Below are 107,592 nucleotides of genomic sequence, written 5' to 3' on the forward strand. Positions count from 1 at the left end.
CATAATTTTGCCCATTTTATGAATACAGATACTAACCACCTATGGTGGGCAGAATGATGGCTCTGCAAAGATCCTAATCCTCAGGACCTGTGAATCTGTCTCCTGTGAATTTCTGTAGATGTGATAAAAGATCCTGAGATGTGCCCTGGCCGGTTGGCTCAGTGGTAGAGCGTCGGCCTGGCGTGCAGAAGTCCCGGGTTCGATTCCCGGCCAGGGCACACAGGAGAAGCGCCCATCTGCTTCTCCACCCCTCCCCCTCTCCTTCCTCTCTGTCTCTCTCTTCCCCTCCCGCAGCCAAGGCTCCATTGGAGCAAAGAGGGCCCCGCGCTGGGGATGGCTCCTTGGCCTCTGTCCCAGACGCTAGAGTGGCTCTGGTCGCGACAGAGCGACACCCCGGAGGGGCAGAGCATCGCCCCCTGTTGGGCAGAGCATCACCCCTGGTGGGCGTGCCGGGTGGATCCCGGTCGGGCTCATGCGGGAGTCTGTCTGACTGTCTCTCCCCGTTTCCAGTTCAGAAAAATACAGAAAAAAAAAAAAAAGATCCTGAGATGTTGAGATTACCCTGGATTATTTGGGAGGGCCCAATGTCATCACAAGGGTCTTTATAAGGAAATGAGGGAAGTAGGAGAGTCAGAGAGATTGACAATGAAAGCAGAAGTTGGAGTAATTTGTCCACAAGCCAAAGAATGTGAGCGGTCTCTAGACACTGGAAAAGGCAAGGAACAGATTCTCCCCCAGAGCTTCCTGAAGAAACATAGCCTTTGATTTAAGCCCTTTAAGACCCATTTTGAACTTCTGACCTCCAGAATTGTAAGATAATAAATCTGTGTTGCTTTATATCACTAAATTTGTGGTTATTTGTTATGGCAGGAATAGGAAACTAGTATTTATTTTGGAATAATTTTTTTTTTTTTTGTCTTTTTCTGAAGCTGGAAACGGGGAGAGATAGTCAGACAGACTCCCGCATGCACCCGACCGGGATCCACCCGGCACGCCCACCAGGGGCGACGCTCTGCCCCTCTGGGGCATCGCTCTGCCGGGACCAGAGCCACTCTAGCGCCTGGGGCAGAGGCCAAGGAGCCATCCCCAGCGCCCGGGCCATCAGCAAAGAGAGGGGAGGGGAAGAGAGAGACAGAGAGGAAGGAGGGGGGGGGGTGGAGAAGCAAACAGGCGCTTCTCCTATGTGCCCTGGCCGGGAATCGAACCCGGGTCCCCCGCATTTTGGAATATTTTTTTAAGGATGTTGGTATAATGAACAGTCCTTGTAAGATCTCTCTTCTGAACAAAGGGCTACAGGATTACTCCCAATTTATAAGGCCTGGGTTCCATACTTGGGGTTCCTCTCATAATAAAACCCATTGCATGTACAGGTGTCACTTGGTCCTCTGAACCATTCTGCAGAAGTTAGGGATTGGGGAACTGGTACAAGGAAATGCTGGTGCTCAGGCTACTGCTATTGCTGTAGCAAAGCCGTTTTCTACCGATCTAGGATCCTGTGTCTCTTGCCAGAATTCATGAAACTTAGCTTGTAAATAAAGAAAAATTCTCAGATCCTTCACAATTATTGATAGATTATGTTGGTCAAATAAGTTTTTAATATGATATATGTTTGCTCGCTTATAGTTTGCATTGGGTGTGGGGGACAGGCTGTAAGCAGGCAGGGTGGTAGTTGATCAAATAAGTTTGTAAATTGTTATATATGTTTGCTCGCTTATAGGTTGCATTGTGTGTGGGGGACAGGCTGTAAGCATGTAGGGTCGTTATAGCCTGAGACTTAGTTGATTTTTGTTTTGTTTTTTTACATTTTTATTTATTCATTATTTTAGAGAGAGGAGACACACAGAGAGAAAGAGACAGAGAGGAAAGAAATAGAAAGAACAGGGGGAGGAGCAGGAAGCATCAACTCCCATATGTGCCTTGACCAGGCAAGCCTGGGGTTTTGAACTGGCGACCTCAGTGTTCCAGGTCGTCACTTTTACCCACTGCGCCACCATAGGTCAGGCCTGAGACTTAGTTTTTTGTTTGTTTGTTTGTTTGTTTTGTATTTTTCTGAAGCTGGAAATGGGGAGAGACAGACAGACTCCCGCATGCGCCCGACCGGGATCCACCCAGCACACCCACCAGGGGGCGACGCTCTGCCCACCAGGGGGCGATGCTCTGCCCCTCCGGGGTGTCGCTCTGTTGCGACCAGAGCCACTCTAGTGCCTGGGGCAGAGGCCAAGGAGCCATCCCCAGCGCCCGGGCCATCTTTGTTCTAATGGAGCCTCGGCTGCGGGAGGGGAAGAGAGAGACAGAGGGGAAGAGAGAGACAGAGAGGAAGGAGAGGGGGAGGGGTGGAGAAGCAGATGGGCGCTTCTCCTGTGTGCCCTGGCCGGGAATCGAACCCGGGACTTCTGCACGCCAGGCCGATGCTCTACCACTGAGCCAACCGGCCAGGGCCACTGAGACTTAGTTTTAAGACTAAGCCTTTCCCATCCTTTTTTTTTTTTTAATTCATCCTTTTATTTTTATTTATTTATTTATTTATTTTTACAGGGACAGAGAGAGAGTCAGAGAGAGGGATAGACAGAGACAGACAGACAGGAATGGAGAGATGAGAAACATCAATGATTGCTTTCTCATATGTGCCTTGACCGTGGGCCTTCAGCAGACCGAGTCACCCCTTGCTCGAGCCAGCGACCTTGGGTCCAAGCTGGTGAGCTTTTTGCTCAAGCCAGATGAGCCTACGCTCCAGATGGCGACGTTGGGGTCTCGAACCTGGGTCCTACGAATCCCAGTTCGACACTTTATCCACTGCGCCACTGCCTGGTCAGGCTTTTCCCATCCTTTTTGATGTAGGGTGGTGTACTCTCATGAGGAATCCCATTATGCCTCAGATAAGTGACTTTGTATCAGAGACTTCCTTGTTTGTATATTGGATTAAAGGTTTTGATTTCGCCTCACCTGTGGTGGCGCAGTGGATAAAATGTCAACCTGGAAACGCTGAGGTTGCCGGTTCAAAACCCTGGGCTTGCCTGATCAAGGCACAAATGGGAGTTGATGCTTTCTGCTCCTCCCCCCTTCTCTCTCTCTCTCCCCTCTCTATAATGAATAAATTTTAAAAAATCATTATATAAAAAAAAGGTTTTGATTTCTATACTATAAAGTGGGGCAGACCAGGAGCTTGATCTCTCTCAGTTCCTGAGATTAGCATTAGAGAGAAGAGCAGAGAAAGGCCACGTGGAGGAGGCCAGGAGAAGCAGCCAAGATGGTGGAGTGCTGAGGGAGAAGCCAGTTTGTGCAGTTTGTGCAGGAGAAGGAGATGGATAACAGAGGTGAATAAGGCTGGTGAGCTAGAAACCTTTGATTCTAGGAAACTCGGATAAGTCAGTAGCTTTTTTTGTTTGTTTGTTTGTTTTTACAGAGACAGAGTCAGAGAGAGGGATAGACAGACAGGAACGGAGAGAGGAGAAGCATCAATCATCAGTTTTTCGTTGCGACACCTTAGTTGTTCATTGATTGCTTTCTCATATGTGCCTTGACCATGGGCCTTCAGCAGACCGAGTGACCCCTTGCTTGAGCCAGCAACCGTGGGTCCAAGCTGGTGAGCTTTGCTCAAACCAGATGAGCCTGTGCCCAAGCTGGCGACCTCGGGGTCTTGAACCTTGGTCCTCCGCATTCCAGTCCGATGCTCTATCCATTGCGCCACTGCTGGGTCAGGCAAGTCAGTAGCTTTGTGAGCGCTGAATGAGTGGGTTTTGGAGCCCAGTGTGTGTCTTTACTTGCCTGCCAGGTGCAAGTTAGGATTAAAGATAATGGCCCATTAGTTTGTGGTTCCATTGTTTCATCACTGGCTGTCCTGTTATTAGGTACCAAAAAAGCTGCAAATTAATGTTAATATTCTGGGAGAAAAGGTCAGGCTTAGCCTTGGCCGGTTGGCTCAGTGGTAGAGCGTCGGCCTGGCGTGCAGAGGTCCCGGGTTCGATTCCAGGCCAGGGCACACAGGAGAGGCGCCCATCTGATTCTCCACCCCCACCCCCTCCTTCCTCTCTGTCTCTCTCTTCCCCTCCCGCAGCCGAGGCTCCTTTGGAGCAAAGATGGCCCGGGCGCTGGGGATGGCTCCTTGGCCTCTGCCCCAGGTGCTAGAGTGGCTCTGATCGCGGCAGAGCGACGCCCCGGAGGGGCAGAGCATTGCCCCCTGGTGGGCAGAGCGTCGCCCCCTGGTGGGAGTGCCGGGTGGATCCCGGTCGGGCGCATGCGGGAGTCTGTCTGACTGTCTCTCCCCGTTTCCAGCTTCAGAAAAAAAAAAAAAAAAAAAAAAAAAAAAAAAAAAGGTCAGGCTTTCCTGTCCTTTCTTTGGATAATGGAGGAAAAAGATTATAGAAGTCTCCTGACTTACAAGGACAAATAGGGTCGTTTGGTTTTATTGTTTTTGTTTTTGTTTTTGTTTTTTTTGTTTTTTTATTTCTCTGAAGTTAGAAATGGGGAGGCAGTCAGACAGACTGCCGCATGCGCCCTACCGGGATCCACCCAGCACACCCACCAGGGGTGATGCTCTGCCCATCTTGGGGCATCACTCTGCTGCAATCAGAGCCATTCTAGCGCCTGAGGCAGAGGCCACAGAGCCATCCTCAGCGCCCGGGCCAACTTTGCTCCAATGGAGCCTTGGTTGTGAGAGGGGAAGAGAGAGAGGCAGAGAGGAAGGAGAGGGGAAGGGGTGGAGAAGCAGATGGGCGCTTCTCCTGTGTGCCCTGGCCGGGAATCGAACCCGGGACTCCTGCGCGTTACATTTTTTTTTTTTTTAGATTTTTATTTATTCATTATAGAGAGGAGAGAGAGAGAGAGAGAGAAGGGGGGAGGAGCAGGAAGCATCAACTCCCATATGTGCCTTGACCAGGCAAGCCCAGGGTTTTGAACCGGCAACCTCAGTGTTTCCAGGTTGACACTTTATCCACTGCGCCACCACAGGTCAGGCACGTTTCATTTTTTTTATTTTACTTTATTTTAGTTTTACAGAGACAGAGTCAGAGAGAGGGATAGACAGTGTAAAGCCAGAAGCCAGGGCCACTATCACAGCTGCCCGGCCCATGCAGGTTCGCATTGGATTCGGACAGTCGGTAAAGAAACAACAAGCCAAGAACTGGTGGGCCATTAGCTTTAATTCTAGCTTGCACCCGTTGGGCAAGTAAAAACACACACTGGGCTCCAAAACCCACTCACATTCAGTGCTCACAAAGCTACTGACTTATCCAAGTTTTCTAGACTCAAAGGTTTCTAGCTCACCAGACTTATTCACCTCTGTTTCCCATCTCCTTCCTTCTCTCTGCACAAACTCTGCACTAACTGGCTTCTCACTCAACACTCCGCCATCTTGGCTGCTTCTCCTGGCCTCTTCCACATGGCATTTCTCTGCTCTCTGCTGTGATCTCTCTGCTCTCTCATGCTAATCTCAGGAACCAAGAGAGCAAGCTCCTGTTCTGCCCTCATTTTATAGTGTAGAAATCAAAACCTTTAATCCAATATACAAAATAGGGAAGTCTCTAATACAAAGTCACTTATCTGGGACATGATGGGATTGTACCACCCCACATCAAAAAGGGTGGGAAAGGCTTAATCCCAAAACCAAGCCCCAGGGTACAAGGATTCTGCCTGCCCACAGCCAGCCCCCAACACACATTAATATCACCTGGGCAACGGCCTCCACGTGGGCAGCGCCATCTTTAACAAAGTGAGCATAATATATTTTATCTGCCCAACAGACAGGGACAGACAGACAGGAACAGAGAGATGAGAAGCATCAATTGTTAGTTTTTTGTTGCGCATTGCAACACCTTAATTGTTCATTGATTCCCTTCCCATACGTGCCTTGACCGCGAGTCTTCAGCAGACCGAGTAACCCCTTGCTTGAGCCAGCAACCTTGGGCTCAAGCTGGTGAGCTTTTGCTCAAACCAGATGAGCCTGCGCTCAAGCTGGCGACCTCGGGGTCTCAAACCTGGGTCCTTCCGCATCCCAGTCCGACGCTCTATGCATTGCCCCACTGTCTTGTCAGGCCCTTCTTAGAATCTGAGATTAACATGTACCTCTAGGCAAAGTTAAGAGAGATAGATACTAAAGGGAATTGTGAATGACTTTGATTGTATTACTGTAAAGCCAGAAGCCAGGGCCACCATCAGAGCCACCCGGCCCATGCAGGTTCGCATTGGATTCGGACAGTCGGCAAGGAAACAATGGAGCCACAAACTGGATGGCCATAGTCTTTAATTCTAGCTTGTACCCGGCGGGCAAGTAAAAACTACACACTGGGCTCCAAAACGCAATCACATTCAGTGCTCACAAGAATCAAAGGTTTCTGGCTCACCAGCCTTATTCTCCTCAGTTCCCCATTTCCTTCCTTATCCCAGATACAAACTCTACACAAACTGGCATCTCACTCAGCACTCCGCCATCTTAGCTGCTTCTCCTGGCCTCCTCCACGTGGCCTCCTTCTGCTTTCTGCTCTGCTCTCTCCTCTAATGATAATCTCAGGAACCAAGAGCCCCAGCTCTCGTTCTGCCCCCATTTTATAGTATAGGTTCACAACCCTTAATCCAATATACAAAATAGGGAAGTCTCTAATACAAAGTCACTTTCTGAGGCATGATTGGATTGTACCACCCCACATCAAAAAGGGTAGGAAAGGCTTAATCCCAAAACCAAGCCCCAGGCTACAAGGATTCTGCCTGCCTTTAGCCCACCCCAACACACATTAATATCACCTGGGTGACGGCCTCCTCGTGTTATCTTTTTTTTTTTTTTTTTTTTCATTTTTCTGAAGGTGGAAACAGGGAGAGACAGTCAGACAGACTCCCGCATGCGCCCGACCGGGATCCACCTGGCACGCCCACCATGGGGCGACGCTCTGCCCACCAGGGGGCGATGCTCTGCCCATCCTGGGCGTCGCCTTGTTGCGACCAGAGCCACTCTAGCGCCTCTCAGGCAGAGGCCACAGAGCCATCCCCAGCACCCGGGCCATCTTTGCTCCAATGGAGCCTTGGCTGCGGGAGGGGAAGAGAGAGACAGAGAGGAAAGCGCGGCGGAGGGGTGGAGAAGCAAATGGGCGCTTCTCCTGTGTGCCCTGGCCGGGAATCGAACCCGGGTCCTCCGCACGCTAGGCCGACGCTCTACCGCTGAGCCAACCGGCCAGGGCCCCTCGTGTTATCTTTAACAAAGTGAGCATAATACATTTTATCTGCCCAACAATTACCTTGAAGGTTTTCTATAAATCCCCTAGACAAATGCTAATCTTGTTAATATAACGTAAATCTTGTCAAATGTTATAATCTTATTAATGATTGTGTCATGCTATCATGTCCCCCAACCTGTATGTGGTCAAAGGGTATATAACTAGCCCCTTAAATATACTCAGGGCGCACGATTTGAGTATGCAATTGTCCCGTGTTAGCCATATGCGGCCGGCACATTTAACAAATCTCCTCCTTCAATAAAACTGCAAAATTCATCTGGACTGGGTGTCTCTACATGGACTCAATGAAGTGAGGTACAGTGCCTTTCTGCATCTGGGATACAGTACTTTATTTATTTATTTTCTTTTTTCAGAGAGAGGGATAGACAGGGACAGATAGGAACGGAGAGATGAGAAGCATCAATCATTAGCTTTTCGTTGCGAAACCTTAGTTGTTCATTGATTGCTTTGTCATATGTGCCCTGACTGTGGGCCTTCAGCAGACCAAGTAACCCCCTGCTCAAGCCAGAGACATTGTGTCCAAGCTGGTGTGCTTTTGCTCAAAGCAGATGAGCCTGAGTTCAAGCTGGGGACCTGGGGTCTTAACCTGTATCCTTCCGCATCCCAGTCTGATGCTCTATCCATTGCGCCACCGCCTGGTCAGGCTGGGGTACAGTCCAAATCTAATGGGAAACTACATGTGAAAGGCCATGATGGTGGCTCCTGGCCATATAGTGGTTATAGCCTAAGGCTTAGTTTTAAGACTAAATTTTTCCCCACACCCTTGACTGTTGCTTGATGTGGGGTGGTGCACTCTCATGAGGAATCCCATTATGCCTCAGATAAGTGACTTTGTATCAGATTCTTCCTTGTTGGTATATTGGATTAAAGGTTTTGATTTCTATACTATAAAGTGGGGCTGACCAGGACCTTGATCTCTCTCAGTTCCTGAGATTAGCATTAGAGAAGAGAGCAGAGAAAGGCCACGTGCAGGAGGCCAGGAGAAGCAGCCAAGATGGTGAAGTGCTGAGGGAGAAGCCAGTTTGTGCAGGGAGAAGGAAGGAGATGGGGAACAGAGGTGAATAAGTCTGGTGAGCCTAGAAACCTTTGATTCTAGGAAACTTGGATAAGTCAGTGGCTTTGGGAGCCCTGAATGAAAAGGGATGTGTTTTCCCACTGTGTGTATTACTTGCCTTCCGGGTTCAAGCTAGGATTAAAGATGATGGCCCACCAGTTCTTGGCTCCATTGTTTCATTACTGACTGTCCGAATCTAATGTGAACCTGCATGGGCCAGGCTTCTGTGATGGTGGCCGTGACTACTGGCTTTACAGATTATAAAACAGTTCAGATAAATGGCACTGTTCTTTTGTTTTCACCTTTAACCTCATTTTGGGACCAAGGCTGTATGAAATATTTTGATGAAATAAAATAATTGGAGGGCTATACATTTTTTAAAACAAGTCAGTTTCCTATGTAAAGTATTTCAGTAGGTTGTCTTAAGTGCTACAAAACTCCCAACATCCTAAAGCATTATTTTCCCTCATGAGCAATATTCTCTGGAATTCCTAGATGAATTGTTTCATACAATAAATTTTAAAAGTGGAAAATATCAGAGTTTGTGCTGCCTGTCACCAATTTAGAGACAGATTGAGTCTTTTTTGTGTGTGTGTGACAGACACAGAGAGAGTCAGAGAAAGGGACAGATAAGGACAGACAGGCAGGAAGGGAGAGACGTGAGTAGCATCAACTCATAGTTATGGCACCTTCGTTGTTCATTGATTGCTTTCTCATATGTGCCTTGACTGGGGGTCTCCAGCTGAGCCAGTGACCCCTTGCTCAAGCCAGCCACCATGGGGTCATGTCTATGATTCCACGCTCAAGCCAGCGATCCCTTGTTCATGCTGGATGAGCTTGTGCTTAAGCTGGAGGAGACTGTACTCAAGCCAGTGACCTCAAGGATTCAGTGACCTAGGGGTTTGGAACCTGGGTCCTCCGCATCCCTAGCTCATGGTCTAGCCAGTGCGCCATTGCCTGGTTAGGCATCGCAAGTCATTTAAAAAAATTTTTTTTGGCCTTGGCCAGTTGGTTTAGTGGTAAAGCGTCCACCCAGCACGTGGAAATCCCGGGTTTTGCCTGACCAGGCGGTGGTGCAGTGGATAGAGCATCGGACTTGGATGCAGAGGGACCCAGGTTTGAGACTCCAAGGTCGCCCGCTTGAGCACAGGCTCATCTGGTGTGAGCTGAGCTCACCAGCTTTGACCCAAGGTCGATGGCTCGAGCAAGGGGTGACTCGGTCTGCTGAAGGTCCACGGTCAAAGCACATATGAGAAAGCAATCAATGAACAACTAAGGTGCCACAATAAAAAATAAAAAAAAAAGAAATCCCGGGTTTTATTCCTGGTTAGGGCACACAGAAGCAACTATCTGCTTCTCCATCCCTCCTTCTCTCTCTTCTCCTCCCACAGACATAACACAATTGATTCAAGCATATAGGCCCCAGACACTGAGAATGGCTCTGTGGAGCCTTCACCTCAGGCGCTAAAGATAGCTTGGTTAGGAGCATGGCTCTACAAGGGGGTTTTTGGGTTAAGCTTGTTTGAGGCACATGTGGGAGTCTCTGTTTCTCCTCCTCTCACTTGGAAAAGAAGAAAAAAATTATTATTTAAATAAAATTGTTAAAGACTTTATTCATTTTAGAGGAGAGAGGGAAAGAGACAGAAAGAGAAAGAAGGAAAGGGGAGAGGAGCAAGAAGCGTTGTATGGCCAGTATCCACAGCAACTATCACAGCCATCTGGCCCATGCAGGTTCTCATTGGATTCGGACAGATGGTAATGAAACAATGGAGCCAAGAACTGGTGGGCCATCATCTTTAATCCTAGCTTGCACCTGGCTGGCAAGTAAAAACACACACTGGGCTCCAAAACCCACTCATTCAGTGCTCACAAAGCTACCGACTTATCCGAGTTTCCTAGAATCAAAGGTTTCTAGCTCACCATACTTATTTACCTCTGTTCCTCATCTCCTTCCTTCTCCCTGCACAAACTCTGACAAACTGGCTTCTCACTCAGCACTCCACCATCTTGGCTGCTTCTCCTGGCCTCTTCCACGTGGCCTCTCTCTGCTCTCCTCTCTAATGCTAATCTCAGGAACCAAGAGAGCAACCTCCCAGTGTGCCCCCATTTTATAGTGCAGAAATCAAAACTTTTAATCCAATATACAAAATAGGGAAGTCTCTAATACAAAGTCACTCATCTGAGGCATAATGGGATTCCTCATGAGAGTGTACCACCTCACATCATGCAACAGTCAAGGGTGTGGGGAAAAGCTTAGTCTTAAAACTAAGCCTCAGGCTGTAACAACCCAGCCTCCTTACAGCCTGTCCCCCACGCACAATGCAAACTATAAGCGAGCAAACATATATATCAAACCTTGTTTTTTTTTTTTTTTTTAAAGAAACAGAGAGAGGGTTAGATAGGGACAAACAGGAATGGAGAGAGATGAGAAGCATCAATCATTAGTTTTTCGTTGCGACACCTTAGTTGTTCATTGATTGATTTCTCATATGTGCCTTGACCATGGACCTTCAGCAGACCGAGTAACCCCTTGCTTCAGCCAGCGCCCTTGGGTCCACGCTGGTGAGCTTTTGCTCAAACCAGATAAGCCCGCGCTCAAGCTGGCGACCTTGGGGTCTTGAACCTGGATCCTCAGCATCCCAGTCCGATGCTCTATCCACTGCACCACTGTCTGGTCAGGCATATCAATTTACAAACTTATTTGACCAAAAAGCATCAACTCCCATATGTGCCTTGACCTGGGAATCTTAGGGATTTTGAACTGGTGACCTCAGTGTTCCAGATTCATACTTTTTCCACTGTGCCACCAGATGTCAGGTGGAAAAAAAAATTATTGATTGTCCTGGCTGGATAGCTTGGTTGGTTACGGCATTAGCCCAAAGGTTGTGGGTTGGATCCCTGGTCCTGGCACATACAGGAATAGATCAATGTTTCTGTCTCTCCCTTCTTTTCTCTTTATTTATTTATTTTTTACAGAGACAGAGAGTGAGTCAGAGGTAGGGATAGATAGGGACAGACAGACAGGAACGGAAAGAGATGAGAAGCATCAATCATTAGTTTTTGGTTTTTTTTCATTGCGCATTGCAACACCTTAGTTGTTCATTGATTGCTTTCTCATATGTGCCTTGACCGTGGGCCTTCAGCAGACCGAGTAACCCCTTGCTTGCTGGAGCCAGGGACCTTGGGTTCAAGCTGGGTGGTATTTTTTTTTTTTGCTCAAACCAGATGAGCCCGCGCTCAAGCTGGCGACCTTGGGGGTCTCGAACCTGGGTCCTCTGCATATCAGTCTGACGCTCTATCCACTGCACCACCACCTGGTCAGGCCCTTCTTTTCTCTTTAAAATCAATGAAATAAACTCTTAAAAAATTTACTGATTTTAAATTTGGGGGAGAGGGAGACAAAAATCACTGAGATATTTGTTCAAGTTATTACACTAAAAATGTTACATATTACACTAAAAATGATTTGTTAATATTTTTTATTGATTGATTTGAGAGAGAAGGGAGAGAGAGAAAAAGAGGGAGGGAAATATCGATATTTTGCTCCAATTATTTGTGCATTCCTTGTTTTTCTTTCTTGTATGTGCCCTAACCTGGGAATGAACCCTCATCCTTGGCACATTGCACAGTGCTCCAACCCGTTACCCCGCTAAGGCGAAATAACTTGAACAATTATCTTTAATGCCACCTAAAGTCTGAAATAGAGCAGTACCTTATTTAAGACTAAAATGAACATCTCAGCTACATTGAAGTCACATCTTGGTGGGCATTCTGTCTCAAACACTTTGGGGGATAGTGTTCACAGAAAATTCTGGGGTGCTCACTTAGGGATGTCAGTGTGCACAGTCAACACAAGTAGCCTCATCATCTGAGCAAATGGGGCTGACCCAAGGGCAGTGCGAATCGTGCAGGTTGGTCACACACATCTACTATGTTTTTTTTGGTTAAGGAGACCAACTTTTTTACAATGAAAAGGAGGACAAAAATAAATACAATATTGAAGAAAACAATATTGTAAATAAAAAAACATTTTATTCATTGCAACAATAATACACTATAATATGATAAATGCATAATAAAGACATTTGTAATATTTTATACTGTAATTATGCCTACATGCCTATTAATTTTTTTTTCTTTCTTTTTTCCCCGAAGCTGGAAACAGGAGGCAGTCAGACAGACTCCCGCATGCGCTCGACCGGGATCCACCCGGCACGCCCACCAGGGGGCGATGCTCTGCCCATCCGGGGCATCTCTCTGTCGCGACCAGAGCCACTCCAGCGCCTGGGGCAGAGGCCAAGGAGCCATCCCCAGCGCCTGGGCCAATTTTGCTCCAATGGAGCTTCGGCTGCGGGAGGGGAAGAGAGAGACAGAGAGGAAGGAGAGGGGGAGGGGTGGAGAAGCAGATGGGCGCCTCTCCTGTGTGCCCTGGCCGGGAATTGAACCCAGGACTTCCGCACGCCAGGCCAATGCTCTACCACTGAGCCAACCGGCCAGGGCCTGCCTATTAATTTTTAATAATTGTAAGAAAAAAGTACTCATTTAGATACAAATATGTCACATCACACCCAATGGATCAACTCTGCATCAACTGAATACGGACATTTACAGGTTAGTCTTCCAGTAACAAAAAGGACATGTAGGACACTTTTTGAGGGAGGATGGAATTTACAAGAAGGACTGTCTTCTCTAAAGGAGGATGATTGGTCACCTTAGTTATGAGGATCTTGCCTGCACCAACTTACCTTCCAATTCCCGTGCTCTGGGCAGTAAGATCAAGCACTTTATTTTATTATTTATTTATTTATTTATTTATTGTATTTTTGAAGTTGGAAACGTGCAAGCAGACAGACTTCCACATGCGCCGGACCTGGATCCAACCGGCATGCCCACGGGGTGGGGGTGGGGCGATGCTCTGCCCATCCCGGGCGTGGCTCTGTTGCAACCAGAGCCATTCTAGTGCCTGAGGCAGAGGCCACAGAGCCATCCTTAGCGCTGGGGCCAACTTTGCTCCAGTGGAGCCTTGGCTGCAGGAGGGGAAGAGAGAGACAGAGAGGAAGGAGAGGGGGAGGGGTGGAGAAGCAGATGGGCGCTTCTCCTGTGTGCCCTGGCCGGGAATCAAACTTGGGACTCCTGCACACCAGGCCAACATTCTAGCACTGAGCCAACTGCCCAGGGCCAGATCAAGCACTTTAAATCTTACAAGTAAGCAAATCATTTTAAAATTTTTAAAATTGACTTTTAGAGAGAGGAAGAGACAGAAGGAAAGCCGTTGTTGTACTTATTTATGCATTCCTTGGATTATTCTTGGATTTGCCCTGACTGGGGATCGAACACGCAATCTTAGAACATTGGGACAAAGCCCTAACGATATGAGCTACCCAGCCAGGGCAAGTAAGCAAAAATCAAGCATAACTTGAATAACAAAATAGCTCTCCATGATTCATTAGTTATCAGTCCCAGTGGCTATGTAGAGGACGCCGAGGCCCAACAAGCGCAGCCGCACCACGTGTGACGTAAGGAGCTGGGGAAAATACCTGTATCGCGAGAGCACTAGCGTAGCCGCGGCCGCAGTGCCCAGTGGTCGAGTCCTTTCTAGTAATTTCGCTAGCCGTGACATCATCCCCGTGCGCCATAAAAGAACCTTGCAGAACCCCTGAGTTTATTTTTTGGTTAAAGGAGTGGAAAGAAAGTGAACTGATGCCGTCCGCCCCACCCTGCTTTTAATCTTTCACTCTAGTTGGGCCTACACATTGACCCATGGAACGGGACCAGGGAGGCAAAGCAGCCGGGGCTTGAAGTGTGGTCTGTCGGGTATGACTCGGCGACGCCACCAGTCACGTTACCCGGCGTGCTTCGCGCGACGCCGCCGGAGGACTGTGGGGGAGGGGGTGGCAGGAGGAAGCGGCGGCAGCGCTTGCGGATGTCGCTGAGAGCGAGCGGCGTCCGAACATACGGCGGCTGCTGAGCGCCCGTCTCGGGCCTTCGCCGGAGCCCACACCCAGCTCTGCGGCCCCTCACCTGTCAGGGCGGCCCTGCGCCTGCTGCCAGTAAGGCGGCGCGTCCTGCATTCTCCGTTGTCCGGGCCAGTCGGCTCTTGGCGTCTGCTGGCTCCCCCTCGCTCGCCTGCTCCCTCCTGAGTCACCGCCGCCGCCGCCATGGCCGAGAATGGTGAAAGCGGTGGCCCTCCGAGCTCTCAGGAGAGCGCCGCGGCGGCCGAAGGTGCCGGCGGCTCCGCGGCCGCTGCCTCCGCGGAGCCTAAGATCATGAAAGTCACTGTGAAGACCCCGAAGGAGAAAGAGGAGTTCGCCGTGCCCGAGAACAGCTCCGTTCAGCAGGTTAGGGCTGCCCTGGGCTCCGGCCGGGGCCGGGTCGGGGCCAGGGCGGGGGTGGCGGCGGCGGCAGGACCTTTGCCCGCGGCTGAAGGAAGTGGCTTTGCAAGGGCCTGGGAGAGGGTCGTCTCAGGAGTTGTTCCCGGTCATTCTCTCGGGGTTCATCCCAAATTAGATGACACTCAAGTTCGTAGGTTTGCTCCTTGGACACCGCAGAGGTTCGTGGCCGCGCTGCGCGGCCTGTTTGTGGGACGCGCCGACACCACTTCTTCCGCGCCGTGGTTTTGCTCGGCCTCCGCCGACCCCCAGCCTGCGCCCGCGGCTCCCCGCCCCCAGCTGCCTCCCTGCTGCTCCGCACAAAGGAAAGGGCCCACCGTCTGGCTCTGGGCGGGGAGGCGGCTGGGCTGGGGCGAGGGTTGCTTTGGCCCAGTCTGCGGTTTTGTCTCGTGAAAAGAAAAGGGGGGTGCTCATTGTTTTACCTGCCTGAGGGTGAAGGTGGCTTTTGTGGTGAGGCGCACGTGTACAGCTCTGCGTTTTGATTGCTGAAATCTTGCCCAGTCTTTTTTTTTTTTTTTTGAAAATTAACTGACGTAAAATTTGCTTTCAGTCACATTTTAAGTAATAGTGTTAGGTTAAAGGAGAAAAGTGGATGACTTTAATTGATGACTTGCTGTTTTCTTTTTGATCTATTTATATTTTCTTAGAGGCCAGTCATTGGGGTAGGTTTTTGTCTGATTTCAGAGGGACGATAGCTGCGTTATTCTGATACTAGCAGTTAACACTCCAATAAAAGAACGAAACTGGAGTTAATGGAGAATACTACCAAATAATTTACAACTTAAAATCTCTTCAGGAATATAAAGTTTACAGTTAATTAGGAATCCCGAAGAATTCAACAAATTGTTTTAGCATATCATAGAACATTTTCGATAATTATTGCATTGATCTCTGGCGGCATCAAACATTGTGAACAGTTTATGAGGACACAATTCCTGAAATGTGCCTATGTTTCCCAAGGGACAGTAAATGAGTTGAAGTAGTGGTGTATCTAGTTCTAAAAGGTGGTGAGTTTTGTTAAGGTGTAGGTAGAATATGTAACATCAAGTGAGAGAAACTTTTACCACTTACCGAATCACCATATACATTTTTCTATTTATTGGCTTTATTGAGATAGGAAGGGAGAGAGAGGCAGGAATATAAATCTGTTCCTGTATGTGCCCTGACCAGGAATCCAGCTGTCAACCTCTGCACTTCCGGATGACGCTGGAACCAACCCAGCTGTTGGGCCAGGACCATATTTTTTGGTCTCTATTTTGGTATGAAAAATGTCCTTAACATTTTTTTTATTTTTATTTTTTATTTATTTTAGAGAGAGGGGACAGAGAGAGAGAGAGAGAGAGAGAGAGAAGGGGGGAGGAGCAGAAAGCATCAACTCCCATATGTGCCTTGACCAGGCAAGCCAGGGGTTTCAAACTGGCAACCAGCATTCTAGGGCGACGCTTTACCCACTGCGCCACCACAGGTCAGGATTATGTCCTTAACATTTTAATATTTTCCAACATATAGGAAACTTGAAAGATTTGGAAAATGAACGCCCATTTGTTTTATCACCTACAACTAGCGTTTTGCTATATTTTCTGTAACACAAATCATTTATCAGTCCATTTTATTTTTTGGATGCATTTCAAAATAAGTTGCAAGTATCACTACATGTTTCCCTAAAAAAGCACTTCAGCAATGTGCATATTATTAACCTGAGCTCAATTAAAAAAGAATTTTTTAAGGTAAGTTTGAGATGCAATGAAATGTACGATTGCTATTCTATGCGATTTTACAAAACTAAAGCTTTATCAAGATATTGAACTTGATAATTGATTAGAAAGTTACCTCTTACCCTTCCCTAGGCAGTCACTCGCCCCTCCATCAATTACCATGGCTAGTTTTGCCTTTTCTAGAACTTCACATAAGTGGCTTTGGGTAGCATTTTTTTTGCTTAGCATAATGTTTTCAAGACTCATTTTTGTTGTGTAGTCTCTTTTTTTTTAAAATTATTTTTATTTATTTATTCATTTTAGAGATGAGAGAGAGAGAGAAGAGGGGGAGGAGCAGGAAGCATCAACTCCCATATGTTCCTTGACCAGGCAAGCCCAGGGTTTTGAACCAGCGACCTCAGCGTTCCAGGTCAATGCTTGATCCATTGCGCCACCACCAGTCAGGCAGTGTAGTCTCTTTCTTATTGTGTTGTTTTTCACTGTATGAATGTATCATCATTTACCTATTCTCATGTGGTTAGTCACTTGGGCTGTTTTTAGTTAGTTGCTATGGACATTCTTGTACAAATCTTTTTTTGACAAAATACTTTTTATCTCTCATGTTAAAATACTTAGAGGTGTAATGATTGGATCATATGGTAGCTGTATGTTTAGTTTTATAAGAAACCATGTTTGGTCCTGGCTGATTGGCTCAGTGGTAGAGCGTCGGCCTGGCGTGCAGGAGTCCCGGGTTCAATTCCCGGCCAAGGCACACAGGAGGCGCCCATCTGCTTCTCCACCCTTCCCCCTCTCCTTCCTCTCTGTCTCTCTCTTCCCCTCCTGCAGCCAAGGCTCCACTGGAGCAAAGTTTGCCCGGGCGCTGGGGATGGCTCTGTGGCCTCTGCCTCAGGCACTAGAATGGCTCTGGTTGCAACAGAGCAATGCCCCAGATGGGCAGAGCATCACCCCCTGGTGGATGTGCCAGGTGGATCCTGGTCGGGTGCATGTGGGAGTCTGTCTGACTGCCTCCCCATTTCCAACTTCAGAAAAATACAAAAAAACAAAAAAAAAACCAACCATGTTTGTACTATTTTACAATATCACCCAAAAGTGCATGAGAATTTCTGTTGCTCCATATTCCTGCTAACATTTGTTAGTGTCAGTCTTTTTTGTTAGCTATTCTAGTGGGTGTGTAGCCATAATAACTTTTGAAGTCATCTTTCTAGGATTCTTACCTCAGGTCTCCACCTTCTGGCTGTTCTGAGCATTTTACTGTAAGAGATTAGAAAGACTGAATATTCTATAAATAGAAAATTTGATTTAGGCCAGTTTGTGATAAATCTGAGGATTTATTTTTACACTTTCTGTGATGGTACAATTAGAATTTTAAAATTCTGTGAAAGTTTTTTTTTAAATTTTATTTATTTTTTACAGAGACAGAGAGTGAGTCAGAGAGAGGGATAGACAGGGACAGACAGACAGGAATAGAGAGAGATGAGAAGCATCAATCATCAGTTTTTCGTTGCACGATGCAACACCTTAGTTCGTTGATTGCTTTCTTTTTTTTTTTTTAATCTTTATTTTTTCTGAAGCTGGAAACGGGGAGAGACAGACTCCCGCATGCGCCCGACCGGGATCCACCCGGCACGCCCACCAGGGGCAACGCTCTGCTCACCAGGGGGCGATGCTCTGCCCCTCCGGGCATCACTCTGTCGCGACCAGCGCCTGGGGCAGAGGCCAAGGAGCCATCCCCAGCGCCCGGGCCATCTTTGCTCCAGTGGAGCCTTGGCTGCGGGAGGGGAAGAGAGAGACAGAGAAGAAGGGGGGGGGTGGAGAAGCAAATGGGCGCTTCTCCTATGTGCCCTGGCCGGGAATCGAACCCTGGTCCCCTGCACGCCAGGCCGACGCTCTACCGCTGAGCCAACCGGCCAGGGCCCGTTGATTGCTTTCTCATGTGCCTTGACTGCGGGCCTTCAGCAGACCGAGTAACCCCTTGCTGGAACCAGGGACCTTGGGTTGAAGCTGGTGAGCTTTTTGCTCAAACCACATGAGCTGACGCGCAAGCTGGCAATCTTGGGGTCTCGAACCTGGGTCCTCTGCATCCCAGTCTGACGCTCTATCCACTGTGCCACCGCCTGGCCAGGCTCTGTGAAAGTTTTAATTTTACTACTCTGTAATCAAAATAAAGTTGTAAGAGTTAAAATTAAGGCCTTTCTGAAGCAACGTTTTATGAAGGTAGTTGAATTTTTATTTTGATAAATGCCTTCTGTTGGAGCAGAAAACATGATAAAAATTGAAGCTCACCACTGTACCAAGAATCTGAAGACAAGTTGAATGATCTGTGGGCTCTGTTAAGGGAAGCACATATAGGAAAAATGTGCAAGAATAAGGAAAGCAATTTCAGATGATTTGTAAAATTCTACTTGGAGGCACAAGAAATTTGTCATTTTGTAATTAAAAGTTTTTTATTGGTTTGATAGCTTTAAATTATTTGCCGCAGATTAAAATTATTAAACTATATTTAATGACATTAAGATTCTCATAAAATGTTCAGTAAGAAATTTGGAGCTATTTGGTTTTGAGAAATCTTAGGTAATGTTGGAGGTGAAGAGGGTGAGAGTTGTACAAAAGGATAATATTGAAGACTTAGGCTTTCTTTCCAGCAAACCCCATTTTCTACAATATAAAATTTTTTTAGAAAATGTTTGTATGTAATATAAACTCTCTTAATATGTGAATATGTTCTAATTGATTAGGTGAAATTACATTAAACCTCTTGGATCAGTTGTAAAATAAGTCATAAGATGGTAATTAATTTCAATTTTTCCCCCTTGGGTTTCCTTTTTTTTTAATATTTTTTATTTATTCATTCATTTTTTTAGAGGAGAGAGAGACAGAGAGGGAGAGAAAGGGGGGAGGAGCTGGAAGCATCAACTCCCATATGTGCCTTGACCAGGCAAGCCCAGGGTTTCGAACCGGCGACCTCAGCATTTCCAGGTCGACTCTTTATCCACTGCGCCACTACAGGTTAGGCTGGGTTTCCTTTTGAGTGTATGTAACCAACAGGCGGAAACATGATACCTGAGTACAGTGGGTATTTTATAAATGTTACTTGTTAAAGGTTGATATTAAAGCTAACACTTGTATAAAATTAAAGTGAACATTTTCAAGGAGCACTCAGAATCAATGGATTAATGTTTTAATTTCTCCTTGTGGGTAGTTAGAATATAAACTTTACTACGTATGTTCCAAGGTGATTCTTTGTTTATATTTTTTATTTTGAGTATGTTTATTAAAGCTGAAGGCAGTGAAACAAAGGAAGTTAGGCTAGAAGAAGAAGCAACAGGAGATAGCCTAGGGCGGTAATCTACTTTGGCTCTCCAGAAATGTATAGGAAAAGGTCAGCTATGCTGAGGCTGTTTTTGCTCACTGAAAAGTCAGAGAAAAGGGTGTTGGAGACAGGTTCAAGGGGTAGAGGCCAGGAGGAGCTGCCGCTCTGCTGCCTGTTGCTCCCTTGGTTGCAGGTCTCCTGGAGACCTATTGGAGTTTAGGAGAGAAGAGGAAAGATGCAAACCTGAGAGGGAAGAAAGGAGTGGCCATGCTCCAGAGAGTGCTTGCTGCCAAAAGTGGTTTCGTCAATAGGGGTTTTCATAAGTAAATGGACTAAAAATAAATAAATAAATAAATAAATAAAGTCATGGTGTATGGGGTTGTGATTTTTTATTTATTATATATTATTGGAAACAGTTTAAGGATTTTCAAGTGTCAGTAAACAAGATGAAACCCAGAAGAATGGTGTGTGTGTATGTATATGTACTGTTTGATTAAAATTAGTGTAGAGGGCCTGATCAGGCGGTGACGCAGTGGATAGAGCGTCAGACTGGGATGTGGAGGACCCAGGGTTCGAGACCCCGAGGTTGACGGCTTGAGCGCGGGCTCATCTGGTTTGAGCAAAAAGCCCACCACCTTGAACCCAGGGTCGCTGGCTCCAGCAAGGGGTTACTTGGTCCGCTGAAGGCCGGTGGTAGGGCACATATGAGAAGGCAATCAATGAACAACTAAGGTGTCACAGTGAAAAATTAATGATTGATGCTTCTCATCTCTCTCCGTTCCTGTCTGTCTGTCCCTGTCTATCCCTCTCTCTGACTCACTCTCTGTCTCTGTAAAAAAAAAAAAAAATTAATTAAAAAAAAATAAAATTAGTGTAGAGAATGGAAGGGCACACCCATATAATTTCTGAGTAGCTTGTTCTTCGATTTGTATCCCTCTAGACCAGGGGTAGTTAACCTTTTTACACCTACCACTCACTTTTGTATCTCTGTTAGTAAAATTTTCTAACCGCCCACTGGTTCCACAGTAATGGTGATTTATAAACTAGGGAAGTAAATTTACTTTATAAAATTTATAAAGCAGAGTTACAGCAAGTTAAAGCATATAGTAATAATTACTTACCAAGTACTTTATGTCGGATTTTCATTAAGTTTAGCAGAATAAATCTTTTTTTTTTTTTTTTTTTTAACAGAGACAGAGAGAGTCAGAGAGAGGGATAGACAGGGACAGACAGACAGGAACGGAGAGAGATGAGAAGCATCAATCATTAGTTTTTCGTTTCGCATTGCAACACCTTAGTTGTTCATTGATTCCTTTCTCGTATGTGCCTTAACCGCGGGCCTTTAGCAGACTGAGTAACCTCTTGCTCGAGCTAGCAACCTTGGGTCCAAGCTGGTGAGCTTTTGCTCAAACCAAATGAGCCTGTGCTCAAGCTGGTGACCTCAGGGTCTCGAACCGGGGTCCTTGGCATCGCAGTCCGACACTCTATCCACTGTGCCACCACCTGGTCAGGCCAGAATACATCTTTATAAAACAACTTATAGTTAAATCTATCTTTTTATTTATACCTTGGTTGCTCCGCTACCGCCCACCATGAAAGCTGGAACGCCCACTAGTGGATGGTAGGGACCAGATTGACTACCACTGCTCTAGATTATAGTGTAAAAATTTGAAATACAGTTAACTGAAATAATAACTCAGGGAATGTGTGTTCTAGTCATAGAAAACATCTTCATCATTTGAAACTTTTAGAAAAAATATTAACATACAATAATATAAATATTGTATTTAATAGAATTGAGCCTTTCCTGTTAGGAGAAATTGCAGTGCATTAGGGTTATTTATATATATATAAATAACCCTAATGCACTGCAATTTATATTAGCTATTTATTCATTTTAGAAAGGAGAGGAAAGTGAGAGACAGAAAGAGAGAAGTGGAGGAGGAGCAGGAAGCATCAACTCTCATATGTGCCTTGACCAGGCAAGCCCAGGGTTTCAAACCGGCGACCTCAGTGTCCCAGCTCAATGCTTTATCCGCTGTGCCATCACAGGTCAGGCGCATTAGGGTTATTTTCCTAGACATCATTTAACATTATAGTGTGGATCTGGGACTGCACCATCCACTTTAGTACCACCATCCCCATCTGACTTTTAAGTATTTAAAATATAGTTGAAATTATTTAAAACATGCTACCAAGTGTAAAATACACACCAGAGTTTGAAAAATTGTGACTTGCTTCTATAGCATTATTTTTAAGGTTTATTCATGTCATGGTATGTATCAGTACTTCCTTTTTATTGCTGGGTAATATCCTATTATATGGTCTGCCCTGTGGTGGTGGTGCAGTGGATAGAGTGTTGACCTGAAACTCTGAGGTTGCTGGTTCAAAACCTTGGGCTAGCCCACTTAACAATACATACGAGAAGCAGTCAGTGAATAAAGTGAAGCAACTATGAGTTGATGCTTCTCGCTCCCCCTACCCTCTCCTCTCTCAAAAATTAAGAAATAAATTTAAATATTCCATTGTATGGGTAAACATCACATTTTACTTCTCAGTTGATGGACATTTGGGTGGTTTCTAGTTTTTGCCTCTGAATATTCATACAAGTTTTTGTATGGACATATGTTTTCATATTTCATGGGTGTATACCTATGAGTGAAATTACTGGGTCATGTGGTAGCTCTATACTTAACTTTTTGAGGAACTGTCAAACTATTTTCCAAAGCAGGTCTACCATTTTGTATTCCCACCAGCAGTGCATGAGGGAGGATTCTAGTTACTCCCCATTGTCCACAACACTTGTTATTTTCTGTCTTTGATTATAGCCTTTCTAGTTTCTGTGAAGTGGTCTCTCATTTTGATTATGGGCTTTCTGTTACTCAGGCAACAGTTCTCAATGTGCTTTGGGGTGCCTAAGACCCCTTTAGGAGGACCATGAGATCAAAACTGTTTTCATCAGAATTTTGAGCTGTTATTTGTGTTTTTCAATTTAATTTTAAAAAATAAACACACTTTCCCATACACTATAAGATGTTGGATATTGTTAACAGGTGTGAATCCAGTTTTCCATTATAAGACTAAAGTGATTTGAAAAAATTTAAAACAATGCTATTCTTTACATCAGGAAAATGGTCATTTTTCCATAAGAATATTATTTATGTTTGTTATTTTTAAAAAATATTTTAAAAGGTTTTAATTTCTAACGTAGCTTAAATCAATAGCTATAACCTACATAAAGAAAAACTCTTTAGGGTTTGATTTGTCAGAATGGTGTCCTGAGACCAATAATTGCTGAAGTGATTTAGTTTTTTTCATTAATTTGAGAGAGAGAGAGGAGAAAGGTGGGGGAAAGAAAGAAAAAAGAGAGAGGGAAGCATCAATTTGTTCTACTTAGTTCCATTTAGTTCCATACTCATTGATTGCCCTTTTTTTTTTGTTTTAGTATTTTTCTGAAGCTGGAAATGGGGAGGTAGTCAGACAGACTCCCGCATGCGACCAACCGGGATCCACCTGGCATACCCACCAGGGGGTGATGCTCTGCCCATCTGGGGCGCTGCTCTGCTGCACCAGAGCCATTCTAGTGCCTGAGGCAGAGGCCATAGAGCTATCCTCAGTGCTCAGGCCAACTTTGCTCCAGTGGAGCCTTTGCTGCGGGAGGGGAAGAGAGAGACAGAGGGGAAAGCGTGGAGAAGCAGATGGGCGCTTCTCCTGTGTGCCCTGGCCTGGAATCGAGCCCGGGAGTCCTGCACGCAAGGCCGATGTTCTACCACTGAGCCAACCGTCCAGGGCCTGCTTTTTTTTTTAATTTTAATGGGGTGACATTGATAAATCAGGGTACATATGTTCAGAGAAAACATCTCCAGGTTATTTTGACATTTGATTATGTTGCTTACCCAGTCATCCCATTGCTTCTTGTATGTGCCCTGACCAGGTATTGAACCCATGACATCGGCATGCTGGGACAACACTATCCACTGAACAACCCGGCCAGAGCCACTGCGGTAGGGTATTTAATAGATTAAGTAGGTGCTCACAAGATTAAGGATTGACCCTGGCTGGTTTGCTCAGTGGTAGAGCATGGACCTGGTATGTGGATGTCCCATGTTCGATTTCTGGTCATGGCACACAGGAGAAGTGACCATCTGCTTCTCCGCTGCTCCCCTTACTCCTCCTTTCTCTTTCTCTCTCTTTAATCCCCTCTCCCCCACTTCCCTCTTCTCCTGCAGCTATGGCTCGATTGATTCGAGCACATTAGCCCAGGGCGCTGAGGATGGCTCTGTGTAGCCTCTGCCTCAGGCACTAAAAATAGCTTGGTTGCCAGCTGCCCCAGATGGGCAGAGCATCTGGAGCTTGCTGGGTGGATCCTGGTCCGGGTGCATGTGGGAGTCTAATTCTGTTTCTCCCCTATTTACATACACACACACACATTGAGGATTGACTCCACTAAGTGGCTATTGCCTCTTGCCTAGAAACTATAGTGGCCTACTGGTCAGTCTTCACACTCTTCTGTCCTCCCCCCCCATTTATTTTTAGAGCAGTGTCTGAAAAAAAATTAATCGGATCATGTTGCCCTCTGAATAAAACTGATGACTTCCCATTGATTTTAGACTACTTAAAGCCTCCATGAGGCCCTGTGTGGTATGGTTCCTGATTACCCTCCATTCTGATGCCTTCTTATTTCTGTGGTACTTGGCTCTTGCCATACTGACTTTCTTTATACTCAGGATTTTTTGTTGTTTTTTACAGAGATAGAGAGATAGAGAGAGAGTCAGAGAGAGGGACAGACGGACAGGAACAGAGAGATGAGAAGCATCAATCATTAGTTTTTCCTTGCATATTGCGACACCTTAGTTGTTCATTGATTGCTTTCTCATATATGCCTTGACCGTGGGCCTTCAGCAGACCGAGTAACCCCTTGCTCGAGCCAGCGACTGTGGGTGGGTCCAAGCTGGTAAGCTTTTGCTTAAACCAGATGAGCCTGCACTCAAGCTGGCGTCCTCGGGGGTCTCGAACCAGGGTCCTCGGCATCCCAGTCCGACGCTCTATCCACTGCGCTACCACCTGTCAGGCCATACTGACTTTCTTTATTTTATTTTTTCCCTGAAGCTGGAAATGGGGAGAGAGAGTCAGACAGACTCCCGCATGCGCCGGACCGGGATCCACCTGGCACGCCCACCAGGGGGCGATGCTCTGCCCACCAGGGGGCGATGCTCCGCCCATCTGGGGCGTCGCTCTGTCACGACCAGAGCCACTCTAGCGCCTGAGGCAGAGGCCATAGAGCCATCCCCAGCGCCCGGGCCATCTTTGCTCCAATGGAGCCTCAGCTGCTGGAGGGGAAGAGAGAGACAGAGAGGAAGGAGAGGGGGAGGGGTGGAGAAGCAGATGGGTGCCTTTCCTGTGTGCCCTGGCCGGGAATTGAACCTGGGACTTCTGCACGCCAGGCCGACGCTCTACCACTGAGCCAGCCGGCAAGGGCCTTTCTTTATTTTTTTAAAATTTTATTTAGCCCTGGTCAGTTGGGTTAGTGGTAGAACATCGGCCCAGGCTTTGAATGTCCCAGGTTCGATTCCTGGTCAGGGCACACAGGAGAAGTGCCCATCTGCTTCTCCACCCTTCCCCCCCCTCTTTTCTCTCTTCCCCTCCCGCAGCCAAGGCTCCATTGGAGCAAAGTTGGCCAGGTGCTGAGGATGGCTCCAGCTGCAATGGAGCAAAACTCCAGATGGAGCCCTGGCTGTTTGGCTCAGTGGTAGAGCGTCGGCCTGGCGTGCATGAGTCCCAGGTTCGATTTCCGGCCAGGGCACAGAGGAGAAGCGCCCATCTCCTTCTCCACCCCTCCCCCTTTCCTTCCTCTCTGTCTCTCTCTTCCCCTCCAGCAGCCAAGGCTCCGTTGGAGCAAAGTTGACCTGGGTGCTGGGGGTGGCTTTATGGCCTCTGCCTCAGGCACTAGAATGGCTCTGGTCACAACAGAGCATCGCCCCCTAGTGGGCATGCCGTGTGGATCCTGGTTGGGATCATGTGGGATTCTGTCTCTCTGCCTCCCTGCTTCTCAGTTCAGAAAAATACCAAAAAAAAAAAAGATTTTATTTATTCTTTTTAGAGAGAAGAGAGAGAGAGAGAGAAAGGGTGGGTGGAGGAGCAGGAAGCTTCAACTCGCATTATGTGCCTTGACCTGGTCAGATAAGCCTGGGGTTTTGAACCAGCAACCTCAGCGTTCCAAGCCAACACTTTACCCACTTTGCCACCAGAGGTCAGGCTCCATACTGACTTTTTAGTTCCTTGACCTATTATATATATTTTTTTCTGCCCTAGGATTTGTGCTATTTTTTTTTTTTTTCAGAGACAGAGAAAGAGTTAGAGGGATAGACAGGGACAGACAGACAGGAACGGAGTGATGAGAAGCATCAATCATTAGTTTTTCATTGCGTGTTGCAACACCTTAGTTGTTCATTGGTTGCTTTCTCATATGTGCCTTGATCATGGGGCTACAACAGACTGAGTAACCCCTTACTCGAGCCAGTGACCTTGGGTCCAAGCTGGTGAGCTTTTTGCTCAAACCAGATGAGCCCGCACTCAAGCTGGTGACCTCGGGGTCTCAAACCTGGGTCCTCTGCATCCCAGTCCGACGCTCTATCCACTGCGCTACCGCCTGGTCAGGCGTGCTATTTGTTCTGTTGCTTACGTTGCCTCCCACTCTTTGCCCATTCCATTTACACCTTAAATTCTCAGTGCAGAAGTCACTTTCTCAAAGAATTATTCTTATTGTCCAGACTACATTGGGATTCCCTTGTTTTTGGTCATAAATTATCACAATTTAAATTCTGTATATATATGACTATTTGGTAATGTTTATTTTTCTGCTAGAGAGGGTCTGTGATTGTTCGCCGTTGTTACCAGAGCCTAGCAGATGGTATGGACTCAGTAAACACTTATTAACAAATTAATTTATTTTTATTTTATTTTATCTTTTTAAAGATTTTATTCAATTTTCTGAGAGGAGAGAGAGAGAGAGAGAGAGAGAGAGAGAGAGAGAGAGAGAGAAAGAAAGAAAGAAAAGGGAAGAGCAGGAAGCATCAACTCCCACATGTGCCTTGACCAGGCAAGCCCAGGGTATCGAACAGGCGACCTCGGTGTTCCAGGTCGACACTTTATCCCATTGTGCCACCACAGGTCAGGCTTAACAAATTAATTTAAATCATTATGAACAATACAGTGGTACCTTGAGATACGAGTTTAATTTGGTCTGTAACTGAGCTCGTAAGTCAGTCAACTTGTATATTAAACAAATTTTCCCATTTAAAATAACCGAAATAGATTTAATCTGTTCCAGCCCTGTGAAACATCCCCAAACCATCCTAAATTATGAAAAAAAAGATGTTTTTAATTAAGAAACACACATGTATACTTTACCAGTGTATAACAAAGTATATGAAATAAAAGAAAAACATGTTATTTAGTATTGTATTCTTACCTGGAAGACAGACGAGTGCAGCTAACGGAGGTGAATGGCGGAGGAGGAGGAGGGGGGAGGAAGGGATGCAGGCAGTGTAGACACGTAAACTAAAACTGCACTTTCTTAAAATGAAACAACAAAAATTTAATTGTAAAAAAATGCACTTTAGGCCCTGGCCGGTTGGCTCAGTGGTGGAGCGTTGGCCTGGCGTGTGGGAGTCCCGGGTTCGATTTCCGTCCAGGGCACACAGGAGAGGCACCCATCTGCTTCTCTACCCCTCCCCCTCTCCTTCCTCTCTGTCTCTCTATTCCCCTCCCGCAGCCAAGGCTCCATTGAAGCAAAGTTTGCCCGGGCACTGAGGATGGCTCTATGGCCTCTGCCTCAGGCGCTAGAATGGCTCTGGATGCAACAGAGCAACGCCCCAGATGGGCAAAGCATCGCCCCCTGGTGGACATGCCGGGTGGATCCTGGTTGAGCACATGCGGGAGTCTGTCTGACTGCCTCCCTGTTTCCAACTTCAGAAAAATACAAACAAACAAACAAAATGCACTTTCTTAACTTTAAACTTAACCTAAGCTTAACATTTTGTATTTTCCATTTAATCATCACCTGTTTTTGCCTTTTTGGCTGCACTTTTGGCACTTTCACTTGCAGGACCATTGAATGAAAATCTACCTAAAGAGGTTTGCTTTTGCCTGCCTTTTAAAATGTTACAGAAATGTGACAAACAAGTGTCATTAAGAAGTGCTGAAACACGACCAGTTGGAACTTTTCCTGGGTGTTTTTTTTTTTTTAATTTAATTTAATTTAATTTAATTTAATTTTTTTACAGAGATAGTGTCAGAGAGAGGGATAGATAGGGACAGACAGACAGGAACGGAGAGAGATGAGAAGCATCCATCATCAGTTTTTTGCTGCGACACCTTAGTTGTTCATTGATTGCTTTCTCATATGTGCTTTGACCGTGTGGTTACAACAGACCTAGTAACCCATTGCTCAAGCCAGCGACCCTGGGCTCAAGCTGGTGAGGGTTTTTTTTTAGCTCAAACCAGGTGAACCCGCGCCCAAGCTGGTGACCTCGGGGTCTCGAACCTGGGTTCTCTGCATCCCAGTCCGATGCTCTATCCACTGCACCACCACCTGGTCAGGCTCTTCTGCTTCTTTTGAGGTTGATGGTTCTGTCTTCAAGTCGCGGTAAATAATATGTGCCTTTTCGCATATTACAGTCTCTGTCAATGTATCTCCTGCCAGCTCTTTCTTTCACCCGCACTAGCAAAAGCTTCTCCATTTCTTCATGGATATTTGTCCTTAATTGGGTCAGAATTGTAGTTTCTTTAGCTGGATTTGTGCTTTTGATGGCATCCTTTTGTTTAAGGCTGGTACGAATTTTTTTTTTTTGTATTTTTCTGAGTTTGGAAACGAGGAGGCAGTCAGACAGACTCCCGCATGTGCCCGACCGGGATCCACCCAGCACGCCCACCACGGGGCGATGCTCTGCCCATCTGGGGCGTCACTCTGTCGCAATCAGAGCCATTTTAGCACCTGAGGCAGAGGCCACAGAGCCATCCTCAGCGTCTGGGCAAACTTTGCTCCAATGGAGCCTTGGCTGTGGGAGGGGAAGAGAGAGACAGAGAGGAAGGAGAGGGGAGGGGTGGAGAAGCAAATGGGCGCTTCTCCTGTGTGCCCTGGCTGGGAATCGAACCTGGGACTCCCGCACACCAGGCCGATGCTCTACCACTGAGCAAACCGGTCAGGGCCCAAATTATAGATGTATTGTGGTCATATAGCCTTGCCAGTTCAATCACTCGTACACCACACTCATGTTTTTCTATTTTTTTTTTTAAATTTTATTTTAACAGGGACAGAGAGAGAGTCAGAGAGAGGGATAGATAGGGACAGACAGACAGGAACGGAGAGAGTTGAGACACATCAATGATTAGTTTTTTACTGCACATTGCAACACCTTAGTTGTTCATTGATTGCTTTCTCACATGTGCCTTGACCGTGTGCCATCAGCAGGCCAAGTAACCCCTTGCTCGAGCCAGCGACCTTGGGTCCAAGCTGGTGAGCTATGTATTTATTTATTTATTTATTTATTTATTTATTTATTTATTTATTTATTTATTTATGGCTCAGGCCAGATGAGCCCATGCTCAAACTGGCGACCTCGGGGTCTCGAACCTGGATCCTCCGCATCCCAGGCTTATGCTCTATCCACTGCCCCACTGCCTGGGTCAGGCTATTATTTTTTGCCTTACTTCTATTGACATCATTTTCTTCTTCTCACCCTTGTCCTAATTTACACTCATTTTTTTCGACCCCATCATAGCACACAAAAAAGTTAGTAAAATATGCAAGAACGAGTACCATACACGAGATTTGACTTGATTCTGTGGGTAACACGTGAGAAAGAACGAGATGCTGGTGTTGTGCTGCCGATACTGTACTTGTGCGCCAACGCACGAATTAGCAGCAGTTCCCCAAATCACTACTCGTATCTCAGAATTTTTCTTCAATCTGGAACAAAAATATGGACCGAGTCGCAGCTCGTATCTTAAAAAATTGTATGTTGGTCTGTTCCTATTTCAAGGTACCACTGTAATAGGTATTAGTAATAACTGCCAGTTTCTGAAATTTAGCTAAGTGCAATATATACATAATCTCATGGCTTCCTGTCCTCTGTCCAGTTTAGTTGTGTGTGTGAACGAGAGAGACAGAGAGGGACAGAGAGGAAGGGAGAGAGATGAGAAGCATCAATTCTTTGTTGCAGCACCTTGGTGGATCATTGATTGCTTTCTCATTTGTGCCATGACCAGGGGGCTATGGCAGAGTGAGTGACCACTTGCTCAAGCCAGCGACCATGGGGTCATATCTATGATCCCACACTCTAGCTGGTGAGCCCGCACTCAACTGGTTGAGCTTGCGCTCAAGCTTGCAACCTCGGGGTTTCAAACCTGGTTCCTCGGCATCCCAGGCTTATGCTCTATCCACTGTGCCATTGCCTGGTCAGGTGAGAAGCTAATTCTTTACATGTATATAGTCAGTATGTAGTGCTGGTAAATGTTCAGTTTCTTCAGGAAAAACACCAGTTTGTAGTGCTTGCTGATTTCTATGGTATAGAGCAGGGGTCCCCAAACTTTTTACACAGGGGGCCAGTTCACTGTCCCTCAGACCATTGGAGGGCCGGACTATAAAAAAAACTATGAACAAATCCCTATGCACACTGCACATATCTTATTTTAAAGTAAAAAAAACAAACGGGAACAAATACAATATTTAAAATAAAGAACAAGTAAATTTAAATCAACAAACTGACCAGTATTTAAATGGGAACTATGCTCCTCTCACTGACCACCAATGAAAGAGGTGCCCCTTCCAGAAGTGCGGCAGGGGCCGGATAAATGGCCTCAGGGGGCCGCAGTTTGGGGACCCCTGGTGTAGAGTCTTACCATGGCAGATTTTAAGCTACCAGTATTAAACTGGTTCACAAAATTTCTGAAAATTGAGCAATGTGAGCCAGTAGGAGCAATTGCTACAGTGGATAACTTATGGCAGGGGTCAGCAAACCATCTTGGCATAAATCTGCCAGGCCCATTCATTTATTATCTATGGCTACTTTCAGAACAGACCATATGTCCCCAAAGCTGAAAATATTTACTGTCTAGCCCTTTACGAAAGTTTGCTGGCCTCTGCTTTAAGGCAGTAGGGCTTACTTTTCTAGATCTTGTCACACTGTTCCTGAAAACCCTTCTTATTGGCCTGACCAGGTGGTAGCGCAGTGGATAGAGCGTCAAACTGGGATGCGGAAGGACCCAGGTTCAAGACCCCGAGGTCTTCAGCTTGAGTGCAGGCTCATCTGGTTTGAGCAAGGCTCACCAGCTTGAGCCCAGGGTCGCTGGCTCTAGCAAGGGGTTACTCGGTCTGCTCAAGGCCCGTGGTCAAGGCACGTATGAGAAAGCAATCAATGAACAACTAAGGAACCGCAACGAAGAATTGATGTTTCTCATCTCTCTCCCTTCCTGTCTGTCTGTCCCTATCTGTCCCTCTCTCTGTCTCTGCCAAAAAACAAACAAACAAACAAACAAACAAAAAAAACCCCTTCTTATTGGAAAATTTTTACCATGACTTAATAGTGCTTGCATAATTATAATGCAAAGTACATATGTAATTTCAATATGCTCATAGACACTTAAGTGAAAAATTTTTGTGGTAAAATACTCATACCATGAAATTTACCATCTTAACCATTTTTAAGTGTACAGTTTAGTGACATTAAATACTTTCAAATTTTTGTGCAACTATCCGCCATTCATCTCCAGAGCTCTTTTCATCTTTCAAAACTGAAACCCTGGACCTATTTAAGCATACCCCCAACCCTGCCAACCACTGGCAGCAACCATTCTTACTTTCTGCCTCTGAATTTGACTACTCTAGGTATCTCATAAAAGTGGAATCAAAAGTATTTATCCTTTGTGATAGGCTTATTTCACTTAGCATGTTAAGATTCATCTATGTTGTAAATGTGTCAGTTTTTTTTAAGGTTGAATAATATTCCATCGTGTGTGTGTGTGTGTGTGTGTGTGTGTGTGTGTGTGTATTCCCTATTTTTGTTTATATATTGGTGGTCATTTGGGTTGCTTCTGCCATTTGGCTATGGTCATTTTAATATTGTTTTATTTAATTCAGTTATCATTTCAGCATTAATTGGTATAAAAAGTTGAGGTATTTAACTTTTTTTCATACTAAGTCTTCAAAATCTAAGATGTATTTAACAAAACCCATCTCAATTTGGACTAACCACATTTTAAGTGCTCAATAGCCACATGTGCTGGCCCTAAACTAATGAATTAGCACAGTTAATGGACTCTTCATGTTTTGCTTCCTGCTTACCTTTCCCTCTTCGTTCCCTGCATTTCAGCCATTTGTGTGTCTTTCCCCCCAAGTATCACTTGCTAGCTCTTTACCTTTCTTGGCCCTTGCAAAGGCTGCTGATAGTAACATAATAGCTAGTGTTTTCTCCAGGCTTATCAGGACATAATGCATTTTTTTAATGTTTCACAACTTCATGATGAAAGTACTCTTATCCTCTTTCTTGTTTTTGGTATTTTTCTGAAGCTGGAAACGGGGAGGCAGTCAGACAGACTCCTGCATGCGTCTGACTGGGATCCACCCGGCATGCCCACCAGGGGGCCATGCTCTGCCCATCTTGGGGTGTTGCTCTGCTGCAATCAGAGCCATTCTAGCGCCTGAGGCAGAGGCCGCAGAGCCATCCTCAGCGCCCGGGCAAACTTTGCTCCAATGGAGCCTTGGCTGCGGGAGGGGAAGAGAGAGATAAGAGAGGAAGGAGAGGGGGAGGGGTAGAGAAGCAGATGGCGCTTCTCCTGTGTGCCCTGGCCTGGAATCGAACCCGAGACTACTGCACGTCAGGCCGACCCTCTACCACTGAGCCAACCGGCCAGGGCCCTCTTCTTAAAAATGAAGAAACGGATTCAGGTTAATATGATCAAATTTATACACTTAGTGGAGCCTAGATTGAAATCCAGTGTCTAACTTTGGAGCCCACGTTTAACCAACTTCTCCAAGCTGCCTTGACTTTTCTCTGGATGGCTTTTATTTATTAGTTCATTAGAAGGTGATTGTACTCATCATTCTAAATTAAATAACATTATTATCTCATACCATTTTGTGTTACGTGGACCTTGTCCTTACCGCCATAAAGTATAAGAATTTACAAGGACAGGGGCTGTAAATTAGGAATCTGTTAATTCCATGGTGCCTAGCATTATACTTGGTAAATACTGACTAATTCAAGTGTTTATTGAATTAGTGAACAAATAGTGTTTTAAAGATGATTTACAATATTTTATACTTACTTGGTACTATTTTTACGTTGTGATTTACTAAGAAAAATGTGTGTAGTCTTAGTGTAATTAAATGTGCAGTGACATTCTTACAGTTGTTTTTCTGTGCAAGCAACTTTCACAATAAAATCCCATTAAATTAGGGTTGGGAAATTTTTTTTAATACTAAAGTTGATATCTTCTATAAATCTGATGTTTGATGCAAAAATTATTGGGTTAGTATATAAAACATTTTATTCTTTATAGGTTTGAATAACATATATCTGTGTGCCTCTATTTTGCAAAAACATTTTCATTGCTCTAAGATCTGAACTCTGGTTTTTCCAGTTAGTTTGATGTCCTCTAAATATGACAACATAGACTGCTTTGTTTACTGGCTAAACAGCTGCTATACAGATTTCTAGGCTTGGGTATAATGGTTTTTGTTAAATATTTTTTAGCCTTTAAAGCTTTCTCCAGTGGCTGCTAATAGTTTTTAAACATACAGAATGTAAAGAAAACATTAAACACATTATGCATGCTATTACTGTAACATTAAACAATTCAAATTATGTAGACAAGTATGAAATAAAAAGAGTGTCCAAAGAAATCCTGTTAATATATTTTTGTGATTCTCTCAAGAAAAGTGTTTATCTATATGCCTTATTTCCTGCTTATTCCTATTAAGCAGATGAGATTATTATGCACAGCTTTCTTTTTTTTTTTTTGTATTTTTCTGAAGTTGGAAACGGGGAGGCAGTCAGACAGACTTCCGCATGCGCCCAACTGGGATCCACCTGGCATGCCCACTAGGGGGCGATGATCTGCCCATTTGGAGCATCACTATGTTGCAACCAGAGCCATTCTAGTGCCTGAGGCAGAGGCAATAGAGCCATCCCCAGTGCCTGGGCCAACTTTGCTCCAATGGAGCCTTGGCTGCAGGAGGAGAAGAGAGAGACGGAGAGGGGGAGGGGTAGAGAAGCAGATGGGCGCTTCTCCTGTGTGCCCTGGCCTAGAATTGAACCCGGGACTACTGCACGCTAGGCCGATGCTCTACCACTGAGCCAACCGGCCAGGGCTATGCACAGCTTTCTTAAGTAAGAGGAGGGGAGACAGTGAGTCAGAGAGTCAGACTCTTGCATGAGCCCCAAACGGGATCCACCTGGTAACTGCTATCTAGGGCTGATGGTCGAATCAACTGTGCAGCTGAGCTTTAGATCACCGATCTATCTTCAGCGCCCAGGTCCAATGAAGAGAGACCACGGGGAGGAGGAGAGAAGCATATGGTCGCTTCTCATATGTGCCGACTTGGAATTGAACCAGGGACATCCATACGCTGGGCTGATGCTCTATCCACTGAGCCAGCCGGCCAGGCCTCATGTGCACCTTTCTTTCCTTTACTCTTTTTCCTTGTTTCTTTGTGATCTTTCCACATTAGCATATAACTAACTTGTTCTACTATTTATTATTTATTTGTGTGTATATATTAATATTTTGAGAAAGTGGGAAGATGTTTGTTGGCCTAATAGTTAAATATATTAAAATGTGGTCTGCATTTTGGAGACAGTGAACCTTGGAATTTGAGAGATCTGACTTGGGGCGAAGTGCTCTTACTCCACTGAGCCTCACTGGCAACATTTTATTTATTTATTTATTTATTTTATTTATTTTTACAGAGACAGAGAGTCAGAGAGAGGGATAGATAGGGACAGACAGACAGACAGACAGGAACGGAGAGAGATGAGAAGCATCAATCATTAGTTTTTCATTGCAACACTTTAGTTGTTCATTGATTGCTTTCTCATATGTGTCTTGACCGTGGGGCTACAGCAGACTGAGTAACCCCTTGCTTGAGCCAGCGACCTTGGGTCCAAGCTGGTGAGTTTTTTTTTATTTTTTTATTTTTTATTTTTTTATTTTTTTTGTATTTTTCTGAAGCTAGAAACGGGGAGAGACAGTCAGACAGACTCCCGCATGCGCCCTACTGGGATCCATCTGCCATGCCCACCAGGGGGCGACGCTCTGCCGAGACCAGAGCCACTCCAGCGCCTGGGGCAGAGGCCAAGGAGCCATCCCCAGCGCCCCGGCCATCTTTGCTCCAATGGAGCCTCGCTGCGGGAGGGGAAGAGAGAGACAGAGATGAAGGAGGGGGGGGAGGGGTGGAGAAGCAGATGGGCGCTTCTCCTGTGTGCCCTGGCCGGGAATCGAACCCGGGACTTCCACACGCCAGGCCGACACTCTACCACTGAGCCAACCGGCCAGGGCGGCAAGCTGGTGAGCTTTTGCGCAAACCACATGAGCCCACGCTCAAGCTGGCGACCTTGGAGTCTCAAACCTGAGTCCTCCACATCCCATATCCCAGTCTGATGCTCTATCTACTGCGCCACCGCCTGGTCAGGCAGGTCAGAGTCTTTTTTTTTTTTTTTAAAGACTTTATTTATTCATTATAGAGAGGGGAGAGAGAAAGAGGGAAGGGGGGAGGAGCAGGAAGCATCAACTCCCATATGTGCCTTGACCAGGCAAGCCCAGGGTTTTGAACCGGCAACCTCAGTGTTTCCAGGTTGACGCTTTATCCACTGCGCCACCACAGGTCAGGCAAGCAGGTCAGACTCTTTTTTTTTTTTTAATTTTTTTTTATTTGTTTATTTTTTTACAGAGACAGAATGAGTCAGAGGGATAGACGGACAGACAGACAGGAACGGAGAGAGATGAGAAGCATCAATCATTAGTTTTTCGTTGCACAGTGCGACACCTTAGTTGTTCATTGATTGCTTTCTCATATGTGCCTTGACCGCGGGCCTTCAGCAGACCGAGTTACCCCTTGCTGGAGCCAGCGACCTTGGGTTCAAGCTGGTGGGCTTTTTTTTGCTCTAACCAGATGAGCCTGCGCTCAAGCTGGTGACCTCAGGGTCTCGAACCTGGGTCCTCTGCTTCCCAGTCCGACGCTCTATCCACTGCGCCACTGCCTGGTCAGGCAAGCAGGTCAGACTCTTGATCCATCTTTATTCTTTCAAACTTTGTTTTCCTTTATAGCTTAGGTTTATCTTTTTAATTAGGATGAAGTTGGTTTTTTAAATTCAGTCTGGCAATTTGTGGTGATTTTAACATATAAATAGTCTGTTATGTAATGATTGGTACTTTTGGCTTTCATTTGTTATTATACTATTTGATTTATATTTTTCCTGTCTATTCTGTGCTGTTTTTTCTCTTTCTGTTGGACTATTTTGTATTGTTTCAGTTGCCACCTTTAATTAGGTTGGTATGTTGTTTTTATTCTTTTAGTAGTTACCAATTACCATATACATCTTAATTTATAAAATGTCTAAATAAGTACTTGTATTTCTTTCCAGTTAATTCAAGAACCTTAGAACAATTGAACATTTAACCCTCTTTGGACTTGACAGATTGACTGACATGTCTTCCTTCCATTACAAGACATAATTTATGCTTTATAGACTCAATTTTTACTTTAATTTATCCATCCTTTCTAATATTTTTTTTTTTTTTTTTTACAGGGACAGAGAGAGTGAGTCAGAGAGAGTGATAGATAGGGACAGACAGGCACGGAGAGAGATGAGAAGCATCAATTATCAGTTTTTCGTTGCGACACCTTAGTTGTTCATTGATTGCTTTCTCATATGTGCCTTGACCGTGGGCCTTCAGCAGACCGAGTAACCTCTTGCTTGAGCCAGCGACCTTGAGTCCAAGCTGGTGAGCTTTTGCTCAAACCAGATGAGCCCACGCTCAAGCTGACGACCTCGGGGTCTCGAACCTGGGTCCTTCCGCATCCCAGTCCAATGCTCTATTCACTGTGCCACCGCCTGGTCAGGCTGTAATATTCTTTAGTCTTGCATCTAGAATCATTTTCTTCTACTGATGAACACAGTAACATTTCCTGTAGTGTATATATGCTGAGTAATAAATTCTCTTTGTTTATGTGTGTTCTAAACTATTTCAATTACATTTTGAAGGACTTTTCATGATCTAAAATTCTAGGTTGTCAGCCCCCTTTAAATTTTTTAGTTAATTTTTAAATTAACAAGTAATTTCAAATATACAGAAAGGAGAGATAAATAGTAAGTTAAAACATCATCTAGCTTTAACAATTAATCTATAGCCAGCCTTGTCTGGGGTGTACTTTCTGTAATGTAATGTCCCTTACCTTTTATTCTTATTTTTTTTTTTTACAGAGACAGAGAGTCAGAGAGAGGGATGGACAAGGACAGACAGACAGGAATGGAGAGAGATGAGAAGCATCAATCATTAGTTTTTTGTTGCGACACCTTAGTTGTTCATTGATTGCTTTCTTGTGTGTGCCTTGATCGCGGGCCTTCAGCAGATCGAGTAACCCCTTGCTCGAGCCAGCGACCTTGGGTCCAAGCTGGTAAGCTTCTGCTCAAACCAGATGAGCCCGTGCTCAAGCTGGCAACCTCGGGGTCTCGAACCTGGGTGCTCTGCATCCCAGTCCAACCCTCTATTCAGTGTGCCACCGCCTGGTCAGGCTCTTATTATTTTGATGCGTCTCTCCTACATCATTTTATCCCTTAATATTTCATCATGCGTTTTTAAAAGATAAGGACTTTTTTTTTTGGTGACCGGCAGAGAGAGAGAGAGAGACAGAGACAGAGACATGAAGGGAGATAGATGAGGAGTATCAATTCTTCTTTGTGGCACCTTAGTTCATTGATTGCTTTCTCGTATGAGCCTTGACTGTGGAGCTGCAGCAGAGTGAGTGACCCTTTGCTCGAGCCAGCTACCATGGGATCATGTCTATGATCCCACGCTCAAGCCAGTGACTCTGCTCAAGCTGGATGAGCCTGCACTCCAGCCAGCAATCTTAGCGTTTTGAACCTGGGTCCTCTGCATCCCAGGCCAACACTCTACCCCCTGTGCCACTTCCTGGTCAGGCAAAGAGATAAGGACTCTTTAAAGAAACATAATCAAACCATGGCCGGTAGTTCAGTTGGTTAGAGTTGTTGTCCTAATATGCCAAGGTTGCAGGTATGGTACCTGATCAGGGTACATAACAAGAATCAACCAGCCTTGACCCAAGGTCGCTGGCTTGAGCAAGGGGTTACTCGATCTGCTGAAGGCCCACGGTCAAGGCACATATGAGAAAACAGTCAATGAATAATTAAGGTATCACAATGAAAAACTGATGATTGATTCTTCTCATCTCTCTCTGTCCCTATCCCCCCCCCCCCCCCCCCCGTCTCTGTAAAAAAAAAAAAAGGGAACCAGTGAGTGCATAAATAAATGGAAAAACAAATCGATCTTTTTTCCCTCCCTCTCTAAAAATCAATTAATTTAAAAAAAGTATACATTATCTTACTTTACCAGTCAATTTCTTTTTCTTTTTTTTTGGGGGGGGGGGGGAAGAGAAACAGACAGGAAAGGAGAGATGAGAAGCATCAATTCGTAGTCATAGCAACTTAGTTGCTCATTGATTGCTTTCTCATATGTGCCTTGACTGGGGGCTCCAGCTGAGCCAGTGACCCTTTGCTCAAGCCTTTGGCCATGGGGTCATGTCTGTGATCACTTGCTCAAGTCCGCGACCCTGTGCTCAAGCTGGTGAGCCTGCACTCAAGCCATGACCTCGGAGTTTTGAACCTGGGTCCTCAGCATTCCAGGCCTACACTCTACTGTACCACCACCTAGTCAGGATCAATTTAATTTTGTCAGTTCAGAATTTCTCCAGCCTCAAAATGATTTTTTAGCATAATGATAGCATCTATTTATTATGCTATATTTTTACTTTAAAAAAGCAGACTATTAAAGATTCGATTTATTGATTTTACAGAGAGAGAGGAAAGAGAGATGGGGTTGGGGTACGAGAAATATCAACTCATAGTTGTTTGAGTTTTAGTTGTTCATTGACCACTTATTGTATGTGCCTTGACTGGGCAAGCCAGGGTCTTGAACCAGTAACCTCAAGCGTTCCAGATTCATGTTCCATCCACTGCACCACCACAGGCCAGGCTAGACTTTATTTTTTAAGAGCAGTTTTAGATTCACAGCAAATTGAGAAGAAAGTACTGAGTTTCTTTTTCCCTAGCTCTTCCCACTGACATCCCACCCTAGAGTGGTAAGTTTGTTACAGTTAATGGGCCTATGTTGATACTTTGTTATCACTCAAAATCCAGAGTTTAAATTAAAGTTTATGCTTGGTATTTTTGCATTTTATGGATCTGACAAATGTATAATGACCTGTGCTCTGCCTTGCCATCCCTTTTTCTCCCCTAACTCCTGGCAACCACTGATTATTTTACCATCTGCATAGTTTTGCCTTTCAAATTGGCTTCTTTGATTTAGTAATACAGTGTATGCATTTATGATTCCTCCATGGCTTTTCATGGTGTGATAGCTTATTTCTTTTTAGCACAAAGTAATATTCCACTGTTTGGATATACCACAGTTTATCCATTCATCTACTGAAGAACATCTTGATTGCTTCTAAGTTTTGGCAGTTAATGAGTAAAGCTGCTGTAATCATTCGTGTGAAGGTTTTGTGCGGACACAAATTTTCAGTTCTTTTAGGTAAATAACAAGGAGCACTACTGCTGACTCAAATGATAAGTGTATATTTAGTTTTGTAAGAACCTGCCAGTGTATTCCAAAGTGCCTGTACCATTTTATATTTCTATCAACAGTGAATGTGAGTTCCAGAATTTTTGTGATTTGGATGGGTCATTCTAATTGTATGTGGTTTGGAATGGCCATTCTAGTAATTGTATAATGCCTCATTTTTTTTTTTTTTTTTTTTTTTTTTTTTTTGCAGAATAGCAAAGGCTTTATTTAGTATAGCGCATCCCGCCTGACGAGGTTTCCTGGCCCCGAAGAAAGATGGAGGCCAGGGAAGTCGCTGCCTCGTTTTTTGGGTTTTTTTATTGTTTTGTTTTTTTCCCCCAGGGACAGAGAGAGGGATAAACAGGGACAGACAGACAGGAACGGAGAGAGATGAGAAGCATCAATCATCAGTTTTTCGTTGCAAGACCTTAGTTGTTCATTGATTGCTTTTTCATATGTGCCTTGATCACGGGTCTTCAGCAGACCGAGTAACCCCTTGCTCAAGCCAGTGACCTTGGGTCCAAGCTGGTGAGCTTTTGCTCAAGCCAGATGAGCCCGCGCTCAAGCTGGTGACCGTGGGGTCTTGAACCTGGGTCCTCTGCATCCCAGTCCGACAGTCTATCCACTGCGCCAACGCCTGGTCAGGCTATAATGCCTCGTTTTACTTTGCAGTTCCCTAATGGCATATGATGTGGTGCATCTTTTTTTATAAGCTGTACTTTGGTGAGGTGTTAGTCTCTTGTCCTTGTTTTTGTCAGGTTGTTCAGTCTCTTATTGTTAAGTTTAAGTGTATTTTGGATATTTTAGATACAGTCCTTTGTCAGATGTGTCCTTTGCAAGTATTTTCTCCCTTGTTTGTCTTCTCATTCTCATATAAAGATTTAAAGTAGGATGCATATAAGGTTCATACATTGAAAGGGACTAATAACTACCTTGTTTCTTCTTTTCCAGTAATCATGGTCTCCCCACCCCCCACCCCCTTCCCATTGCATTGGCTAGGACTTAGGTAGGATGTTGAATATAGGGCAGTGAGAGTGGACATCCTTGCTTTGTTTCTAATCTTAGAGGGAAAATATTCAGTTGTTTACCATCAAGTGTGGTGTTAACTAGATATTTTGTAGAGGAACTTTATCAAGTTTACCTTTTATTACTGACTTATGAGTTTTACTATGGATGAGAATATGGTTTTTGTTATTTTAACTGTTAATATAGTGAATTACATTGATTGTCAATGTTGACTTAGCTTCATATTTCCAGGATAAACCCCGCTTTATCATTAGAATTATTCTTGTTTCCACATTGCTGGATTTGACTTGCCCAGTATTTTTTTGTGGAGAATTTCTGCATCTGTCTTCATGAGGGTTGTTGGTTTGTAGTTTTCTTGAATTTTCTTTCCTGGTTTTGGTATTGGTATTACTGGCCTCTTGAAATGAATTGAGAGGTGTTCCCTTTTCAGAGATTAAATGAGGCCTTTTTTTTTTCCTTATTAAATGAGTTCTGATAGCTTGAATTTTTCAGAAATTAGTCCACTTCACCAAAGTTGTCAAATATTTATGTGTGGAACTATCCTTTTAATACAGGGTGAGGCAAAAATTAGGTTTACAGTTGTGAATACAAGAACAGTATTCCATTATCTATTGTATTATTTTTCATATGAATGACTGAAAATCTACTTTTGCTGCATCCTTTATTTGTGAGGTCTGTAGTCATTCCCTTCTGTTGTTTCTAATACTTTTAATTGATGTCTTCTGGTTTTTTTATTGGTCAACCTAGGTTGTTTATCAATTTTACTGATATTTTAAAAGATATTTCTCTGGTTTTGTTTATTTCTGCTTCTGTTTTTATTGTTTGGGTTTTATTAGTTTTTTTTGTGTGTGTGAAGACTGAAGGAGAGAGAGATGAGCAGCATTAATTCGTAGTTGCAGCATTTTAATTGTTCATTGATTGCTTTTCATATGTGCCTTGACAGGGGCAGGGGGTCTTAGCCATTCACTGGGGATCATGTCCATGATCCCATGCTCGAGCTAGCAACCGTGCTCAAGCCGGTGAGCCTACGCTCAAGGTAGGTAAATCTGCACTCAGGCCAGTGCCTTGGGGTTTCGAACCTAGGACCTCAGTGTCCCAGGTTGATGCTCTATCTACTGCACGACCACCGAGGCTCAGTTTTTCTTTTCTAGTTTTTAAAGGTTGAAGAACAGATTACTGATTTGTGGTCTTTTTAAATATATTAAGCCTCTAATGCTGTAAATATCCCTAGGCATTGAATATTGTAGCTTCATTTTTGTTTAGTCGAAAATATTTTTAAATTTCTCCTCAAGACTTCCTCTTAGATCCATGAATTATTTAGAAGTATTTTTTTAATTGGGGATTTTCCAGATTTTTTTTGTTACTGATTTCTATTGTAATATCATTATTGCCAGAGAGTATACTTAGGTGATTTCAGGTATTTTAAGTTTATGAGATTTTATGACCTAGGTTATGGTCAATCTTAGCATTCTATGTGTACTTGAAAGTTTTATTTTCGTCTACAGCAGTGATAGTCAACCTGGTCCCTACTGCCCACTAGTGGGCGTTCCAGCTTTCATGGTGGGCGGTAGCGGAGCAACCAAAGTATAAATAAAAAGATAGGTTTAACTATAGTAAGTTGTTTTATAAAGATTTATTCTGCCAGACTTAACGAAAATCCGACATAAAGTACTTGGTAAGTAATTATTATTATATGCTTTAACTTGCTGTAACTCTGCTTTATATACATTTTAGAAAGTAAAGTTACTTCCCTACTTTATAAATTATCATTACTGTGGAACCGGTGGGCGGTTAGAAAATTTTACTACTAACAGAGATTCAAAAGTGGGCGGTAGGTGTAAAAAGGTTGACTACCCCTGGTCTACAGGATTCCCTCTGCTTTTTCCTCCTTAGTAATTTATTTGTTGAGACACTTATTGCTTTTGCATTTTGTCAATGTTAGTGTTGTATATTCTTCTGATGTTCCTTTATTGCCTATGTTAAAAAAAATTGTTAGACCTAAAGTAGGCAGTGGTTCTCTAAGCTTAGTGTGTGTCAGAATCACATGGAATGCTTGTTAAACCATAGCTTGCTGGGTCCCATCCCTAGTGGTTTTGATTTGTTTGATCTTGGGTATGGCCTGAGAATTTTCATTTTGTTGTTGACAAGTTATCCTGGTAATGGTGAATATTACTCATCTGGGGACCACATTTTGAGAAGTACAGCTATAGGACAAAGTTTCTCAACCTTGTCATTATTAATATTTTGAGTTGGATAATTCTTTGTTGTTGGGGCTGTCCCGTGCATTGTAGGATGTTGAGCAGATGTCAGTGTTAACTTTTTTGTGACAACCAGAAATGTTTTCAGACACTTTTCAGAAATGGTCCCCAGGGTGACTAGAGAGCCCCCTCAACCCCATTGGGAACTACCGCTCTAGGTAAGATGTCACTTACCTAGATATCTTTGTTGCTTATGTACTTGACCTGGGGTTCTAGGTGAGCCAATGACCCTTTGCTCAAGCCAGCGACTTTGGGCTTCAAGCCAGTGACGTTTGGGCTCAAGCCAGCAACCATGGCTTCATGTTGATGATCCCATGCTCAAGTCAACAACCCACGTTCAAACTGATGAGCCTGTGCTCAAGACGGAGACCTTGGGGTTTCAAACCTCATTGTCCCAGGTCAGCGCTCTATCCACTGTGCCACTACTGGTCAGGCTAAATTGATTTTAGAGAGGAAGGGAGAGAGAGAAACATTAATTTGTTGTTATGCTTTTATTTATGCATTCATTGGTTAACATTTGTGTTCTGACTGGGGATCGAACCTGCAACCCTTGTGTATTGGGACAATGCTCTAACCAACTGAACTCTCTGGAAAGGGAGGGACTGTTTTTAGTCTTTTCTTCTGCTCTCAGTGTACTTGTGTTCTTTAGTCCAGAGACCCTCTGTTCCCTTTACAGAGATGAAAAAAATATCTTCTCGTCTTTTTGTTGGGTTTGTGGAGGTGGATAGTTGCTTGCTTAGTATGCAGTGAGGATATGTTTGCTTCTTAGACTTTCAAATAATCCTTATTTTATCATTTAGGCACTTATTCCCTAACCCCCTACTTTCAGCCCCTAGTGGTACTGAGTCTTACGGGAATTATGCAGATTCTGGGAATTGAATTAGTTTAACTTTCTTCATTGCCAATTCAAGGTTCATTTCACTTGGATTGACTAAATTCATTGACCATGGTCTGTTTCATACCTAGCTTCAAAATTCTGTTCCAATTGAGACCAGAAATTCTTTGTTATATTGTCAGAGTTTTTGCCTCAAAAAAATTTTTTTTGCGAATCATGTCTGTAAGAATCTTTTATCTAGAATATATAAAAATTTTATAACTCAATTTAAAAGACAACCCTATTAAAAAATGGGCAAAAGAGCCTGACCAGGTGGTAGCACAGTGGATAGAGCGTCGGACTGGGATGCCGAGGATCCAGGTTCGAGACCCCGAGGTCGCCAGCTTGAGCGTGGGCTCATCTGGTTTGAGCAAAAGCTCACCAGCTTGGACCCAAGGTCGCTGGCTCCAGCAAGGGTTACTCGGTCTGCTGAAGGCCCACAGTCAAGGCACATAAGAGAAATCAATCAATGAACAACTAAGGTGTTGCAATGAAAAACTGATTGATGCTTCTCATCTCTCTCTGTCCCTGTCTATTCCTCTCTCTGACTCTCTCTGTCTCTGTAAAAAAAATAAAATTGTTTAAAAAAAATGGGCAAAAGATCTGAATAAATAGTTTCCAAAGAAAATAGAGAAATAAACACAAAGAGATTCAACATCATTAACTATCAGGAGACTACAGATCAAAACCACTTCACACCCATTTGGATGTCTATAATTAAAAAGTCAGGTAATAACAAGTATTGATGAAGATGTGTAGAGACTGGAACTCTGATACAATGATGGTGGGAATGTGTAATGGTACATAGCAACTGAGAATAACACTCTAGTGGTTCTTGAAATGGTTAAAAACCAAGAGTTACTGCCCTGGCCGGTTGGCTCAGTGGTAGAGCGTCGGCCTGGCCGGTTGGCTCAGTGGTAGAGCGTTGGCCTGGCGTGCAGAAGCCCTGGGTTCGATTCCCGGCCAGGGCACACAGGAGAAGCGCCCATCTGCTTCTCCACCCCTCCCCCTTTCCTTCCTCTCGGTCTCTCTCTTCCCCTCCCGCAGCCGAGGCTCCATTGGAGCAAAGATGGCCCGGGCGCTGGGGATGGCTCCTTGGCCACTGCCCCAGGCGCTAGAGTGGCTCTGGTCGCAACAGAGCGACGCCCCCTGGTGGGCAGAGCGTCGCCCCCTGGTGGGCGTGCCAGGTGGATCCCCATCGGGCGCATGCGGGAGTCTGTCTGACTGTCTCTCCCCATTTCCAGCTTCAGAAAAATACAAAAACAAAAACAAAAACACACACACACAAAAAAACAAGAGTTACCATATGACTTAGTAATTCACATCTATATGTATACCCAAAAGAAATGGAAAACATTTGTCCACACAAAAACTTGTACTTGAATTGTTTATAGCAGCATTATTCATAATAGCCTAATGGTGTAAACAACCCAAATGTCCATCAGCTGATGAATGCATAAACAAAATGTTGTATAACCATACAATACAATATCATTTAGCTTATAAAAAGGAATGAAGTATTGATACATATTACAGTATTGTACATCCTAAATGGGCCAATTGTATGGTATGGTATGTTATATCTCCCATAAAGCTAAAAAATCTTTTATCATTGTTTTACTGGGATTTAGAAAGAAGTGAATAGATGTGTGTTTTCAATCTAGCATTTTACCTTCAACTCCTAAAATATGCTAAAATAGCTACATAATTGTATTTTAGACAATTAAATCACTTATTTTGGAATGGCATGGGATATCAAGGATTCTGGAAAGGATTTCTTAGTTTAATGTTAAGAAATGCAAATCTAGATTACTCTCATTTTACTTAGGAATTAGAATATAGTTAATCTCCGAGTATGTTGGTCCTTGAAATCTACCTAGGTTTTACTCCTACCATTAGTTTATGACTCATGTCATTATGAGAGAACCGGGGCATATTGAATGAATTGTTATGCGTTAGCAGAAGATTGAATATAGGATATGTATACCTATAATAAAACCTTGGCATTAGGATGAGTGAAGTGGTAGCACTTATTTTCCCATAAGAGTAAGATACACAGAAAAGAAGCATTTTTGTAGTATACTCTTTAGATTGTTGCAACATCTATAGATGGGGCCTCTTGAAGTAGTTTTAGAAACTGGATGAGATGATGCTATGCAAACACTTGTAATACATATTTTTATCTTCTTAGTTCAAGGAAGAAATCTCTAAACGGTTCAAGTCACATACTGACCAACTTGTGTTGATATTTGCTGGAAAAATTTTAAAAGATCAAGATACACTGAGTCAGCATGGAATTCACGATGGACTTACTGTTCACCTTGTCATCAAAACGCAAAACAGGTATGTTTTTAGAAGGCATATAGTTTTAAACCATGAGTAAATGCTTTAAAAAGAAAAGTCTTAGTTTTAAAAAGCTTTCTTTTCAGTAATATTTGAGTGGGTTAAAATTCATATGTTTTTATAAACTGAATAATGCTAATGCTTACATATTTGGTATTTTAAAAGATTCGAGTATGTTGAATCTTTATATCTAAATTATTTTAATTATGGAACAAGCAGATTAATACACTTTTAGGTATGCTTCTTGTTTAGAGAGGTGTTTGGGCAAAAATCAGGGGTGACTTATTTTCTTGGCAAACCACAAATCTTTGACCATATTTTATTAAATCTAAGGTACCATCAGTTTTTATGATTTAAGATTTTATTTTATGTAGTACTAAGAAAAAATACTGCCAATTAAGTTGATATGTTTTCTTTTTACTTAAAAATTTTATTTTATACTTAATGAAAGAGTTTCTTTAGACTTAACTTGGATATGGTATTTATCATACCATAGCGCCCATTTATATACATACAAAGAAAATATACATGAAATAAATTGGTTAAAGCCTTCCTAGCACTACTTCACATTGAGTCAGAATCACTTTTTTTTTTTTAAATATTTTCTTTATTGATTTTTTTTAAAGTAGGTGTAGGGAAGATAGATAGATTTCTACATGTGACATGACTGGGATCCACCTGGCCACCCCTGTCTGGGGCCAGTGCTTGAGTACTGAGCTATTTTTAGTGCCTGAGGCTGCCCCTCTTGGACCAACTGAGCTATCTTCAGCGCCTAGGACTAATGCTGGAACCAGTTGAGCCACTGGCTGCGGGAGAAGAAGAGGGAGAGAAGGGAGAGAGAAGCAGATGGTTGCTTCTCCCATGTCCCCTGACTGGGAATCAAACCCAGGATGTCTATATGCCAGGCCAGTGGTCGGCAAACTCATTAGTCAACAGAGCCAAATGTCAACAGTACGACGGTTGAAATTTCTTTTGAGAGCCAAATTTTTTAAACTTAAACTATACAGGTACGTACATTCCTTATCGAAGTAGCAGCCGCATGTGGTTTTTTTTTTTTTTTTTTTTTACAGAGACAGAGTCAGAGAGAGGGATAGACAGGGACAGACAGACAAGAATGGAGAGATGAGAAGCATCAATCACTAGTTTTTCGTTGTGCATTGCAATACCTTAGTTGTTCATTGATTGCTTTCTCATATGTGCCTTGACTGTGTGCCTTCAGCAGACCAAGTAACCCCTTGCTTGAGCCAGCGACCTTGGGCTCAAGCTGGTGAGCCTTTGCTCAAACCAGATGAGCCCACACTCAAGCTGGTGACCTCGGTGTCTCGAACCTGGGTCTTCTGCATCCCAGTCTGACACTCTATCCACTGCGCCACAACCTGGTCAGGCCGCATGTAGTTTTTTGTGGAAGAGCCACACTCAAGGGACCAAAGAGCCATCCATGGTTTGCCGACAACTGTGCCAGGCTGACGCTCTATCCTCTGAGCCACCGGCCGGGGTCTATTTATTGATTTTTAAAGAGACGGGGAGAGAGAGAGGGAATGAGATTATAGTTGCTTCACTTTAGTTTACTGGGCAAGCCCTGGGTTTCAAACTGGCTACCACAGCGTTCCAGGTTGATGGCCTGATCCACTGTACCACCACAGTCAGGCTTGCATCACCTTTTGACTGAGTTATCAGGGTCCATATTTTTTCATATGGCATAAAGCTCTGTGCTCTCAATAGAGTTGTTACAGCATTTTTTTATGAAACCAGTTTTTAAGAATTACTGGTTTTTAGAGATTGGAAGAAAGGAGAGAAAAACTTTGATTTGTTCCCCTTATTGGGTTGATTTTTATTTATTTTTTGCGAGAGAGATGAAGGGCAAATGGACAGACAGGAAGGGAGAGAGATGAGAAGCATCAACTCATAGTTGTAGCATTTTAGTTGTTCGATGATTGCTTCTCATATGTATCTTGACTAGGGAGCTCTAGCTGAGCCAGTGACCCCTTGCTCAAACCAGCGACCTTGGGCTTCAAGCCAGCAACCATAGAATCATGACTATGATCCCATGCTCAAGTTGGCAACCCTGCTGTCAAGCTGGTGAGCCACGCTCACGCCAGCAACTTTGGGGTTTCAAACCTGAGACTTAAGGGTCCCATTTTGACACTCTGTCCACTGCAACAGTGTTGGTCCGGCCATTGGTTGATTTTTGTATGTGCCCTTACTGCAGATTGAACCCACAACCTTGGTGTATTGGGACGATGTTCTAACGAGTTGATCTGGGTGGTGCAGCATTTCTTAAAAGAGCACTACTGTATTTTCTCCAGGAGTTTATTTCAAGCCATTAATACCGTTTCCTCAAATTTTTATTCTGATTTCTCCAACAACAGATATTTGTTTCACTGATATGAAATTCATTCCTTTAACTGCATTTTTCCATACATAGATGGGACATAAAAGTGAAACCAAGAGACATTGATAAGAGTGTGGTGGTTATGGGGGGGAGGGAGGAGAGGGAGAGGGAAGGGGGGAGGGGGAGGGGCACAGAGAGAACTAGATAGAGGGTGACAGGTCAATCTGACTTTGGGTGATGGGTATGCAACATAATTGAACTTTAAGATAACCTGGACATGTTGTCTTTGAATATATGTATCTTGATTTACTGATGTCACCCCATTAAAAATAAATAAAATAAAATAAAATTTAAAAAAAAAAAAAAAAAAGATTCATTCCTTTTATTCTTGTTTCTTCACTTTTCTATATACACAGTAACATATTTTAATACCCATAACAATGATGTAACCCTTCTGAAAGACACTTTATGTGGTAAATACAACATGTATGGTGCAACTCAGTCACTCATTTGAACTTATATAGAACATGTATGCAGGCATGACAGTTGTCTGTCAGCAGTCTTAAGATCCTGATTTCAGAGATGTTAAAATTCAAAAATATGGGCCCTGGCCGGTTGGCTCAGTGGTAGAGCGTTGGCCTGGCGTGCGGAAGTCCTGGGTTCGATTCCCGGCCAGGGCACACAGGAGAGGTGCCCATCTACTTCTGCACCCCTCCCCCTCTCCTTCCCCTCTCTCTCTCTCTCTTCCCCTGCCGCAACCGAGGCTCCATTGGAGCAAGGGTTGGCCCGGGTGCTGGGGATGGCTCCTTGGTCTCTGCCCCAGGCACTAGAGTGGCTCTGGTCGCAACAGAGCGACGCCCCGAATGGGCAGAGCATCGCCCCCTGGTGGGCATGCCGGGTGGATCCCGGTCGGGCACATGCGGGAGTCTGTCTGCCTCCCCGTTTCCAGCTTCAGAAAAATACAAAAAAAAATAAAAAATAAAAAATATGGACCTTAGAATAAATCAAAGAAGCAGTGAGTACAATTCAAAACTCTTTAAGATTTTTTTTTTAATGTTTTATTTTATTGACTTTAGAGAGAGAACAGGAGAGAGACAGGAACATCTGTTTCTATATGTGCCTTGACCAGGGATTGAACCAACAACCTCTGTACTTTGAGACGATGCGCTATCTAGCTGAGCTATCCGGCCAGTGAGAGATTCAGAACTCTTAACTGGTATCAGATAGAAGGGGTTTCCAACAAAATTTCTTTTTCTTTTTTTAAACTTACACAATAAGTTTTTGCTTGTGTTGATTTTTCAACCTTCTTTTGGTGAAGTCTCTTATTTAAATTTTTTTCCCCCATTGATTTGAGAGAGACAAGAATCAGCTTGTTGTTGTACTTAGTTTACTCATTGATTTCTTCTCTCATGTGCCCTGTCCCGGAGTCGAACCCATGCAGATTCTGGCGTGCCTGGTCAGTGCTTTATACACTGAGCCACCTGGTCAGGGCATTCTCTCTCTCTCTCTTTTTTTTTTTTACTTTTAACAAGTTCAAGAGTCTAAGCAAAACTGTCCCCCCACTCCAAGAACTTAGAAGGACATAGATAAAACATTTTGCTTATATAGGTGAACTCTATTAGGTATTAGGATGATTCTCTTCTGTGAGGTGACCAATTTCTCTCTTACATAATATAATCAAAAGTAATGAAATATTTATGTGTCTTATACTTGAGAAGGAGGGGCAATTAAGGTATAGTTTGGGTTTTGAAAGGTTTTACTATGTTTCTTTATATTTGTATTCCTAATATTTAGTTACTTCAGAGTATTTAAATTTATGAGAATTAGCCTGACCAGGCGGTGGCACAGTGGATAAAGCGTGGGACTGGGATGGGATGCTGAGGACCCAGGTTCGAGACCCTGAGGTCACCAGCTTGAGCGCATGCTCATCTGGCTTGAGCAAAAAAACAAACAAAAAAACAACAACAACAAGAAAAACTCACCAGCTTTGACCCAAGGTTGCTGGCTCAAGCAAGGGGTTACTCGGTCTGCTGAAGGCCCGCGGTCAAAGCACATATGAGATAGCAATCAATGAACAACTAAGGTGTCGCAATGAAAAACTAATGACTGATGCTTCTCATCTCTCTGTTCCTGTCTTTCTGTCCCTATCTATCCCTCTCTCTGTTCCTGTTAAAAAAAAAAAAAAAAAAAAAAGAGAGAATTAGTTGGTCTGAAAACTTATACTTTATTCTTGGTATCAGAATTTCAGAGGTTCTTTTAAAATTAGTTCCACTGTTCACAGCATGATTTAATTGTTTTCCTTAGGTCTCAGGATCATTCAGCCCAGCAAACAAATACCAGTGGAAGCAATGTTACGACCACTTCAGCTTCTAATAGTAACTCCACATCTGGTTCTGCCACTAGCAACGCTTTTGGTTTAGGTAAGTCTTTTTTTTTTAATAGGGATTGGAAAAAAAACAAACAAAAAACTACCTTTTTTCCAGGGTAGTTTTTATAAAATGAAAGAATTAAACATTAAGTCACTTTAACAACAACAAAAACTTCTGTAGCTTCTGTATTTGTTGTAGGTATTAAGGAAGTATTTGGGAATACAGATATATTTGGTCAGCTTACATTTATATTTAGTTTAATGATCAATAAGTGATTCATTTCTTTTTAATAATGAAAGGGGTAGTATATGTATACCTGATCTGACCACCATATAAATGAAGCTAAGGAAGATTAGCTAATTGTAAATCATAAGCTAAGACCCTGAATATAATTTTCTCACTTGTAAAACTGATCAGAATGCACTAGTGATTTTCGAACTGTTCTGAATATGCAGAAAAAGGAGCATGGGGGCAGGCTCAGAGGTTAAGGATCTTACGCATCATCCCAGACCACTTTTTTTTTTTTTTTTGGTGACAGAGACAGAGGGACAGACAGGGACAGACAGACCGGAAGGGAGAGAGATGAGAAGCATCAGTTTTTTATTGTGGCACCTTATTTGTTCATTGATTGCTCTCTCATATGTGCCCTGACCGGGGGGCTACAGCAGACCGAGTGACCCCTTGCTTAAGCCAGCAACCCTCCGTTTAAGCTGGTGAGCTGTGCTTAAGCCAGATGAGCCCTCGCTCCAGCTGGTGAGTTTGGGGTTTCAAACTTGGGTCCTCTGTATTCCAGTCCAGTGCTCCATCTATTGTGCCACCACTTGATCAAGCTCATCTCAAACAACTTATATCAGTTTTATATACTGAGGTCCTATGGAAGGTTTTGTTTGCGGCTAGGGGATATGCTGAAACTAACAAAAGTTGAAGTAGATAGATATATGGTCCAATGCTTCTTTCAGTTTTTAAGTTGTTTGACAAATATAGTACTTTGAAATAATATTCTTCTTTTTTTTTTTTGATAGAGGGACTGAGAGGGACAGACAGACAGGAAGGGAGAGAGATGAGAAGCATCAATTCTTCATTGCAGCTTCTTAGTTGTTTAGTGATTGCTTTCTCATATGTGCCTTGACTGGGGGCTACAGTAGAGCGAGTGACCCCTTGCTCAAGCCAGCAACCCTTCACTCAAGCTGGATGAGCCCACGCTCAAGCCGGCAACCTCAGGGTTTCGAACCTGGGTCCTCTGCATCCCGGTTCGATGCTCTGTTCACTGCATCATCACCTGGTCAGGCCCTTGAAATAATATTAAAATATATGTGTGTATGTAGAGGAAGTAGGTTGGGGACTGGGTGAAAAATATAAAGGGATTGAGAAATACAGATTGGTAGTTACAGCATAGTCACAAGAATGTAAAGTATAGCATAGGGAATGTAGTGTGGTGAGAGATGGGTAGTGGAAATATCGGGGATCACTTTGTGAATTATGATTGTCTAACCACTATGCTGTGCAGCTAATACTAATACAAAAGTATATTGAATGTAAACTGTAATTGTTAAAATTTTAATGTACAATTTTTTTATATCAAGGATCATACCTTTTATCCCTTCCAGATAAACTTTTTTTAGTGATTTAATACTTTGCCAAATATGTTGAAAAGGTTTAGGGCAGTGGTTCTCAGAGTGTGCACTAGGGCACACTGGTGTGCCCTAGAAGATTTCCAGATATGCCCTATGGTATTCCAGAGAAATATGTGCCTGTTGGGGATCAGAAAACCAACAGGGTATTTGGAGTTTAGATTTTTGGAGGACAGAGGTGTGGTGAATTGACTGAAAGTAAGCAGTCTGCCCCACCTCACTTGCCTGATTAGGTTACAAAAGGCTGTTAAGCTGTGGTGCTGGATTGTTTACACTACCCCCCATGTTCCCTGGAAAGAAAGATGATATCTATGGTGGGGGTTTTCTGCACTCAACACAGTTAAGAGTAAAAAGAGAGGAATTCTTCAATGTACTGATGAGGAAATGAGAGTTTGCCTTTCAGATATATGCCCAAACATTGAAGAAATCTCTAGGACACATCAGGCTTATGTTTCTCATAAACACAAGAATGAAAAAACTTAACACATTCACTCCGGGACCTGCTGAATTTACTAAATCTTACTAAGAATGTCTCTCTCTCTATAAAAAATTAACTTTTTTTTTGTTGTTTTTTTTTTAACCCCTCTTTTTTATGAATTCTAAAAAGCATAACTCAAAAAATGTAACAAAAATGTTTTTTAATGTCAGAATAAATTTAATTTTGTAGTTTTTATTTTGTTTAATTACCATAAAGCACGCTTGGGCTTTTTTTTTTTTTTTTTTTTTGCATTTTTCTGAAGCTGGAAACAGGGAGACAGTCAGACTCCTGCATGCGCCGACCAGGATCCACCCGGCATGCCCACCAGGGGGCGATGCTCTGCCCATCTTGGGGCGTTGCTCTGCCACAATCAGAGCCATTCTCGTGCCTGAGGCAGAGGCCACAGAGCCATCCTCAGCGCCCAGGCCAACTTTGCTCCAATGGAGCCTTGGCTGCGGGAGGGGAAGAGAGAGACAGGAAGGAGAGGGGGAGGGGTGGAGAAGCAGATGGGCGCCTCTCCTGTGTGCCCTGGCCGGGAATCAAACCCGGGACTCCTGCACGCCAGGCTGACACTCTACCACTTAGCCAACCGGCCAGGGCCTATATTTTTTTCTTTAATATTTGACTTAATTATTATAACATATTTCTCAGAAATTTGTATATAATACACCTACAATTATTTGTAGTGTTTTAAATGTGCCCCGATTTCAAAAAGTTTGAGAACCACTGGTTTAGGGCATGGCATGAATTCACATTTGCTTTGTAAAAAAATGTATGCTGCTCTTTTTTTTTTCCTTTTTTGTTTTTGTGGCAAAGACAGAGAGTCAGAGAGGGACAGACAGATAGGAAGGGAGAGAGATGAGAAACATCAATTTTTTGTTGCGTCTCCTTAGTTCATTGATTGATTGCTCATATGTGCCTTGACCCGGGGGGCTACAGCAGACTGAGTGACCCCTTGCTCGATCCAGGGACCTTGGACTCAAGCTGGTGAGCTTTGCTCAAACCAGATGAGCCCGTGCTCAAGCTGGCGACTTCGGGGTCTCAAACCTGGGTCCTCCACATCCCAGTCTGACGCTCTATCCACTGTGCCACTGCCTGGTCAGCTGTGTGCTGCTTTTTCTAAAGTTATCTTAGGCTGCAGGTGTCTCTTGGTTTAGGCAGCTGAGTTTTAAATGGCAGAATTATAAACACAAACAACCTAGAAAGATTAGGATGAAATTATTTAGTGTTCAGACCCATGAAAGCAATTGTTGAGGTGTAAATCTCTCCCCAAGTCTTTCATGTTATAGGCAAATTACAGCCTAGAGAGGCTTTTAGTTAATTTGTCTGATGCGATACATCTCCCTAATCCCTTCATTTCTAGTTTCATTCTCGCCCCCTCTTATCAGTTAACTTCATTTACTCAATATATTAAGCTCTTCTTTTTGCTGCCTGTTCTTATATTAAGTCTGCCCCGTGTGTAAAAGCCACAGAATCTTACTGCCACCCATTCTTTTGCTCTTCTCAGCTATCTTTGAAAAAGGCATTTTGTGCTGTTTCCCTTTCACTAAGTTTGCTGTGCCCTATTTTTTGCCCCCATCACTTGACTGGAAAATTCCCCTTTAAAGGTCACTGTTGACTTCTCAGCTTGCCAAATTTAGTGGATACTTTAGATTTTAAATCAGTTTCTTTTAATGCTTACCAGTCTCCTTGAAATTTTCTTCCTTTGACTTCTGATACTCTTTCCCCCTAGTTAGTTTTTTGACCATTTCTTCTTTTAATTTTTTTTCTTGAAAATAATTTTTTAAAAAATTACAGTTTATATTCAGCATTATTTTGTATTAGCTTCAGTTGTACAGCATAGTGGTTAGCCAGTCTTAAGTTAGAGTGTTCCCTGGATACCACCATTTTCTTTTTGTCTCAGTGTATGTCTCATCTTCCTATTTCCTGTGGTTTTGCTCCTTAGAATTCTGCCTTGTCTTTCTTTTCTGATTTTACTTTATTTTCCCTAAGTGACACAATTCTAATTGTATATATATCCTGTCAAATCTGTACCTCAGCCCACATCATTTTCAAACTCCGTGTCTTACATTCAACTGTTACCTGATGTTCTCTTAAGTACTTTAGCTTGTATGTGACCCCTCAGAAAGCAAAGGAAAACAATACAAATGCAACACTCATCATGTTGCCCCTCAAACCACTACCTTTTCCTCTACCAAATCTCGAGCCATAAACTTCTCTTTCTGACCCCATGCTATTATTGCTACCTTCTTGATGCAGGTCCTCAACATTTTTAAATCTAATATTTGCTGTGGGTCTTTTCCACAGTGTTATTAGGATAACATCTTTTTATTTATTTTTTTAAATTTTTATTTATTTTTTACAGAGACAGAGAGTGAGTCAGAGAGAGGGATAGACAGGGACAGACAGACAGGAATGGAGAGAGATGAGAAGCATCAATCATTAGTTTTTCATTGCGCGCTGCAACACCTTAGTTGTTCATTGATTGCCTTCTCAAACGTGCCTTGACTGCGGGCCTTCAGCAGACTGAGTAACCCCTTGCTGGAGCCAGTGATCTTGGGTTCAAGCTGGTGGGATTTTGCTCAAACCGGATGAGCCCACGCTCAAGCTGGCGAGCTTGGGGTCTCGAACCTGGGTCCTCTGCATCCCAGTCTGACGCTCTATCCACTGCGCCACCGCCTGGTCAGGCAGGATAAGAACATCTTAAGTGGCTGTTCTGCTTTACTTTATCTACCTCTTCATTTTCATTTCTTTCTTTTATACATATTTTATTTGTGGATTTTAGAGAGTGTAGAGAGAGAGACAGAAAGGTGGGCAGGGGGAGCAGTGGGAAGCATCAACTCATCAACTCGTAGTTGCTTCTCATGTGCTTTGAACGGGCAAGGCTGGGGTTTCGAACCAGCACCGTCAGCATTCCAGATGACACTTTATCCACTGTGCCACCACAGGTCAGGCCATTTTAATTTCTTGCTACATCTCAATAGTTAAATTAGTCAGGATAGGCTACCCTGTGGTAATAAGATAATCCCAAACTCAGTAGCTTTTTACCAAAGCAAAGCTTAATTTCTTGCTCAGAGCTTTCTTTCATGCTTTTCACTGGTCAATGAAGCCCTCATCTCTAGTCTTCAGGGACTCAAGCTAACGGAATTCTGCCATCATATAGCTGCACTACTTGGAACATGGCAGAGACACATAGTGTCTCCAGGTGGACCTTAGATGTTCCGGCCAAAGTGACACCCATCATTTCTTGTAGTCCTTTGGCCATAATTAGTCACATGAGTTGGTCAAACCGCAAAAGAAATATAAGGCTAAATGTAGAGTGTTTAGTGAGCACTGCAATCTGCTATTCCATTTACACTGAATTTTTTGCTAATACATCAGTATTAATATTTATCTCTATACCTTTTGTGTATAATGTTTTTTGTGCCTAGTATTAAATCTTCTGCCAGTGTTTTTCACTTCTCTTTGCCAACTTATTCATTCTCCGTACTCATTGTCATCTTGTGGGAAAGCAACCATCCCACTTAGGCAGATATTACCATAATATCCTGTGTCTGTCTCTATTGAAATACTTACTCTGCATTTGTTATTCTTCTCTGTCTTTCTCAGTAGATTGAGTCCTGAAGGTAGTTCTTGTGTCTTTCGTGTCATCTTATTCCCTGGGATATATAGAAAGAGCTCAGTAAGTAAGGAATGAATGCATTTGGTTGGTAATGTAATTTTACAAAGTTAACATGTTATGATAAGTACTTACTGTCCTCTTCAATCTATTAGTTTTCTCTATGATTTCATTTCTTTGTATGTCCTTGTTTTTTCTCTCCTTGATTGGCAGCAGCTCTGCTCTATCCACAATTTATAGGTGAATTGCTAAACTTAAACTAGTCTTCACAAAGATTGTTAGAATATAATCTAGTGCATATTTTTCATTTCTTTCTTTAGCTGGTATATTCTAGGGTGTTTTTCTGACACCAACAAATTTTTCAAGTGCACACAAGTATCCAGTAGTTTAATTCTGATCCTACCTACCTGAAGGTAGTTCAGATCCTGCTAGTTAAAGGGCTTTGTCTCCAAGATGGCTCCTACCTTTGATAATAGTCCAAGTTCCAGACCACCTCTACTTTTTTCTAACCAGTGTGCTATAAACTGAAGATTCCCACAACCCATCCTCAGATTTGATTTGCTAGAATGGCTTACAGAACTCAGGAAGACCCTTCACTTATGTTTACCAATTTATTTTAAATGATACAACTCAGAATTATACAAATGGAAAAGAAGCAGAGGGCAGATTATGTATAGGGGTTAGAGAGGGTGAAGAGCTTCCATGCCCTCTTCGGGCATCTCACTCAAATAGTATCTAGATGTCTTCACCCAACCCAGAGGCTCTCTAAATCTCATTGCTCAGGAGTTTTTATAGAGCTCAAACTCTAGTCCTTTCTCCCGTTGAAATTGGTGGCAATAGGAATTTTTCAGCTTCATTTTAATAAGGAACCAATATTGTTTATGTGGTCTGTTGTTTACCAAAATGTCAGTTATGTAGCATATGACTATATTTTTGTATTTGAAATACATATTTGATGGTTTTATTACTTTAAATGTGTTTATGAAAGTAGTAGGAAGCCTTTTTTTGATTTAATATTTTTTTTGTAATAGACTTGATTCAGTTAATATTTTTGCCTCTTCATGTTTTAGCAGTCTTGTTACTGATAAAATATCTGACTTATTTATGTGTTCTTTTTCCTTTATCTTAGGTGGCCTTGGAGGACTTGCAGGTCTGAGTAGCTTGGGTTTGAATACTACCAACTTCTCTGAACTACAAAGCCAGATGCAGCGGCAACTTATGTCCAATCCTGAAATGATGGTCCAAATCATGGAGAATCCCTTTGTCCAGAGCATGCTTTCAAATCCTGACCTGATGAGGCAGTTAATTATGGCCAATCCACAAATGCAGCAGTTGATACAGAGAAATCCAGAAATTAGTCATATGCTGAATAATCCAGATATTATGAGACAAGTATGTGGAATATTCTTTCAGTCCATTTAGCTAGAATATATTTATATATATTTGATTGTCCAGTTTTCTATGCCTAAATAGTTGGTCCTTATATATGGCCAAAGTAAAAAAGGAGATCCTAATCTTTGCTCAGAAAAACTCAATAAAGCACTAATTTGGACTATTTGAACTTTGAATTTTTCACTGTATTTTAAAGATCTTTGTAAACACTTATTCTGCAAATTTAAGACATAAAGAGTGCATTTTGTGATGGTTTGGATGGACCTGGAGATTATTATGCTAAATGAAATAAACCAGGCAGAGAAAGACAAATATCATATGATCTCACTTATATATGTGAAATCTAATGAACACAGTAAAGTGAGGAATGGGATAGAGGCAGAGAGGCAGGGTCACAGGAGCTGTCAGAGGGAAGGGGGATGAGGGGATGGGATCAGAGAAGGTGAAGGGATTAGTGAAAATATGTATACATAACATATAGATACAGATAACAGGACAGCAAATCCCAAAGGGAAGGGGGGAGGGAGCAAAAGGGGGGATATTGGGGGACAAGGGGGTGGAGGTTAGGAAATTATATTGAGTGTGACACTTGAATCCATGTTAACACAATAAATTAAAATTAATAAAAAATTAAAAAAAAGAAAGAGTCTAGGCCAGGAGATGGGCATTCACTTATAATAAAGTTCTTCTTTCTTTAATTATTTGAATAGTAGCTTGCTTTTTGAGGTAAAATCCAGTAGAAATTATTTAAAATAAATTTCTGATTTAAATATGAAGACTGATAATTCATAGATTTAGAAAACTTTATAAAATTAGCTGTACCAGTTAATAACTAAAGTAATTCATGTGTGCTTTAATTTTTTTTTTTCCATTCCTCCCGTGAATCTTCTTCTTAGACATTGGAACTTGCCAGGAATCCAGCAATGATGCAGGAAATGATGAGAAACCAGGACCGAGCCTTGAGTAACCTGGAAAGCATTCCAGGGGGATACAATGCTTTACGGCGTATGTACACAGATATTCAGGAACCAATGCTGAGTGCTGCACAAGAGCAGGTGATAACACTGGCCCCGGGCTCAGGCCAAGGGGTATCCCCTGTGTTAACACACGTGTTTGATTGAGCGCCACCTTTATATGGGGAATGCAATTTTCATTAAAACGTTTCGTATCTGTTATTTGAAACAAAAGCTTATTCTTTATGTCTTTTTTGTCTTTTATTACAGTTTGGTGGCAATCCATTTGCTTCCTTAGTGAGCAATACATCCTCAGGTGAAGGTAATCAACCTTCCCGTACAGAAAATAGAGATCCATTACCTAATCCATGGGCTCCACAGACTTCCCAGAATTCATCAGCTTCCAGTGGCACCACCAACACTGTGGGGGGAACAGGTGGTAGTACTGCCAGTGGCACTGCTGGGCAGACTTCTGCTGCACAAAGTGGGGGGCCTGGAGTAGGAGGTATGTTCATAACAACTGATACTTCTTTGTTGTCCTCACTTTATTTCAGTAATAACTTTTCTGAATGCTGTTATTATTTGTGCCTTTTGTGTGTGTGTGTTAAAAGTAGCTTTTGTGAACTACCTTTACATGTTATATAAGTTTGTTTTTAAAGAAAGCTCTGAAAATGTAATGATTAGTTATATGCATTATATAGTAAGGAGGGTTACTGGGGATTTCCAGAGGCAGTTTTGTGTTTTAGCATTCTCATAAGATGGTTTTGAGAGAAGTAGGTAGTTGGTTGTCTCATTTCAGTATAAGGAAAAGTGAAGTGCACAGGGAATACAGTTACCTATGTACTCATAACTAGAGCATGTTTCCTGGCTTTAGTCTGGTTTTGTATTCTGTATCTGTAGACTCTCAAACTCTAGTTCTGAGATCGGCACTAAACTAGCATCAGAGCATCTGCCAGGTTTTTAAAAAATCATATCCCAGATCCTAACCTCATTCCTCATGGATCAGAGTCTTCCAAACTAGGGATGAAATCTGTATTTGTATACAGCTGCTGAAGAATATAACGTGTGAACAGGTTAGGAATTTACTTTTGTTTATTTAAGAAATTTTTATTGATTTGAGAGAGAGAAGCATCAATTTGTTGTTCCACTTATTCATGCATTCATTGGTTGATTCCTTTTTTTTTCTGAAGTTGGAAACGGGGAGGCAGTCAGACAGACTCCCGCATGCGCCCGACCGGGATCCACCCGGCATACCCACCAGGGGGGCGATGCTCTGCCCATCTGGGGTGTTGCTCTGTTGCAACCAGGGCCATTCTAGCGCCTGAGGCAGAGGCTATGGAGCCATCCTCAGCTCCCGGGCCAACTTTGCTCCAATGGAGCCTTGGCTGTGGGAGGGGAAGAGGGAGAGGGGGAGGGGTGGAGAAGCAGATGGGCGCCTCTCCTGTGTGCCCTGGCTGGGAATCGAACCCGGGACTCCTGCACGCCAGGCCGGCACTCTACCATGGAGCCAACTGGCCAGGGCAGTTGATTCTTGTTATATTCCCTGTTGGGGGATCAGAGCTGCAACATGGCCATATCAGAATGACGCCCTAACCAACTGAGCTACTCAGCAAGGGCTTGATCAGTTTTTTTGTAGGGTAGACTCAATAAATGGATGTCCTTTTCTCTACTATTCAGATATTTACATGGGAAGATTAGGTCTAACATCAGTAGCCAGAGTGATGGTTTTAGTCCTAATACTTGGCATGTAAATGTGAAGAAATGAAAACATGGGACCACTTCCCTAAGGTGAGAGGGACTAGATATATTTTAAATGTGGAAATTTTTATTTTATTTATTTATTTTTTTGTGGGAGAGACAGAGTCAGAGAGAGGGACAGATAGGGACAGACAGCCAGGAAGGGAGAGGGATGAGAAACATCAATTTTTTGTTGCAGTTCCTTAGTTGTTCGTTGATTGATTTCTCATATGTGCCTTGACCGGGGCTACAGCAGACCAAGTGACCCCTTGCTCGAGCCACCGACCTTGGGCTCAAGCTGGTGAGCCTTGCTCAAACCAGATGAGCCAGTGCTCAAGCTGGCGAGGTCGGGGTCTCGAACCTGGGTCTTCCGCATCCCAGTCCAATGCTCTATCCACTGCGCTACCACCTGGTCAGGCGGGACTGGATATATTTTTTAAAAATTGTTTTTTTTCCATTGATTTTAGTGAAGAGACAGGAAGGGGAGAAACAGGAACATCAAAAGGAGAGAAAGACAGGAACATCAGCCTGTTTCTGTATGTGCCCTGACTGGGGATTGAACTGGCAACCTCTGTGCTTTGGGATGGTGCTCTAAACAACTGAATTGTCTGACTAGAGTGGGACTAGATATACAGTGTGTCCGTAAAGTCATAGTGCACTTTTGCCCCATCACAGGAAAGCAACAAAAGACGATAGAAATGTGAAATCTGCACCAAATAAAAGGAAAACCCTCCCAGTTTCTGTAGGATGATGTGGCAGCATGTGTGCATGTGCAGATGATGATGTAACACCGTGTATACAGCGGAGCAGCCCATGGCCATGGCAGTCGAGATGTGGACGGTACAGAGGAAAGTTCAGTGCCGACGCTGTACCACTGAGCCAACCGGCCAGGGCCAGTTGGTTGCTTTTCATGTGTGCCCTGACTGGGAATCAAACCGGGATGTCAGCAGGCTGGGCCAATGCCCTATCCACTAAGCCAGCCGGCCAGGGCCAGATGAAGAATTTTTAAAGATTCATTACTAATAGAAGAAATTACAATAGAGAGAGTATTTGGTAGTCACAGTGGGTGGTACACTTTCATAGAATACATGAGATTTTGGGGTATAATACAGGCTTTAGAAAAATTGAAGTACCGTATTTCTCCATGTATAAGACACCCTTTGAAAAATTTTTTTTTCTTTTTTTCTTTTTTTTCTTTTTGTACTTTTCTGAAGCTGGAAACGGGGAGAGACAGTCAGACAGACTCCCACATGCGCCCGACCGGGATCCACCCGGCACGCCCACCAGGGGCGACACTCTGCCCACCAGGGGGCAATGCTCTGCCCCTCCGGGGCGTCGCTCTACCGCGACCAGAGCCACTCTAGCGCCTGGGGCAGAGGCCAAGGAGCCATCCCCAGCGCCCGGGCCATCTTTGCTCCAATGGAGCCTTGGCAGCAGGAGGGGAAGAGAGAGAAAGAGAGGAAGGAAGGGGTGGGGGTGGAGAAGCAAATGAGCGCTTCTCCTATGTGCCCTGGCCGGGAATCGAACCCGGGTCCCCCACACGCCAGGCCACGCTCTACCGCTGAGCCAACTGGCCAGGGCTGAAAAATTTAGAGTGAAAACTGGGTGCCTCTTATACAGTGGTTGTAGATTTTTTTACTTGCATTTCCTGCTCTTTTGCGCTTGTTGAAGGCATTGATTCATCTTCAAGACACAGATGAAGACAAGCTAATGGATGGGAGTTTGTATTTTTCCGAAGTTAAAAGCAGGGAGGCAATTGACAGACTCCCACATTCGCCCAACTGGGATCCACCTGGCATGCCCACCAGGAGGCGATGCTCTGTCCATCTGGGGCGTTTCTCCATTGCGGCTGGGGCCATTCTAGTGCCTGAGGTGGAGGCCATGGAGGCATCCTCAGTTCCCGGGCCAACTTTGCTCCAGTGGAGCCTTCCTTGGCTGTGGGAGGGGAAGAGAGAGGTAGAGAGGAAGGAGAGGGGGATGGCCTGACTGGGAATGAACCCCGGACTTCCACACGCCAGACTGATACTCTACCACTGAGCCAACTGGCCAGGGCCTGGACAGGAGTTTTGACAGTGATGAGGAGTTGTATGAATTTTATGATGAGTAAAACTTGAGTTTAATAACTTCATGTAATACGTTTTTTCCCCCCAAATTAAAGTGCGTCTTATACATGGGGAAATACAGTAATAACCATTTTTATTTGTTTATTTTTTTACAGAGACAAAGAGTGAGTCAGGGAGAGGGATAGGGACGGACAGACAGGAACGGAGAGAGATGAGAAGCATTAATCATTAGTTTTTCGTTGCACATTGAGACACCTTAGTTGTTCATTGATTGCTTTATCATATGTGCCTTGACTGCGGGCCTTCAGCAGACCGAGTAACCCCTTGCTAGAGCCAGCGACCTTGGGTTCAAGCTGGTGGGCTTTTTGCTCTAACCAGATGAGCCCGTGCTCAAGCTGGCGACCTCAGGGTTCGAACCTGGGTCCTCTGCATCCCAGTCTGACGCTCTATCCACTGCGCCACCGCCTGGTCAGGCATAATAACCATTTAAAAAAATTGACATAACATTAGTTTCAGGTGTGCATTGTAATGACTCTTATGTATTATAAAATGATTGTCACAATACATCTAGTTAATACCTAAAGTAATACTGGTTTATTTATTTTTTACAGAGACAGAGAGAGTCAGAGTGAGAGACAGACAGACAGGAACAGAGAGATGAGAAACAGCAATCATCAGTTTTTCGTTGCGCATTGCGACACTTTAGTTGTTCATTTATTGCTTTCTCATATGTGCCTTGACCATGGGGCTACAGCAGACCAAGTAACCTTTGCTCGAGCCAGCAACCTTAGGTCTAAAGCTGATGAGCTCTGCTCAAAGCAGATGAGTCCGTGCTCAAGCTGGCAACCCCGGGGTCTCGAACCTGGGACCTCCGCATCCCAGTCCAACGCTCTATGCACTGTGCCACTGCCTGGTCAGGCCACAAGTGTTTTATTTATTTACTTATTTTGGTATTTTTCCGAAGCTGGAAATGGGGAGGCAGACATACTTCCGCATGCGCCGGACTGGGATCCACCCGGCATGCCCACCAGGGGGCGTTGCTCTTTTGCAACCAGAGCCATTCTAGTGCCTGAGGCAGAGGCCATGGAGCCATCCTCAGTGCCTGGGCCAACTTTGCTCCAGTGGAGCCCTGGCTACGGGGAGGGGAAGAGAGAGACAGAGAGGAAGGAGAGGGGAAAGGGTGGAGAAGCAGATAGGCGCTTCTCCTGTGTGCCCTGGCTGGGAATTGAACCCAGGACTCCTGCACGCTAGGCCAACACTCTACCACTGAGCCAACCAGCCATGGCAGAAGTGTTTTAAATGATGGAATTAAAAATATAATTGAGCCCTGGCCGGTTGGCTCAGCGGTAGAGCGTCGGCCTAGTGTGCGGAGGACCCGGGTTCGATTCCCGGCCAGGGCACATAGGAGAAGCGCCCATTTGCTTCTCCACCCCTCCCCCGCGCTTTCCTCTCTGTCTCTCTCTTCCCCTCCCGCAGCCAAGGCTCCATTGGAGCAAAGATGGCCCGGGCGCTGGGCATGGCTCTGTGGCCTCTGCCTCAGGCGCTAGAGTGGCTCTGGTCGCAATATGGCGACGCCCAGGATGGGCAGAGCATCGCCCCCTGGGGGGCAGAGCACCGCCCCTGGTGGGTGTGCCGGGTGGATCCCGGTCGGGCGCATGCGGGAGTCTGTCTGACTGTCTCTCCCTGTTTCCAGCTTCAGAAAAATGAAAAAAAAGAAAAAAAAAATATATAATTGAGCATAATATTTTTTGATACATATTTACAAATGATATGAATGGAATTCTTTTTTAGAGATGATATTTTGCTTACTTGTCATTCACGCAGTTCCGTTATCAAAATCAGTTGCAAATGTTCATCTACTAATACTGATACATAACGTGATATTACTTCATTCTTCTGGTGTCATAGAAGATTAGTTTCAGGATGCTCTGAATACCAAAATTTGTAGATGCTCATGTCCTTTCTATGAAATGGTATATTATTTGCATATTTACATATAGGGCATCTCTGCTCATCACTTCATTTGTGTTTATTTAGCATAGCACTTGGTGTGTGACAATTCAAGTTTTGAGGTTAGGACTCTGGGATTTTTTTTCTAAATATTTTCAATTTGTGGTTGCTTGAATCTGCAGATAAAATACTCTCAGATATGGAGGGCTGACTGTATTCATTCTAAAAGCAAATGATTTTAATAACATTTATCAGTTGGAAAGCATTTGTAAGTTTCTGTTAGATTTTATTCTTTTCTTTTAGCATGTCACTGCAGATTAATCCTTTCCAGTTGAAGGTTAGGTGGTAGTGCCTTAATTACAAGTAAATGAATTTTGAAATAGTGGAAGTCTTCACACTTGTGCTGAGGTCCAAAATATGCTACTGGAAGGGTAATAAGACCTCAAAAATATATCTACTGCAAGTTTGTGGGGATAGAGACCTTGTTTTAACTTGACAGTACAAGAATGTATAAAGCATCTTGACATTGCTTAGGGTTTGGACAATTTTAGTTGTTGAAATGACTACCACAGTATGAGTTTTGCATGTAAGTTCTGTTTTGCTTTGTAATTTTGGGTTGAATTAATTGAGAAACATTATCAAATCTTTAGTAAAAGGTGAATTCCAAAGTCATGTGGTCTTTCATACTAGTGACTGGATGGTTCAGAAATATTTTAGTCTTAGCCCTGAGCTAAAAAAACAATTGCACTAAAACTTTGCTAAGTCACCAGTCTGCTGTGTAAGTCAGGATATTTCTGACATAAAGTCATGACATTGACTATTGCTTAGTAGTTCACAAAAGTGAATGATGTCCACCATTGATACTCGTATTGGTTGAATTACATGATAGTTCAAAGTATTTTTGAGGCCCTGGCTAGGTAGCCTAGTTGGTTAGAGCATAATCCTGATATCCCAAGGTTATGGGTTTGATCCCCAGTCAGGGTACCTACAAGAGTCAACCAATTATGGCATGAATAAGTGGATCAACAAATTGATGTTCTTTCTCTGTCTCCCTTTCTCTCTAAAAATCAGTAAAAAATTTTCATATTACCTGCCAATGAATAAGACATGCATAAGCTGGTTTTTACAAAATAGGTATGGATGTAAAAGTACAGCCTTAGGGGCCTGACCTGTGGTGGCGCAGAGGACAAGGCATTGACCTGGAACACTGAGGTTGCCGGTTTGAAACCCTGGGCTTGCCTGGTCAATGCACATATGGGAGTTGATGTTTCCTGCTCCTCCCCTTTTCTCTTCCTTCTCTCTCCTCTCTCCTCTCTAAACTGAATACATAAAATCTTAAAAAAAAAAAAAAATACAGCCTTAGGGAAACAGTAATATTTTAATAATTGTGTATTATGTTAAAATATGTAAAGCCTAATCTCTGGAGTGTACACCTGAAACTAATATAATGTATGTTAACTGCAATTGAAAAATAAGAAGTAATTTAACTTAAAAAAAAGACGTGAATAACCTTATATTTAAATGCATTATATTTTTATAAGCTTTGTATGTTTATCCAACTAATTCTTTCACTCTACTTTTTTTTTTGGTGAGAGGAGTGGAGGCAGAGAGACACCCACATGCGCTCCGATGGGGATCTACCTGGCAAGCTCACTAGGGGGTGATGGTCTGCCCATTTAGGGCATTGCTTTGTTGCTCAGCAACCAAGCTCTTAGAGCCTGAAGCGGAGGCCATGGAACCATTCTCAGCATGCGGGGCCAACAAAGTCCAATTGAGCCATGGCTGCAGGATAGAGAGAGAGAGGGAGAGGGAGAGGCAAGAGAGGGAGGGATGGAGAAGCAGATGAGCGTTTGTCCTCTGTGCTGTGACCAGGAATCGAACCTGGGACATCCACATGCTGGGCGGATGCTCTACTACTGAGCCAACTGGCCAGGGCCCTTTACATGTTCTTTTATCATTATCAGCAGTAGCACATTTTAGCAGATTCTATTTCAGGTTATACTAAACTAGTATTTTCTCAACTTTATGTTTGAAATAGTTTACCTATAGTTATTTCATGCAGACTGTTTATAGAGGATAACTTTTCAGTCCCTTCAAACTTGGCATTGACTCTTCAAATAAACAGGAATTGAGCAGTATCAGTAACAACTGTCATCATGAACTAAGGGAATACCACTCAAATTAATTCGCATTGTTTTTTTAAATTGAATATTTTTTTATTCTTTTTTTTTTTTTTTTTTTAGAAAGGAGAGAGAGGGAGAGAGGAGAGAGAGACAGGGGGGGGGGGGGGGGAAGGAGCAGAAAGCATCAACTCCCATATGTGCCTTGACCAGGCAAGCCCAGGGTTTTGAACCGGCAACCTCAGCATTTCCAGGTCGACGTTTTATCCACTGCGCCACCACAGGTCAGGCTTTAAATTGAATATTGATGTTGAGCCGAATGACCTTAACTCTTGAGATGCTATTCTCCCTGACAAGCCGATTTTAAACAAGTATATTTTCTTTGGACACATTTATTTGGCTACTGCAATAAAGGTTTAGTGAACTATGCTAATTAATCACGGTAGTACACTGCTTTCTTTGCTTGGCTAACATTGACTATTGGAAAGTTAACTTAGGGCGTAGCCTTATTTTTATATTTTATTTTTGTGAAGAACTTTGGCAGTGATGGGATATTGCATTTTAATTCTTACATTTTTCAATTGTAGCTTTCCTGTGAGTTGGGAATACATGATGAGTGCTTAGTGTAGCAATGTCAGTATACAAGCATGGGCAAAAGTTGGTTTACATAATACAGTAATTAATAAATAATATTCAATAATAACAAGAATTAACTCTTATGTACTCATGGCTGTAAACCTACTTTTGCCCACCCCTGTATTGTATTCTTTTAGTGTCACTGCATAATAAGTACAGTGTTTTGCCATCACATTTGATAAAATAACCCATACTCCACTAGGCCTTAAAGGCATGACATTTGTAGTCCAGTTCTCCCCTTTTCTTTTTTTTTCTTTTTTTTACAGAGACAGAGTCAGACAGAGGGATAGATAGGGACAGACAGACAGGAACGCAGAGAGATGAGATGAGAAGCATCAATCATCAGTTTTTTGTTGTGACACCTTAGTTGTTCATTGATTGCTTTATCATATGTATGTGCCTTGATCGTGGGCCTTAAGCAGACCGAGTAACCCCTTGCTCAAGCCAGTGACCTTGGGTCCAAGCCGGTGAGCTTTGCTTAAACCAGATGAGCCCGCACTCAAACTAGCGACCTCGGGTTCTCAAACCTGGGTCCTCTGCATCCCAGTTCGATGCTCTAACTACCTTGCCACTGCCTGGTCAGGCTCCCGCCCCTTTTTTTTTTTACAGAGACAGAGAGAGAGTCAGAGAGAGGAATAGACAGGGACAGACAGACAGGAACGGAGAGATGAGAAGCATCAATCGTTTGTTTCTCATTGCGCATTGCGACACCTTAGTTGTTCATTGATTGCTTTCTCATATGTGCCTTGACCGTGGGCCTTCAGCAGACCAAGTAACTCCTTGCTCGAGCCAGCGACCTTGGGCTCAACAAGCTGGTGAGCTTTTTTGCTCAAACCAGATGAGCCCATGCTTAAGCTGGTAACCTCAGGGTCTCAAACCTGGGTCTTTTGCATCCCAGTCCAACGCTCTATCCACTGTGCCTGTACCACCGCCTGGTCAGGCTCTCCTTTTCTTTTTGTTCTGACATGACTGCTATGCACTGAAATTAGAAAAAGAAAATAACAGCATGCTGCAGTGATTCCCATGGCATCAGGTATAACTGCGCCACTGATTGGGGGGGGAGGTACAATGAGCAATACTATGATGGTGTCAAACAGCCTCGGTCTTAAACCTCTGAATTCTGCTTTTGTAGTGCAAAAGTAGCCAAAGATAGTTAAAAAGTAAGCATGACTATATTTCAATAAAATGTTATTTACGGACACTTGAAGTTTGAATTTCATAAGTTTTTTTGCATTTCACAAAATATTTCTTTTCCCCTTCCCCCAGGGTTATCAATATATTTTAAATTTTTTATTTTTCAGTTACTGTTTACATTCAGTATAATTTTGTATTAGTTTCAGATGTACAGCATAATAGTTAGACAATCATAACACTTTGCAAAGTGTTCTTCATGCTGGTATTTCTAGTATCCACCAGGTACCATACATTGTTATTATTCAATACAATATTATTGACTATGTTCCCTATGCTGGATGTTTTATCCCTGTGACTATTTTGTAACTGCCAATTTGTACTTCTTAATTTCTTTACCTTTTCCACCCATTCCCTCAAATCCCCTCTCCTCTGGCAACCATCAGTCTGTTTTATGTATCAATGAGTCTGTTTCTGTCTTAATCATTTTATTTTTTACATTTAAAAAACTGATTTTAGAGAGATCAAGGGAGAGAGAAACATTGATTGTTGTTTCATTTATTTATGATTGGTTGATTCCTGTATGTGCCCCAACCAGGCATTGAACCCGCAACCTTGATGTATTAGGATGACAGTAATCAACTGAGCTACCTGTCCAGGTCTTTGTTTTGTTTTTTGAGATTCCACATGTAAGTGAAATCATATGGTGTTTGTCTTTCTCTGTTTTTTTTTTAAAAAACTTTTATTTTTATTTTTATTTTATTTTTTCTTTTTACAGAGACAGAGAGAGTCAAAGAGAGGGATAGATAGGGACAGACAGGAATGGAGAGAGATGAGAAGCATCAATCATCAGTTTTTCGTTGTGACACCTTAGTTGTTCATTGATTGCTTTCTCATATGTGCCCTGACCACGGGCCTTCAGCAGATCGAGTAACCCCTTGCTCAAGCCAGCAACCTTGGGGCCAAGCCGGTGAGCTTTTTTTTTTGCTCAAGCCAGATGAGCCTGCGCTCAAGCCGGCGACCTCGGGGTCTCGAACCTGGGTTCTCACATCCCAGTCCGACGCTCCATCCACTGCACCACCGCCTGGTCAGGCTGTCTTTTTCTGTCTTACTTGTTTCATTAGCTTAATATACTCAAGGTCCCTTCATGTTGTCCCAAATGGAAGGATTTCATTTTTACTATTTTTTTTATTCATTTTAGAGAGGGGGAGGAGAGAGAGAGAGAGAAAGAAAAAGAAAGAGAGAGAAGGGGAAAGAAAAAGAAAGAGAGAGAAGGGGGTAGCAGGAAGCATCAACTCCTGTATGTGCCTTGATGAGGCAAGCCCAGGGTTTTGAACCAGCGACCTTAGCGTTCCAGGTCAATGCTTTATCCACTGTGCTACCACAGATCAGGCCAGGATTTCATTCGTTTTTGTGGAATGTAATATTCCATTGTGTAAATATACTACCACTTTATCCATTCATTTATTGATGGGCCCTTAGATTTCTCCCATATCTTGGCTTTTGTAAATAGTGCTGCATTGAACATAGGGGTGCATCTATTCTTTCAAATTGGTGTTTTGGGTTTTTTCGGAGATATTCTAAGGTGGTATTGATGGTTCATAAGGCAGTTACATTTTTAATTTTATTTTTTCTTTTTACAGAGACAGAGAGTCAGAGAGAAGGATAGATAGGGACAGACAGATAGGAATGGAGAGAGATGAGAAGCATCAGTCATCAGTTTTTCGTTGTGACATCTTCGTTATTCATTGATTGCTTTCTCATATGTGCCTTGACTGTGGACCTTCAGCAGACCAAGTAACCCCTTGCTTGAGCCAGAGACCTTGGGTCCAAGCTGGTGAGCTTTGCTCAAACCAGATGAGCCCGTGCTCAAGCAGGCGACCTCGGAGGTCTCGAACCTGGGTCTTCCGCATCCTAGTCTGATGCTCTATCCACTGCGCCACTGCCCGGTCAGGCACATTTTTAATTTTTTGAGGATCTTCCCTACTGTTTTCCACAATGGCTTCACCAATCTACATTCCTACCAACAGTGCATAGGGGTTCCCTGTTCTCCATATCCTTTCCAACACTTGCAGTTTATTTTATTGATGATAGTCATCCTGACAGGTGTGGGATGATTTAACATTGTGGTTTTGATTTGCATTTCTTAAGAGTTTTCTTTTTTCTTTTTTTTTTGTATTTTTCTGAAGCTGGAAAAGGGGAGAGACTGTCAGACAGACTCCCGCATGCGCCCAACCGGGATCCACCCGGCACGCCCACCAGGGGCGATGCTCTGCCCCTCCGGGGCGTCGCTTTGCCTCGACCAGAGCCATTCTAGCGCCTGGGGCAGAGGCCAAGGAGCCATCCCCAGCGCCTGGGCCATCTTTGCTCCAATGGAGCCTTGGCTGCGGGAGGGGAAGAGAGAGACAGAGAGGAAGGGGGGGGGGTGGAGAAGCAAATGGGCGCTTCTCCTATGTGCCCTGGCCCGGAATCGAACCCGGGTCCCCCACATGCCAGGCCAACGCTCTACCGCTGAGCCAACTGGCCAGGGCCTGCATTTCTCAGATTAGTGATGTTGAGCTTTTTTTCATATGTCTGTTGGCCATCTGTATGTCCTCTTTGGAGAAGTGTTTATTCAGATCCTTTGCACATTTTGAAAATTAGATTTGTTGTGTTTGGTGTTGAGTTATATATGTTCTTTATAAATTTTGGATATTAACTTATCAGATATATCAATGGTGATTATGTTCCATTCAGTGGATTGTCTTTTCATTTTGTTGATGTTTTCCTTTGCTGTGCAAAAGCCTTTTAGTTTGTTATAGTCTCTTGTTTCCCTTACTTGAGTCGGTATATCAGAAAAAATATTGCTACAAGAAATATCTGAGGTTTTACCGTCTATGTTTTCTTGTAGGAGATTGGGGTTTGAGTCTTACATTTAAGTCTTTAATATGTTTTGGTTTATCCTTGTGTATAGTGTAAGAAGGTGGTCTAGTTTTACTTATTTTTTGCATGTTTCTAATTTTTTTAAACACCATTTATTGATTAGAAATGTCTTTATCCCATTGTATGTTCTTACCTCCTTTGTCAAATATTAATTGACCATGTAGATGTGGACTTATTTTTGGGCTCTATTCTGTTCCATTGTTCTGTATGTCTGTTTTCATGCTAGTACCATGTCATTTTGATTGCTATAACTTTGTAGTGTGGTTTGGTGTCAGGTATTGAGATACCTCCAAATTTGTTATTTCTCAAGATTGCTGTGGCTATTTGAGAACTTTTGTGGTTTCATATAAATTTTTTGGATTATTCTTTTCTGTGAAATACACCATTGATATTTTGATAGGAACTATGTTGAAAAATAATTTATTTTCTTTAGTCATTTTAAAAAAATGTAAAAATTATATATAGCTTATAGACTCTATAGGAACTGGTTGTGGGCCCTATTTGCCCTGCAGGCTATGTTTTTCAACCTGTTTTTTAATATTCTTGGATTCTAGGACATGGGAGAAAGCTAAATTGAAACAACATGAAAAAAATTAGAAAAACAAACATTATTTAAAAACCCAGCCCTGGCTGTAGCTCAGTTGGTTAGAACAGAGGTTTTCAAGTACTGATCTGCCAGGAATTTTGTGTATGTCCTTAACCACCCTGATATTGTATGAAGATTATAGACCCTGGACTGGTGGTTGAAAAACACTGAGGGTAGAGCATCTTCCTAATACACCAATGTTGCAAGTTTGATCCCTGGATCAACTTTTATTTCTCTTTTAGAAATAAAATTTAGTTTTGAAAGTGATTAAGAACAGTGTTAATCAGTGAATGTATAAGGAATCAATCAGTGAATGTATAAATAAGTGGAACAAAAGACCAGTCTTTGTATCTCTTTCTTCCTTTCTCTTTCTCTATAAAAACTAAAACAAAACAACCCAGCAGAAGTATAGGAGCACTGAGATCTTGTTTCCCCATGTTTGTGGTCAGTTTGGCTCAAATAAACTCTTGCTAGGAAGATAACTGGGAAGACTCCAATGTTTTACGCCTAATAAGACGACATTGGATGGAATAAGAACATAAAGAAAATGAAAAAGCTAATGAGTTAATAAGTATACATGAGTTTAAGAATATATTTGAATTTGACTATATCTAGTCAGCAAGTGAAAATCTGGATATATATTGAACAAATTACTTAATTTTAAGAGAAGATTGAATTTATATAAATTTAGCTGTAGTGCTCAGTAAAAAGAAAACAAAAACAAGAAAAACTAGAGCTTATTGATAGCAAGCAGTTTGCATATTAACTAATTTAATAGGTACAACCACCCTATGAAGCAGATACTATTTATCTCACTTTATAGGTAGGAAAACTGAAGTATGAAGAGCCAAATAATTTGCCTAAAATTCCATAGATTAGATCTGAATCCAGGTAATCTGGCTCCAGACACTACACTTGGTTACTGTGTTCTCTGATCTCTGAAGTGTTAAATGTGTTTGCTGTTTCGATCAGTGAGTGCCAGTGAAAATGGAATGGTATTGTTTTGTTGGTGAAAAGGCTTCCTTCTTCATAATGTGAACATACTGAATGCTCAGTATGATTTTAATTAAGAGATCCTGGAGGAAAAGTTGGCTTAGACTTTATGGGATTTTTTAAATAGTAATTTTGACAATATCCAAGTTTTGCTTAAATTACTATAGAACTTAACCTTCCTATTAGATGTAATTCTGTGAATGCAGCCAGAGCCCTCCTTTACTGGTATATGTTGGGCATGTAGTTTTGGAGATCTTGGTTTTAAAATTCTTTATTAGTTCAATTGATAAGTAATACGTATACTTATCAGCAGTTGCTAAAATTATTCATACTGCTTTGAAAACTTTTTTACTTTTGTTTACATTATCTTTTTCTTGATACAATTATGTTTTAAAAAACTTTCAGCTAGTATGTTCAACACACCAGGAATGCAGAGCTTGTTGCAACAAATAACTGAAAACCCACAACTTATGCAAAACATGTTGTCCGCCCCCTACATGCGAAGCATGATGCAGTCACTAAGCCAGAACCCTGACCTTGCTGCGCAGGTGAGTTTGTAATTGTATTGAAAAGGACTGTGCACTGTGAACTGAAATAGCCTAATCAAATAATTGTGATTTTTGGCATAATTTGTGTTGTGTGCTATGTGCTACTTTCACAATAGAAAAGTAGGTAAACTGCAGCTCCACTTTTTTGGACAGTTTCTTTGCAGCTTCACCGCTGCCTTTCACTGGCTAGAAGTGCCAGTTTACTATATGTACATATAATATGTTCATTTAGGAGATGAATACAAAAGTTTTTGATTGCTTTCTCTTTTAGAAATAAAATTTAGTTTTGGAAGTGATTAAGAACAGTGTTAATACACTTGAAAGATTTTTATTAGATCACACAGATTCTGAGAAATAGCGATGTTCAAATATCTGTAATAAAATAGCCTGAAATTGTTTATTAAAGGCAGAGTGAGACTTATAGAACTGGTGTTCTCATTTATTCCATGTTATGGATCCCCCCCCCCCCCCGCCCAAGTTTTGTACACTGGTCCTTTATTCATTCATTTTCTAACTAAAGAGACCATAATGAAAAAAATTAGTGAATCTCTGCCTTAGTTAAATATTTATGATCACTTTGGGAGCTTTCCATCCTGAGAGATTTTGATAAAATGCATTGGATCTTGTTTTGTTTTGTTTTTTAACCCCCCAAGTCCCCTAAGTAATTCTGATGTATCTCTAGGTTAAGAACATTGGTTTTGGGCCCTGGCCGGTTGGCTAGCCAGGTGGATCCTGGTTGTTGGGGTGCATGTGGGAGTCTCTTTGCCTCCCTGCCTCTCATTAAAAAAAAAAAAAAGACATTGGTCTTGGAAAACCTTGGAAAATGTGAAATGAGCCTTGATCATTTGTAGTTTGGATTTGCTGTTTTTTAAAAATGGCTTTTGTAGTGTTAGGAATTTTGAAATAGTTTTCTTTATAATTTATTTTCATTTCTAAAACTTTGAAAGCTTTTAAAGACAATCACTTTCTTAGCATTATGTCAAATAAATTTATTTTTATTTCCTAAAGCCTGCAACCTTAAATGATTCAAGTATATTGCAGTTATCTTTGAGCTATAATCCTTAACAATAACTTCTGCCTTCTTAAAATTTGTAGAATTGAAAATAGAGAACATATTTTTATGTAAATTTTATATGCTCTTAGTTTTGTATATTGTAGGTACATTTTATTAAAGATTGTTTTACTCATGAAAATTATCAGAATGCATATATTAGTATTAAATGCCATGCTTTACTGTGATTATTGCACTTTTGTTTAAAAAATGTGGAATTATATCTGTAGAGTGATTGATCTTATTTGTATGTTTTTAAATGTATATTTGATTAATAATAATGAATGTACATCTTGCTTTAAAAATTTTACTTTAACAAGCACATTCCCAGCCATTTTTACTAACAATTCTACATTTATAAAGTGGCTTGAGCACTTTCCTGTAATGTATTTTACTTTAAAGCAAAATGTTGACAAAGAAGGTTAGAAATGAATGTCTTTTATTATAGTAGAAACATTTACACTGTACTCTGGTTATTAGTAGATTAAAGTTTGTAGTTCTCTATTCTGATTTTGATGTTTAGGTATTTTAAAAAAACCCGAGTATAAAAATTGTATTAATTTATAAACAGGTAAGTTAGGAGAAATATTCTAATCTAATGAGATATGATTTTCTGAGAAAGAATGAAAAATTTTAAGGTGAGATGCTTTTTCAAATAACATGAATTCTGGAAGATAAATGTGATAATTTCATTAATGTGTTTATAGTACAAATATGGTTTGCTACTTGAGGGCAAGGATCATTTTCCCCAACTTTGACTCTTCACTCTGGGCGAAAACTGATAGAAAATTTATCTTATTTAAAGCTATGAGAATTTACCAGTTTCTGGTTTTGCTGATTGTGTATTGTAATTTTATTTTCACATATCTAACATCATGTTAATATTGACCCTGGCTTTTAATTGTAATACCTGTTAGAAGGTTAGGGGGCATGGCACTTTTCTTATCGCTGGTGACAGTGTGGTTAAATCCAGAGGCTGATCTTGGTGTTCTCAAATGTATTTACATCTTTCAGGTCTTAAAACATTTTATTACTTTTCCCAGAGAGCTGTTGGTTGCTGGTCCTGGGCAGATTTTCACCTAGCAACTCCCATTTCTCTGGCAAGGTTGTTGCTGTTCTGTGGTGTTATTTTTCTGGACCTAATAATAGCTGCTTTTCTGGTAGGCAGGTAGATTCAGTGGTTCCAGATCTGGGTCTTCACTTGTGTGTTGAGGTGTCTAAGCAAGCCGAGTATAGTGTATGTATTGTTTATTTTGTCAGTGTAGCAGAAAATGTAACCTCATGAATGCCAGTTACTCCCATTTTTCTTTCAAGAGCAGATAGGTAGTCCCCTTTGCTTTTATTTTTTTAGGATATTGCATGTCATTATCATAATCACCATTCTCATTGAGAGAAGATGCTTTTTGTTTTTTTCTGGAGCTCACTCTCAGGACATTATCTTCCCTTCCTTTTTTATTCATGTTCTACCTTCCTCCCTTTTAAGTGCCAGGTTAGGTACTTGGGGGAAGGTAGACTATTAAAACAAGATACAGTACTTGTTTCTGATATTTCCAGTTAAAATTGTTTGAACACTTGCCCCATAGATGATGCTGAATAACCCCCTATTTGCTGGAAATCCTCAGCTTCAAGAACAAATGAGACAACAGCTCCCAACTTTCCTCCAACAAGTGAGTAAGAAAAGATGCTAGCTACCTTCGGTAATGATTTGCTTGAAAAAATATGATGATAATAAACATTTTTCATTGCTCTCTGGCTGATAGCAAAACATAGAATAGTCTGATAATGCTATCAATTTGCAGAGAATTTAGCTTGATCTTAACTGAGCCCCTTTTCACTGCTGACCTTTTGCTTATATTTCTTAAATTCCAAGAGAAGGACCATTTTGCGTTTGCTTTTGAGGATAGGATTTTGAACGCTTTGTTAATAAGATAAACCATTTCCTTTCACATTACTAACTTTGAAGTGCTTTACTGTGTCATGTTGTGCATTACGTACGGTTTAACTAATCTCCAGTAACAAGAAGGAGCTACCCTATCCTGTTTCACAGGTTTGGTTTCTAATGTTTTCATTTCTCCAAATGAGTACAATGCCTGTTTTTCAAGGGGCAGTGTTGTCATATCAGGAAGATTTTATTATTAAAAAGTACTTGAAATTGCTGTTGATTTCATTATTTTAAAAAGACAAAATAAGTCAGTCTTAGTGTTTTGAAGTCAGTCTTGGTAGTTCTAGAGCTTTTAAATATTACATAAATGAGTCTTAGGCCTGTAAACTGTTATCCAAGATTTGTTAGTGTTCTTGATCTATTATAATGACGTAAGCTATTGGTCAGTCAGTTGGTGTGTATTTGGAATTCGTGAAGCTGAACTCAGGACATATGTATTAACTTCAAATTTGGAAGTACTGTTTTAGAGTGTAGTTTACTGGTAAAATTGTTACATCAGCAACAGATAACAGTTGGTCAGGAGGAATATGTGGCTTTCACCATATTACCATGTTACTTACATTAACTGCATTTGGAGTTGTCTCATAGAAATAATACTTTCATCTTCTGTTGGAGAAAGAGAACAGGTGTGGCTTTCAGAGGAAATCTTAATTGTCTTTTATAATGAAAATTGGCTTTCATGATGGATTTGAGAGAGATCAAGTAACAATTTGCACACTAGGTTTGCTGTCAAAGAGGAGGTGTTTGTGTTTATTTTGGGAAAGAAATTATGGATTATTAGTGTCTAGCAGTAAGGGTTTATCTCCAGAAACAACAAAGGAAACATTTAACTTTTACCTTCACTGATTGTAACCCCCCCATAATCACTGGCTTGCTTTCTTCCTTAGATGCAGAATCCTGATACATTATCCGCGATGTCAAACCCTAGAGCAATGCAGGCCTTGTTGCAGATTCAGCAGGGTTTACAGACATTAGCAACGGAAGCCCCCGGCCTCATTCCAGGGTAGGCTTATTTGGGGAAGATGATGAAAGTACACAACAGTTACTTCTTCTCTTGGAGACTTTTAGACTTTTCATTTTGCCTTTTTTTATTGAGATTGATTTTAAGACAGAGCTTTCAAAGTTAAAAAAAAAATTGTCTATAAATGACAATTACAGAGTATAATTTAGTTAATATTATGTTAAAATGGGATTAATAATTACCAGCTAGCCTGGTCTGGCCTCTTGTTTTGCAGGAATTTGGGTATGTTACCAATTTGTGCTCTCCCTAGGTTTAATCCTGGCTTAGGGGCATTGGGAAGCACTGGAGGCTCTTCAGGAACCAATGGCTCTAGCTCTGCCCCTAGTGAAAACCCAAGTCCCACTGCAGGAACCACGGAACCTGGACACCAGCAGTTTATCCAACAAATGCTGCAGGCTCTTGTTGGAGTGAATCCTCAGGTAATAATTATTTTCTGCTCACATTTTGCACATTTTAATGTTAGAAATCCCCTCCCCTTCTCAAAAGACAAAGGAAAGAAAGTGGCAGTCCTTTTGGGGTTAGACTATAATCAGAAGTACAATCTTAAGAATATTGATTCTAAAGCAGGCATTGCCAAAATTGTTAACTTTGCTAGTATATTAGACACTAAAGAATACTTTTCAGTTATAGAAATGCTAAAACTTTGCCTTAGTTTTTAGGAGATGCCTTTAAAATGCATTCTTTTTTTGGAGTCTCTATTTGAAAATTATTTGAAATATGTTAATTTTATAAAAGTTTGTCAGGAATATGAAACTCAGTTATCCCAAATACTTCCTGAACAACTCTAGTCTTTGTATTTTGACTTAAAAAAATATTCTGGCCCTAGCTAGATGGTTCAGTTGGTTGAGCATCATCCAGAAGCACAGAGGTTGCTGGTTCAGTCCCGAGTCAGGGCACATGTGACAAGAGCAGATCGATGTTCCTTTTTCTTTGCCTCTCTCTCTCTTTTTTTCTCTCACTCTCCCTCCCTCTTCCCCTCTTTCTCTTCCTCTCCTTCCCTCTCTCTTTCTCCCTCTCTCTCTTCCCTGCCTTCCTCTCTTGCTAAAATCAGTTAAAAAGAAATCCTAACTACCTCACTTGGCCCACCACTAACTACCTCCTGTGGTTAACTTGTGTTACATGTACACACCTCACAAATATGTCTAAAAAATATGGGCTCAAAATAATGTTATTGCATGGAAACATTTATTGGCTTTACCAAGAGTCTGCCATTATACAAAGATGATTGCAGTTAAAACCTGTTATATAGAAGGTTGCCTCCAAACTTTGGCATGGCAAAACTATAGCATGCTTTCTGATTTTTAAGCCTTACTAAATATAATAAATGGGACAAGGGTTTATCTTAATTGTTGTATTTCTATTCCCGATACCTAGCATAGCTTCTGGCTTAGTACAGTAAATATTTATGGTCTTAATAAGAAAATAGATTCTAGGCCCTGGCCGGTTGGCTCAGTGGTAGAGCGTCGGCCTGGCATGCGGAAGTCCAGGGTTCAATTCCCGGCCAAGGCACACAGGAGAAGCGCCCATCTGCTTCTCCACCCCTCCCCCCCTCTCCTTCCTCTCTGTTTCTCTCTTCCTCTCCTGCCCGAGGCTCCATTGGAGCAAAGATGGCCCGGGCGCTGGGGATGGCTTCATGGCCTCTGCCTCAGGTGCTAGAGTGGCTCTGGTCGCAACAGAGCGACACCCCAGATGGGCAGTGCATAGCCCCCTGGTGGCCGTGCCGGGTGGATCCTGGTCAGGCACATGCAGGAGTTTGTCTGACTGCCTCCCCGTTTCCAGCTTCAGAAAAATACAAAAAAAAAAAGAAAAAGAAAAAAGAAAATAGGTTCTAGGTTGGACAGAGTTGTTAAATAAGTTGAATAAGTTGACCTCCTTGTTCTTAGGTTGGCCTGGGTTGATTGATCATTTATGTATTTTTGTCTTACCTCATTTCTGAAGAAATATGACACAGCTGAGTCGTCAGAGATATAATCTGTGGACCCGAAACTGGAACTCTTTTTTTGAAGATTTTGAGTGGCCAATGCAGGAATTGAATTCACATTCTAAGCCTCATTAGAACATCAGAATTTTATATATAGGAACAATGGCTTTTATAATTACCCAGTTGATCAATAGCTGCAAAATAAATCATCTAAACCATTTGCATATACAGATTTCCTGCTTGTTCATGAAATGTAAAATCATGATTGAGGCTTATTAAGCTATTTTTTAAAGTATGTGAGCTATTTGACATGATTGTTTATATATAAATTAGACTACTTAAAATAACAAAGTGCTAATGGACTTTTAAATATGCTTAGACTGTTTCAAGAGAGAGGCCAGTGCTTTTGTAGCTCAAAGTTTTGGCTATTTATTTTTTTCTTTAACAGCTACAGAATCCAGAAGTCAGATTTCAGCAACAACTGGAACAACTCAGTGCAATGGGATTTTTGAACCGCGAAGCAAACTTGCAAGCGCTGATAGCAACAGGAGGTGATATCAACGCAGCTATTGAAAGGTTACTGGGCTCCCAGCCATCATAGCAGCATTTCTGTATCTTGAAAAATGTAATTTATTTTTGATAACGGCTCTTAAATCTTTAAAATACTTGCTTTATTTCATTTTGACTTTTGGAATTCTGTGCTGTTATAATCAAACCCAATATGATGCATTTTAAGGTGGAGTGCAGTAAGATGTGTGGGTTTCTCTGTTTTTGTTTTGTTTTATTTTCTTTTGGTGGAACAATGGGAATCAATGCTTTTTCATTTAAGGCTACTGCATGCATCAAAACACTTCTGCATTAATTGTATTTTTTTTTTAAATCACCTTTTATAGTTAGGTGAACAATTTATTTTTTGTCCTGCATCTGTTCAGTTTATTTGCTTTTTAAACATTAGCCTATGGTAGTAATTTATGTAGAATAAATGCATTAAAAGAAGCAAATCATTTGCGCTCTATAATTTGTGGTACAATATTGCTTATTGGCTTTGGCATGTATTTTTGCTAACAAAATGCTGTAAGATTTATACTACTGACAGTTTTACTTTATTTGTATACAGTCAATTATGCACATTTGGGACTGCATTTCTAGAAACACTGCAGTTGATTATCTGAGCAAAACACTTGTAACCAAAAAAGTAAAGATAAGGAAATACTTTAAAGTTAAGTATTTCTAATTGTGTAGAATCTTACAGCATCTTTGATAAACATCTCTCAACAAAAGTGCCAGTTAGTCAGGTTTGTTGAATATACAGCAAAAAAAAAAAAAAAAAAAAAAAATCTGGTTCTGGTTATAACTTTATGGACATTTAATTGTACGGACAACATAATGTAACATTGTCTCAACATTCACTGATTGATTGTAAATTACCTTACTCTTTGTGCAGACTGAAGGAGCACTGTAGTATAACCCAAAAGTGCATTTGCCTAGGATTTTTCAGCTTCTCCCAGAGGTAGTTTAACAGGCATTACAGTTTGTAATAGAAATGTTGCTTTCACTGAAAGTGTCTTGATGTTTGTTATCTTTAATTGCCATATAAAAATAGAACTATCTTTTGGGTTTATCAGATTTCTCATGCACAGGTCATACATGAATTTGAAATGATTTGTGAACTACTTGTTTCTGAAGTGTTTTGGTAGTTTTATTAAGAAATAGTTAAATATTGTGCTTTTCAGAGCCTCAGAGAAGGGGAACTTGGGGGGAGGGGGTTGGGATCTGTCCTGGATTGGGCCAGCCTAAATAATACTGGCAATCAAGATTCTGTTAGGATTTCTGTGCATATAGTGTAGTAAACAAGTTATCATTCAGGGGTGAAAAACAAAGAGCCGTTTTAACAATGTTGAGTACACTTGGCTGTTCTACAGCTTTTTTCTTTCCTGCCCAGAGAAGTTCTGTTTGCCTCTCAAATTGTTGGTGTGGTACATTCCTTTAGGACCAATTAAAACATAACTTTGGGGTCAGTAATATATTTGGCTGACTCCAGTTCAGTATTCTCTTAGGTCACTGTAGTATCTCATGTACAGGAAAGTAAAATGTTAAAGTTACCTAAAATGAGTTCAGACCAATAAAATCACGGGAAATACAGCTTGAATTCCATTACTTCTGTAAGTTACTTGCTATTTAAAAGGGTAAAAAGAGGTCAGGGTGCCTACTAGCCTGTGCACTATTCTGACACTTTCTCCAGGAGGAAAACATGTTGAGAAGGTCAAGGTGGAGGCATGGCTACAGGAAGTTGTTAAGGATGATATTCATGTGTCTTTGCTCTCTCTGCCTTATGCCTCAGTCTGGTTTAAAATTTTTTGTACTGGTGAATGGTGGTGTACAGTGTGGGATAGTGTCATACCCAATTTGACAGTTTATTAATCACAAAATTAACAATAAATCTCTAGCTTTTACATTTGGTTTGTCTTGCTTCTTTTGTAGAAAGAAAAAGATGTCTTTACTTTCTTTAACCATGTCTTTTAAAGACTTGATTTACCTCAGAGTTTATCATGCTTTAGATGATTCTTTATTAGTTTTAAAGTTTCCCCCCATTAAAACATGTGCATGGCTATAGAAAGTATTATTTGTTTAAAAGATAGCCAAGTGGAAATTAGGTGACCTGGGCTCTGCTTCTTTTTTTTTAGTACCTGACTAGTTATATGACGCTGAGTAAAGGCATCATAATTTCTTTATTATAAAAGTGGTGGTGAGGCCTATGTGGCACACTGGGCTGCGTGATTCCTTCAGTATCTTTCAGCTGCTGTGGTGGTATGGGGTTTTTTTGTTTGTTTGTTTCTAATATGTTTATCTTAGACCTGACTATCTTTTGAGGAGTTCAAAATACTTAAAATTCTCAAAAGCATTAAAAAGGCACTTAAGTCTGTCTTGTGGTGGCATAGTGGATAGCGTGCCGACCTGGACTACTGAGTTTGCTAGTTCGAAATCCTGAGCTTGCCTGGTCAAGGCACATATGACAACAATGAGCAGCTAGAGTGAAGCAACTACTTCTCATTACCCACCTCTCCCCTGTAAAACCAATAAATAAAATCTTCAAAAAAATACACAATACTATAGGCTTAAATTGTTCTTATATTGGATTATTACAAATTGAACAAAAAAATGGAGTGGTGAAATTTTAGGATTTTATTTCCTAAGTTGAATTTTGTGATATTTTTCAGCCTACTTCTGTGCATTCAGAATTGGGAGTTTGATTTGGCTTACATATAGTAATAAAAGGGGTCTTTTCTTTGGGGAGACATTACTATGTTAACTTAATAGGCAATTATAGCAAAATAGGACAGATAAAAATGTCACTAACGGCCCTGGCCGGTTGGCTCAGTGGTAGAGCGTCGGCCTGGCGTGCGGGGGACCCGGGTTCAATTCCCGGCCAGGGCACATAGGAGAAGCGCCCATTTGCTTCTCTACCCCCCTCCCTCCTTCCTCTCTGTCTCTCTCTTCCCCTCCCGCAGCCAAGGCTCCGTTGGAGCAAAGATGGCCCGGGCTCTGGGGATGGCTCCTTGGCCTCTGCCCCAGGCGCTAGAGTGGCTCTGGTCGCAACAGAGCGACACCCCGGAGGGGCAGAGCATCGCCCCCTGGTGGGCAGAGCGTCGCCCCTGGTGGGCGTGCTGGGTGGATCCCGGTCGGGCGCAAGCAGGAGTCTGTCTGACTGTCTTTCCCCGTTTCCAGCTTCAGGAAAAAAAAAAAAAATGTCACTAACATTAGTGATAAAAGTGAAGCTAGGCCACGTGTCTGTTTGCTTGACCTAAACAAAAAAGGTATGTGATTAAGGCAGGGAAGTACTGCATACTGTACTTTCTGTCTTAGAGGTTAATATAGAAATGTTAAAGTCAACAAGAAGTCTTGTGTTAAAAGAAGCCTGTTTAAAGTTGTTTAATTCAGCCTTTTTTCTATCTTGTCCCATCCTTTCACTTGACTATTCTTTAAGGTAATGCTATTTCCAATGAACACACTTGGGATAAACTAGAATTAGCAAATCTCTAGTTCCCTGGTATTGCACATGTCATTTTCTCTGGAATTTCATCTGTCTTCTTCAGTTTACATCAACGTACTTTCCTTCTGGGCTCAGTTCTGAAGTCTTCCTAAACTTTGCTAATCAGTGATTGATTTACTCTGAAAGAACTAATTAGCATTTACTGTCAACTGCTGCATTTAGTTCCTCTCATTCTCCTTACAGTTTTGGTGGTCTTGGTTTTCTGATGAAATTTCTTGTTAGTAGTTACTTAAATAACATTGTTTTTTCTCAACTTTTTATATTTTTCCTGTAATCGACTATAAGCAGTCATTGCCTCAGAAAGTCAACATTTATTGAACATCTGTTAAACATCTGGTTCTTTTTCTGGTTGCTGAAACTGCAGCAGTAAATAAAGTTCTGTTATATGGGGTTTACATAGTAAAATGTAGGCAGACAGACAATAAAACACATATATACCTTGGTAGGTAGTGACAGGTGCTTTGGTGAAAAATTTTAAGAGTAAGGACGCTGGTTCAGGAAGAAGGTGGTCTTATTTTATATAAACTAGTCACAAAAGGCCTCAATGAGAAGGTGACATTTAAACAGACTTGAAGAATATGTCTGGGAGGGTGAATAATTTTCCAGGGAAGATACGTACAGCTAATGAAAATGCTCTGTTATATGAGTATCTTGAGTGTGTTAGAATATAGAGAGTTCGGTATGACTGCAAGGTGAGCTAAGGAGAAAGTGGTTTTCAACTGCCAATCTAGACTCTATAATCTTCATATAATGTCAGGGTGGTTAATTCTTTTGTGGACTAGCACTGGTCTGCAGATTGATGGTTGAAAATCACTGGTTTAGATAATTGGAGAGATGGGGGTAGGGGAATAGTTTAGTTGTTTAATGTGGAGGACCTAATTCCGTTTCTGTGTTCCATCCTCAGGAGTTCTGATTTACTAGTTCTGAGGTTGAAGGGGAACTTGCAGTTCTAATAAGGTTTCACAGGAGACCTGGGATAGGGCAGCCAGGGTGGAAGCAGAGAGACAGTTTGGTGAGAGATTGTATGGGCTTAGACTAGGTTAGTAACAGTGGGGAGTGGGGGTGGTAAAAAGTCAGATTTGAGGTATGTTTTGAAGGCAAAGCCTGCATGATATACTGATGGATAAAAAAGTGGTCAAGTTAAGAGCTAGAGAGGTATCAATTGTTATGCAAGGGAAACAAGGTAGGGAGGCTTATATGGGGAGGAGTGTAACTTGGGTTTAGTTTTGACATATTAAGTGGGAGGTACTTGATATGCATATAAGTGCAGAGAAAGAGAGGGCAGTTGAGGAAGAGGTTCAGGCTATAGAGAAGTTTTACAACTGCCAGTATATTTAGCTGGTATTTAAAGGCAAAGAACGCCTGACCAGGTGGTGGCGCAGTGGATAGAGCATCAGACTGGGATGCAGAGGACCCGGGCTCAAGACCCCAAGGTTGCCAGCCTGAGTGCGGGCTCATCTGGTTTGAGGAAAAGCACACCAGCTTGAACCCAAGGTCGCTGGCTCCAGCAAGGGGTTACTCAGTCTGCTGAAGGCCTGCGGTCAAGGCACATATGAGAAAGCAATCAATGAACAACTAATGTGTTGCAACGCGCAATGAAAAACTAATGATTGATGCTTCTCATCTCTCTCCGTTTCTGTCTGTCTGTCCTTGTCTATCCCTCTCTCTGACTCACTCTCTGTCTCTGTAAAAAAAAAAAAAATAAATAAAAATTAAAGGCAAAGAACAAGATCAGTGGATCTCAACAGAAGCAGTCCCCCCTGCTCCCCGCCGGCCCCAGGTGGCTTTTAGCAATATCTGGAGACACATCTTTGTGACATCATGCTATTGCCATCTGGTAAGTCAAGGCCAAGAATGTTGCTTAACATTCTGTGATTGCACAGGACAGTCTCCCACAACAAAGAGCGCTCTGGGCCAGAATGTTAAAGCTAAATGCTTTTCCTTTAAGATCAGGAACAAGGCAAGGACGCTCACTATCACCACTTCTGTTCCACATAGTGTTACTATTCCTAGCCAGAGCAATGGGAAAAGAAAAAATAAAATACATCTATAAAAAGGGAAAAAACATAATTCTATTTGTAGGTGACATTATACTATATATAGAAAACCCTACAGACTGCACCAAAAAAACTATTAGAATAAGTGAATTCAGTAAAGTTGCAGGATATAAAATTGATACACAGAAATCTGTAGCATTTCTGTATACTCGTAACAATCAAAAGGAGAAATTAAGAAAACCATCCTATCAACATTTGCATCAAAAAGTGTAAAATACCTAGGAGTAAATTTAACCTAGGTAAAAGACTTGTTACTCTGAAAACTGTAAGACATTGAAGAAAGAAATTGAAAAGGATACAAATAAATGAGAAGATATACCATGCTCATGGATTGGAAGTATTAATATTGTTAAAATGTCTTTACTATGTAAAGCAATATATAAAGATTTAGTACAATCCCTATTAAAATAACTAGTTGCATTCTCAGAACCAGAATAAGAATTCTAAATTTTATGGAACCACAAAAATCCCCAGATAGCCAAAGAAACCTTAAGAACAAAATAGAATGTATCACACTCCTGATAGCAAACTACGCTACGAAGCTACAATAATAAAAAATGTGTGGTATCAGCATTAAAACAGATAGATTAATGGAACAGAACAGAGAGCCCAGAAATAAATCCTTGCTTATAAGGTCAATTTCTGATACAGGAGGTAATGGGATAGACAGTCTATTCAGTAAGTGGTACTGGGAAAACGGGATGATAAATGCAGATAATGAAATTGGACCACTTTCTTACTATATCAAAAAACACACAGGACCTGGCCAGTTGGCTCAGCAGTAGAGCATCTGCCCAGCGTGTGTAAGTCCCAGGTTCGATTCCCGGCCAGGGCACACAGGAGAAGCGCCCATCTGCTTCTCCACCCTTCCCCCTCTCCTTCCCCTCTATCTCTCTCTTCCCCTCCTGCAGCCAAGGCTCCATTGGAGCACAGTTGGCCCGGGCACTGAGGATGACTCCATGGCCTCTGCCTCAGATGCTAGAATGGCTTCTGCCAAAACAGAGCAGTGCCCCGGATGGGCAGAGCATCGCCCCCCTGGTGGGCATGCCGGGTGAATCCCTGTCAGATGCATGCAGGAGTCTGACTGCCTCCCTGCTTCTAACTTGGGAAAAATAAAACAAACAAACAAATAAAAACCACAAACCACAAAATGGATTAAAGATTTAAAGGTAAGATCTGAAACCATAAAATTTCTTAACTCTTTGACATGGGCTTTTTTTTTTTTTTTTTGTATTTTTCTGAAGCTGGAAACGGGGAGAGACAGTCAGACAGACTCCCGCATGCGCCCGACCGGGATCCACCCGGCACGCCCACCAGGGGTGACGCTCTGCTCCTCCGGGGCGTCGCTCTGTTGCGACCAGAGCCACTCTAGCGCCTGGGGCAGAGGCCAAGGAGCCATCCCCAGCGCCCGGGCCATCTTTGCTCCAATGGAGCCTTGGCTGCGGGAGGGGAAGAGAGAGAGAGGAAGGAGGGGGTGGGGGTAGAGAAGCAAATGGGCACTTCTCCTATGTGCCCTGGCTGGGAATCGAACCTGGGTCCCCCGCACGCCAGGCCGACGCTCTACTGCTGAGCCAACCGGCCAGGGCCTTTGACATGGGCTTTTTAGCAATATCTTTTTGGATACGATTTGTTGGGCAAATGCAATGAAAGAAAATAAGTGTGAGTACATCACATAAAAACCTGCCAAAACAGAACCTACTGAGTAGGAGAAGATATTTGCAAAGGACACACCCAATAAGAAATTAATATCCAAAACACATAAGGAACTCACACAACTTACCGTAACACCAAAAAAACCCAATAATCCAATAAAAAATGGCAGAGGACCTGAGTAGACATGTCTCCAAAGAAGACATACTGATTGCCCACGACATGAAAAAAGGCTCAACATCACTAATCACCAGGGAAATGCAAATTAAAACCAAAATGAGATACTACTGCACACTGGTAATAGTGGGTATCATCAAAAACAACAACAGCCTGACCAGGCGGTGGCGCAGTGGATAGAGTGTCAGACTGGGATGCAGAAGACCCGAGTTCAAGACCCTGAGGTCACCAGCTTGAGTGCGGGCTCATCTGGTTTGAGCAAAGCCCACCAGCTTGAACCCAAGGTCTCTGGCTCCAGCAGGGGGTTACTCAGTCGGCTGAAGGCCCGCGGTCAAGGCACATATGAGAAAGCAATCAATGAACAACTAAGGTGTTGCAACGCGCAATGAAAAACTAATGATTGATGCTTCTCATCTCCCTCCGTTCCTGTCTGTCTGTCCCTGTCTATCCCTCTCTCTGACTCACTCTGTCTCTGTAAAAAATAAATAAAAATTAAAAAACAACAACAACACCAAGTGCTGGTGAGAATGTGGAGAAAAGAAAACCCCTGTACACTGTTGGTCAGAATGCAAATTGATGCAGCCACCATGGAAAACTGGACATTCCTAATATTAGAAACAGAGCTGCTGTACAATCAAGTAGTCTCACTTCTGGGTTTTTATTTGAAGAAAACAAAACATCAATTTGAAAATATGTATGTGTAGAGGCCCTGAATAGGAACATAGAACAGGGACAGAGTTCAGTGCCCTGAGGCAAAAGCCACAGTGGCTTTACAGATAAAAGTACTGAATACAGTACTATGCTGAACGCAGCACATAGGGATAAAATTAGCAGTTCTGATTAATCAGTGGGTAGGTACATTTGAGCTGCTCCATTGCCCCTTTATCTGCTCTAAAGAAGTTTCCCTTCCTGACTTCCTCATTCTTGTCCCTGCTTCTATTTGTGTATATCAATAAATACCCATAAGGACTGGGGGTCAGGGCCATCTCATGAAACCTGTATGGGGATTGTGAGGTGGTCTCCCCTAGGTTCCTTGGTGCACTCTGTGTGGTCTCCAAGTAGTCATTGTCTCTGACAAATGGTGCCCCATATGAGGAATGAGAACCAAATATATATAGCTTTAGTTTAGTCCAGCATTATTACTTTTAAGAGCAAGCAAGGGCGTGGGACACACTGGGACAGATAGGGAGAGAGAGGAGATGCATCAGCTCATAGTTGCGGCACTTTTGTTCATTAATTGCTTTCTCATATGTGCCTTGACTGGGGGACTCCAGCTGAGCCAGTGACCTTGGGCTCAAGCTAGCAACCTTGGGCTTCAAGCCAGCAACCATGGGGTCATGTCTATGATCTCATGCTCAAGCCAGCAACCCTGCACTCAAGCTGGTGAGCCTGTGCTCAAGCTGGTGACCTCAGGGTTTTGAACCTGGGTCCTTAGTGTCTCAGGCCGACACTCTCACCACCTGGTCAGGCTATTGCAGCGTTATTTACAATAGCTAGGAAATGGAAGCCACCTAAGTGTCCACAGATGAATGGTTAAGGATGTTAATGTACATGTAAAATGGAATATTGCTGAGCAATATAAAAATAAAATGTTGCCTTTATCAACAACAAGGGTATTATGCTAAATGAAATCAGAAAGACAAATAATGATTTCACTTACATGTACAATCTAAAAACAAACGAATAAGCAACGCATACAAAGATCTAGAGAACAGATTTATGGTTGCCAAAGGAGAGAGGAAATGGGGGAGGGTCATTGAAAAAAATATTTTAAGTGAGAAGAGGGGAAATAGTTAGACTTCTGCATGTGCCTGGACTGGGATCCATCCAACCCCTCCCATCTAGGGCGGATGCTCAAATCAGCTGAGCCATCTTCAGCACTCGGGGCTGATCTTCAATTCAGCTGAGCCACTGGCTGCGAGAGGTGAAGAGGGAAGGGTGAAAGGGGGGGGGAAGAGAAGCAGATGTTGGCTTCTCATGTGTGCCCTGACAGGGGGCCCAACCCGGATCTGTACGCCAGGTCAACACTAGACCCACTGAGCCAACCGGCCAGAGCCTGAAATTAAAGAATTCAATAAAAGGTACATAGAATTTTTAAAAAGTGGTACAAAACAAACAACAAAAATACAGTTTTCATAGGGCCAAGGTTGAAAATTCCAGACTAGATGTATTTTAGAAGGAGAATATTGATAAACACACTTTGGGAAGATCGAGCCCTAGTTTACTCCAACTTGCAGTTCAGGGAGATGAGAGGAAGCTAACAGAGATCAACAGGCAGGTGGCAAGGTGAAAACCAAGGGGGGTCTTTAAAACAAGTGATGAGACCTTTCACAAGGATAAAGATGGTAAATGAACTGTATTAAATAGTTACTTCAGATGCTTTTCATGGATTGTTTATTAACATGGATTTAATAAAAGGAAGGACCGTCATTGATGATTCATTATGAATTACTGTGTTATTTTCCATATGAACAACTGTAAACCCACGTTTGCATCCCCTCCCCCCACTCCTTAGGACGTAGCATGCTTGTATTCTAATGGGAATGATCCTGTTAGAGGGTAGAGAGAGACTTGATTTAAGAGGAGAGTGTGAAGTAATTGTTTTCTATCAAAAAAAGCAGAGAAAGCAGTTATCACTACCTTTTGATCCCAAGAATAGATTTAATACATAAATAAGCACCAGTGTTACAGGAACTAAATAAAATGTGAGGGAGAAGATTTCTCTTTCCAGTCACCATTTGTCTCGGAGCTGCTTTTCCGTGTCAGCAGAGGTGGCACCTTCCCAGCCCACCCAAACTACAATTTGTGGTCAATTCTTTGGCAGCCCCCTCCCAACATTTTTGCTTCAGTGAGATAATCTAGAATGAGCTTGCATGTTCTTCCAGAGCTGAGACGCTGTGATGAAGCACATCCTCACACGGTAATTGCATTTTGTACCTATTAACATTTGTATTTCAGACTCCTTAATTATTAGGTGCCCTGTCCCAGCTCCACAACCCAGCCTGTGTTAACCACTCTATGCTAAGAACAGGTAAGTGCATAGAGGAGCTCCCAGTGGTGTTTCCTTCAGAAGACCAGAGCTCAATGTGGGGCCTAGTTCTTGAATGGAGTATAAAAAGTAGCAGTTGTGTATTCAAGCTAGATTAAAAAACAAAAACAAGAAAACCTATTCAGGCATGTTCTCCGCTCCTTATACTTTCCAGAAAGTGAAGGGACTTTCCTGTGTTGTGGTTATCTAATGCTTTATAACAAACTACCCCACAGCTTGGGGTCTTAGAACAAAAGCCTTCATTTATTTTATTCACAAATGAGGGACTTTGGCGCTGCTCAGGTGAATACCACTGGAGCAACTTGCTGGGTCTGGAGAGTTTACATTGAAACGGGCTTCTTCACTTGGCTGTGTAATTGCTACATGCCTTCATTTGGTAGTGCAGTGGGGGTCCCAGTCCCTCTCCACATGGACCTTTTCCACAGGACTACTTATGCTTTCTTACAACATCATAGGTAGGTTTCAAGAGCAAGTAGTTTGAAAAAAATGAAAGCTGTCAGTTGTTTAAGGTCTGGGCCCAACACTGGCCTAGTGTCATTTCTCCTGTATTCTCATGGTCAAGCAGTTTTATCTTGCCCAGAGTGAGGGTCATATGCCCCGCCACTTGATGGGTAGAATGTCAAAGAATTTGTGAATTTATAATTAATTTAATCTACTACACACTATGATCCCAGGTTGGGAAAATTTTGCAGGAGCACATTTTTCTTCTCCACTGTTCACTTTTTTCTGAGGGAGTACTGACTTAACTGCTTGTTGAACATTGTAGAAGGAACTAGGTATGCTTGTCTGAGCTCCTTTTATTTGAGAAAGTCTCTCCAAAAGGTAGCGTGCATTCTAGCCTGCTGTGCAAGCATGTGGTAATAAGGTTAGTGAGGTTGAGGTAGGCTTGGCTCTTGTGGTTCTCTTTTTGCTAAAAATTGTGCTAATATAGATATGACAACTTACTATTGTAACTTTTTTATTTTTTAAATCTTTAATTTTTAAAATTTATTTATTGGTTTTTTAGTGAGTGAGGCGGAGGGTGGGGGTGGAGAAAGAGACAGGATTATCAATCTGTTCCTGTATGTGCCCTGACCGGGGATCTAATTGGCAACCTCTATGCTTCGGATGACGCTTTAAGCCAACCAAGCTATCTGGCAGGGCGCTATTAAAACCATTTTATGGTACATTCACAGTGTTGTACAACCACCATAATCCCCCAGAACTTTTAGTAGCCCTCAGGCACTCATTCTCCATTCCCTGCTTACCCCAGCCCCTGGCAGCCACTAGTCTGCTTTCTGACTATGGATTTATATAGTCTGGGTATTTCATATAAATGAGATTATATAATATATGGCCCTTTGCATTGGCTTCCTTCACTAAGTCTAGGTTCATCTATATTGTAGTGTGTCTCAGTACTTTTTTTTTTCAGAGACAAGAGAAGCATCAATCATTAGTTTTTCATTACACGTTGCAACACTTTAGTTGTTCATTGATTGCTTTCTCATATGTGCCTTGACCGTGGGCCTTCAGCAGACCGAGTAACCCCTTGCTTGAGCCAGCGACCTTGGGTCCAAGCTGGTGAGCTTTTGCTCAAGCCAGATGAGCCCGCGCTCAAGCTGGCGACTTTGGGGTCTTGAACCTGGGTCCTCTGCATCCCAGTCTGACTCTCTATCCACTGTGCCACCGCCTGGTCTGGCTACTTTCTTTCCTTTTATGTCTGACTAATATTCCATTGTATAGATACACTGCATTTATTCATGAATCGGTTGACAGACACATCATTTGGATATTGTGAATAATGCTGCTAAAACATCTAACTTGACCTAGTTAAGGATTGGGGAAGGGTGGAAGGAGATCCTGGCAGGGACTAAGAAAGAAGTCTTAAGACTCAAATACTTAGCCTGATCAGGCGGTGGCGCAGTGGATAGAGCATTGGACTGGTACGCAGAGGACTCAGGTTCAAAACCTTGAGGTTGCCAGCTTGAGCATGGGCTCAGTTGGCTTGAGTGCAGGCTCATCAGCTTGAGTGCAGGGTTGCTGGCTTGAGCCCAAAGGTTGCTGGCTTGAGCTCAAGGTCACTGGCTTGACCAAGGGGTCTCTGGCTCTGATGGAGCCCCCTGGTCAAGGCACATATGAGAAAGCAATCAATGAACAACTAAGGTGCCACAACGAAGAACTGATGCTTCTCATCTCCTTGTCTGTCCCTATCTGTCCCTCTTTCTGTGTCTCTGTCTCTGTCACATACACACCCAAAAAAAGATTCAAATACTTAGAATGGGTTCATAGCTCCCCACCATAAAAATAACAGGAGTGGGAGCTTTTGTCTTATGGCCACACTCCCTCAGACTCCAGGGGTTGACAAGTGTAACAAGAGCTGATGTTTGCTGAATAGTGTGTCAGGTTTTGGTCTCCGCACCTTGCATGTATTATCTCAGTTCTTACAATCCTATGGGGGATGGTTGGTGTCCTCATTTTATAGGAGAGAAAATTGTTTAATACAGACTTCCTTTAGTGGAGGGGTGCAAGATAGCCCTGCCAGAGAGGTTGCTACGTGGTATTTGCAGGGTTGAGGACATCTTTCATTGGCAGCTGTTTTGAGCCATATTCAGAAAGTTCTCGCCTGCTCCTTTTTCCCAGTTCAGAGAGGCTGCGCAGGGGTGTGGTCAGGTTCTCAGTACTGGGAGGGCAATTTGTGCTTGCTGTGTCCTTGTGTTCCACTAGAGGGCAGTACTTGCTCACCCCTTGGCCTCCCTGCTGCCATGCTTGGGGACATTAGAGCAGTAGTAGTACCCAAGCCTACCAGACTCATGGCCTAACTCTAAAGGACAAAGGAAAAAAAGGAAAGAAACTTGTAATACATGAATAGGCTTCAACATGTAATGGCTACACTAGACAGACATGATGTAGTAGTTGTGTCCATCGGCAGATCACTGAATGGAGAATTACAAATGCAGGCAGATGTGTTGTATTCATGACAAATGCAATATGATTTTTCTGAAATGAAAAACAACTCTTTGTCAAGTTAAAAATAAAATGAAATACAACTGTCCCTTTTTTGTATTCTTAAAGATTTGAATATTAAAACCAAAAATATTGTTATTTCTGTATAAAACAGATTCTGTGCTCTTACAGTTATAAAGAGGTTGTTTCATTTGGTGCTACATGAATGCCCAGTGGAATATGTGAAAACAAGTGCTTTCTAGTGAAGAGCTGTCTTCACTGAGAACTCCCGCCTGTGTCAGATGACACGAGCTCCCTTGTCTTTCCACTGCCAAGTTAAGCCCCCTGGAAGCCCGGGCTTTGTGTTACAGGTCCTCAGACCCATCACAGTACCTGTATGGACTCCCTGAGGACAGTGGACTGATTGAGCCCTTCCTCTGTGACTGGGGGACGACTCTCATCCAGCTGGGGTATGTTGACTGGACCCTAAATATGAGGGTTGACGTAAAGTGAAGCCAGGCAGCAGGCGCCCCAAGACTGCCAGCAAAGAAAACTCAGGCCTGCACGTTTTCTTAAGCAAGGTCCATCCACCCAGAAGGGCCCTTCCAGTACCTGGCCTCCTCTGCAGGCATTCTACTTGTAGTTCCTGGGACAAAACCGCATAACCTTGTGAAAGGACACGGGTCATTGGTTCCAAAAGTCACTTTTTGGCAGAGCGAACCAGTAGCCCTGTAGAGTGGCTGAGTGCTGTGGCCCTGGCTAGGACAGAGGGATAAGGAAGCGTCTTCCTGTCTTCCTGGAGCCCCATCGCGGAAGGGCTCAGGCCCAGCCCAGGCTGGCCCGATGGCAGCTTCCCTGGCTGGTGCCCTAGCTGGTGCAAGGAAGCTGCCTGCCAGCAGCGCACCAGCACCTCTGGCTTCCTGCTCTGCCACTGGCACGTGGCTGCCCACTGGAAGGTTTCGTGTCATGTGTTGGCAAGAGCAGCTCTGGCGTTCCTTCTTCGCCTAGTGACTGTCACTGATGGCTTTTAGAGGGCTGGTAGGCCGACACCAGCTTGGTCTCAGAGGCCTCTGTAAAATGGAGATGGGCAGAGTGGGTCAGCAAGCCCCATGCTTCATTCACTCAACTTCCATTTTTGTAGTTTTGTATATCTGTGAACTACATGTGCTTTTCATTTGCTTGTCTGTGTGTATCAGGTGTGAAATGACTTGCTGGTGAGTGGTGGATTTTGGACATGTTTCTGCTCCCAAGACCAATTTCCAAAGGATGCCAAGAGGTTTCATTTATTTGTCAGAATACAGTATGATCAAGAATGTTGTAAATAAGGTAGTAATTTCAGGACTGATTATATAATATCCTCTGACCGACTGACTGGGTCACATGAATTTAAATTTCAATTTGAAGCTTTACTTTCAACTCCCTCCCCCCCCCATGTGTCAGAGCATGATGACACGAGTATCACAAATTACTAATATTACACCTGAACAAGCATATATCTCTAGACATCGTGGTTTAAAACCTTGGAATTTAGAGTACAGTACCAATAAAGATGCTGGAACACGGGAACATGGTCTGGGATGGGGTAGAAGTGTATGCCTAATTCTCTTCTGGACCACTGATAGGAAGCAACTTGCATTTCATTTTACAGTCTTCATAACTGCAGCAATTATCTCTGAAAGATCCTTGTCCACACTGATTTGGATGAAATTTTCTGGAGCTGATGGGGGCTCTAAAGTATCGAACTGGGATTGCAGTAACTCAGGGGGCATGAAATGTCCTTTTCTTTTGCGTAAGCGTCCAGAGATGACCTCAAATGACCCAGCCAGATAGACCACAAGGAGCTTCACCTCGGCCAGCGCTCCTTCCTCCCCGGGCTCATCACGTTTCTGAGGCGCACCGGCTTTCCCTCGTATTAAGATGTCTCTGTACACTTTCTTCAGAGCCGAGCAGGCTAGAACCACATGCTGTCCAGAGGCTACATCTCTGTTGACAAAGGGGGGTGAGGAAGCGCTAAAGAAAGAAGACATTTAGCCTGGCTTGTGGTGGCGCAGTGGATAAAGCGTCAACCTGGAATGTTGAAGTCGCCGGTTCGAAACCCTGGGCTTGCCCAGTCAAGGCACATATGGGAGTTGATGCTTCCTGCTCCTCCCCGTCCTCTCTCTCCCCCCTTCTCTAAAGTGAATAAATAAAATCTTAAAAAAAAAAAAGAATGAAGACATTTAAAACACTTGGTGTCAATTCTAGGTGGAGCCCAGCACTACTTCCTTGCCAGTGCCAGGTGTTAGAAAATGGTGGTCCAGGTTCAGGCAGCCCTGGCTTTGAGGTGTGGATCTGCCACTAGTGAACTGAACATCTTGGGCAAGGTGTGTACCTCCCTCACCATGTTAAAGGGGGCCGCTCAGGACCTGCCCAGGGGTACACAGCGAGCGCTCGGGAAGTGCTGGCTCCTGTGGATGTAGGACGCGGCGCAGCGGCGGCATGTTACCGTTTTTCTCGAGCACTTATGTATTGATACTGTTCAAAATACTACTTACACTTCATCTTGCTAATTCTTCACAATAATCTGTGACTAGGAACTATTTAACCCTCTTCCCCCCTTTTTTCTTTCTTCAAATGAAACAGGCTCATAGAAGCCCTGGGGGCTAAGATTCCCAGCTAGTAATTGTGGAGCTGCCTACCTAGCTTTGTCTCCAGAACCCAACTCAACCCTATGTCTGTGATGACTGAAATCATTGTTGGTTATCTGGTTATCTAATGGGAACACATTCTGTTTCTTGGATCCTTTATTATCAGTCAGTTGTGATTTCAGGAGTGTTTTTTTTTCTTTTTCTGTATCTTTTTCTTTTGTGAGAGGAAGGAAGGCAGAGAGGTAAGACTCTCGCATGCACCCCCCACCAGATTCCACCTGGCAAGCCCACAAGGGGGTGATGCTCTGTCCATCAGGGGCTGTTGCTCTGTTGCTCTGCAACCAAGCTATTTTAGTGCCTGAGGCAGAGGCCACTGGAGCCATCCTCAGCATCTGAGGTCAACTTGCTCTAGTCCCGGGGGGTGGGGAGAGAGGGAGAAAGAGAGAGAGAGAGAAAGAAAAAGAGAGAGAGAGAGAAAGAACAAAGGAAGGGAGGAAGGAGGGAGGAAGGGAGGGAGGGAGGGAGGGAGGGAGGGAGGGAGGGAGGGAGGGAGAAGCAGATGGTCACTTCTTTGTGCCCTGACCAGGAATCAAACTGGGACATCCACATGCCGGGCTGATGGTCTACCACAGAGCCAACCAGCCAGGGCCTTCTTGTACTTTCTGATGGGTCTTTATTCACTGGCTCAGGCCAAGAGTGATGCTCTTACCTTAGTAAAATGTCATGCAAGTTGCAAAGCCATGGAATTCTGTCCTGAAATGAAAACAAATGCAAAGTGACTTTCCAAGTATTGTTTGTCTATACAGACATAGTTAATCTTGTTCCTCAATGTTAAAGTCCAGAGAGATCTTAGTGGCTTTGAGAAGTAGGCCATACATGAGGCTGAGGGTCACATCACTGGGCAGTTAAGCACAGAAACATTTTCTTGGGTCAGGTTTCAGGGTACCCATAAATTTGGGTTGTTACAGTTTTGTCATACATTTTTAAATATTTTATATTTCCATTTCTAATTTATAAGTGACTTATGAGTGCTAATTTTTATTTCTTAATTTTATTTTTACAGTTTCCGACCATTTTAGTGACTTGTGAGAACCTGCTGCTGGACCTGATGTTCAGGGTCGTCTCATTTCTGATAGTTCCTACATGCAAGGGTGGGAGGGAGGAATGGTATGTCTCCCACCACCGGCCAAGTGCTTGGAAGTAGTGGGCACAATGAATGCTGTACCGAGCGAGCGTTAAGTCAGAACATCGTGAGGACAAAGAAGGATTCTTGGGCCTATGGTTTCAGTGATCTGATGAAAACATCTAGAGAAATAAAGTGTCCTTTGGAAGGGGATGATGGTTAAAGGGTGAAAGGGAGATGGAGCTCAGAGGAACATGTGGAGGTGGAGTGTATCTAGTACTCCAGGGGAGGCAGAGAGGGGGAGGGCAGAGAGGGACGGCAGAGCGGGAGGAAAGGGGAAGGGGAAAGGAACTCATTTTCCCTGGTGGAAAAGTGAATTTAGGACCATAGAGGGAAAAATGCTTGTAAAAAGAATATACACCTAAAATGGGGGGGGGGGGCTCCAAAATTCAATCAGTAGGTATTTTTGGAAGATGAAACCAAGGGTGGTATATTCTGTGAAAGAATTTTTCAGCACTGTCCAAAATTTCTATACCAGATAAGTATTAACATTTATAACCAGGAAAAAATTTCTCATTAATTTATAGGGGTGACTCTCACTAACAAAGTCATACAGGTTTCGGGTGTACAATTTCACAGAAAAAAAATCTCTTTTAAACAGACTGAAGTTGAAGTCTGCTGCAGTGTGACTGTGGCTGCCAGGCCCCTGTGGGGACTCGCTGACTGGGAGCTCAGAAGTTCATGACTGTTCCCATCGTCGTCATGCTAATAACTTCTCTTTCTAGAACTGTGTTGTTCAACAGAACTTTCTACTGTGTTCTCCATCTGCACCATGTGGATTGGTAGCCACCAGCCACATGAGGCTATTGACCACCTGAAATGTAGCCCTGTGACCCAGGAACTGGAGTTAGATTTTATTTAAATAGCCTTAAGGAGCCCTTGGCATGTTCAAGTCAGGTTCTTGCTCTTCCCCTTCGCCCCCACTTTTGCTGGGCTCTTGTCAAGAAGGTAAACCACCTGCTGTTCTCCGCCTTTCTGTCCTGCATCTCTCCAAAGACCGGCTAACTCGCAGTTTCTCCTGAATATATTGAGGAATCTGTTGTTTTCCTCCAGTAACTGATAAATCTTGTGTTCTACGCACTTCACTCCTCTTCAGAACCCTACTCCCCTTCCCTACTGCCCATTGACCGAGCCTCACTTTTGAACAAGGAAGGACATTTAAATGCCACTTTAAAATCTGTCCATTTGGGCTGCTTTACGTCGTTCTTTGACTTTGCCATTATCTGCAGGTCACCAAGGGGAAACGTAACACGGGCACAGGCACCCCCTCCACACTTGAAACGGCTCACATTACATATACATGTCTGTGTAGACACGGGATTAGCAACAAGACTAAATAAAAGTGGTACTTATTGAAAATTTGGGCACTTGTCTTTGCATATTTTTTTTCTATTATTTAATCTTCTTAAGAATCCAATGAAGTGGTACCAACCCTACTTCAGGGGAGGAAAATGAGGCACGGAGAGACTGCCCCGTTTGCCATAGGTCACACAGGTTTAGCGGGAGAGCTGTTTCCTATTATCTGTTAGGTCTATTATCTCTAGCATAAGTCATATGTTGTGAACTTAATTTTGATGGTTCAAGGCTTGAATCATCTCAAACTTAAGCTGCACTTTCTGAAACAGGGAAGTGCGCCCTTAGAGTGCTCTGGGATTAGACCCATTAATGGTTTAGCAACTCAGGTCCTTCAAGGCAGGACAAAGGGAAGAGAGTGAGATGTTGGGGACACAATTGGGCATGAGCCAGGTTCACAGAGAGTGAAAACAAGTGCTGGTCTTTGGCCAGTTCCATTCTGTCCTGCCCTTTGGACACACTTGCCATGTGGGCCTGGCTGGGCCCCTCCTCTGTGGACCTGGACTTGACCCTGCCATCACTGTCTCCTGGGCTGTGGTTAAGCCAGTGAATCCAGTTGTAAATCTGGCTTGAGGGAGCCCTCTAGGAAAAGGCCTTGTGACGGTGCATATGGGGATGAAATGCTATTCATTCATTTACTTCTCATTCATTTACTCACAAATGTGCCACAAATATTCTCAGACCTATACTATGTATCAGGCTCTGGGGATATACAGTGGTTACAGAAATGGCCACAGTCCCTGCCCTTTTGTAGGTAGTCTAGTTGCAGAGATAAATATCAAGCTCTTACACCACCAAATGTCAAACTGCAACTGGGACATGGTTTATTCTAGGAGCTTTTACTTTAGGTCAGGGAGGGCTTCCTTAAAGAAGTGGCAAGGGAGCTGAGATGTGAAGAACAAGCAGGTTAACTTGGTGGCGAGGAAAAGGAAGCACATTTTAGGCAGTGGGACCATCAGGTGCAAAGGCCCTGGGAAGAAGCACAGCAGGAGCAGCCGAAAGTGGGAGAGAGGGGAGGGGTTGCAAGGTCATTCTGGCCTAACTGCCCACATTCAGGACTTTAGGTTGTTTGGTCTTGACCCTGAAATTGGTGGGAAACTTCCAAAGGGCCAGGCTTGAATTTGCAAGGATTGCTGGTTTGGGGTGGATGCCAGAGTCTGAGGATAGTGGCACGCTGATAGAACCTGGGAAGGGAAGTCTGAACTTCTAATGTACTTTCTGCACATTAGAATTCTTCAACACTGTCTGGCAGACCCTGCCCAATTTGGGGCAGAGAGTGGGTACATCATTCCTGAGGTTGAGTTAAGTTCAGGGTCAAAGCTAAGGTTAGCTGAGACCCCCCTGTGCCTGGCTTGTGGAGCACTCTGAGTTACGTCATGACTCAGGAACTGAATATACCAAGTGCTGCAAAGATTTCAACCTGCGTCACCTAGCTGGAATATTGGTGTTGGAAACGGTGAACATCACCTGGTCATTCAGCGGAATCCCTTTTCCCATCTTCATTCTATTTTCCTCTGGGTGATAGTCATCTGCATCATAGAATTTCCACCCTAGCTTTAAGAACAAAGGGAAAGGGAGTATGTGGCAGGCAGTGTGGCCCACCCAGCCACCCTCTGTACCAGCAGCCCAAGGACAACCCCCCAGGTTCAGGGGGAGGGTCGAGGATGCCTCTTCAAGATCCCCTGTTCAGGGGGCTGCTGCGGCTCAATATTTCATTCATCCCTGTTTGTAATCACCAAAGAGAAAGACAGAGTTGCTCCAATTGTTTTAACAGCGCTATGGAGGTGCTGTGGGCAGTTTAACAAACCACTGCTGGCCAGAAGAAAGGGTGGGGAAAGGAAGAGAAGCCAGGAGATACTATGGGACTTGTAATAGGGAGGCATTAGGACAGGTTACCTCTGATGCCAGCAGGGCACCCACGGTTGATCTGTGGAAAGGACACAAATGTTCAAACGACTGCTTTCCCAACCTATGTGGTGCCTCTTCCCTCCAAGGGTGGCTGCCCCGCCCGTATGAAAACAATAATGATGATATTGAAGCAGTGAGAGGGATGCTCTTGACCCTGGAGCCTAGAGCCTGACTTTAGTTTTCTCCAGGAATTTAAATGAAATGACTAGCCAGTTACCACTAATTTTCCCCTCCAAAGCAATATATAAGCTTTCATTAAACTCTGGAAGTCTTTTTGACCCTGTTCTATGTTTTCATTTTTTTGAGAAAAATAATAACATGATCAATTAGATCTTGAAATCATCCTCGACTCTTCTCTCCCTCATACCCTACATCCAGTCTATCAACACAGCTTTTTGGTTGTGCCTTAAAAACACCTCCAGCATATGACTACTTCTCTTCATCTGCCTTGTTTCTCTGACCTCATCTCCCATCATTCAGCCATAATGGCTTCCCTGCTGGTCCACTAAGAGACCAAGCCGCATTGCCATTCTCTCTGCCTATAATGCCCTTTCTCCAGCTATCCATGGGGCTGAAGGGTTGAGTTCATTAAATACTGAGTGCATGACCATCATAACCATATAAATTATCTGGTTCAGAACCCCCCTCATCTGATCCAAAGCAGAGAAGGGTCCTGTCCCAAGCTCCATAACCAAGCAGCAGCAGAGCAAGACCTAGGGCCCCCATCCCATCACGCCAGTCTCACATTCTCCAGCGTCTTCATCTCATACAATCTCAGCTTCCAAGATTCCTCAAATTATTTTAATTTCTCAAGGTGTGAGGTTAAAAATGCCACAATAATTTTGGAAAGCTAAAACCACCTTCCTGGAGCAAGAAAGAGTCTATAATATACACCTGACCATACGGGCAATTGCTAATTCAGAAATACTGCAGGCCTTTGAAGGTTATATTTTAGTGAAGTTCTGTCTTTTGCTGCCTCCTGATGGAATGCTGCAGTGGTTGTGTTTCTTGATATACCGCACAGATTTTGGTCCAGTGGTAGTCAACCTCGTCCCTACCGCCCTCTAGTGGGCGTTCCAGCTTTCATGGTGGGCGGTAGCGGAGCAACCAAAGTATAAATAAAAAGATAGATTTAACTATAGTAAGTTGTTTTATAAAGATTTATTCTGGCCTGACCAGGTGGTGGCGCAGTGGATAAAGCGTCGGACTGGGATGCCGAGGACCCAGGTTTGAGACCCTGAGGTCACCAGCTTGAGTGCGGGCTCATCTGGTTTGAGTAAAAGATCACCAGCTTAGACCCAAGGTTGCTGGCTCGAGCAAGGGGTTACTCGGTCTGCTGAAGGCCCGCGGTCAAGGCACATATGAGAAAGCAATCAATGAACAACTAAGGTGTCGCAATGTGCAATGAAAAACTAGTGATTGATGCTTCTCATCCCTCCGTTCCTGTCTGTCTGTCCCTATATATCCCTCTCTCTGACTCTCTGTCTCTGTAAAAAAAAAAAAAAAAAAAAAAAAAGATTGATTCTGCCAAACTTAGCGAAAATCTGACATAAAGTACTTGGTAAGTAATTATTATATGTTTTAACTTGCTCTAACTCTGCTTTATAAATTTATAAAGTAAAGTTACTTCCTTAATTGATAAATCACCATTACTGTGGAACCGGTAGGCGGTTAGAAAATTTTACTACTAACAGAGATACAAAAGTGGGTGGTAGGTATAAAAAGGTTGACTACCCCTGGGAGCCTCTACTCTGAAGCCAAAGGCTAGCGCCCAAGCCCCCAAGCTGTACCACCAGGGCGGGCAGGGGCTTTGTGGTAACCAGTGTTCCTCCTTCCTTACAAGCCGTCAGGAGCCCCCCTGCATGTTGACACGGACTCCTTCAGCTTTAGCTGACAAACGCTGATCACACACGCGGAAACAAGGTTAAATTCGAGGTCCAAAATCTAATCAGAAAGCCGGGAACTAGAAGGAGGGAGCTGCCGCTCTGCCCAGCCTGCCCAAGGTTTGGAGGAGCCTGGGACCAGGTTTGCCCCCGCGCTTCGGCTTTTGCACCCTCCTTGCTCTGCCAACCCGGGGCCCACGGGCACTGATGGCCGCGCCAGGCGCTCCAGGTACCCCAGCAGACCCCTCTTTACAAAGGGCTTTCGCCAGAGCTTCTCTGTAGATACTAGGAGACCCCGGATCTCGGACGTGGTGCCGCGCCAGGTGCCCCCGGACGAGAAGGTTGGAAGGTGGGGAGAGGGAGCAAGTGCCGGGGCCTCAGTTTACTGCGGAGCTGAGGGGCATCCCCCCCGGGCCTTCCCGTGGCCGCGGGCACGCAACGAAAACGGGCTTGGCCGCCAACGCCACCCCGCGCCCGCTGCCGTCCCGGACCTACTTTCCCGAGCCGCTTACGCCCATGACCAGCAGCGCTCCTGGCGCCGCCATGGCCCCAGTCCGGCTCCTTCCCGCGGTCTTCCGGGCCGCCCGCCCCGCCTTCCCTGGCGCGGAGGGCGGAGCCGCACGCGGGCAGGGCACACCGCCCCCTGTCCCCGGCCCAGCCACGCCCACTAAACCGCGGGCCGCGGCGGCAGGAAGCGGAGCCAGGGGTGTGGGGCCAGGGGTGTGGGGCGGGGAGCTGGCCCGGGGCCGTCCACCTGCGTCCTCTTCCCTCGGCCCTTCTCGGCCAGCCGCAGTGGAGCCTCGCCCTCGCCGGCCAGACTCTCTCGCTCCTCCAACGCCGAATGGAAATAGTTTTCATTTATTTAAAACATTACTGTAAAAGGAGTAAGCAGATAATAAATTCACACTTTCCCACACCTCTGGCAATACGCATCATGTTCCCAAATGACCTCCCATCCCGTGTAGGTAGATGGGTATGAATATTTATGAAAGTGGGATTATGCATTTCATGTTTTGTAACCTGGCAATTTGTCACAATAATGTGAGGCGGACATCTTTCGGTGTCCAATATAGATTAGACCATAATAGTACATGTCATGGTGTAGGGTTCTGCTATTTACCTGCCTCTGTTCTCTGGTAAATTACTTAAGGAGCGCCTCTTTGAAGGGCCCATTTGCTTTAAAATAATGTATTAATTACACGTCATTTAAAATATTGGGAGTTCAAGCACTTCCCGCGACAGTCTGCCTAATCTCCTTCCAAGTTCATGTTACTTGGTGTCCTTGAAACAATAAAGTTGACATAAAGAATTTACTTAATGAGCCTGACCAGGCGGTGGTGCAGTGGATAGACTGTCAGACTGGGATGTGGAGGGCCCAGGTTCGAGACCCGGAGGTCGCCAGCTTGAGCGCAGGCTCATCTGGTTTGAGCAAGGCTCACTAGCTTGGACCCAAGGTTGCTGGTTTAAGCAAGCGGTTACTCAGTCTGCTGAAGGCTCACAGTCAAGGCACATATGAGAAAGCAGTCAATGAACAACTAAGGTGTTGCAACGAAAAACTAATGATTGATGCTTCTCTTCTCTCTCCATTCCTGTCTGTCTGTCCCTATCTATCCTCTCTTTGAGATAGACTCTCTCTCTGTCTCTGTAAAAAAAAAAAAGAAAGAAAAAAGAATTTACTTAATGAATATTTTAATTACCCTGACTTTGTCTTTTTTACTTAGCCAGAGTGAGGGCGAATTCAGTGTTCCTGGATAGGGTTGTTGCAGATGAAGAAATTGAGACCTAGAGAGAGGAAGTGACTGGTCTAAATTCTTACAGTTCAGTTACCGCCAATGACCATTCCTTAGCATCTACCAGCCCAGACTCCAAAGATGAGTCTTCCCCTTCATGTGCTAGCAGTCTGTAGGGAGTAGCTGTATTAGCAAACACTGTAACTTGTGCTCTGCTTGACCAGCTCCAACAAAAAAATCTAGTTCTCATGTCTTTCAATGTTCAAATCAGAATGATTAGAAGAAAGGCTGGTTCTGCTCCCCAGATTTCCCCTCTCAAGATATATCCAAGGGCCTCCAATTTGCTGTACTAGTCAAGGTGGTGGGAGGAAACAGCACACTCAAGTTGGGTCATTTGCAAAGGGTTAACAGAGGTGTATTTACAGAGGTGCAGGTGGGGTCTGTTAAAGCAACAAGAGTCGGAGTGTTAGTCTCAGTAATTGAGGGGAAGTGTAAAGGGGTGATGGGAGGGAGCCTTTATGGTGTGTGTATGTGTGTGTGTGTGTGTGTGTGTGAGAGAGAGAGAGAGAGAGAGAGAGAGAGAGAGACAGACAGACAGACAGAGAGAGAGAGAGAGAGAGAAAACAAAACGTATGGATAAAGATGTCTTAGGGAGAGAGATAGACACCCCTTGCTGACTCAACAAGGAGGGAATGGGAACAATAGATGACCTCTCTTCCTCTTTTCTTTCCCTCTGGTCTGCTAGAAGCCAAACCCAGTTGGAAGGCAGAGACCTGGGCAGTCTGTTGAGTTGGTTCATGCATGCCAATCTCCTAGGTGCAGCAGGGAAGATCCAGGTGGACAGTATATCTGATGGGATGCAGGAAGGACATTCAGCACTTTTGTTCTCAATTGTCAGTGACAGCGATTTTCAACCGGTGTGCCACAAAAATTTTTAAAACGTGCAATACCTGACTATTTAGTCAGGGTCACTGACCTCTTTTCCCTTAGATTGTCAAATAAAAAAATGATCACAGCCAACACAATAACGTGTGACTGAATCATAATTATATCTTTTTTTTGTCAGATTGGCAAAAATATCTATTTTTTGGTGTGCCACAGAATTTTAGTAATTAGTTTAGTGTACCATCAGATGAAAAAGGTTCAAAATCACTGGTCAGTGAGATAATTCTCCTATGCTTCTAGGACAGCAGAACTCACGTGCCTCTAGAAGTGAATTTTACTTTTACTTTTTTTTTTTTACTTTCAGAGAGTGACACCTGCTCTCTTGTCTTGGGGCTTCTCAGCTGTGACTCATGGGCAACCTGAGGCTGAACACTAGTCTGGTATTAGGTCTTATCTGTCTATTGCAGGTACTGCTGCACCAACTGAGGCATATGGTGCCCTGGAAACCAGGACACCCGCAGTGAGGTGCTGCTTTGTGCACGTGTGACTACAGTGCATGGCTCTGGGCCAGGGAAGACAGCATGAAGGCAGCTCTCCTGTCAATTAAGCCCCTGCTCAGTCAACAATGACGAATGGTGTCTAAGGTGAAGCACTTAGGAGGAACCAGAGAGCCCTTAGTTTCTAGCACCCACCTGCTTTTCTATTTGTAACCATCTGAAACTTTCTCACCGTTTCTGGAGCTTCCGATAAATTCTTCTCCACCAATAGCCTCCTTCACTCTCCACAGATGCTTTATTTCAATTTTTCATTGGCAGGGACAAAAGAAACCCCAGATTCTTCCCACCATTCTTTTAAGATAGTGCTGCTGAAAGTTTTGGGTCTCAGGACTCTTTTTCATTCTTAAAAATTATGAATGATACCTACTGGTATTTACTGTATTCAAAATTACAACCGATAAACTTAAAAAAATATTAATTTGTTTAGAAATAAAAATAATACACCTATTTCATACTAACATAAATAACACATTTTAGGGAAAAAAATCTGTATTTTCTAAAAAAGCTATTAATTTGAAGAGTGGCATTATTTTACATTTTTGCAAACCTCTCTCATGTCTGGCTTAATAGAAGATTGGAGGATTCGTATACTTGCTTCTACGTTCAATCAGTGTGTTTTGTTTGAAATATATGAAGGAAATGTGACCTCACATGACATGTGCTGGCAATAGGGCATGAGGGTGGGGTGACTATAAAAGTATTTTAAGAGCATCGTCCATATTCTTCTTTGATATTATATTAAACTTGATAAGTGGTAGTTTCTTAAAGTCTAGTTCCAATGTGGAATCTGAATCCATACCAGTGAACTCTTTGTGCTCTTACATTAAAATTCCTTTGGGCCTTGGCCGGTTGGCTCAGTGGTAGAGCGTCGGCCTGGCGTGCAGGAGTCCCGGGTTCGATTCCCGGCCAGGGCACCCAGGAGAGGCGCCCATCTGCTTCTCCACCTCCCCCCCTTCTTCCTCTCTGTCTCTCTCTTCCCCTCCCGCAGCCGAGGCTCCATTGGAGCAAAAAGATGGCCCGGGCGCTGGGGATGGCTCCTTGGCCTCTGCCCCAGGCGCTAGAGTGGCCCTGGTCGCGACAGAGAGATGCCCCGGATGGGCAGAGCATCGCCCCCTGGTGGGCGTGCCGGGTGGATCCCGGTTGGGCGCATGCGGGAGTCTGTCTGACTGCCTCCCCGTTTCTAGCTTCGGAAAAGTAAAAAAAAAAAAAAGAAAAAGAAAAAAATTCCTTTGTCTATCTTGCACTTTGAATTTTACCTATGATTTTGTACCATCATGCAATGATCTTTTAGAAATTATTGGTTCGGTAATGCATATCATCCAACTGTTGACACATTTTGTTATACAATATGTTTTTAAAATTGCCTTTGTAATATCACCATCCGTCTCATCAGGTCGTTAAGCCTTGGGAAGCTGTGGAGTACCCAAGGGAGCATAGAGTTCTGTGGACCTCACTTGAACACCCCTGTTTTGAGTTGTTTGTTAATTGCTTAGTGAAGCCGTTAGGTGCTGTTCTCACTGTCTTTTCTAACCAAAAATCTGGGGATTGTAAACACCCCCCCCCCCAATTTACTTTGTTAAAATTCTGTCCTCACTTTACTTTTGTCTTCATGTCTGTATCTTAGCATCTGGTACTGTGCCTGGCAGAGAGCCACAGTACCTGCTCAAAAAACATCTACTAAATGAATGGGAGGGAAAAAAGGAGGAATAAAGATAGGAAGTGGGGGAAGGGGAGAGAGAGAGGAGGGAGCCCATCTCTGGTACCTTGCTGGCACCTAACTGGCCATGAACTTCAAGGAGAGCCTGACCCCTCGTAGAACTGGTTGTTGGATGAGCTGGACTGAGCAAGTTGCAAGCAGAAAGCAATTTTATTATTTCTCACCTTAACCCCCTCAAGTCCATTCTGTCAGCTCGTTTTTCTCTGTCCTTGTATGAAATTCTGAGCATACCTACTCATGTTTTCATTCCTCACAGAATCAGTGTAGTAAAGGGTGTGATTCGTGGCTTTGCACATCCATGAAATTGATTTCTATCAGTCTGTCCACAGTTGATTAGGCTGGTTGATTAGGCCTGGAGAAATAATTCCGGAGCAAACTCACAGTAGGTTGCAAATG

General features: G+C 43.1%; 2 protein-coding genes and 1 non-coding gene across 8 annotated transcripts; 2 read left to right on the plus strand and 1 right to left on the minus strand.

The window, feature by feature from the left end:
* The first annotated feature begins 14,037 nt into the window (after positions 1–14,037).
* Positions 14,038–81,900, plus strand: UBQLN1 (ubiquilin 1). 2 transcript variants are annotated; one of them, XM_066367906.1, is made up of 11 exons: positions 14,038–14,615; positions 45,901–46,052; positions 50,689–50,804; positions 57,611–57,873; positions 58,770–58,928; positions 59,097–59,331; positions 73,370–73,512; positions 76,147–76,230; positions 77,393–77,508; positions 77,777–77,945; positions 79,896–81,900. In XM_066367906.1, the coding sequence occupies exons 1-11, from the start codon at positions 14,436–14,438 to the stop codon at positions 80,046–80,048; spliced, it is 1,770 nt and encodes a 589-aa protein (XP_066224003.1). In that variant the 5' UTR covers positions 14,038–14,435; the 3' UTR covers positions 80,049–81,900. The 2 variants fall into 2 exon arrangements, with proteins under 2 accessions (XP_066224003.1, XP_066224004.1); XM_066367907.1 differs by lacking the exon at positions 76,147–76,230 and having other exon boundaries at positions 14,128–14,615.
* TRNAT-AGU (transfer RNA threonine (anticodon AGU)) lies at positions 63,951–64,026 on the plus strand. Its single transcript has one exon. It is a non-coding gene; the product is annotated as a tRNA-Thr (tRNA).
* Positions 81,901–94,609: 12,709 nt separating the features above from the next.
* On the minus strand, positions 94,610–102,906 carry IDNK (IDNK gluconokinase). Of its 5 annotated transcripts, none has more exons than XM_066367909.1 (5): positions 102,803–102,906; positions 100,413–100,443; positions 99,984–100,070; positions 96,690–96,733; positions 94,610–95,336 (listed from the first exon to the last, which is right to left on the minus strand). In XM_066367909.1, exons 1-5 carry the CDS (start codon positions 102,850–102,852, stop codon positions 94,991–94,993), a joined length of 558 nt encoding a protein of 185 aa, XP_066224006.1. In that variant the 5' UTR covers positions 102,853–102,906; the 3' UTR covers positions 94,610–94,990. The 5 variants fall into 5 exon arrangements, with proteins under 5 accessions (XP_066224006.1, XP_066224005.1, XP_066224010.1 ...); XM_066367908.1 differs by having other exon boundaries at positions 94,610–95,363; XM_066367913.1 differs by having other exon boundaries at positions 99,984–100,066; positions 102,803–102,893.
* Between the last annotated feature and the right edge of the window lie 4,686 nt (positions 102,907–107,592).

The sequence above is a fragment of the Saccopteryx leptura genome, chromosome 2, assembly GCF_036850995.1.
Source record: "Saccopteryx leptura isolate mSacLep1 chromosome 2, mSacLep1_pri_phased_curated, whole genome shotgun sequence".
Classification (NCBI taxonomy): domain Eukaryota; kingdom Metazoa; phylum Chordata; class Mammalia; order Chiroptera; family Emballonuridae; genus Saccopteryx; species Saccopteryx leptura.

Bases quoted from the DNA above. Each gene is read 5' to 3' on its own strand.
- IDNK (XM_066367908.1), bottom strand. From the start codon at position 102,852: ATGGCGGCGCCAGGAGCGCTGCTGGTCATGGGCGTAAGCGGCTCGGGA. The intron at 100,444-102,802 runs GTAGGTCCGGGA...TCCTTTCCACAG, and splicing joins GGCGTAAGCGGCTCGGGAAA to ATCAACCGTGGGTGCCCTGC. The intron at 96,734-99,983 runs GTGATGTTCACC...TTTTCATTTCAG, and splicing joins GGATTCCGCTGAATGACCAG to GACAGAATTCCATGGCTTTG.
- UBQLN1 (XM_066367906.1), top strand. From the start codon at position 14,436: ATGGCCGAGAATGGTGAAAGCGGTGGCCCTCCGAGCTCTCAGGAGAGC. The intron at 58,929-59,096 runs GTGATAACACTG...CTTTTATTACAG, and splicing joins TGAGTGCTGCACAAGAGCAG to TTTGGTGGCAATCCATTTGC. The intron at 59,332-73,369 runs GTATGTTCATAA...AAAAACTTTCAG, and splicing joins TGGGGGGCCTGGAGTAGGAG to CTAGTATGTTCAACACACCA.